The 140,258-nt window shown below is 43.8% G+C and overlaps 8 protein-coding genes and 1 long non-coding RNA gene across 13 annotated transcripts in view; 4 read left to right on the top strand and 5 right to left on the bottom strand.

Moving 5' to 3' along the window:
* Positions 1 to 1,995: 1,995 nt before the first annotated feature.
* On the bottom strand, positions 1,996 to 7,975 carry LOC143137861 (uncharacterized). Its single transcript, XM_076298182.1, has 6 exons — positions 6,744 to 7,975; positions 5,227 to 5,330; positions 4,555 to 4,623; positions 4,310 to 4,364; positions 3,751 to 3,787; positions 1,996 to 3,135 (listed from the first exon to the last, which is right to left on the bottom strand). Exons 1-6 carry the CDS (start codon positions 7,564 to 7,566, stop codon positions 3,114 to 3,116), a joined length of 1,110 nt encoding a protein of 369 aa, XP_076154297.1. The 5' UTR covers positions 7,567 to 7,975; the 3' UTR covers positions 1,996 to 3,113.
* A 2,036-nt stretch (positions 7,976 to 10,011) lies between these two features.
* On the bottom strand, positions 10,012 to 44,661 carry LOC143137859 (transient receptor potential cation channel subfamily M member 4-like). 2 transcript variants are annotated; one of them, XM_076298180.1, is made up of 28 exons: positions 44,316 to 44,661; positions 31,068 to 31,129; positions 30,795 to 30,972; positions 28,124 to 28,304; positions 27,486 to 27,655; positions 27,188 to 27,365; positions 26,785 to 26,849; positions 26,346 to 26,564; positions 26,018 to 26,120; positions 25,554 to 25,675; positions 24,974 to 25,270; positions 21,623 to 21,724; positions 19,975 to 20,103; positions 19,559 to 19,688; positions 18,727 to 18,872; positions 18,361 to 18,473; positions 17,659 to 17,778; positions 17,375 to 17,424; positions 16,590 to 16,819; positions 16,244 to 16,359; positions 15,819 to 15,951; positions 15,527 to 15,701; positions 15,076 to 15,241; positions 14,641 to 14,822; positions 12,037 to 12,169; positions 10,758 to 10,830; positions 10,531 to 10,624; positions 10,012 to 10,391 (listed from the first exon to the last, which is right to left on the bottom strand). In XM_076298180.1, exons 1-28 carry the CDS (start codon positions 44,379 to 44,381, stop codon positions 10,363 to 10,365), a joined length of 3,762 nt encoding a protein of 1,253 aa, XP_076154295.1. In that variant the 5' UTR covers positions 44,382 to 44,661; the 3' UTR covers positions 10,012 to 10,362. The 2 variants fall into 2 exon arrangements, with proteins under 2 accessions (XP_076154295.1, XP_076154296.1); XM_076298181.1 differs by having other exon boundaries at positions 31,068 to 31,167; positions 44,316 to 44,357.
* A 6,318-nt stretch (positions 44,662 to 50,979) lies between these two features.
* On the top strand, positions 50,980 to 61,681 carry LOC143138273 (chaperone Ric-8A). The gene is made up of 14 exons (XM_076298770.1): positions 50,980 to 51,004; positions 51,761 to 51,846; positions 52,243 to 52,290; positions 53,157 to 53,174; positions 53,879 to 53,968; positions 54,250 to 54,890; positions 55,119 to 55,254; positions 55,550 to 55,732; positions 55,903 to 55,997; positions 56,366 to 56,516; positions 56,902 to 56,997; positions 57,121 to 57,265; positions 61,132 to 61,408; positions 61,545 to 61,681. The coding sequence occupies exons 1-14, from the start codon at positions 50,980 to 50,982 to the stop codon at positions 61,678 to 61,680; spliced, it is 2,127 nt and encodes a 708-aa protein (XP_076154885.1). The 3' UTR covers position 61,681.
* A 1,176-nt stretch (positions 61,682 to 62,857) lies between these two features.
* Positions 62,858 to 70,030, bottom strand: irf3 (interferon regulatory factor 3). 2 transcript variants are annotated; one of them, XM_076298179.1, is made up of 11 exons: positions 69,829 to 70,030; positions 69,069 to 69,252; positions 68,691 to 68,877; positions 68,108 to 68,151; positions 67,790 to 67,838; positions 67,618 to 67,680; positions 66,850 to 67,092; positions 66,481 to 66,571; positions 64,239 to 64,519; positions 63,875 to 63,996; positions 62,858 to 63,772 (listed from the first exon to the last, which is right to left on the bottom strand). In XM_076298179.1, the coding sequence occupies exons 2-11, from the start codon at positions 69,231 to 69,233 to the stop codon at positions 63,653 to 63,655; spliced, it is 1,365 nt and encodes a 454-aa protein (XP_076154294.1). In that variant the 5' UTR covers positions 69,234 to 69,252; positions 69,829 to 70,030; the 3' UTR covers positions 62,858 to 63,652. The 2 variants fall into 2 exon arrangements, with proteins under 2 accessions (XP_076154294.1, XP_076154293.1); XM_076298178.1 differs by having other exon boundaries at positions 69,069 to 69,236.
* A 1,049-nt stretch (positions 70,031 to 71,079) lies between these two features.
* On the bottom strand, positions 71,080 to 91,748 carry prr12a (proline rich 12a). Its single transcript, XM_076298177.1, has 15 exons — positions 90,843 to 91,748; positions 88,957 to 89,114; positions 88,534 to 88,695; positions 83,183 to 88,215; positions 82,614 to 82,802; positions 81,618 to 82,422; positions 80,835 to 81,460; positions 79,258 to 79,374; positions 78,752 to 78,885; positions 77,009 to 77,439; positions 75,185 to 75,304; positions 74,391 to 74,488; positions 73,541 to 73,672; positions 73,076 to 73,171; positions 71,080 to 72,813 (listed from the first exon to the last, which is right to left on the bottom strand). The coding sequence occupies exons 1-15, from the start codon at positions 90,923 to 90,925 to the stop codon at positions 72,679 to 72,681; spliced, it is 8,319 nt and encodes a 2,772-aa protein (XP_076154292.1). The 5' UTR covers positions 90,926 to 91,748; the 3' UTR covers positions 71,080 to 72,678.
* On the top strand, positions 89,072 to 98,831 carry LOC143137857 (uncharacterized). The gene is made up of 6 exons (XR_012990121.1): positions 89,072 to 89,142; positions 93,128 to 93,245; positions 93,688 to 93,791; positions 95,903 to 96,040; positions 97,892 to 97,996; positions 98,504 to 98,831. It is a non-coding gene; the product is annotated as an uncharacterized LOC143137857 (long non-coding RNA).
* A 1,572-nt stretch (positions 98,832 to 100,403) lies between these two features.
* Positions 100,404 to 114,198, top strand: brsk1a (BR serine/threonine kinase 1a). The gene is made up of 19 exons (XM_076298176.1): positions 100,404 to 100,586; positions 100,786 to 100,880; positions 101,196 to 101,281; positions 101,444 to 101,584; positions 101,810 to 101,926; positions 102,203 to 102,236; positions 102,384 to 102,452; positions 102,943 to 103,089; positions 104,092 to 104,123; positions 104,341 to 104,508; positions 105,222 to 105,319; positions 105,639 to 105,789; positions 106,394 to 106,454; positions 107,529 to 107,814; positions 108,894 to 108,942; positions 109,479 to 109,602; positions 110,023 to 110,236; positions 110,453 to 110,542; positions 110,819 to 114,198. The coding sequence occupies exons 1-19, from the start codon at positions 100,499 to 100,501 to the stop codon at positions 110,998 to 111,000; spliced, it is 2,232 nt and encodes a 743-aa protein (XP_076154291.1). The 5' UTR covers positions 100,404 to 100,498; the 3' UTR covers positions 111,001 to 114,198.
* A 1,836-nt stretch (positions 114,199 to 116,034) lies between these two features.
* kansl1a (KAT8 regulatory NSL complex subunit 1a) lies at positions 116,035 to 135,551 on the top strand. Its single transcript, XM_076298175.1, has 15 exons — positions 116,035 to 116,460; positions 119,023 to 120,583; positions 126,779 to 126,920; positions 127,749 to 127,826; positions 128,050 to 128,135; positions 128,661 to 128,799; positions 129,075 to 129,237; positions 129,858 to 130,052; positions 130,829 to 131,002; positions 131,331 to 131,473; positions 131,605 to 131,723; positions 131,999 to 132,056; positions 132,254 to 132,366; positions 132,750 to 132,963; positions 133,706 to 135,551. Exons 2-15 carry the CDS (start codon positions 119,121 to 119,123, stop codon positions 133,859 to 133,861), a joined length of 3,243 nt encoding a protein of 1,080 aa, XP_076154290.1. The 5' UTR covers positions 116,035 to 116,460; positions 119,023 to 119,120; the 3' UTR covers positions 133,862 to 135,551.
* A 4,015-nt stretch (positions 135,552 to 139,566) lies between these two features.
* mapta (microtubule-associated protein tau a) overlaps positions 139,567 to 140,258 on the bottom strand; it is a 17,559-nt gene continuing 16,867 nt past the window's right edge. For all 3 annotated transcript variants that reach the window (XM_076298172.1, XM_076298173.1, XM_076298174.1), the window contains exon 17: positions 139,567 to 139,706. In XM_076298172.1, coding sequence (XP_076154287.1) covers positions 139,702 to 139,706 — 5 coding nt within the window. In that variant the 3' untranslated portion in view covers positions 139,567 to 139,701. The remainder of the gene's footprint in view (positions 139,707 to 140,258) is intronic.

Below are 140,258 nucleotides of genomic sequence, written 5' to 3'. Positions count from 1 at the left end.
AACAAGATCATTACAGCTGATTCAAAATGCTGGAGCACGCCTGGTCTTCAATCAGCCAAAGAGGACACATGTAACTCCTCTCCTAGTTACTCTCCATTGGCTCCCTATAGTAGCCAGAATTAAATTTAAATCTCTCACTTTGGCCTATAGGACACTAACTAGATCTGCTCCTAGTTATTTTAATTCAATAATCAAGCCTTACATCCCCAACCGCCCACTGCGGTCTTCTAGTGAGCGTATGTTGTGTCGACCAGTCATAAAAACTGGGTCTAATTCCAGACTCTTTTCTTCAGTGGTTCCATGTTGGTGGAATGAACTGCCCAGTGGTCTCCGTTCCTGTGGTAGTTTTGGGTCGTTTAAGAGGGGTCTAAAGACATTCCTATTCAACATATACTTAGTTGTTTAAGCGCTTATGTGTTATGGTTTATATAATGTTGTTTTATTTTAATTGGGCTGTTAATTAATTTGACATTATTGTTTATTATTGATATTCTCCTTAATGTAGTCTTAGCATGTTATTGTTTTTATATTATTGATTGAATTGACATTATTGTTTTATTATTGCCTTTCCCCTTTTTTACATTGCTTTTTTATTAGGCTATTGATTGAATTGATATTATTGTGTACTACAACTATTCTCCTTACTATATTTGACCTAGATTTTAATCTGTTCCCTGTTCATTTTTAAATATTATTATGTTGTTTTGTATTTATATGTCGCTTTGGACAAAGGCGTCTGCTAAATCCATAACCATAACCATGATAGCAATACAGTTGCATGTGACGTCACAGGTTTGGGCGCTTAATCTCTAACTGATCAATACGGCAATTTGCTTAACTGGCTTACATATTTTTGTAATAACGGAAGGTGATGTAAACCGCGTGGTGATAACCTTTATGTCTGGATAACTGGTGTTGTGATTCTACTCACATGAAGAGCTGGCAGTAAGTGTTAAGTGGCAAACCAGGCTAATAAACAAACCATGCTACCGTGAGTAACGTCGAAGGGTAAAGTCACGTGGCTTTTTTGTAGTTCGTTTATGAAAGAAAAGGAGCAATTTCGATTTTTTTAAATAAGGCAAAATAGGGTCTGACATTTTCACAGTTAGAAGATTATTACTGTATAGACACTGAAAAATATTTTTGGTGGATAAGATCGCTGATTTGGCTTCACAGTATTTTAAAAAAAATAGGTCTATGGGACTTAACATTGGAGCTGCTCTTCGATAGGAACGCAACCACTTGGGGCGCTGGTTTTCACTGGTCTCAGTGACACAGATATGTTTAAATGAGTCTCTGTTGGTTTGACATGCAGAGAATAAGGTTGTCATAAATTGATAACTATAGTTATAGTTTAGTGTGTTAAAACCACAAAGAGTGCATGTTTATCGTCAATGTCTTTATAAATCCTTTAAAAGTCTACCTTAAGTGAACAGGCTGCTAAGACATATTGAACCTTCACTATAAGATCCCTCCTTTGTCAATTGAACATGAACATTGAAAAAACATTTGTATTCTTTTACCATTTTTTTCTCCTTATCTCTTAAAAAAGGTTTAGGAGAAACAGGTCAGAATTCAGTAATATCTTAATAAGAGCTGATGGATTTCAGTAAGAAAAAAGAAAGAGCATTTTTTTTAAAATGTTGGTCTCAGTAGGCTAAATGCGAAGAATATAAGTAATAATAAAATAAACTTTTACCAGATTGTCTTCATATGCATTAAGCGCCTTTCACTCACCATGCCTGTCTGGTGAAGAATGTGTTACTTCCTTTGTGGTTGGTGGTGGCAAGTTCATGAGCACCGATGTTCATGCCCCCAGACTGTAGCACTGTGGCTGCCTGGGAGCTTTAGCTGTTGGCTGCAGCAACTCGAGGTAGAACCAATTGTTTTCAGGGTTTTTTGTACCGACAGTATCTCAAGAAATAGAGATCTATGTGAAAAATCGCCGGAATACTCTTTTAAGTCGATGAAGTAAAAATAATACATGACACTGCCCATTGTCCATGTAATTGTGTCATTTAATCGGTTGAAAATAAAATCCAAAAAAGAAAGGGAAAAAACATATTTTCATATAGTAGTGGGTAAGAGAACTGGCATGATGTATTGACTTCACTGACTGAATCAGTATTACATGACATGCAGTGGATATTAAAGTATTTGCATTACTGAATGGCAGCCTTGTATCATTTGAGAAGGTAAAGGTTACTTTAACAATTCTAATGTATGTGAATCGTTTGTATTGGTGTGTATCACCAGCTAGACTGTTCACCAGACGATGTGCTCTAATTACAATGTGTAAAGAAGTCTGTCTTTGAAAATATTACTTTAGAAAAGGACCACCAGTGGGTGAGCCAATTGCCTTCACCTTTGACCTGAGAGTGCAAGAGTGGTGAAATCGCGTTTAAGACAAATAGGCACGTAGCATGAGACAGCATATCTGTGTGCAACTGTTTCACAAAACACACCCTACCCATTCTAAATAGTACACCCAAAACCACACAGCCTTGAGAAACAGACGATTGCTAACTGTTGTTTTAAGGGTCGCCAGTTGCACACAACTAACAGTGGCTTTCTGACACAACACATTCCATGTTAAGGTATAAATTGGTTTACATTTAAACCCCCAAGACTTGAGACATGAGAACTGGTTTGGTACCATTGTGTCTTTGGGTAACCTATGCAATTTACAGCATCTAACACAAGACAAAAACAAAATGAAGAAAAAAATTAGTTTTCAACCAACTGGCCTAAAAACAGACATATAAACCAATTAAATAACAGTCTTTGCTAAAAACATCTTTTTTCTTATTCGTATTGATCAATTGACAATCCCTACAAATAACTTCTTTGCAGTTGTACAAAGAAGTTATTTGCTCTCAAAAAAGGTCACAGTAACACATGCTGCAGGCGGAGAAAGTATCCAGTCTAGCAGACTTGGGATCAGTTTCTTTCCCCACAGCGACGTTAATCAGCTGACAGGATAAACCTGATCTCAGTCTGCACTGAGAGTAACTTTCTCCCCCACGGCGGACGTCAAGAGAGGGGATGACAAGGTGACCCATAACTGCGAGGTGGGGTAGTCACAACCGCAGGGGTGGGGGTCGGCGCTGCGCTCAGAGGAGGGAGATGACCGACCTGTTGAGAAGGTTATGAGGAAGGAGGGGGTACAGAGGAAGAGAGAGATTATCAACGTTTATTATCTATGTCTCCCACGCCCACACACACACACACACGCACACAAATCCACACACATCCATCAATCGATCAATTAACCAGTGTATGTATACTGTATATGCGTATAGTATAGATATATAATTTGCTATTCAAATATAATATAAAATATAAATTTAAATTATACTCCCGTGCAATTGAAACTCTCCTAAACGGGCATCTCTTCTGTGATTTGCTGGAACAGTTTGTTATGTTTTTATGGGCTAGGTTTGCCCAGGTTGTTTTTGTTGCCATTTTTGGAGCCTGGGCTGTCCACAGAGGTCACATTTTTTTACAGTGTATTCAGGACACAGACAGCTAGCGGTTGGTTAGGTGATGTTTGCAGTAACTGAGAAAAGGTTTTAGCCTAAAAAACGCATGGCATCGCTTAGAGCACCTTTAAAATAGGCAAGGATACATATCAACATTTGGGGTTGATCACATTAAACCCACCACACTACTACATCACAGTATATCCACTACAGCTAACTAAACTACAGCACTGCTGGTAAGTGTACGGGTAATGAAAGCATGACTCACTGGTAGATGGATCCAGTGAAATCATCCACAAAGCCACCTGTAAGAAAGACACAGAGAGAGAGAGCAATTGATGAGGAAGAGGTCTCACATGTCTAGGAATTAGACGATGTCATGTCCTATCCCTCTATTTTCTATATAAAAAACATCAAAACATACATATGCATATATATTGTTGTCCTCATACATTATTGATGAGCTGGTTTCTGATCCTAGATCATGCCCAGTTCAATCAATAGAATCAAACATTTCATCACTTCCCCTTTGATGAAATCCCTTTTCAAACATGATTCGATCTAGTAAATAGGTTGCCTCCTTAAGCAAACAGGTAATGTTTCAACACCATTGAGTTTGTATTTTAATTAATGCTTTATTTGACTGTGGATTGCCTGTGGTGATAAATGTGTTATTGGTGCTGCAGACAGACAGAGAGGGTGTGAAATGAGTAGCAAGTAAACCACTCGCCACAAAAAACACAAACTCTCAGACACGTTGGCTGCTAAACGGCTATGCGACGTCAACGTGACATTGTCTCTAACTGACAAGGAAAAGCGTACTGTACCTGGTGCACAGATAGTGTCACAGAACAGGGGACACATGTAGCAGAGAGTGCACATCTGAAAAAAGGGAGAGGGAGAGAGAGAGAGAGGGAGATCATGATGAACCCAACCATGTGTGCCAGGGTACATCATGTTCATGAAATCTAAGTGCAGTTGACATGCAGTGTAAGATTATATTACAGACATACAGAGATGGTCTATATGTGCATGTGTGAGCATGTGTGTGTGTGTGTCATATGTAGCCTACATCACAGCTCTGGCAGTGATCCGACTCATCACCCTCCTCACAGGGGCAGTTGTCACAGTGGCCGCAAGTCTGTAGAAGACAAGAAGGGGGAGGGGAGAGGAGATGGGGATGGGTAGTTAGAGAGAGTGTATTAAAGTAAAGTACATACATCATCATTTTCAGTCAAACCTGAAAACATCTAAGCAGGTGAAGATGTGGAGGCTTTTTGGGAAGACCTGGAAGACATGACTGTTCTAAAGCAGGCTTGAAATAGGGGGTGCACTTTGTCGGCGTGCTTGCAGCTATTGGCACAGAAAGTCAATGTTTGTCTGGCTGTGTTTTGCTTTTTCTCTGTGAGCGGGCATTAAAATTCAAAGCAGGCCTACATCTCACACCTCGAAGAGGCCTCATTTTACAACCTTTTGCTGGCTGAAAAATAAAGAGAAATAAATAATTAAAGCAGAGACCAGCTTGTGTGTGTGTGTGTGTGTGTGTGTGTGTGTGTGTGTGTGTGTGTGTGTGTGTGTGTATTGTGTGTGTGTGTGTGTGTGGGGGGGGGGGCAAGTTAACTAGCACGACATGGTATTACCATTTCTTCTCAGGTGCTGTGACTGGCATAAATACACATAACCTCAGTATTTTCTTTAGCAAAAAAAGACAATATGGTTGACATCTTGATGCGTGTCGCCGTACCTCACAGACTGAGCAGACGCTGCAGAGTGATCCAGAATGGTAATGTGACGGAGCACTTTCTTCCTCTTCCTCTTCTTCTTCTTCCTCCTCCTCCTCCTCGGCCTCTGTCAAAGATTCAAGGGGTCATGTGAAGCCTGAACTGAACTGTGTATAGCTCTATTCTCGTGTTGAGAAGGGGAAATCTTTACATTTATACGTGTTTTCTCAGCAGACTGAGGTGTATGAACTTCTCACACTTGCTGCCAAAATTACGATGTGACGACCACTGAACTGAGGAAGACACTTAGGAGAACTGCAGTCTATCTGAAAGTTGTACTTATTTTACAAGCTGTCGTCAAACTCACTGAATACTTCACAGTGTGTCTCGTGTGGCAAAGAGAGATATTTTCAGCTTAATCATTACTAAAGGGCTGTCATCACTAGAGTATTTTTTTTTCATTGATACTTCTGCTTTATCATCACATAAAACATTGCTAGATGAAAAGCAATTAGTAAGACTCATTTAGAATACAGACTTAAAGCCTAAAAAAAAGAATGGAAATAATCTAAGATGACTTCTGTGCCCCTGGGGAATGTGAAAAACTATCTGACTTATTTCTAACCGCAACCCGACTACCCTTATGGTCACCCGATCTCAGCAGCAGTGGCTAAGCGATTGTTGTTTTAGCTCAAAGTGGCAGGCAGCTAACTTGCCCACTGAGCTACTTTGCCTGGTTGTCCTTGATCTGCCAGAACCGCGGCTACATCCCAACACATAATTGGCTGGAAGGAAACCCGGCAGCTGTGCCAACTTGATTTTCCGCTTTTGTGATTGGCTCCTTTGTTTTCGAGTTGACTGTCTCTGGCTTACTGGCCACTCCAGGCCTGTTTTTTTTCTCACTGTCATGGCTTGGGGAGCTTTGCTGAGGGTGACACTCTTTTTCACCAGAAATAATGGTGCCAGAAATACAAGTCCACAGGAGCATCTTATGTAATAGATACGTACTGTAATATACAGTAATGTATACATTTCGGAGGCTGATGTTACTTTGGAGCATCGCTCAAGTGAAGGGGACTTAAAGAGTTTGGAATAGTTGGGATACCCATGGCTGTGCTGATATAGCAGCCTATTTTAGGGATGAGGTGTTTAGAAAAAATGCCCTGGAGAGTTACATGAACAGCTCTGAGAACAGACTGTCCACCACAGCAACGGAGTTACAAAATGATAGCAAAAGCAATAGCCTACAAATGTCTAAGAGTCTAAATTCACTGAATGAGTTTTGGTGAATAAGGGAGTTTAAAATCTGAATTAACTTGTGGAGCTCAATTAAGCTCAAGTTTGTGATGGTAAAGTTGCTTAATAAGTGCATTGCAACTCAACACTGCACAGTGCTCATGTTAGGGCTGCCAGATTTGCTTCCCTCTGTTTCCATAGCATCAACCAATCTCAATTAAAGTCTATCATTTCTCATCCCAGTTAAACTAAAGTCATCTCCCAGCTATTGCACATGCTAGCAGACAGCCAGTAGATACGCTACCTGCAGCTTCTACTTCTGTTTCATTGGTAGCATCTTCCTCCTCCTCTTCCTCCTCAGCATCCTCTGCCTCATCGTCGTCGGAATGTTCTTCGTCCTCCTCCTCCTCAGCTGCAGTCTCCTCCTCCTCCTCCTCACCAGCCTCCTCTTCTTCCTCAGCCGCATCAGCCTCTTTCTCCTCCTCTTCCTCAGCATCATCTTCATCAGCAGCCTCATCGGTTTCGTCTTCATCAGCATCTTCGGCAGCCTCTTCCTCTTCTTCCTCCTCTCCGGCCTCCTCCTCTTCCTCATCATCACCCTCCTCGGCAGCTGCCTCTTCCTCCTCCTCTTCATCGGCAGCTGCCTCTTCCTCGGCAGCTGCCTCTTCCTCCTCCTCTTCCTCAGCAGCTGCCTCTTCCTCCTCCTCTTCCTCCTCAGCGGCTGCCTCTTCCTCCTCCTCCTCTTCCTCCTCAGCGGCTGCCTCTTCAGCTTCCTCCTCCTCTTCCTCCTCAGCTTCTGCCTCTTCAGCTTCCTCCTCCTCTGCCTCTTCCTCCTCCTCCTCTGCAGCAGCCTCCTCTTCCTCCTCCTCTACATCTTCCTCCTCAGCGGCCTCTTCTTCTTCTTCATCATCATCACCATCTCCCGTGTCCTCTATCCCATCTCCATCATCATCTTCACCCGCCTCGGCCTCCTCTTCCTCCTCTTCTCCAGCGTCCACCTCCTCGGCCTCCTCTTCCAGGCCGGCCACCTCTTCCTCCTCAGCCTCTGCGGCCACGTCCTGCGTCCTCATGCCCACGCTCAGCAGAGCCACCAGCAACCCCAGCAGCCACAAACGCCTGGCAGCCATCTTAACAGGCAGCTCCGAAGAAGCCACTCAGAAATAATGACTGGAAGACCAGTCCAATTTACAAGCTCAACAGGAAGGTATCCACACCGGTGTGCACAAAAACCCAGCAGCCTTCTTATAGCAGCACAGGGAAACTCCAAGTGTAATCCAAACACACTCACAGCTCCAAAAGGACAAAAGCTACTTCCAAAAGACCACGGTTCCCCAGACAGAAGAATCTTCCGGTTGATATCTTCTGTTCTTTCTGTTAGCCCCAATGGAGGGAGTCAGAGCAGTGGCCCAGAGAAAGAGATTGAGAGAGGGAAGGAGAGAGAGAGCGGCTGGCCCCGGTGTGTACTCCTAGGCACATTCGCACACACTGGCTCACTCACGCGCTGTCACACAGAGGACGACGTGGAACAGTGGCGCATTGAGGGATGACTGACGGAGCCACATGGCTATGCAAGTATGGAGCGGCTTCTGCCCTTAAAAAAGAGTGAGGGAGAGAGAGAGAGAGGGGGAGAGAGGGAGATAGAGAGAGAGCAATGGGGGTCTGGGGTGGGAGTGAGTATGAGCAGGGACACCAGGCCTAACTCACGTGCTAACAAAACACACACATATACTCATACACACACACACACACAGGGGCTGTGAGCAGCCAAGCGTTGACACTTCACTGAGTAAGGCCTGGCTAGCCTCTGACAGGTGGGCAAGCTGGCTATATAAAGTCCCTCTCAATGGCAAGCCCATTACAGCACATAATATGACCTTCAATTGATCTCTCCGTCGCTGAAACTTCATCTCGAGCTCCTCCGTTCTCTGCACTCTCCTCTGCCCCCTTTCACCTCCTCCTTTCACCCTTTCTCTTTCACCATCCCTCTTTTTCCCCCTAAAGGTCACTTCATCTAGCCATCATGGGTGAGCTGACCGACTCTTACCCTTTTGTCTCTGGTTACGAGCAAGAAGCTGCCCGCTTATTAACAACGGGCTGTATGACAGGAAAAAATAGAAAGCGTGCATCAACATAGAGACTAACAGCTTATCTGCGATTCATTTTCAACGTCAGATGTGTGATCGATCGAATCATTGAGTTGAAACAAGACGTCCGTGGGATTGTTAACCTTTATTACAAATACTTTGATATGATCATGTCATAGAGGCCTTGAACATAATTGAGAACCACAAGTACAAGGTGTCAAACAAACTGTAACTGCTGGATAGGAACAAATGGTATTGGAGAGGTAGTCTAAGTATGAGTAAGAGAGAGAGGGAGAGAGAGAATTAGATGACTCTTAACCTCAAAAGAAATGTGAGAAGCATTGACACGTTGCAGAACTATGTGTTCAGCCCTCGCCCTATCTCATGGGTCATTTCTGCTGAGCTGTTCCATACCTCTAAACGCCATCTTTTAAAATAAGAACCTGCATACCACACACTACCACTGATGCACAATATTAAAGACTAAAGAAAATATTAAATCTAGAATACTAGACACTAATGACACTAAACTTAAAACTGCTGAATGAACCAAGAAAGTGGTTAAGTGGGACAAGTATATATTACAGACTAATGGGTAAGTAAAACTGTCAAGCGCTTATGTGGATACAGTCAGTGATGAAGCCCTAGAGTCAGCTTGTCCCTGCATAAGGAACAGAGGAGAGAACACCCTCACAATGTACAGTAGAATAAACAACAGCGACAACCAAAAAACAGAAGGACTTCTAATAGATTGGCCACTTATCTTGTATGTACCCTGTAGCCTAAGTGGCAATATTTTAGTGTAGACAAAGAAATCAATACAATTGCGATTACAGTACACTAGTACTGTTGTAACATTTGGTTATAAGCAAAAGTGCTATTGAGTTGTCCAATATTTATTAAAAATAGACTGTAAACATAAATACAATTCCAGCATTATATTTGGTTTTCCTAGCACACACACTGTGTTTTGTAACTATATATTATTCTGTTTAAAATCCTATACTCTGTGCAAACAGCAGTGTAGCTTCTTTGCTAACATGCACAGCAGCTAACCTGCTAATGCCATGTCCATTTTCTCTCTCCTTCTGTGATTACATGTAAACACACAGAGTTAGCCTAGCGTTAACTGGCAGGCAACCAGATTACAGCTGTTCACCCAGCACAGGGCAGTTAGCTGTGTGGTTGCCCAGAGTCCCATGACCCAGTGTAAATCTGTCAGTGTGTTGTTCGAGCAGCCATCTTTTTCTGCAGCACTGTTTCTGTTTGGCATATATTGCAAAATCATAAAAACGATCAGTAAAAAATATTGCAAATTCATATGACACAGGTTTTAAAAAAAGGAACAAGTGCACAACAATGCAGAAGCGTTTATGCCATTCATTCTGTTAAGTCAAACCCACCACCACCACAACCCCCCCAGTCATATTTCTGAGTAAAGCATCCCTCCTTTAAACCAACTCACCCCCCCCCCCCCCCCTCCCGCCACACAAACACACACACTCACACACTCACTCACTCACTCACTCACTCACTCACACACACACACACACACACACACACACACACACACACAGGTTTGCGACCAATGAAGGGGGAGAAGCAGGTCGGGTCCCAGGGGAACACTTTGCACAGGGGAACATTGAGAACAATGAACTGCAAAGTGAGCGCCGTTTCATAAATGGAAATAGAAAACAATGAGGGGCCCTTTTTACGAAGAGGTGAAAAGTTGTTAAAAAAAAATGTGTTGGTGAAAGGGGCAAGAAACACACTGCCCGCTTCTGACCCTGAGACAAAGTGTGTGTGTGTGTGTGTACAATGATGACAAAATAAAATGGATCAGCTTGATGCAAACGATGACTGCGTTTCTGAAAAAGAGAAAAAGGAACAAAAAGTCAAAAAAGGAACAAAAATGCCATGTGCTTGGAAATATTTGCTGAGAGCTCTTAAGAAGCCACTGATAAATGTGTAGTAGGATAACATGCATAAAGAGACTGAGGGACGTACCATTGAGAGTAGGTGGGGGACGAGCGGACTTCACCACATTGCTCTGTGTCAGACTCTCCATAACCCACTGCATGGCACTCGAGCAAAACTCCATCTTGGGGGGAAACAGGGAACAGGGAGAGAGACAGAGAATGGAGAACGTGAGGACACGTGGACACAAATGGGCAAAGTGACCGCTTTAGAGGACCTGATGTTCCATAACTAGCAGCAGTGTTAATGGAACATACTTGTGACTCCAGAGCTCTCAGTCGGTGATCCACGTCCCTCATCTCAGCCATCTGTTTGATCATACCATCCACTCTGTAACACAGAGAGAGAGAGAGAGAGAGAGAGAGGGAGAGAGAGAGAGAGAGGGAGAGAGAGAGAAAGTAAGAAAGAAAGAAAGAAAGAAAGAAAGATGTTCATTATTAAACAAAAACTCAGGTCACAAGTGGCACTGCGATCCTATCAGGCATCTCTTCTTTGTATGAAGCTCATTCAGCAACTGCAGCTCAACTAGTACAGCGAGATCCTAACACCACAGAAGTCATAGGTTGAACTCCCATGGAGCACATACTCCAGAAAACATAGACATCCGCCCTGACCCCCCCTCTCTCCTTCAATAAAGGGTTCACTTCGGACACACGGAAAGTCGTAAATCACCTAGACCTGTGCACTCAAGACGAATAAACAATGATGACATAACACTCCTGCAAGTGTTCTGTCCCACACAATAACAAGCACAGGTGAACAGTTTTGGAACTGAACGCAATAACTAATGAACAATGCAATGCAATGTTTTTTGCCCCCACAATATTGTTAGGGTGGCTGGCAGGTATACTGGCAGTCATAAACAAATAGTGCTGCAGGTTCTCCTTGTATCAGGCAAAATATGTTACCCACCATGTCTTTGTTATTATGATAAACAAAGCGGGTTTGTTTCCATAACATCTGTAACTTACAGTAGAGATAAGCTGTTTCACATTAAGCTTCAGGTTGGGGGAAAAAATAACATATCTGTATATACAATTAATTTTTAAAAAGTGATGAATAAAAACAAATATTGAAACAATCTTCGGCTGCATGCATGTTTAAATGTCCAACCATCCTTCCTCCTCAACCACCATCTGCTGTTAAATCTGAATATTGCATTGAATAACACAGTTGAGAACAGAGCCCACAGCCAAATGTGTGCATATCTGTATGTAGAGAGCCTTAAACATACACAGTAAACAGAGAAACCCTATTATTGTATGAAAAATACAACAACAAACACTTGCTTAACCCTATTGCAGAGGCGTGTTGCAAGAATGTGATTTACTGATAAATCAATTTAACTTCATAGTGGAGCATGACGGCTTCATTCTCGAAGTAAAACAATGCTGTGGCGCTCTTCTAGAGGGTTTACCGTACTCTCAGAGTTAATGACTAAACCCCATTCTTGAAATACCCCTCTGGCATACTGTGGTGTGGAAGAGGGAAGAGGGGCAAAGCACTCCTCCTCAGAAATGTTGGCAGAGCACTCACTTGACAGACATCCTCTTGAGCCTCTCAGAGTCACTGGCCCTCTGCTTCTTGCTCTCGTCAGACAGGAAGTTCTCTTTCTGAATCCCCTCCCACGTCATCAGGCGGTTGGCCGCTTTCCCCTCTAGCACCTGGGCTGTAAGAGTGGGCAAATAAATATGTCAGAGTTGGATGGCAATTAACAAAGCAAAGGCTAGATCAGGGGTCTCCAACCTTTTTGGGAATGAGGGCTACCTGAAGACCCGAAATCATATGGAGGGCTACTCATTTGAAACAAACATACCCTCACCCCTTTTTTGCGAGGGTAGTCCTCCTAAATAATAGGCCTATGTGATTTTTACTTTTAAATTATCAATATTGTGTAGGCCTATAAGTCTTTATATATTAAGCAACTGTATTTTCAACTTTAATATCAATAGCCTATGCAACACTACCAACATTTTTGTTTAGTTTGTTCATTTCAAAGTTTGCATGGGGAATCTAATCCAATTTTTTTTAACAAAAAAACAATATTTTTGTGCAATTAATAATTTGGGTTACAATTTGTACCCAATTTATACCCACCCACCATTATGAATTCAGGGGTTGTTTAAGTCCTGATTTCAGTGGACAATTCGGTTTTAACATTTCAATAGTAATCGCCGATACCACCCTAACATATGAAAACTCCTTTTAAAGTTATTGCACACCTGAAATCTCTCCATGATCTGACAAAGGTCATGCACAGTCCTGCTCAGTCATGCATGGCACAAAATTTTCAGCGCTATTATACGGCAGTAGCCTACGGAGGAGAAAAGGCCTGTGAGCTAAAGCAATTGTTTTTCAGTCCTTGAACAATCATGCAAGAACCGTATTTGACGAACATGGAATGGCCACAGAACTTTTGCTAAGATATGTTTCCATTGGCTACACCAGACGAGCAAGTTTCCCCCCCTTTACTATGCATGCGAGCAGCGTGTATGCGCTCCGCATCCGTTGTTGTTTAAAGATTGAATGGGAAACGGATTTGGAGCCAAAGGCTAAAATATAACGCAGCTACAATTTGTAAGGTATCACCAATATCAATTTAATGTTACAGATGTATGGCTACATACATTCTTAAAATGGTTCTGGTCTAGACTTAGCCTAAATATCTATTGAAAACTTCACAATGGAGCGTGTTTTTAGAGCGTGATCTGCAGGCGACCTGTTGGCTATTTTTAGAAGGTGCGCTGGGGGCGCCTCATAACCGTCCCGCGGGCTACCTGGTGCCCGCGGGCACCGTGTTGGAGACCACTGGGCTAGATATTCTTATACTTATGCCATGTAGTAAATTATAATTATGCCATTATGCCATAATTATAATTTACTGCATGACATTAATCACACATCATTGCTTTGTAAGACCATTCAAATTAGAGCCCGACCAATAAATCGGTGTGCCGATATTATCAGTTGATATTAGCTATTTGCCGATCTATTGCTATCGGCATTTTTTAAGTCAAGTAGGCCTAAAGGAAAGCGTTTTTACTAGCACCCCCCAGAAATTGGGGTGTGTCCTCATTTTGGACAATTTGTCCCTACTTTCAGACACAACTTGTCCTCCTTTTCAGAGTCTGGTTGGTGATCACCCTATATCTGCTACTTTATAGTACACATGTAACCTCCACCTCCCCTTTTAAACACAATATAGTCGCGGTTGCAGTGCGGTTCGAGCCGCACCTGAGACGCGGATATGGCGGAGGCCTTGTGGCTGCTGTAACCTGTTAACATGGGCGCCGAAAGGCAATGTGTTGCTCAATGGTGTTTAAGCCCCTACCGTCGAATTCAAGGCAGCGCTACGACTGTCGACTACAAGACACCTAACCCTAACCTTAGCCCTAACCCTAACCCTTGCCTAACTCTAGTGCCTTCCATGCAGCGCTGCCTGGAAAATGACGTTGGGGGCTTAAAACTCCAAACATCCAATGTGTTCAAGCCGCAGGTCATATGAGAGTATGGGTACGATTTTGCAATTTTCCTTCCCAATCACACAAAGTATCAAACTGTTTAATGCTGTAAACAGTGTGTAAAAATCCATCATAAAGCATAAAGTAAATACCTTAAAAGTTATCGTGGCAGTGGTATTTACCACAGATAAGAACAAATAATAATTGTTTTATTGTATAACAGCCTTTCATTAGGACACCAGATAGTTAAGCCTATTTAAACACAATGTCCAACCTTGATTAAAACTTTTAAACATGCTAAATATTACATCATAGCACATTTTTACGTTGTGTTTGTTAAAAATGAATATTGGCTGATTTATCGGCAATATCAAAATCGGTATCGGCCTTTAAAATCCCATCGGTTGGGCTCTAATTCAAATGTTATCAGCAAACATGAAGAGCAGCTGTCTGAACTCAAAATGACAACCAAGCTCTTATTTTTGGACCTAACAGACTCCCTGACTTTGGTTAAGATTAGCTATGCTAAACAACCCCACACTGAGTGTGTGTGTGTGTGTGTGTGTGTGTGTGTGTGTGTGTGTGTGTGTGTGTGTGTGTATTCAGTGACAGGCACTGCCAGAGTTGCACATTCTTCCATAACCTTCAAGTGACATCTATAAATAAAACTGCATCTCACCGAAGTGATGGATCTTGACGGAGGGGACCTTGCGGATGTTTCTCTTGACAAGGATGTGCAGGTGAGAGAGAAAGATGAAGGGGGGAGCAAGCGAGGGTTTGGAGTGGTACTCCACGATCAGGTTGTACCGCTGGAACTTCCAGTAGGTGTCACTGCGCTCCTGAACCTTTGAGAAAGTGGAGCTGGGTGCAGAGCAAGGGAACATATTTTTATGCACATGTATTTGTAGGCTGTGGCCTAATTCAATTACACAAACTACTTGCACCTCTCAAAAGGGCATCATAGACGAGGGTGCCCTTCAAGCCTTTTTCACATTTCAAATTCCTTGAGTTGAATAGTGTTCACAAAGTAGTCCCTTAACATTTCACAGTCTAAACAGTCCAATAAGTGACAGTAGAGAAATTACTAAGCTTGAGAAGGATGTATTTGAGCTACCTGAACATGGCAATCAGGAGGTTGATGAGCAGAATATTGGTGACCAGCAGGTAGACCACCAGCAGGATGACCACTAGCCAGTTAGGGTAGGTATCTCTACAGGGCTCATCTCCCTGCTCTATCCTAGTCCTGTTATTAGTGCATTCCATGTCCCATGTCTTCCCAGCTAAACAGAGAGAGAGAGAGAGAGAGAGAGAGAGAGAGAGAGAGAGAGAAAGAGATAGATAGAGAAGTGAAATGTTATATTTACTCTGCATTTTGGCTAACGCTTTTATCCAAAGCGACTTATATGTGTCAGTCATCCCAGAGCAGCTCACGGTTAAGTGCCTTGCTCAAGGGCACAATGGTGGCAGTAGCCACTATGCTAGCACAGCCCTGTTAACAGAATGTTAAAGTTTCTCCATAATCTATAGTCTCCAGAATTAAAGTAAAGTAAAATGGTGTTTATTACTGTCTATTTCCTCCACAGGTATCTGTCCAAATATATGCAGATAGGGCCTGTAGAACACCCGACGAAATATCCTATCAGGACTGGGGTCATAGGAGTACAGAAGCGCCTGATTGGCCACCCCATATGCCATCAGCCACACCGCCAGGAAGAAGAGGAAGAAGAATATATCCTTCATCTGGTGGAGAAAAGTAAACATTCCACACGATAAATCAGTCAAATATAGCACATTAACATATACGTCTTGACATCATGTTTACTTTGTTCAGTAAGTTAAGGTAGAACTGCCTCCTACCATCTTGCCGACGATGATTATCTTGGGCCCGAGCTGCTTGTGAATGGCAAAGATGTGAATGAGTCTGATGGTGAACACCATGTAGTCCAGACACAGAGCACTACGGCCTAGCTCATACGTCCACTGGAACATCCTAACACACACACACACACACATTACAGGCAACAGTACAAATACAAATATGGTACACAAGTATGTACCTCTGCTAAAACAACACTGAGGCACAGAAAAAAAACACAACACTAGAAACCTCACAAGAATCAACCAGGTAGGACACACTCCCTGCAGGCCAGTACTAATATGTCAAGATTTCTGAACTTCACTTTGGGCAGTAGTCTATTCAATGAGTGACAACGCCCTCTGCTGGTCTAAAGACAGAATGTCACTTGCCAAGGAATCATTAAGCCAGTCAATGGTTGTCATACCTGCAGATAACGCCAACGATGAAGAGAGTTACAGCAACAAGGTCACAATTATTCCATACATCCTGTGAATATAACCGTAGCCTCTGGCTAAGGGTCATACTACCAACAAAAAATGTCTGCAAGAGAGAGGGAGAAGAAAGAGAGATGATGGGAGAACAAGTTTCAACTAAGATTGACTAAGCCTATAATTGAGCATGAAATTGTTAATTCAATGCTTTTGTTGTATTTTTCTCTCTAATTTATTATTATTGAAGTATGTGAGCATGTTTGTTTTGAAACAGACATGGCATAGTTTAGAAATGGCATTTCCTAAGCATGACTGGAATACAGTTTTTGGTGTGGGTACCTCTCGAATCTCCTCGCAGATGATGGTGAACACCCAGAAGTACAACAAATATTCAGCTATTGCTGGGCCACGCGGGGGTGGCGGCTTGAAGTCCACCAATAAGACGTAAGCATAGAGGAACAGGAAGAGAAAGTACATCAGGACGTTGCCTTGGAACGCCGTCACTGGTGCGTACCAGAATTGGCGCCAGCGTGAGAACACGAAAGGATGCTTTTTTGGATGTGGGGAACCTGTTTGCCAGAGAGAAACACAGACACACAGACAGTTTGACAGACAAATCAGCAAATCACTATTAACTCAACAGCCTATAACCGAATTATTACATCTGAATCAATGCATTTCCGAGCATTAACATCATGACACAGATTCATCAAAGTATTTAGCAATGTACCAAATGAATTTCAATGTTTCAATGTGTTCCATAAAAACTTAAGACAAAGAAAAACACTGATAAAGACAGAAACAGAGAGAGAGAGAGACAACAAGATGCAGAAGACGTGAGAGGGTGGCAGTGATAAATGTGTTCCCAACGGACACTGGGCACAATACTGCAATACTGGAGAACTAAAGACAGTCATACACTGGAAATGTAACAATGGAGGTGCAGAAGAACATGGTGAGTGAGGAGAGGGTGGTGACTAGTGAAAATGAATAGGGCACATAAAGGGGCTGCCAAAAAGGAATACGAAGTGATGAGAGAGAAAGAGGTAGGAGGCGGATGAGGAGAACAAGGAGGATGTGGAGGAGGATAAGAGAGAGAAGGACTGGAGGAGGGTGGCACAGACCTTTTGTGGTTGTCCTTATATGGCCATCAGCTTCAGCCTCTTCTGCTTCACTGTCACGTGACCGAGTGTGTTTATGAGAGAAACGGAGAGAAGGGAGGTGAGATCGAGATTGGGAGAGGGAGGACAAGAGAGAAAAAAGGGACGGAAAGTGAATCACAAGATGAGAAAGAAAATGCACAAGTGCTTCAATGAATATATGCATGGAACGAATACCATCCATATGCATATGAATACCAACCAAAGTACATTAAACAGCAATAGGGGCCACAAACACATGAACATACTCAGGACTTAGGTGTTTGATGTCGGAGAAGGAGAAGACAGTCTCTCCGTAGAGGTGGTGGTGGTCTCCTGCCCGTGTGCCTTCTTCTCCTGCCTTGGCCTCTTCAGGCTCCTCCAGTTCTCTTCCACAGAGAGAAAAGAGCAGAGTAAACACAATAACATAACAGCAATGAGGGGGCCAATCAGCTCAGCAGGGCAGAGCTGGCAACGAAATTTGATGTCAAACGCATGGGTGAGTTTACTGATTTCAACTGGCCGTCTAATTTGGTGAAAAATGTCTGTTAAAAATAATCATTTCAATAAAATCCAATATGGCAGCCATGTCAATTAGGATGCCATGTCTTGGGATCACCAAACAGAGAAATATAATATATATATATTATATTTTTAAAGCAAACACATCCTTATTAGCTAAAGCACATTTTTACTTTGGCACCCCCTTGTGGTCAGAATGTGCTTCCTCAAAATAGGATCTAGAGTGCACGTATCGGGGTATTCAGTTCAGACAAAATCAATATCAATATTTAAACTGTTGTTACTGTTTGTAGCTTTGTAATACATATTTTGGTAATTATCAGTTCTCAAGATAGAACTTCCAAGAATGAATATAGTGGATCATCCATCATCCAACCATCTTCCTCCATTTGAGATTAGCAAGAGAGAGACTGGGGAGCAGGGGGAGTCTAGTCAGGCGCTCCACACACCTGAAGGAGATGAGGTCGGTGTAGCAGAGGGGAGGGATGAAGAAGGTGAGGATGAGTTTCCACACCTCTGTGCTTCTGTCCATGTCTCCCCACCAGATCTGAGACAGCAGAGACTGCCAGGGGAACACAGAAACGCATTTCAGGAGGTGGTGGGAGAAAGAGAGAGTGACTCAGTGAGGATTTTGAAAATTGCATCAAAAATAAAACGGCAAGACTAGCTGTTGTAAGCTTAACATAAAATTTCACCCGAAAGTAGTGTATGTAAACTTTACTCTAGATTTTCAAAATGTTGTATTAAATTTAATTTTAAAGTGTCTAGTGGCCTCATATTGACAGACGGCCCAGACAACATGTCTGCCAGCTGACCTGCACTCCGTCGTGGCTGAAGAAGACGCGCGCGTCGGCCGCCATGGCCATCTGTAGACAGGTGGCCGCGCCCCACACTGGAGACTTCCTGATGAGCAGTGTGAATGAGCGACTCTCACTACTCTCATAGCACTTACTGAACACACCTGCACAGACACAGACAGAGAGGGATACAGAGGGAGTGAGTGAGTAAAATTGTAAGTGAGTGAGTAAGTTAAAGAGTGAGTGGATGAGTGAGTTAAAGGGGAAATCCAGTGTTAAATGGGCTTTAGATATGTTAAAGTATGACCATAAGCTATAGTCATGGACAAGTCATGACCCTATCCAGACTCGAAGCATTCCGAAATTAGCCAGTTTTTACAGATTCTTCCATAGTGCTGTTCGCGGTAGCAACCGGGCATGTACAAGGTTATCTACAAGGCTAACAAGAGCTCCACACTTCGTTGACAGTGTAATTAGGTTCTTAACATTTAAAATGAGGCATTGGCAAGTGAGTGAGTGAGTTAAAGAGTGAGTGAGTGAGTGAGGGAGTGAGTGAGTGAGTGAGTGAGTTCAAGAGTTAGTGAGTTAGTGAGTGAGTGGGTGAGTGAGTTAAAAAGTGAGTGAGTTAAAAAGTGAGTGAGTGAGTTAAAGAGTTAGTGAGTGAGTGAGTTAGTGAGTGAGTGAGTGAGTGAGTGAGTTAAAAAGTGAGTGATAGAGTGACTATACCAATCCACACCCACGCATGGTCAAGGTGCCGTGCCTTAATATTCATTTTACCCTATTCCATCTTATGGACTAAAGTGATGGACATTTTCTCTTTTCTCCACTATACTTAGCTTGTCTCTCATACCATATGCCAGGTTCTCAAACATCTGTGCCAGCTCCTTCGTGGAGTTTTTAGTCTCAGTCTCCATCTCCAGCTTGGACAGCTCTCTCAGCAGCTTACAGCCACTCAGGGCACTGAGCACTGACTCTCCAGCCTGACAGAGGAGAGAGAGAGGGGGCAGAGAGAAAGAGAAAGAAAGAAAAAGAGGGAGGGGGGAACAGAGAGAGAAAGAAACATGGTCTTTTGTTTTCTCTCTGACATTAGCATACATAAAACGGAGTTATGTAACTACTGAACCCTTACTCTGTGAACCCTTACAGAAGACTGTGGGCCTGACATTAAAATGCTAAACATTTCCACTTTAAATCTTACTGGCACCAGTGGGCCTCTGACTATAAAGCGGACATCCCTGACCCTTCTGTGACCCGGAAGTGCTTTACCATCTCCCAGAAATAGATGGCCATCTCTTTGCGGTTCTGAAGCACGGCCCAGATGAAGAGTGAGGCCCAGGGGTAGAGACAGCGCTTCTGTCGGTACACACATGGACCCTGCAGGAACTTACACACTTTCTAGAACACAAAATGAGAGAATGGCCTACATAGTCAAAGTACAGAACAAATAAATAAATACACACAACTCCACAGTAATTTCCTGTGTATTAGCCACATTGTGTATAAGCTGCAGGGCAGTGTTTTATGCAAGTTAAAAGAAACAAAACCATACCATATTAACTGCCCGTGTGTTAACCTCATAGTTGAAGAAATTTAGCAAAATCAATGTATAAGCTGTGGCTAATAGTTGGGAAATTACAGTAAAATAAATCTCAAACTCCCAAAATCCATTCAAAATTTTATTTTTTATTTAATTAATGACGTTGTATGATACATGGTAGCATAATCTAGTCTACTACACTATACAACCCAGGTTGCGCTGTAGGCCTACCACATATATTTCTGACAGATAGCTAATTATTGCTTTGTCTTACTGAAAACTGCCTTCAAGTTCACAAATACGGCACCACAGTGCTGCATTTAAAAATTGTGCAAATTCGAATTGCTTTATGCAAGCGCTGCTGCCCTCTTCACGCACCCTCCCTCGCAATGTTGAATGGTGACACGCACACAACTTGCAAAAAGTTTAACTTAGAATGCACTCGCTACCGCAACATTTTCAACAGCAGATTTTTTAGATACAGGAATTATTTAGTCTTTTAGTTTTAGCTCTTAAAAAATCCCAATAATACATCCAATTGGATAATCAAAATTCTGTATAATCCAAATTAAAACATATTTTTGTTCCACATTTAAATTCATGTAGCTATTTATTACCTCTGACCTCTGAACTAAGTTAATCATTTTATTCTTTTTGTGTGTAGGAGTTCGGGTAGGTGGCCTTCAAGGAGAAAAAGGTTGGGAAACACTGATCTAAAGCCAAGAAGACCGTCTCAGAGGCAGCTGTTGTAGGAGGCAGCCTGATTCCACTCACCCTGTTCATGACAGGGTAAAAGCACACCTCAACATGCCTCTCCACGGCTCAAGGAAGAGGATTCCTATTTCCTAATAGGAGAATCTCAAAAAGGAGAATAAAGTAATCCTTGCTCACACACTTTTAGTAACTGTAGTGTGATTACTGAATTTATAACAGTAGCGGCCGTGGCCTACTGGTTAGTGCTTACACTACTCCTTACTGATAAATGTAATGTGATTACAGTAACGCGTTACTTTGTAACATTACACCCAACTGTACAGAACCATATATCAGGATATTACACTAATGAACTCCGTCAAAGTATAAGACAGAACACCTGTCTTATACACCTGTACTGTAATGTATTGAACTGCTGAATGTAAGATACTGTTGATAATGTATGTAAGAATGGGCATAAGCAAATTATATTGTTCTCTGTCATTAGGCATAATGTGCAGTGTGGACATAGTAATTCTAATTAGAGGGATATTCAAAACTATTTTTACGGTTTACTGTCATAGTCAGAGTTGGAAGTGTGGACTGAAGGGTCTTTAGGCTATAGATGTATGTATAAGTAGGCAAAAGTAAACTTGAGCATCATCCTGTGTGTGGTGGCTTTACCTTAAAAGCTCTTCTCTTAGAGGTCATGATGTCAAGCGATAAGGGACTATAGTAAAAATGCTGACACACATCCCCTAACAAACTCTCCAGGACACAAGACACCTGCAAGGAAACCCAAGGAGTAAGGTCAGTTCCAACTCATTTCCTGTTCGACATAAAAAAAAGGTTAAACACATTTTCTGCGTCCTAAGCATCCAGTAAGTTTACTTTATACATGTCACAAGACAACCCTCCCCCAATGGCCTCTCCTATGGGGTGAGAGGTTACTGTGTTTCTCTGAATCTGATGACTAAGTTCATGGAACAGGAGGCAAAAAAGAAGTGCCCCACTGCACAGCATCATATTCTCAATAACATAGACATGAGTGTAGTCTAGAGACATTACAATACAAACTAGAATTCCATTTCCAAGGAACTGCAAGAGTGGGCTTGATCAGGTGCAGTTTGCCAAAAGGATTGCAACAGTACCTCATTTTTTTATAAATCGGGCAAAAGTTGTCTGCATTAACGCAACATCCAATAAGCCAAAACGCATACATAAAGCAGTTGCTATGCTGGTTGCTAGGGTAATCATGCCGGTTGCTATAGTGGTTGGTATGGTCACATTATAGTGGTGGTTGCTAGGTTGTTGCTAAGGTAATTAGCATGGTTGCTAGGGTGTTGCTAGGGTAATTAGAATGGTTGCTATGGTGTTGCTAGGGTACATATAGTGGTTACTATGCAAAATAGCATGGTTGCTATGGTGGTTGCTAGGGTAATCATGTTGGTTGCTATGGTGGTTACTTGGTTGACATTATAGAGGTGGTTGCTAGGTTGTTGCTAGGATAATTAAGATGGTTGCTAGGGTAATTAAGGTGATTGCTAAGGTGTTGCTAGGGTACATATGGTGGTTGCTATGCAAAATAACACGGTTGCTATGGTGGTTGCTAGGGTAATCATGTTGGTTGCTATGGTGGTTGCTAAGTTGACATAAAGTCCTTTTATGCAAGTCCCTCCACTCGGCGGCCATGTAGCAACGCTTTTTGGGCACTCATCGGGCATCCTATTCAGCAGAAATGCGCGTGCGCAAGGCTTCACGACACCAATCTTGCTCCAGCGGCGAGTTCACAACACATGATTGGGAAGATGTCTTCACAACACAACATATGATTGGCTCAATGTATTCACATCACACCACATGATTGGCTCAATGTATTCACATGTCGACGTTTTGCCGAGGAAGGGGTGGGTTTGTGTAGACAACAGCCATATTGGCGTTACAAACTAACCCCATGCATTTCTATGGAGGATTTTTTGAGTGCTGTGTCTCCTCATTAGAAAGTCTCTGGTTGACATCATAGAGGTGGTTGCTAGGTTGTTGCTAGGGTAATTCAGATGGTTGCTAGGGCGTAGCTAGGGTATGTATGGTAGTTGCTATGCAAAATAATGTGGTTGCTATAGTGGTTGCTAGGGAATCATGTTGGTTGCTATGGTGGTTGCTAGATTGACATAATAGTGGTGGTTGCTAGGGTGTTGATAGGGTAATTAGGATGGTTGCTAGAGTGTTGCTAGGGTACATATGGTGGTTGCTATGCTAAATAATGTTGGTTGCTATGATGGTTGCTAGGGTAATCATATTGGTTGCTAGGTTGACATTATAGTGGTGGTTGCTAGGTTGTTGCTTGAGTAATTAAGATGGTTGCTAGGGTCTTGCTAGGGTACTTAGGATAGATGCTAGGGCATTGCTAGGGTACATATTGTGGTTGCTATGGTGGTTGCTAGGGTTAAAGCTGATGGTATATTTTTACTACCATATTTCTCTTGAGACTCAATCAGGACGATGCAAGTCAGGATCCAGGCTTTATTCTTTTCAATGAGGGCCAGTGGCCCTCAAGGGAGAGAGGTACATGTTTGGGTCACCCCATCATTGGTTTCCATCAGATGTTCTCAGTATTTCTCTTCTAAAGACTACCGGAAGAGGCTGGCCTTTTATGCTCAATTTGCAAGGGTGTGGTTCACGTGGTGATCATAGGTACAACGTCCTCTGATTGGCTATCTCTTCCCGCCGTTTCCGTCATCCACACCCAGACACACCTACACACACCTACACACACACCCACTAATTAATTCATTGTACTCCTTGTACTGAGACTATAAAAATGATACCAAACATGAATACATTTACAGTTAATAACACAAACATATGATTCAGCTACGGTTTAACCCAGGGTCTTTGTCTACTAAAAAACGGAACAAAGGTGATTGGGGAACAGATGGTACAGACAGCAAAAGGTACCCAGCCAGGGAAGCTTTTCACACCTACATCTGCATTGAATAGATCAAAGGGAAAATGGATAGAATACGCTCTCCATGTAAATGGGGCTAAGCCTCCATCTCGTCTGGAGCAAGAAATTATCATACAGAAATATTCCCTTCAAAGCTAACCATGTATACAGTTCATGTAAAGCCAATCCAGGTCATGAACTTGCTTGATCAAGCCCACTAACATCCTCAACAGAAGACATTAAAAACTCAACAGGTTCTCCTCCTATGTGGCATAGTTTGCGGAATGGTTTGATAAAGCATATTGTGCTGAGTTTTTACCCATAACAACAGTTTTGTATAATGACATTTGTCATCAACTGTAGCAACTTTTTGGTACATCATTCTCTAGATCAGGGGTTCTCAAACTTGTGTGGGCCAGGGACCCCTCATGGAGTGGAAAATTCTCCAAGGACCCCTCATAATCGCAACACATAAAACTTAAGTTAATCATGTAGCTGTATAGGCTTTTTTCTGTTAGATGCTTATGTTATATGTGTTTTAAAAACATAGAGTGCTAATACCACAATAGTCATGTTAGCAAACTTTGACTATGTAGGATTTTTTTTAAAGGATTGTTGTTTCTTTGTCAAATGTAGGCCTATTGTGTTGAACACATAGTGTTTGCTTCACATAACTTTCATTTTGTTGGCGGTTAATTAATAGTAAAGTGTTTTGACGTATTGATGTAACGTATCAGCAGATCAATTGGGCAAATACTGATACTGTAGCATTTTTCGCCATACAGTATAAGACAATTTTATATTTTGTAGCAAACTTTGTCAGGGACCCCCTGACAATGTGCTGCGGACCCCTGGGGGCCCCCGGACCCCACTTTGAGAACCAATGCTCTAGATCATCTCAAAATATATTTTGTGCATTGCAGTAAGAATAGATGAATCCAGTGTAGATCTTTAAGGATCAGTAATAAGGTAATTGTGTGCTGTATACTACCCACAATCAACATAGTTCTAAACAGACATAGGCCAAATATGTCCTAGGATTTAACAACCTCTATGGAGCTGTCTACCATTTCAATAACACAGCTCACCTCATACAGGCTGAGCTCTTTGGCTGGACGAATCATTTCCATCTCCTTCGGGGACACTGACTGCGGGTCTGAGAGGGAGTTTAAGGAGCCGGGGCCAGCAGCGCTGGTTCGCAGGGCGAGGTGGCGCTGGAGGAGGGTGTAGACGACCGAGCTGTCGGAGACAGAGCGGTACAGGCTCTCCAGGCGCCCGTTGGTCAGGTAGTCCAGGATGTTCAAGCCGTTTTCAATGAAAAGGCGCACAAACTCCGGCTTGTCATTGACTAGTGCGTCAGTCATGGAGTCTTCAAGATCAGCACACTGAATAACAAACAATAGATACAGCATGTCTCAGTCTCCCAGAGTAGTTCCAATGGACTACATAGGGCTATAACAATGCAACCTTGGGTACCCTGAAAGGCAATAATAACTAAGTTATTATTATTATTACTACTACATTAAAAAACAATGATTTTGTATGGTACTTATCACAATGCCTTTAGCCATATGTACTTTGAGCTATACATTTGTTACATTTGTGCACTAGATGGGCTCCTCCTTGCCACATTTTTCTTTGTCATCTGTTTCCCATGATGCTCCTAACCTTCCATTGGATATCCCCATTGAACAGCTCACTCCTGGCGATGTCCACCCGGTTCCAGGTCACAGCAAGTTTCAGCTCGTCAGTGTATGGGCTTGAGTCTGCCGATGTACAGCGTTTGCTTGCTGAAAAACACACACACACACACACACACACACACACACACACACACACACACACACACACACACACACACACACACACACACACACACACACATACACACACACACACACACACACACACACACACTTAACTACTTAGGTAACTATTTAGAATGGAACATACCACTACATCACTTCCTTTCTCCATATGCCAGCCTATCATATTTCATAAGAATGACCATATGCATTCAGTATAACTCGAAGTGAACTGTATAGTCTTGTAATTATCCTCTTTCATAACGTAGCTTGGCAAGCATGCAATTCTGCACACCATACTCAGTTAACCACAGCAGTTTGCGCTACCTTTGACCAGAGCTCGAAGTAACACAGTGTCAAAGTCATCCGGTCCCTCCTGTTCTCTATTGTAGATGGAGATCAGGTCTCTGTTCTGGTAGATACTTAACGTCTGGAAAGAAAACAGGAAACAGGTGGTTTTGAACTAACGATGGTTGTACCAAGATGCCGTATACTGTAAGGCCTTAAAATTTACAGCCGAGTTATTAGTCTATATAGTCTCCTTGGGTCAGTTTTACTATCAATATCCTCAATCGCCATATTTTTGGCACAAAATCTAAAAAACTAGAGCAAGGTTTCCATCCCTCTTCTGCTGACCTCGACTGACACCACCTACCTTCTCAGTCAGTTTGTCCGTGTCTGCCTCGCCGGGGAAATGCTTCCGAACACGCTCGGCCAGCCTCTCCTTCAACTCTCCTCCAGAGCCCGCATCGCTCTTAGACTCTCCAGCACTGATCAGGGGATTCTCCAGGAGATCCCCGATCAGGTTGGCCACACCACCAGAGCCAACCAGGACCAACCAGGGCATTCCCGTTTTCAAAGATTCATTCAATCTCTGCAGCACATTGTAGAAGAGGAAAATTATTGCAAACTGCTTTGACAAGGAATATCCAACATAAGCTACCAATAGCGTTAAGTACTATTAAATAAAGTGAGTATAACAACTATGGGAGATGTCTTAAAACAGACTGTCACACTGAGGCACATTTACTTAAGTGACCAAACTGGTACATAGGTAACAGGAAAAAAATTAAACAGATTTTCCTGACACTTGCCTCCATGTAGTTGACCTCTCCAGCCACCAGCAAACATAGCACAGGAATGTTGATGGTTCCACTACCTACAGAAATACAAATACAGACAAAACAACATGAAACATTAACCTGCTTAAACAACCAAAAGCAGAGTGGGATCAATAAGCAAGGGGCAGATGGACATCAGGAACAACCTATGATCCTTTGCTGTTCCTAACCTACATTTCCCCAGTTTATTAATCAGAGAAAATGCATTTGAATAACTATGTTTACATACTGTAGGGATCATACAGTCGAACTGTTCTTCACTTATGGAGGTCATATACAGTACTTGTACAGACAGTAGTTATATATATTGTGAGTTATATGTGTGGTGTGCTTTAAGGTGCTTCATGAAACAGTAAATGATCCTTGACTGCCTCACCCCATATACCAGTGCGTTGCTTGGATATGTAGTCTTCCAGACGGGCCCTGAAACTATCCTCACCACCGCGCCGGCTTACACTTCCATCATCCACCAGCAAGAAGGCCTGGTAGTTCTTGTCCAGGCAACACGAGTCACTGAATTTGTTGTCCGCATGGTACTTCGCTGGGAAGCTACCCTAATATACAGAGTCGGCGAGAGAGTGAGAGGTGAGAAGATAAATCACTTCTTGTACATTTGTGTATGTGCATATTGAGATAAACTGTTGCAATATTGATTGTCCGAAGCTGATCAGTACCTCAGGGTGGATTAGCTGTTCCCGATTATTGACCAGCCCCCATGATGCAATCCCTATGGCAACAACCTTGTTGTGGGAGATGGAGGATGCAGCAGTGGCATGGTCCCTTACTGCCTCTCCTACACAGCGCCCAACACCCTCTCGCAGACCCTCCGTTAGGATCCATGCCCCTGTGTGTTTTTACATCGGTACGAAACAACACAAATAAAAGTAGAGTTAAGGTCTAAATAAACTCGAAAGGCAAACTAGGGTGACAAGCTTAAAAGGATTTCAAATCATTACATTCTGCAATTGAGTCACTGAGTGAGTAGTTGGAATTGTAAACACTGTAATCTTACTTTAGAGTGATGCAACATTTGAATCAATGTACAATGCTCCCTTACAGCTTATTATAGGCAATGTTTTTAAGGAGAGTACAACACATGTGCATTCAGACTTGACCATAAACAGCAACTCATTTGAAGAAAAAGATGATGAAGGAAAGGGAAATAAATTGATTTAACAGTATTAGACTAAACAAACTTTTTAGTATGCAATTACTTTTATTTCATGACACTATTAGAGTGAAAGAAATGGTAAACCTCTGATGAACACACTCTGTTGAGCTCTCAACCTTAGTATAAAGGTCATGTGACTACCTGTGCTTTGGGAGGCCTTGACCAGTCCCTGCCGCAGTACCTCTCGCACCCACGTCTTGACCTTTGATTTGCCCTCTCCACCCACCACAGACACCACCAGGTTGGGCAGACTCAGGCCCCAGTGGGCCGTTATCAGGGTGTAGGCAATGGAGGCTGGGGTGTCGGATGACAGACGCAAGTACTACATCAGGGATGGAGTCAAATTAAAATCAACTTTGGGATTAACATTCTATTTACAAACTCAATTATATGCTAACCATTCTAATCTAAAACCATCTCAAGCTAAACAGAAAAGGAGGGGAGAGATTTAAACGCCTTTTGAATCAAGAGCTCTTGATTTTCATTCAAGTGTTTGTTTGGAGTCAGATAAGAATACATTTAGAACTCTTTGTGACAACATAAAACATTTTGTCCACCCCACTACAGCTGCATCAACCAACATGAGATATAACAGCAAATACGCTTGACGTCAGACATAATAAAACAAATACTTTTCACATCCACTCTACTTAGATGATACAGTAATGAATCATATTGTGTTACATGCTCCAAATGTAAAGCACTTTGAGCTGCATTCTGTGTATGAAAGGTGCTATACATATAAAGCCTATTATTATTATTATTATTAGGGCCCGAGCACCGAAGGGCGCAAGGCCCTATTGTTTTTGTAAGGATTATTTTTTTTTTTCACTATTATTGTTATTCCACTTTTTTGCTTTCCTGTTTTTGAAGTGGTTAACATGGTCGAAAACTTTTGAAATTTGGCACTCACATCAGGTGTCACGCATCGCAGTTAGGTACAAGAGCTTGACCCCGGGTGTGGCCCAGGGACTCGCTAGCGCCCCCTTAGGTGACTGATCTCGTGATTGGAATATATTTTGAGGTGGTTAACTTAATCGAAAAGTCTTGAAATTTGACACACATATCAGGTGTCACACAAAGCAGCTAGGTACAAAAGCTTGGCCCCGGGCATGGCCCAGGGACTCGCTAGCGCCCCCTTACGCCCCCTTAGGTGACTGATCCCGTGGTGGGCATATACTTTCAGCTACACACACCAAATTTGGTAGGTGTCTGTATCTCCCCAAGATGAACGACTTTCGTATTTACAATGCATAAGCCACGCCCGACAGGAAGTAAGGTATTTGGGATTTTGTGCAGACTAATATGTGATTAAATATGTGATGAATCGTGATGTCACTGTGACTTGTGGTTGGCATATAGTTTTAGATACACACACCAAATTTGGTGGGTGTATGTAACTCCCAAAAACAAACAACTTTTGTATTAACATGCCATTAGCCACGCCCACAGGAAGTGAGGTAATTGAGATTTTGTGCGTTGTGGACATGATCAGTTTTAACATACTCCTCCTAGACGGTTGATCCGATTCATGTCAAAGTTGGTATACATGACACCAAGATGTTCCTGATTCTAAATTGTGAAGATTTTTTTGATATGTTGTAATTTGACGAAATGGCGAAATTATAAATTTTAATACCCTTCCACACAAACAGTAAATGTGTCATAATTCATCGTGCATGGCTTGAAATGTTTAAAATTTCACAGGTCATTGAATACCATGTTAATGATATTCAATATTCACATGCCCATAATGCATGTTTGACATAGCGCCACCAACTGGCAACAGAAAGAATGACGTTTACACTGATGTCCGATGATCAATTTTAACATACTGCTCCTAGATGGTTTGTCAGATTCATGTGAAATTTGCCGAACATTATGCCAAGATGTTGCTGATGTTAAATTGTGAAGGAATTTTTGATATGTTTAAATATGTTATGGTTTTAATATCTCACCATATAAACAGAAAATGTGTCATAAAGTCACAGTGCATTGAATGAATGGTCTGAAACTTCTCAGGATAACAGATATTTTTATTATGATGATATTCAGACACCCAATGGGCCTGCCTGGCATAGCGCCACCACCTGGCCAAGCAGGAAATGTTCCAGAAATGGACAATGCCTTAACTGATTGATCTGAAACTTTATAAAATATTGGATACTATTGTGATGATATTCACATGTGTAATTCACATGCCTAGCATAGCGCCACCATCTGGCCAAGCAGGAAATGTGCCAAAAATGTCCTATGCTTTGAATGAATGGTCTGAAACTTCTCAGGTTAATAGATATTATGATTATGATGATATCCAGACACCCAATGGGCCTGCCTGGCATAGCCCCACCACCTGCCTAAGCAGGAAAATGTGCCAGAAATTGACAATGCCTTAAGTGATTGATCTGAAAGTTTAACAAAAATGTTGGATAGCATTATTGTGATGATATTCACATGTGTAATTTCCATGCCTAACACAGCGCCACCATCTGGCCAACCAAAAAGTGTATCAGAAATGTTCTTTGCTTAAAATGAATGATCTGAAATTTCTCAGGTTAATATATATTATGATTATGATGACACCCAATGGGCCTGCCTTGCATTGCGCCCCCACCTGGCCAAGCAAGTCAATGTGGCAATACAAAAACAAATAGCACACACATCAAATATGTACATTTCACAAACACACCACGTCGTTGCTTTGTTGGATTCCGACATGTCACGGGTTGCGGCCCGCAGGTGCTCGGGCCCGCCATTGCCACTTGCGGCTATATTTATTATTATTATAGTCGGCCACCAAATGACCACTCACATAGCTGTGCCTCTTACTAGCCCCATCAAACTCCACTTCACCAAAGGCGTCCGTGGGAGCTTCGGAGGAATGCTGAGCAGAGACCCAGTTGCTGACCATGGCTGTGCTGAAGTAGTCGCCCAGGGCAATCGACTGATGGTCCTTTTTGGGTACCCCACATTGGCACCACTGGCCATCGCTGTGTGAAGTGCAAAAACAAGTGCTAAGAACAACTGCCAAGAAATTAGCAACTGTTGCAACAAAAAAAAACTCACCTCAGAACCTCAAGCTCACCTTGATGCATCTTCCACAAATGTTGTGCACAGTCTCTTTTTGATTATTTTGGGGATCCAACTCTAGGAACACAAATATTCTTGTCATGTGCCCAGAAAAGCTAAACAAAGGCAGGGAAATAAAACAACGATTGTGGAAGATTTACTAAAATAGTACTGTTGCTTAAATGCCACATCCATTTATATTTTACATTTTAATGCTATTCGCCTGACTGCAAATAGACCTAAATTGCTTTGATTTGCACCTGCAGGGAGTTTTGTGGCACACCACCTATTTCAAAGGAGTACACTACATTTCCGGAACTAGGCTATAGGCTACTGTAAACGTAACGATAAGCAAATTTTGTGGTTCTGTGGTTGTCTAGTTGATTCATCCATGTTACTGCAAAAAAACAATTAAGCTAGGGTGACCAGATTTGAGTTTGTGAAAAAGAGGACACTTCAGCGGGGGGGGGGGGGATAATGAGCTTTATTGGCCGGCCGCTAACAGAAAAACACTGCCTCAAAAGACTATTTTGAACACTTGAAAGTTTTAAATGTGAAAAAACAATAATTACAATAAAAGCAGGGCTGTTGAGCTATATACACGCAAGATACATTTGGATGGCGACCCATCTTTAATGTTGCATATCTCTAAATTTGATCCAAGATGTTTCTGAAAATACAAACTGAATCTTTTACAGTAGCCTAGCTCTATAATTTTGACAATCTGTTTTAGAGTTTAATAATCCTGACCTGTGAAAACAGTTGTGTTGATGGGGACTGATGTGGATGTTGTCCATTTTCTTATACCTATTCAATCATGTCTGGTCTATTATTAGGCCTACTTTTTTTATTCAATCCATTATTATTAGATATTTCTTTTGTAGGCCTAAAGAAAAAGGCCTACATCTATCCCTCATGTTATGCCAACATATTTAATTCACCTGAATATAGGCTACAGTAGATAGAGGATTATTGACATCTGCTTTTGTCAGTGTGCAGGCTATCCTTTAAAGGCAGCTTAAAGGGATAACCAAAGTGCAGTTTCCTACCCGAAACTAGAAAGTTGCTAGGTCGGCAATCGTCTAGAGAAGGCCGCTCAGACAATGACAGAAGTGCCGTTCGTCATGTTATATTTTTTACAGTCTAGTTATGAGGTTATGTGCCATCAAAATGATTTTGGAGACGTAATGTTAAGGTCGAAAAACTCTGTCACTTTAGCTGATGAGCTCTCACCCCTCGCTGCCGTTCGATGCTTTGCTGAACATTGTGTAGCCTACCTGAAGGTCGTTGCCCTTTATTTGCGACCGACAAGTAGGCTGTGTCAAGTAGACAAGTAGAAAAGTGCCTGCTTTGCAGGTCAGCACTCAGCTTCATGTTGATCTTGACCGTGACAAAAACATGGAAATGTACGTTTTAATTCGTCAGTGAACTTACACTAAACAAGGACGTTTGCGCTATTGAGGTGACTGACTGACCAATTAAATGTTTACAGAGATTACTATCGACCAACGACGGTAGCTAAGGTCAGGCTCAACACACTTTCCCACTCAATGCAAAGCGAACTGTAGGGGGAGGGCGTGACTATATGTGAATGAAAGACATTAGCGTGTTTCCATCCAACTCATGCGAATTAGTGATGCGCATCCGTGGTAATGCGCATAAATAACATGCGCATTAGTCAGCGTTTCCAACGCCTATTGATTCTAAGTATTTTGGGACACTTTGCCTATGTTGAGTGAAATGGACGCCCTCCTCTCTGCGGTCGGAATAGCCTAGGCCCTAGGCCTAATTAATTCCTTAATTTTGAAAATATTTTGTTTAATATTAATTAGAAGAAGAAGGCGGAGAATGTTTATATTGCGCAATCGGGTGTTAGCAGCTTCCCATCGCCGGAGACCGCCATACACTTGGGAACGCGACCAAGGTCTCGGCAGTTTTTTTGTCAAATTTGGCACTTCACTGTAGAGCTTTATTTCTATCATTTCACGCGGGCTCGGGCTTGCGCGGTAGGCTAAATGTCAGGTGATGCGTTTCGGTTAGCTGCGAGAAAGATGCAGAAATGGATGCTTAGGAGGTGAAACAGAGGCTGGCCTCTTGTGACTGGCGTTTTAGTTGCACTGGCAAAGAAAGCAAAGTCTCTCTGCAACATTCTGTAGAACGACAGGGAATTCGTCGCTGATAAGGCATGTTGATCAAAGCTGTCAGTGCCCATCAGGATCACATCGTTTGTTAGGCTACAGCAACAACATCAAACCCTGCAAAGGTGAAACAAATTGTTACGGAGAAGAAGTGAGTCAGCTTTCGCTGTAAAGACATTAGGCCTTTTAATATCGTAAATGGCGAGGGGTTTGAAAAGCTGGCGCAAGAACTAATTCATGTCGGGGCTGCGTATGGGAGGGTTCCCGCAAACTTCAGAATGCTGAGAGGACTTGGGCTATTTTATTTCTTTGTTCCAACTTCCAAGTGGCCTAGGCTACATTAGTCATGAATAAATGATGTCAAATGTTACTCATTCTTGACAAAAGGCAAAAGAGCTGCGTGCGTGCGGACATTTGAATAATGTCGGGCTGTAAACGGGTTCCGGCTTTTAAAAAGCTGTCAGTCTCGGGCTCGGTCAGGGCTCGGGCTGATTTCTGTGGGGCTCGGGTCTTGTCGGGCCTAAATTTTAAGGCCCCAAGTACTCGTTGTCGGATGCCTATCCCAACAAACAAGCCATCGCATCTATTTATCCATAAATTGCAGGAACGTCTGTCTGTCTGTCTGCGTGTCGTTGGTCCATTCGATTTCAAACTTGGCAGGTGTCTTGCTACTGGCATGAGTGGTGTCTTGCTACTGGCATGAGTAAGTGCAGTACATAGTTTGACATTGTTTGGATAAGAAAAGCTAAATATATCGTTATATATCGGTAAAAGAAGCACAAGTTGGCTTTCTGCGCTCTACCATTGCCACCCTCTCACTCTCACAGCACTGCACGCAGGACCAGAGAGAGGATAAGCGGAGATTTGGCAGCACTAAATCACGGTTAAAATGCAAGATGTTTATCATCTCTGACCTCAACAATAAAGACTTCCTGTATGTTTGCTTGCATAAAATGATTATGCGGATTTTGCCACAACACGCCAACAAACACGGGTATGTAGCCTAGTGGCTATTCAAAATTACATGAAAAGTGCAATAAACTGACGCTTTGAATAGCCCAGGCTACATTAGACGTGAGACTTTGAGTAAACAAACTACATTTCCGACTGCAAGGTCCTAAATTGAAACAAGCATAGGCTAATGGTCCCGAATTTAACGTTTCAGAAGACGTGCCACACAGCTAGAAAACAAGTGGCAGACAGAGAAACGTCACTTATGCTACCAAACACTGCTTTTGAGTCACATCGTTGCAAATGTCAAACGATCACAAAATGGCTTGTCTTCACTATCAGGAAAGTTATGCAATAAGCTAGGCCTATAGCCTTAACTCAAAACATTTGTTATGCCATTCTGATCTGTAGAAATCACATGCAGTCATGCCTAAATTCTGCTTACTGCACATTCATTATAGGCTAATATATTATGATATTCAGTATACATTTTTGAATGCTTAGCTGGAATGATGTTTTTCCCCATCACCCTATTGTTAAAGCAGGCATACCTGCGGGCATGTAATCGGGCTACAGGTTTTCTACAGGAATGGCATGTTTGAACGGGCACTGCAGTTGTATATACTTGCGATGTGTGCCGATCGAGTTGTTGGCGAAAACTTTAGCGTCAGCAAAACAACCAGTGGCGTAACTATAGTACAGTAGGTGCAGCAAGTGCAGTCGCACCAGGGCCCGTGACCTCCCGGGGCCCGTCGCTATACCCCCGCAATGCATTTGCTGGAAATTTCTATACAACAGGTCCTTTCTGACTACCGGCGTCCCTTTGACCAGGCCAAGGCTACAGCGCAGACGCTCGCAAATAAATGGGGGGTTCAGAGTACATTTGAAAATGTGAAGCGTCACTTTGACAAACTATCGGAAGATGAGCGCTTAACCGATGCAGAGAGATACTTCAAAGTGCAGGTATTTAATGCAACTCGATCTGGACATTACATTACATTACATTACATTACATTTGGCTGACGCATTTTTAGCCAAAGCGACTAACAACATGGTAAACAGTTTTTAGAGCAATTCTCAACAATATTAGGACAATTTAAAAAACATTAGAGTACAGTAAGAATAAGTGCATCAGTGAGTGCTGTTTTTAACAGTTACGTGTCAGTTTAAGACGGCTGGTGAGTGCTAGGATCAGCAAGACTTGTTGTAAGTGTTGCTATGAGAGGAGATGTTCTCTAAAGAGCTGGGTCTTCAGGAGTTTTTTGAAAATGGAGAGGGATGTCCCTGCCCTTGTAGGAACTGGCAGTGTGTTCCACCAACGAGGAAACAACAGATGAGAAAAGTTTGGATTGGCCTGAGCGTACCGGAGGTAGAGCTAGACGTCGTTCGTCTGAGGAGCGCAGCGGTCTGGAGGTAGCGTATGTCTGTATGAAGGCATTCAAGTAGGTGGGGGCAGAACCGGAGACTACTTTGTAGGCAAGCGTTAGAGCCTTGAATTTGATGCGGGCCGCCATAGGTAGCCAATGTAGCTGGATGAGTAGCGGGGTAACATGTGCCCTCTTGGGTTGGTTGTAGACCAGGCGCGCCGCTGCGTTCTGGATCATCTGAAGTGGTTTCACGGCGCAAGCTGGGAGACCTGTCAGGAGGGCGTTGCAGTAGTCGAGTCGTGAGATGACTATTGCCTGAACCAGAAGTTGGGTGGCATCTTGAGTTAAGTAAGTCCTGATTTTCCATATATTGTAGAGTGCGAAACGGCATGACCGGGCGACTGAGGCCACATGATCTGAGAAGTTTAGTTGGTTGTCGAGAACAACTCCTAGATTTCTTGCAGTCCTGGTAGGTGAAACAGACAGGGAGTCAAATTTGATGTTGATGTCGTGGTGTATGGTAGGTTTAGCTGGGAGGACCAGCAGTTCAGTCTTTGAGAGGTTCAGCTGGAGGTGGTGTGCCTTCATCCATGTAGCTATGTCTGAGAGGCAATCCGAGATCCGTGCTGAAACCAAGGGGTCATCCGGTGGAAAGGACAGATAGAGCTGTGTGTCATCTACATAGCAGTGGTATGAGAAGCCATGCGAATGGATAATCTGTCCCAAGGAGGTGGTGTAGATAGCAAAGAGAAGGGGGCCCAGTACTGAGCCCTGGGGGACCCCTGTGGTGAGATGGTGAGGTGCAGATAGCTGACCAAGCCATGATACGTTAAACGAGCGTCCTGTGAGGTAGGATTCAAACCAGGAGAGAGCAGAACCGGAGATTCCCATGTTAGCGAGTATAGAGAGAAGGATGCAGTGATTAACCGTGTCAAAGGCAGCCAATAAGTCTTCTTTTAAGGCTTCTGTTACAGACAGCAGAGCCGTTTCGGTAGAGTGGCCGCTTTTGAACCCAGACTGATTTGGATCCAGAAGGTTGTTCTGTGAAAGGAAGTCAGAGACCTGTTTGGAGACTGCTCGTTCAATGCCTTTGGATAGGAAAGGCAGGAGTGAGACAGGGCGGTAGTTCTCGACTTGAGCAGGGTTGAGAGAAGCTTTCTTAAGTAACGGTGTTACCCGGGCCATTTTGAACGCTGTTGGAAATGTGCCGGCGGTTAGCGAGGCATTGATCACGTGTGTGATAGCTGGTGCGATGGTCGGGCTGATGGACTGAAGTAGGCTCGTAGGTATAGGGTCCAGCGAGCATGTGGTAGGACGGCTGCATGTCAGGAGTCTAGATACTTCATTCTCGGAGAGAGGCGTGAATGCTGAAAAAGATGATCTAGCAGTCCCTAGAGGTTGTAGGAGTGCGGTATCTGAGTCAGATGCGTTGAGTGGGCATGTAGAGAATTGACTGCTGATTGCCGCCACTTTGTTTGTAAAAAATGAGGCGAGGGTATCTGCAGTAAGGCTGGATGGAGGAGGAGGCATCTGAGGGTTGAGTAGCGATTTGAAGGTTGAAAAAAGTTTTCGAGTGTCTGTAGCGCTGTTGATTTTGTCATTGTAGAAAGCCGTCTTAGCAGCAGTGATGCTTGCTGAGAAGGAGGTCAGGAGTGTCTGGTATCATAATCAGTCAGCTCTCCCAAAGATTTGCAAGTATGTGGGAAACTTTTGTTTCTGAAGACGTTTGTCAGACCATTATGGACATTGCACCGACATTCCCAACACAACTCCTCTCATTCAGGTCTTGCTTTAAAGCAGAGATTTCACAGTCATCTATTTTTCAACTTGCCAAAATGCTGGTGGTAGATTATGACAGTGTAATATCCACATTCGGGAAAGTGTGTACTGCTCTCATGTTGTTTCTGACATTGGCTGTGACTGTGGCAACAGCTGAGCGATCTTTTCCCAAACTCAAACTTATTGTTAGAGTGTGTCCATGAGAGGACCAGGCAGGGGTGACACATGCTACGTCACCGATTTTGATGAAACCTGGACAGTTTGAAGGGTCCACCTAAAAACTCAAAAAGCCAAAATAGTACAAAATTTGAAACAACCCAGGGGGAGTTAGGCCCCCTTCCTTGTTTTAGGCCAAAAAACCTAAAAAAAGGGCCCAAAATTGCATAAAATGTTGACATCCCTCCTGCTGTCAGATTTAAACACAGCAAAGTAACAATCCATGCCATCAAAGTTCCATCCAAGGTTAGTTTAAAACTGGAGTTACAAGGCGTAAGGTGTGACGGGTGTCAGTCCAGGACTGCACATGTCCACTATGTCACATGCCTTTTGGCGAATACCCCAAAAATAGCAATATTCAGACCTGAATATCTCCGATGAGCAACCTCCTTTTTTCAAAATTCTTTCTGCACATTAAAGGCCCATCTGTGGACTTCATAAATCAATGCTCGGCCTTTTTATTATTTTTGTCGCTGTAACCGCCTAAATAGTGTGATCCAGCCAGTGATTTCAAATACATATCTATTTCAATGATTGGTTGAAACCTAATGTTTAGGTCATTTATGGTGGACAAATGGAGATATATTATCTTCAATTATGTCTACTGATCAAATCCAAGATAGATTTAATGTCCTAAGTGCAATATATTCCTTAAGGTAGCTCAAAATGACATCATTGGGTGACATACACCAGTATACCCGTAGGTCCAATATTTGCAAATGTGATATCTCTAACATATCTCAGGGCTAGAAACAGTCACTTGGATTCAAATAATAACTTGTAACATTTTGGTAGCCAAAGGTCAAGGTCACTGTGACCTTATGTATATCCCTTTTTGGTGGATAAATCTCAAAAAATCCCTGACATAATTTCATTTGTGATACAAACAGTGGCGTCATGCCCATTGAAGTTAAGGGGGCACGTGCCCCCTCGGATTTTTCGTCCCTAATATTTTTTTGGATCATAACTTTGTTCCTATTATGCTCCATAATAAGCCAGAGCCTATAACGACTCAAATGTATTCTTCTAGATGTGTAATAAACCGTAGCAAAATAGCTGAAGACCAGTCAACAGCCCTTTTCCTAAAATTGGTGTCTGTGTATGTTCCAGTAACAACTCACATGTGCAATGAGCTCGCAATGTTTTGCTTGTGTTGAACTGTTACAGTTAACTTTAGGCTACAGTTTGAACAGTTGAACTGTTACAGTTACAGTTTAAACAGATACAGTCAATGGTGTTGAAGTGGTATAGCCTAGTCTAGCTAAGCAATAAAAAGTAGTGGAATTATTTGTAGTTGACCAGGACATTTTGACTTGATGATCAAATAGTTAGAACTATGGATTTGATGTTGGCCGCACATTCAGAGCATTACGTTAACGTTAGCCTACATGGTGTCAGTATAACGTAGCCTAGGCTACTCTTACAAATATTACAAATATTTGGCAAAGTCTCCTGGTTCAATTGTTTCCAGTTTCATAAACCAGGGTGTTAGATTTGCAGTGACTACAAAATCCAACCTAATACCATTAGGCCTACCAAGGCATTGCGTTGGATGTTTCTCCACTCCTCTTCACGTATCTGGCTGCTAATCCATGTAATGAAAAGGGATAGCCTACCCGTTCAAAAGGAGGCTTAAAGTTGTTTTATACAGGATCGCTATGACCGTGATGTAGAGGGCAAGAAAGTATAATAGTCTCTCTCGTGCTCATAACTTAGGTTATTATCAGGTCACTTGCTCATGATTTGCAGATAGCAACTTACAAATGAGGTAGCCTATTGCTTGCCATAATGGTCATGAAAAATATATTACTAGTAAAATATTTAGGGTTAACCTTACTCAGCACTGAAACCTGTCAAACTTCTTTCAAAGTCCTTCATCACATGAATTAAGATTAAAATAATTTAATTTCTGAGCACCACAAAGTCAGACCTCAGCAACTTTTTTAATGTAAGATTGTTCTTAGGTCACATATCAATCAAATCATAACAACTGCAATGATACTGTTTTTAAAATCATGTGTAGTAGGCCTAAGTGTAAATGTGTATGTCTAAACATGCTTTAATGAGCTGAATTTGAGCTTACAGTTCTTTCACCAACCTATGTGTTTTACATTAACTTACAAAATAGATACTTTAGCTTAGTCCTCAGATAGAGGATGGTTGCTGCTCTGTTAAGGTATTTCTGTCCCTCCCAAACTGCATTAAAATGGATGGACATCGAGGTACAGTAGGCTACAAAACAAGTTAAGCCCAGGAGAGTACTGACTGACTTGCTATATACGAACACCCAATACCCATCCATAGTAATCATCATGTCCTTGTCCACGGGGGCAGCCGTGGCCTACTGGTTAGTGTTTTGGCCTTGTAACCGAAGGGTTGCCGGTTTCGAACCCCGACCAGTAGGAACGGCTGAAGTGCCCTTGAGCAAGACACCTAACCCCTCACTTCTCCCCGAGCGCCGCTGTAGCAGGCAGCTCACTGCATCGGGATTAGTGTGTGCTTCACCTCACTGTTATGTGTGTTCACTGTGTGCTGTGTGTGTGTTTCACTAATTCACGGATTGGGATAAATGCAGAGACCAAATTTCCCTCACGGGATCAAAAGAGTATATACGTATATACTTGTTTGTAAAAATCTCCATTTTGGATGTCCACAGATCCAAGTAAAACACTGTTTAAAACACTGTTTATGTGTGGACGAAAGACCCAAACATAAAATATCTGGTTATGTGTGTGCAGGGCCTAAGTTGTGCTAAATTTTAAATAACTCCCTCAAGGAAAATATCCAGGATATTTTAAAAATACAGTAGGCCCATGTTGGTTTTTTGAGAGATCACACTAACATTGACCACTCAAATCTAATCAGTTCATCTTTGACTGTAAGTGACTGTGTGCCGAATTTGAAAGAAAAGAAAAACTTCCTATAGGCATTCCTCACAAGAATGTGAGGTCACAATGACCCTGACCTATGACCTTTGACCATCAAATTCAAATTAATTTGTTATCTGTGAGTGAAAGGCCCTTTCCGAAACTAGCTACACTCTCTCCCTAGCCACTTGCACTCCTAACCAAGTGTTAAAGGAACACGCCAACATTTTGGGAAATTATCTTATTGTCTCTGCCAGAGTTAGATAAGATGATACATACCCTTCTCATCTGTGTGTGTGCAGTACCTCAGTCTGAAGCACCCACTGTTAGCATAGCTTATCATAGTTCATTGAGGTGAGCAGTTCCAACTAGCCTATAGCACCCAAAAGTGATAAAAGAACTCCAACATTTTCCCATTTACATGGAGAACTCGATTTAGCTGTAAGGGTGATTCCCACCTGAGTGCACACTGTAACTTAGGGGAGTTGGTAGGGATTGGTTTCAGAAAGGGCCAGTGTGAATGTTTGTATCACATTTGCAATTATGTCAGGGATTTTTAGAGGTTTATTCACCACAATGGGATGTATATAAGGTCACAGTGACCTTGACCTTTGACTATCAAAATCTTACAAGTTATTATTTGAGTCCAAGTGACTGTTTCTAGCCCAGAGATATGTTGGAGATATCACATTTGCAAAAATTAGACCTATGGGTATACTGGTGTATGTCACCCGATGATATCATTTTGAGCTACCTTAAGGAATATATTACACTCGGGAAGATGATGATGATATATCTCCATTTGTCCACCATAAATGACCTAAGCATTATTTTCAACCAATCATTGAAGTAGATATGTATTTGAAATCACTGGCTGGATCACACTATTCAGGCGGTTACCACGAAAAAAATAATAAAAAGGCCAAGCATTTTTCTTTTGATTTATGAAGTCCACAGATGGCCCTTTCATGTGCAGAAAGAATTTTGAAAAAAGGAGGTTGCTCATCGGAGATATTCAGGTCTGAATATTGCTATTTTTTGGGTATTCGCCAAAAAGCATGTGACATAGTGGACATGTGCAGTCCTGGACTGACACCCGTCACACCTTACACCTTGTAACTCCAGTTTTAAACTAACCTTGGATGGACCTTTGATGGCATGGATTGTTACTTTGTTGTGTTTAAATCTGACAGCAGGAGGGATGTCAACATTTTATGCAATTTTGGGCCTTTTTTTTAGGTTTTTTGCCCTAAAACAAGGAGGCGGTCCTAACTCCCCCTGGGTTGTTTCAAATGTTGTACTATTTTGGCTTTTTGAGTTTTTAGGTGGACCCTTCAAACTGTCCAAGTTTCATCAAAATCGGTGACGTAGCATGTGTCACCCCCGCCTGGTCCTCTTATGGACACACTCTTAAGACCTACCTAAGGAGCAGCATGGGGCAGGAGAGGCTCAGTGGGTTAGCTATCCTGTCCATTGAAAATACGAGAGCCAGAGCATTAAATATTGGGAACATCGTTAACGATTTTGCACAACGAAAGGCTCGTAAGAGGCCTTCTTGTAATGGCCTAGTTCACGCATATTGGGGGTTGTATGCATATGAATGATTTTATTTGGTTTCTGCACGGTTAAATAAGTTAGGCTACATTAAGTTTTGTTTCTGCACAGTGTGAGTTTATAAGCAAGCAATCTACGCTTGCTAGCCTGATGAGCCAGACCCACATTAAAATGTAGGGTCTGGGCACTCACCGTTCTCAGTGCTCAGTCCGAGGGGCGGGATAATCAGTCTTTCAAATTCCCTCTGCACGCAATAGGACAGCGGCAGCGCTATGAGTCCCATGCGTTTCCCACCAGCGGAGCTAGTTGGCTAGTTCAAACGTTTGCCAACTTAATAAAAGCTTAAAGGGACACCAGGCAACGTTTTTGTGTTAATTACTCATCTTCGTAAGTCGGTATATGGTTAAATGACTCATTACAGGGCGAATGAAGACTCTCTCGCCCGCCCCTACTGCCTGTAGGAAGAATATCCCGCTTGCAAGTTCAGTGTATCGTACCCGGCGACCGAAGCAGTTTCAGTTTCCATCCTGCATCCACAGCACAGAGGGAGGCTAACAAAACACTAGCGATTGTTGCAAACGTGTGTATAATGGTAGAGCCGGCAAAGAAGCAGCGAAAACCCTTGACGGACGATGCAAAGAAAAGGTAAAGAGCTTCAGACCGAGCGAGGGGGAGTTTCGTAGAGAAAAAGCATCAGGCTTGCCTGGTGTCCCTTTAACTCGTGTCACACTGTTCGCCAACAGCAACATCCATCTTATTTGTTTTCAAGTAGCAGGGAATTCAAGCCAAACCGTTGCAACTCATTATGTTAAGCCCACCTAACGACTATACACGATTTCATTGGCCTGATTAAGTTTCGATTTCTGGAGCTCACAAGCCAACGGAGAGTTGCTAGACTAGCCCTGGCAGCAAATGTAATTTCAGCAGAGGGTTGAAGAAGCGCATTGAGTGTTCCCATAATTCCATGCGAGTTGATGTTAATGCAGTAATATTAGATTACCCTGGCCTGCAGGCTGTTAAAGGGAAACTTGCCAGGATTTCCCCCTCTGCTGGAGAAATTGTGCATTATGCTATTTCAAACTGGAAAAAGGTAAGGATAAAGCACATGGATTTGTTTACAAGCTAGCAAAACGGTTAGCATAAGTTTGGCAGACAATGTGGATGTTAGAAGGTAAGAAACACGATTTAAAACTAGTTTCTTGTTCCTCACTTATCTTTTCGGGAAGGTAGTTTCAATGTTGCAAGGTTTTCCGCCTGGGGACGCTAGGGGCAGCGGGAAAAGTCACCATTTTCACCGGAACAGGTCATTTAACCATCCAAATGATTTCTAAACGGGTTTATTACGTTGAAATAGTTGCCAAGGTCCCCTTTAATAAAATTATTTTTAATGTTTTCACATGTAATGGATCCTATATAGACGTGTGTTACTACTATGTAGTCGTGTGTTACTACTACTAAACTACTTCGGTGCCTCAGGCCCTTTGCATTAAACAATTGAAGTCACCCTTAATGTATATTGCATGTATCAGAGTTAATTCATCCTGGGCCAAAGAATATCTGTATAGGGCCCGCGTAGCGCTCTCGCACCTAAGCCCACCATTGATTTGTTATGCCATTGAAAACATCTGTGCACTGATGTGTGTTTTCAGTTGGTTTTGTTCTACGGAAACAAGCAAGAGAACACATCAAGTTGCCTATAGGGAAGCGCCAGAGATTGCTGAGATTCTCTGAGGGTTACGTCACACGATGCGAATAAACCGTTTCCATCGACTTTATTCGCATTATACCATATGCGCATCGAGAGTTAATCCACCCCCTCTAGCGAATCAAATATAGATGCGCATTAGGATTTTTGATGCGCATTTCACGTGTTTCCAACCGGGATTTCTTATTCGAATAGATTAAATGCGCATTAGGGAGTTGGATGGAAACACTAAGAGAGAGCAATGCAAATTCGCTGTAAACACGTTTGAGGCTAGAATAAGAAAATCCCGGACAACTTTGAAATTTCGCCCGGACACATTTTTAGGTTTCAAAAAGAGGACATGTCCGGGCAAAAGGGGACGTCTGGTCACCCTAATTAAGCAGTCTTCTTTCAGTGCTAACGTAAAGATCCTCAGACAGCACAGGGAAGTGAAGTGAAGTGAATCCTCGGCTCGGCTTGGCGCTGTCTTTCTCAGTTCCGCATTTTAACAATCTGCTTGGCCTCTCATGTTAACAGGATTTGGGAATTCAATGCATGTGGTAACTTGCACTACCTTCTCGTAAAAACGTCATTCATTGTTAGTTATTGGTGTGTGTGTTTAATGTGTTTCAAGTAGGCTAGGCTATCGTTCACGTTTTGTTTGGCTACCATATGGCAAGACTTCGCCAGCATTCCTTAACATTTTACCTGGTCTTTCTCATGTTTGGACACTCCACCTCCCTTCTGTCCTCCGTCGACTTCTGACTCGTCCATCCAGCTGTGTTCGTGAAAAACTTAACAGACGCTGAGATCTCGGACAGAAGAGGTTTCGATCTTTGTGCAAATCAAACAAGTTTTTTCACTGTACATAACTGGTGTTAACTAGCCTACCTACCTGTTGATTTAGGTGTAGTCGATTAAGGTGTGGCCCAAAACATGCAGGAAAAAGAAACAAGAGGCAGGTATCAACCTATTTTTTACAGTCTATGCTATCAACCCTAACTTCTGTGTAGCCGAGGCTACATTTCAAGGCGTTCCCAAAGAGCGTCAAAACGGGAAGCGTGCTGTGGATGTCAGCCGATTCAACTGCGCTGTGCTGTCCGCTGTGCAGTGATTGCGAAGAGAAGGCTATTCCTGATAAAATCGTGTGTGTTGAGTGTTGTTGATCATACACATACGAGTATTGTGATCTGTCTGACTGAATTAATTAGGTCAGCAATGACCATTCTACATGCACATATCAAATTACTGTGACGTTATTTCCATCGTGACCTTTACGCACTGCAAAACAGTATTATCACCAATTACTGTGCCTCAGACTTGGAAAGGTTTGTCACAGTAAATGAATAGGCAAACTACAATAACCCTATGAAACAGATGTTCTCAGATAGCCTAATTCTTATTGATCTCCTTTCTTGATCAAATATCATGCTGAGTAAATATATATAGTCTTTTGATCCCGTGAGGGAAATTTGGTCTCTGCATTTATCCCAATCCGTGAATTAGTGAAACACACTCAGCACACAGTGAGGTGAAGCACACACTAGGGCTTCTACATACTCGACGCACCCGACCGGTAGCGCGACACCGTGACGTCAAAATGACGTAGATCTTGCTGGTGCTGGCGCGCCAGGATTTTAGCCAGGTAGCGCACCACTCATTTTTTTTTCAGACGACAAAGCGGAAACAGGAAGATGGACTAGTTCGAGGGCAAGCGAGAGTTGCAGTGTTTTGTTACAGTCGTGAATTTTTAAGCCTGCAGCAACAGCGGCGCTCGGGGAGCATTGAGGGGTTAGGTGCCTTGCTCAAGGGCACTTCAGCCGTGCTAGTCGGGGTTCTGAACCTGCAACCCTCCGGCTTCAAGTCTGAAGCGCTAACCAGTAGGCCACGGCTATTTTATTAAAACAATTACCAGGGCCTAGCCCTATAGTCATCAATAAAGGACCAAGAGTCAAAAATAGCATTTAATTATATATTTTATATGGTTGAACCTACAATAGACTTTGGTATAGTACAAAATATCTGTATAATACAAAATATCTATATTATGTACAGCATAAGCAGCAAGGTTGTGTAACACACTGAACTACATTCAAATAGGCCGACTACTCATATTTCACTCTCCACATTAAAATAATGAGTACCAGTTAATACATTCAGTCCAGTCAAGTGAAGAGAACAGATGAGTTGAATCAAGTGCTGAGCTCCTCTGGTCACAATGTACCCCTCTCACATATACACACACAAACACACTCATACACACACACAGACAGAGAGAGAGAGAGACACACACAGTCTCTCAGTCTAATTGATCCCAGTCCTGTCTGATACTCAGCGGCCATATCCTTTGGGGTCATTGGCTTTTTTGGACTCATCCTTGCCATTTGTGTGCCCGATTCGGTACAGCGTGTCTGCCAGATTGTGCACTTGGCATGTGCCGAGTTGGCAGCCTCTCGGTGGAGCGCGCCTCACACGGAGGTTAATGTGGGTACTGAGGGAAAGAAAATGGCAAATTTAATATTGCAATGTAACCACTGTGAAATCAACATTTGTGCTTTCTTTTGCAAAACATTTAGCCAATCTAATATAGATATTATTTTTGTCTTAAAAAAACTGTTAACATTTTTGTCTATTATGTAAGTCGACCATTTATTTTCGTTTATCCTTTAGGAGATAAACTTGAGCAGCAGCTTGCCCAACTTACCTATCACCAGGTTCGGTGTCTCTGTTATCAATGACTGATTCAACACTGGCATGGTTTTCAGTTCTGTGAAGTAGTAAGTCCTTCAACTTCTGTATAGATCTTTTGTGGAGCACATCTAGTTGTGTTCTGTAGAAGAGTAATGTAGCATGTTACGAAGGGCTTTATATGAGGATGTTGACTAATGTTTGACCTGTTTGATTGATGTTTTGATGTTTGACCTGTATGTGTGTGTGTTTGGTCACTTGTGAGCCTACCTGTGCATGTCCCTGAGTGGGATGGCTGTAGTTAGATGAGCTGTGAGCAGAAATAACACAGCCATCTTCACAACAGAAGAACCTGAGAAAAGGCATAAACATAATTAAAAACTATTACATTTTAAGTCCAGAAAAAATACCAATATAACAGTAGACAATGCTATGTAATATAAAAATGCAAACATGTTACATAATGTATCACGAAAGCTCAACCTCTGAATTTAAAAACAAATTATATTGTGAATGCTTCCCTATAGTTAGCAAGTAGTTTCATAATTTAAATGAAAGATTTCCTAACGGCACTTTTAGCTAATGTTTAATTTCATTCTACCAATAAAATGTATTATTAAGAGAAGAAAAATCACCTGTCATGAATGGCAAACATCTATGGCAATCTTTTTGCTGCTTCATTAATCCTTCAATCCTCTTAGAAAATATAAGACTCAGGAATGTCATCTATGAAATCAGATAGAATAGTCTTTGGTCCTTTCCTCTCTAGATGTTCTTGGCTGTTCTTCGTGTCTCAAGTCTGACTCTTTCTCTCCCCTCCCACGGTATATATAAGAGGGAGGGAGAAGGAGAAGAAGAGGGGATGTACTCCTTCACCTCCCTCCATCTTTCCCACCTCCCTCCATCTTTCAACCCAGTACCCCTCAGGATGTGTAGGAGTCACTGGCTGTATATTTCCATTTGGGGGTTGTAACCAGGAATTGCATTTTTTTTTGCCAATGATCTTCATAGAAAGGGAGTGTAAAGGTTAAAGGAAAACACCTGCTTCTTAAAGTCGTAAAGTTCACCTGCAGGTGATGAGTGGGTGGTTAGTCATGATGAAAACTGACGTGACCTAATGGAATATCCTGTTTCAAAACTTGATTATGTGACTTTGTGCTCGTGCTGCATGGTCTATCGTTTCCATCTTCATCTTCCCCCTCTCTTCTCCTCCTCATCTTCTTCCTCTTGTTTTTCCGTATCCTCCCCTCGCTCCCCTGCTCTGGACCCCTTCTCCCTGGCTTGTGCTCGAGTGATTGTTTCTGGAAAGATTGCTTCATTTCCGCCACCTGCAGGAAACGGACCCCCCCTCTCTCTCCCCGGGCATCCCTCAAAATAGCCCCACCTCTTAAAGCAGCTTTTTCTTTATCATTTTGTTTTTCCTGCCATTTTTTCCCCTGAGTCACGTTTTTTCCCGCTGTTTATTTCTGAAGTGTCCTTCGCATACCCCTCAACCTCCTCTCCCCCTTTTTTACCCACAAGCCCTTATTTCCCTATGGAAGTTTCCCACTGTAGTTCCTTCAGAAGTCAGTCTAAATCATGTGATTACCCAATTCCCAGGAAATGAATATCCACTTCTGGTACATCCTGACATCCAGGACTGAGGCACACTAAGTGTTATCATTCCATCTAGGGCACATAAGAAAATGGATTTCATGATTGGTCTCTCTCTTTCTCTTTCTTTCTCTCTCTCTCTGTCTCTCTCTCTCATGGTTTCCCCCACTAGTTCTATTGTGCACTTTTCCTGCAAAGTCCATCTGGAGTTGTTTTTGTAGTCAAAATAATCCATTGACTCATAACCTCTCGCACAAAAATACATACTCTCTTTCTCTCTCTCTCACACACACACGCACACACATGCATAAACAACTTTACTCACACCTGTGCTTGTAAACACAGACAAAAAATGCATTGCCTCTAGCCTACTTTATTTGGTAATGAACTTTAGGTTATCGTGTGTGTTTGGGAGTCCTATGCATCTTCATGTTTACATCATGGGTTTCCAGGTCATGTATACAACGTGTTAAAATTTTGCTTATCACTGTGACTTTGACATGGAGCAGGTTCCGGAAAGAATGCGTCTGTCTGTCTGTGTTTATTGAATAAGTGTCATCAGTCATGTTTAAAGAAGAATGATCAAACGTTGGCCTCTTGTGAAGACGTGTTTTTGAATATTTTCACAACCAAGTCAGAATTTTTTAATATTCATATCCCAAGTTTAGAACATACTTATGAAAACCTCTTTTGATGTGGGACCTACTCTGGTTTTTATTTTGGAATTCCCTGCCACACTTTATGTGAAACTTGCTGGCCTCACACGACAGTCACAAATGAAACACATCTTTACACATATTTGCATACCATAGGCATAAGCACATGTTGGTGACATAACACTGTGCTACATTTCCCCAAATGTTTTCAGACTTTCTTCACTTGGAGAAGTATTGTTTTGGATCATATGAGTAGACATTTGTAAGTCTATAACACACACACACACACAAAGACACACACCCCACACATACACTATTTATTGTTGTCTGCTGGGCAAATGGGAACCAAAGACACTGTACATGTACAGAGGACACAATGAAAAAAGAGAGAGAGAGAGAGAGAGAGTTTGGTCAAGGGCCACATTGCCTATCTCCTCTGCCCTGCTTTATATAAATGATGAGCTTGTGTTCAGAAGGCAACCAAGTGTGCCCAGGTGCTAGGCTACTCTCAGAAGTAGAGTATATGATGACGATATCTTAATTCTTCATGAAACTAAAAAAAATATACAAAATAATTTACAGCAAAAAACAACAAATAAACAAAAAAACATACATTTTACGGGACACAGCCTTGGTGATGGTGTGTCTCATATTGGTATTCATCTGAATCATTTTATTTTTACTTGACTCAAGATGAGTCTATCATTTCTGTGTAATAAGTATTTTGTAATCTGTTATTTTACATGAGAGAATATAAGTTTTCTGTGGTAGTAGAGACAGCAAAAACTTTCCCATGGGCATGACGTGATATAGTTAACAAATTCTCTACAGTTTCCCAGGCTGTCTTGCCTAACACACTTCTATACCTACTTGTTATCTTTTAACTGTTGATGCCATTGTGCGTCATTCCATCTGGGTGCATGTAAGTACATGTATTTGTGTTTTTGTGTGTGTTTACAAATCATGTCCTCTCTAACTTAAACTTTTGCCCACTGTTGACACTCACTTCCTGTTGTTTATGACTTACCAACTCCTGTGTGTGTGTGTGTGTGTGTGTGTGTGTGTGTGTGTGTGTGTGTGTGTGTGTGTGTGTGTGTGTGTGTGCGCGCGCAGAGTTTTGTCGTTTACCCACTGGGCTCACAAGTAGAGTATCCTGTCAGGAAACACATTGGCCTGGACACCTGATGGATTCACACACTACCCTTACTGGTGCTTGCTACTGTGCTTTTGTCTAGCAGACAAGGTGGACAGGTTATATAAATATTACTGGCGGTATGCGTCCTGCACATGCATCAGTTTATCACCTAATCATAAATAAATTAATAAATGAATGAATAGCACATATTTGTCATTCATTGAGCATGAGCATGTGAGCTGGTTGCAGGGCAGCTGTGGCCTACTGGTTAGTGCTTCGGACTTGTAACCCGAGGGTTGCCTGTTCGAACCCCGACCAGTAGCCTAGGCACGGCTGAAGTGCCCTTGAGCAAGGCACCTAACCCCTCACTGCTCCCCGAACGCCGCTGTTGTTGCAGGCAGCTCACTGCGTCGGGATTAGTGTGTGCTTCACCTCACTATGTGTTCACTGTGTGCTGAGTGTTTCACTAATTCAAGGATTGGGACAAATGCAGAGACCAAATTTCCCCCACAGGATCAAAAGAGTATATATACTTATACTTACTTACACATAGTCAGCAATGGTGTGCTATACATTTTTGTGCAATCAGTGATTTTCAAGCTCTTGCATAGCTAGACTACCCTGGGAATACCCATACGAACTTTCAGCAAATTTGGGATTTGCTCTGCAGGACCATCTGCCCAAGAGCCCATTGAAGTCCTTTTCCAATGTCCCTGAAACACGGGCACACGAATGCAATCGCTAATCCAGCATGGGCATGTATTTCTTTGGAATTGAGTAAACAACTGCATTTAAAACCTTCATCTACAAGATTGCTACACTTTTGAAACAATTTGGTAAGAGTTTAATGCACCAATTTATGTTTAATTTCACTACCACTGGAAGTCGTAAGTCAATGAGCCTTTTCCAGACCCACTCCCAATTGTGAAGGCCTGGGTGTTCCCAGGCTATAGCCAGCGCTGTGTCTAAATATTACACCATAATAGAGAAAGAATGTTGAAAGCCAGATGCTATGGAAACTAAATGTAGCCAGTTTTAGGATCACTCAAACTTAAGGCCTCATTGTTATGTCCGCACACAAGTGTTTCTCCGTAATGCATCAAGTTAGTGTTCAGTGATGCAGTGAGTTGTTCTGTTGTGCTGAGAGCATTTTATTATGCCTGACCGATCAGTGTTTAATGACTTGGGTCTGTCGGTGGGAGATTGAAAAAGTAGATGATACGATGAGTTGACGCTACCACATGTCTCGGTGTAATCCTTATCAAATATAACACTCTGAGAGACACTTTAGTGTGTTTGAATGCTAGTGACATCCTCTGGGCTTGGTGAGATAATACACATTCATAGCCCCATTGGTTTAGATAAGGTTAGGGGGTCAGGGAAAAGAGATGAAGACGAAATCCATTAAAGGATTAGTGCATAACTAATGCACTGCTGGATTAGTGGGCAGAGAAAGAACGGATGATGATGAGAGAGAGAGAGATGGACAGATAGAGAGAGAGTGAGAGAGAGTGGGGGCAATGAGCAGATGGAGGAATTGGCAGGGAAAAAACAGGAAAAACAGAGACAGCGAGAACAACTCCAAAAAAAGAAGACACAATCAGTAAATAAGTAAACATTACAACTGTGTTTACATCAGTTTTAGACCAAGAGAGAGAGAGAGGAAAAGAGAAATAGAGAGGAGAATCCATCCTCTCATTATTGTCCTCGGGGAGAGGCTTTGGATTTTTCTCCCTAAACCTGATCACACATCCACTGGGATCGCAGAGGTAGGATCGCCTGTTTACCTGACTTTCATATCGCTATACTGTGATCAAAGATGCACATCATATTTTTCTTGTAGGCATAGAGTTTTACAGTGTTTCTATTATGTTGGTGTGCGTGTGTGTATGTGTATTCACATACTTGCACACTTACAGTTTATTTGTGAGTGTGCGTGTGAGTTTGTATACATATTTACATGTGTGTGTGTGTGTGTACAATAATTTATATGATCCGTATATTCAAATATGTGTGTTTGCATGAGTCAGTATCTCATTCTTTGTGCACTGTGTGTGCATGTGTGTGTAATTACTTATTAGCTATGGATGTGGAAGACATTATTCGCTGCATCAAAGAGGGAGATGAAGATGGCATCTGGGTGCAGCTGCAGCACTTCAACAGAGAGGTGCTAATGTTATCCTCATTGATTACATCACAGGGATTACATCTCTTTACCAATATTAGGCCTGCATTCAATTGGCAGAAAGTAGCCAGAAAGTCATGGGTTCGATTCCCGACTGCACCGTTGTGTCCTTGGGCAACGCACTTGACCCCTGAGATGCTCCAGGGGTCAGTCCCTGTGATTGTTCTCTGTAAGTCGCTTTAGATAAAAGTGTAAGCTAAAAAATTGAAAAATAATGACAAATAGATAAGCAATTACACAGCAAGTTACAATTCCATCATGAACCCCATCTGTGATTGCATGTGTGACTCTATTATAGACAGGTTGAGGTGAGATTAGCGTGAGATTCAGTGTGCTGACAGACTCAATCTCTTTGACTTGTATTTTCCCCCAACGCAGTATGCGCAGTGCTTCTTTTTTGATGAAGAGGAACAGGAGCGGAGAAGGGTAAGCATGTATCTGCACACACATTCTCTCCCTTTCTGTGTTTATCTCACACATACACACACACACACACAGAGGGGAAAACAGTGGAACAGAAACACACACACAAACTCACATGCGCGCACACACACCTGTCTGTCTATCTGTCTGTTTATCCTCTGCTGTCCGCTGATGCTGCATGTCCCTCGCTGTGGCTTAGTAAATTCCAGGCTATAAGCTCCCTTTCACTAATTCCTACCTGACACACACACACACACACACACGCACACACACACACACACAGAAACACACACACACATAAACACTGGGTTGGGCAAACCTCCTTGTCGGGGTTGCAAGGTGGGTCCCATTTGCGTAACTATTCAGACCATTTGTTTTGACGTTTGCAATGAAGCTCTGGTGCATCCTATGAGGCAACTTTTTATGCAGTGATGTTGAGCAATGTCTTTTCCTAAGAACTTCAGAATCATCAGAAGCCATTTTGTCATGATCATCTAATTAAATGGAACTTGTTATGTGGTTTCCTAGAAACATTGGCCAAAAAGTGTCCCATGTATCATCAACTTAACAGCTAAATGACGCTGAGCAGCAATGCACTAGACAGAAAGTGTATGGGATGGCATTATCTGCACTAAGTCATGTGAATTAAAAGGTGGAGGGGTGTGTGTGTGTGTGTGTGAGTGTGTGTGTGTGTGTTATAAAAAGCTTGTACTGTAAAAAAAAGTTTTAAAATAGGCTGGCAATATTGTTGCACCAGCTGGGGATCCTTGGTGTATGAAGTGTCACGTGCTGCTTTGTATATTATGTCCCTCACCCCCCACTCTCTCCTTTTCATCCACTGCCTCACACACCCTGGTGGGATGAAACAGAGGCAGGAACTGGAACAGGTACTCCTTCACCTCTGTTCACAAATGTACAATAACAATAACACATGCAGAGCAACACAGGCACGTGTTTAGTATCACGAGTGTGTATGGATCCAGTTGTAGAGCATGGGCCTTTTAAATGCAAAGTAAACAAAAACAAAGTACCTATACTATACATTAACTGTTATATTGTTATATACTGTGTATGATAATATATATGATAATATATATATAAATACTGATAATATATATAGATACTGTAGATAACCAGATATAGACATAATCTATAAACACTATGAAAGCCTAGGGTTCAACATAAAATTGATAAACATTGTATAAAAACACATAATAGTTTTGAATGGACCAGCTACATCTTTGCCTACAAACAACACCCAGTTAGATTAGATAGCATTCTTGTAACTGTGCAGAGTACAGTAGTCTACTGTGAGTTACGATAAAGCATTCAGGAGACTTTAAAGACTTTCCGTGAGTCTCATGTTAACACTAGTCCTTACCATGGTGCACATTAACCATTGGTCTTAAGTCTTGATTAATCAGTACATGTTTTGAGGTTAAACAAGAGGCTTACAGAGGAGGGTTAAAGTTCTTCACATCCCTTTTCATATCAAACTAAATGTCTTCTTAATGTCTGTCAAGATGAATTCAAAGTGGTTTGAAAACACAAACCTATTTTAATGTCATACATGCATTTCCTCATACTTCAGTTCAAGAAGAATAAGGTGCGGGACTATTTGCCCGACTCTGATTCTGACTATGATGAAAAGGCAGAGGACCCGGATGTTATTCTCAGACTGGTAATCCTGACCGTTTTTTTGTTCTCAATATCTTATGAACACAGACACACACACACACACACACACACACACACACACACACACACACACACACACACAAACACACACGTGTAACTGAACACATACATGGACACACATGCATACACCTACACTACTATCTACTACTACTGTCTTCCACAGTAGCTGTTTGTCTTATACACTTCACTTCTTCATACTTCACTTCAATCAATCTTTTGTCTTCCTGACTTGTGTTGTTTAACCATTGTTCCCTCCTCTACTAGAACCTAGCAGCAGTTCTTACCCAGTACATCCGCTCAGATCCACCTGGGCGAGTGCTGAGGGCGTGTCTGCAAACCCTACGGATCCTCTCGAGGGACAAAAAGATCCTGGGGCCCCTGGTGACGGACAACTCTTTGCTCATTCTGGCTAAGCTCGGAGGGGTCAACAGCGGCGTCCCCTCCCGAGATGATGAGGACGACCCCGAGAACCCCTACGCGTCCATCCTGGAGGCCCTCGCCGAGGTGCGCCGGAGCGATGACCACGGCCACCGGAGCGCCGACGGCGACGTGGACGACGGCAACGAGGACGACTACGAACCCCACAGCTCGGCCGAGGGCTCCGGCGACAGCGCCCAGGACGACGGCACCGACCCTGAAGGCGAGGAGTACACTGGCTACGGGGCCCACTACGGACGGGTGGACAGCAACACCACACACGCCTGCGTCGGGGGTCAGCCAAGGGGCAGCATTCAAAAGATGCTCGCACGGGGCAAGAAAGACAACCGCATGAGCATCGCGCCGGTCGCTGGACACGAGGAAGAGGGGGAGGCCTCAGAGGACATTCAGAGGAAGGAGGCGATGAAGGTGCTCTGTAATGTGGTCTACAACAGTGTCTGGGCCCAGGAAAGAGCTAGCGAGCTCAGGTATTTACCCCTGTATTTACCATTCAAATGATGTTCGTATCCTGTCTACCATTCTGATGATTTGTTTTGTTGTACAGGAAATATCTAGAAAGTTAGAGACTTTGCTTAGAGAGCAATTCCTTGAATAGGCTTTGTAATGTGTCAATAAGCTCAAGGTCAATAAGGTGAGTATGATCTTTATTGTTCTGCAGTTCTGCAGTCTTTGTATTTCTCTCTGCACCTCCTCAGACTCCTATCAGGTGTAACAGAGGCCTTGGGTTCCGAGGCTCGGTCACTGTCTCCCCACTGTGGTCAGTTCTATGAACTGCGCTTCATGTTCCTCTTGACGGCATTGAGACCTGAACTAAGGACGCAGCTAAAGCAGGTAAGTCCTGAACCTGTTCTGTATCTCAACATACTGCACACCATTAGAAATAAGAACCTGTTTGCCAGTGGAGTGCTGTTGTCAGACGGGGAGACTTCCAAATAGACTGCTCATGGAATAGACTTAGTTATATTATTGTCTGAATGCTTTCATGCATTTGGTTTTGCTTTACAAATGACCGGAACAATTTTAAAAATGTTTAATGTTAAAAAGTTTTCTGTGAATAGCTGCCGACGCATTCCTGATATGGACATTCCCGTTCAGATTCGTGTGCCCTCACGTCTTCTCCCCACAGGAGGGAGGTGTACCCCTGTTGACTGCGCTCCTTGAGCAGTGTCTGGAGGTGCAGTGGGGTGAGCAGAACCACGTGCTGCCACGTGTGCCCCCTGTCCCCCTGGAGGCCTCACAGCGAGCCATGGAGGCCTTGAAGACCCTGTTCAACATCACCCACAGTGCACACACCCAGGAACCCAGTGAGGTGGGGAGCAAGGGATATTCCTCTATTATCACATACTGTGAAAGTTAGAATTGAATAATGCTCATAGCAAGGATTTAAATGGTGATTGGCATCAATGTGCTTATCACTGAAGATCCGTGCCATGCACAGTGATATATTCATGAACTTTTCTCTTCTTTTCACCCATGAAGGAGGACTCTGCTCTTTATCGCCACCTAGCTGTCATTCTTGGCCACTGCCTAATGGTTACCTGCGAGGGAGAGAAGGAAACGGATGACCTGAGAGGGTGAATTTACATAGCAGATAGCTTACAGGGTCTGTCTCACTCAAACAAACCAGCTTTCAGCCCTGTGTACTTTTACTGAAAGCAAACAATAGATGGCACAGACTTTCAGAATCAGAATTGGATTTTATTCACTAAGTAACGTTATGTTCACACATGCAAGGAATGTGGTTCTGGCCTTTGGTGTCACACTAGCATTACATAAGACGATGTATACAGACGAGAGATTATACATGTATATACATGTAATGTATACAGACCTATTGACGTAAGAGGCTTTCTCTCTTCTCTCTTCCTCACTGCTCTCTCTCTCTGCTCTTCCTCTCTGTGGTTTCTTTGTCTCTCTCTCTCTCCCTCTCTCTCTCTCTCAGACACACAGTTAATCTGCTGTCTGCGCTGCCTCTGAGTTGTTTGGACGTCCTCGCGACTGTGCCACTCTCTCCGAACTCCGAGCAGTGGGAGGGCTTGAACATGGACGGTGTCCACTCCCTCCTGCTCTACATGGAGAGGAAGCTGGAGAAGGTAAGACAGCCAGGCAGGGAGAGAGAGGGAGAGAGAGAGAGAGCAGTGAAAGGAGAGTGAGGAGAGAAATTGTGAGAGAAGAAGAGAGGAGAAAAAAAGGTACAGAAAAGGAGAAAAGAGAGATTATGAACCCAACCCATTGAGCAATAGGGTGTGTGTGTGTGTGTGTGTGTGTGTGTGTGTGTTTCAGTGTGTGTGTATGTGTGTATGCTTGTGTGTGTGGGGGGGGGGTGGGTGTGTATACGTGTGTGTGTGTGTGTGTGTGTGTGTGTGTGTGTATGTGTGTGGGTGTTTCAGTGTGTGTGCATGTGTGTGTGTGTATGCATACACTGTATATACAGTATGACTGCATGTTTGGGTGGTAATTGTATGTGTGTATTTCCAGGGCCATAAGGTGAAGGAGAAGCTCACACCAGTGCTAAACTTCCTGACGGAAATCAGCAGAGCTCACAGACAGACACGTCGCTATCTCAGACAGCAGGTGAGACCCTGCATGCACACCCCTCACACCTTACACCATGACCTCATCACACCACTCAAACAGGTGTTATTAAGTAATTATATACCAAATGTTACCCCCCCCCCCCTTCCCAACATCTGTCAGATCCTACCCCCGTTGAGAGACGTCACCTTGCGTCCAGAGCACGGCACGACACTGAAGAGCCGGCTGGTGCGCCTCATGACCCACGTGGACACGGAGCTGAAGCACTGCGCTGCTGACCTGCTCTTCATCCTCTGCAAAGAGAACGGTACAGAACCCCAGTCCCTGGCCCTCATTCCCCTTAACAGGACCTCACACAGAGCCTCCCATAGGGCCTCACAGAGCTTCACACAGGACCTCCCATAGGGCCCCACAGAGCCTCACACAGAGCCCCACACAGGACCTCCCATAGGGCCTCACAGAGCCTCACACAGAGCCCCACACAGGACCTCAAACAGAGCCCCACACAGTCAAGTCAAGTCAAGTCAGATTTATTTGTATAGCGCATTTAACATGCACAGAGTGCAACCCAAAGCGCTTCACATATAAGACATTGTCATTGACACAGACTAACAAAGACAATAGATGCCGGACGGAGCGGCATAGTCGCCAGCGTACCCGTGACTCCAAGACATACATTTAAGAAATAACAAACACAAAAGATGCCGGACGGAGCGGCGTAGTCGCCAGCGTACCCGTGACACCAAGACATACATTTAAGAAATAACTAGCACAAAAGATGCCGGACGGAGCGGCGTAGTCGCCAGCGTACCCGTGACACCAAGACATACAAGAAACAAATTAATAAATAAAATAAATACAAATTAAAAATAAAATGAGTCCAATTTCCAACGGCTGAAAATGTCCAAGGGGCAAAGATGACCCGCGTGACAACTGCGCACAGCTGTGTCTTCACGATGCAACACCAAAAGTTCTAAATAACTGACCAACCCGGAGAATCCACTGGCAGTCTGGAGAGCACTGGAAGGACAAGACAGTCCGAATTTGTGATGGGCGACCCTGCTGATTATCAGCTCGGTGGTCCTAGACAGTGACCGTTTGTTGTTTCATGGTTGACGCGGTCATCAGAGTTTCTTAGCACTCAATCCAGACTCCAGGCACCGGTAGATGCTAGCATAGCAGCTCGCATGTCAGTCGCAGCTCGGTGGTCGTGGCAGCTGCAGATCTCTTGCAGATTGAAGTTATAGGCACCCTTGCTGAGCAATCCCTCCGTCCAGACATTGGATGTGCAGCGTCACGGATGGATGAGGGACTTCAGAGACATAAGGCAGGCTAGCCAAGGCGCTCATCAGCCCAATGGAAGCTGGTTAACGTTAACGTTAACTTGACGTTGATGGTGTCAGCCGAGTTTGATCAGAAAAAAGGACTAAGAATAATACAAAAACGATCGAAAATAACATAAATAAAGAGTGATTACATTTAACTTGAAAAATAAATACAAAAAATTAACAGAACATTACATAAAATTACGAACATTACATAAATACAAACAAAAACATGATGCCAGACGGAGCGGCGTGTCTCGCCAGCGTCCCCGTAACCTAGCAACACCAAGGACTCCACACAGGACCTCACACAGAGCCCCACACAGGACTCCACACAGGACCTCACACAGAGCCTCACAGACCCCGGAAAGAGTCTGTCTGTCATATCCGTCTTTTTGAAAGACCTGTACGTCCTCTGTGTTTCACTTCCTCCTTCAGTTTGGTGGTGGGCTATTTGGTGCCTTCCACTTCATTTGTGGGCTATGAGTGTGTGTAAGGCTGATCATCCCTATACCATACTCATTCTGACAACATACGTTGTACAGATATGTATGCACTACATTTCAATAATACTTGAAGTGCGTATGTCAGGTTAAAAAAAAAATTTGACAAATGAAGGGACATGAAGCAAGATAGTAGTGAGTAGTGATTTTTCTTGAAAAAACAACTTTAAATGCAATAGAACAATATTTAAGCAATATAGCACGAGTGAGAGTGGGGTTGGTCATGGATATTCCCACGGGTGTTGTTCGGCCGTAGCCACGAGGCCGGAGGCCGAGTGGCGCAGGAAACAACAGCTGTGGGAATATCCAAGACCAACCCCACGATCACGAGTGCTATATTGCTTTTATACAAGAATTCTACCACAAACTAAATAATCTGAAAACACCCCAATATTGTTTAAAAATGTTAATTTCGACATCGTTCTTACGCATCAAAAAATAGTTCCCTTTTCAATAGACAGCGTCTTGGTTGCTAGGTAACCAACATTCCAGATCCCTCGTTACGGGTCTTTGTGGTTTACATGTCTTCTTGAAAGAAAATTTGAAAGTCGGGCTGAAATCACATTCATATCTAGGTTTGCTGCATGCATGTTACAAGGACACTGGGCCATGTCATGTAAGGGACATGGTACTGCAAAAAAACGGAAACATAGCCTACATTGCAGAACCACTCAACTTTATGAATTTATGGTGAATAAATGTTACACTACTGTGCACAGCCTGACGTGACGATGCTAGCACGTTAGCAGCGGTTAGCTAACTATGCTAACGTTAGTTATCTACACGTCTCCTCCAAGTGACAAACATACACAATGCTGGCAATGCTGAGAACAATTAGCATTCTCATTTATCTTACTTACATTAAATTGACTGTGTGGCTTAATCCACAGATGTGGTGAAGCACTGTTTCGTTATGGTTTGCTAAGGAGTAACCCATTGCTTGAAATAGTGGAGAGCTGGGATGAGAACATTGTGTCAAATCTTCGCATTGTATAGCGGAGTGATTTATTATTAGCTGTGCAAAGTCTGAGTTGAAATGTCCAGGGATATTCCAACTCATGGAACGTCTCTCGGCCAATCAGAAACAAATAAATAGTTCCATAGAACCCAATTGTTGTATAATTACAGTTATTTTTATAACTGAATTTATGAACATTCCAGACACAGTGATGACCTCATAAGAGGGAGTCCAGCAAAGTTGAGCATAGGGGAGAATGGGACTTTAACTGCATTTTCTTTTACACTGATAAGGCCAAAAATGTTTTCTATGACATACCAGTGGTTCATAAGCATGAGCCTGACTGGCAGGGACAAAGTAAAGACGAATAGGCTACAAATGGCCATCAAATCATCAGTGAGAAATTGATTAGGGGTGTGAGTAGGATCAGATCACTATTATGTGTCATGGCTTAGAAATGGCAGTTGTGTCATTTGCCATAACATAGGCTTTCATATACAACAAGTTAAGTAGAATCAGTAAGCAAATTAATAGTCTGTCGATAGCTAACATTAGTTGATAAGCAGATGTGTATATATATAAAGAGCAAATGTGTGGTAGCACATATACACTGATGGTATTATAGTCAGGTCTCTAAAGAAAAGCATATGCCCATGGTTGGCTGAACACAGACTAATGAGTTGCTTACTGATTCTACTTAGTTTAGGCTATATAATGGCCTATATGTGGTGGCAAGTGACACAACTGGCATTTTCAAGCATTGCTACTTACCCATATCCTCTTCATCACATTTTAAGATCAATAATGGTTGCCAGTAAAGAAAAAAGGTATCAGGATATTTTTATGTCAGGCAGGTAGTAGACTAGCATGACATACTGGAATGAAGTCATGTTTTTGGCCTCATCAGTGTAAAAAAACCTACTTTATGATCCCTTATCCCATGTGTTTTAATTGACCAACTTTGCTGGACTCCCTCTTATGAGGTCATCATTGTGTCTGGAATGTTTCCTGGAATGTTGATAAATTCAGTTATAAAAATAACTGTAAATATTGTTCTATTGTATTTAAAGTTGATTTTTCAAGAAAAATCACTACTCACTACTATCTTGCTTCATATCCCTTCATTTGTCAAAAATGTTTTTTAACCTGACATACGCACTTTAAATCAAGAGAGTAACATATAGTTCCCATAAAGTGGTCCCTTGGGGTGTACATTAATGTTATCAGCAGTGCAGACACTACCTTCTGCTACCTCAGGATCCTAGGATAGGAAAAGAACAACTGGTAAACCAAGTCCATAACTCTCACATAAGACCTGCTTGCCTAAGCCTCCTTGTGTTCCCCATGGTCATGCCTGAGTTCACCTCTATTCTCCTGCGTTTGGCAGTGGGCCGGTTCGTGAAGTACACGGGCTATGGCAACGCCGCAGGCCTCCTGGCTACCAGGGGGCTGCTGGGAGGTCAGTCCAAGAGCAGCGTCGTCACGGCATATTACTCCAGCGACTCGGACTCGGACACTGAGGAGTACCGGCAGGCCAAGGGTCGTGTGAACCTAGTGACAGGGCGGGTGGAGGAAGAACAGCCCGACCCGATGCAGGGAATGACAGAAGAAGAGAAGGAAGAAGAGGCACGACGCCTGGTGTCTCTCTTCAGCAAACTCTCAAGGTGAGCACTTAATAATAATAATAATAATAATAATAATAATAATAATAATTGTATGATGGCATTGTTATCTCAGAATATGTAGTCAAATGTTGTATCCTCTTCTAATTCTGCCCCCCCGCCCCAACCTGATCACCAGAGAGAATGTGATTCAGCCAATGGGGCTGAACGCAGAAGGCCGCCTGACCCCGATGTCTGGACTCATGACTGACCCCATGGCCGAGGAGAATGATCAGGAGAACGGTGGTGTTGACGACCTGGAAGATGTGGAGTAGAGGCAAAAGGAACAATTAACTTGAATTAACGAGTTAATTTGCTTCAGCCATTACCAGAAGCTTGCTGACACACTAGTGTATTTGTTGTAATTTTCCGCTGAAATTGATTATAACCCATCCTTTCATTTACAGGAAGGAAAGTTTTAAAGGGTAAAAAACCTGTATGAATCATCATTATTTTGTGCCCACATCAGTTCCCAGATGCCCTGATCGAAAGGGGAACTAGACCAAGTTTCCCAGCAATGGTATAGCCACAGAGTTCTGATGAACTGATGAAGTACATTCCTAACCAGCTAAACCGATACTATAATTCATTTCCACTGTATTTTGTGATGCATAGAGTATGTACTTCTTTTTTCCCAACCATCCAAGGTGATGTGAGGGGACATTTCCGTTGTACTAGTGTGTTCTCATCATTCTGGTCTTTGAAAGCTGTGCACTTCCCTTTCTCGATAATGTTCTGTTTAACTGCAACAGGAGTAAGCGTAATCTATCGATGATATTCACTCATGAATCATTAAAGGTTCATTTCTTTATTCATTTTTGCTGTCAAAGGTTTAACCAATTCTAGATGTATAATGACCTTTGAAGCCATGGTATATTAAGTGTTTCCTGAATATTGTGCATTTCACATATTTAGTTTTTCCTGTATCAGCCCCTTTTCACATATTTATTCACATATCCAGTTCTGCTCAATGTTTCTAAACTGTGAAAATAACACAAAGTATAAATATGTACAAAATAGACCGAAACAATTACCAACTCTTATCCTCTACATATACTGTATGTTGTTATTGTGGGTTTAGAAGAATTCATCTTTTCGCTACAAAACCACTGAATGCACCTTTAATCCAAGTTTGTTACTTGTTCCATACACATAGAAACATTGACAGGTTGTGGGTAGAGCCCACAATTCTACACCCATTGAATCTTTTGTCAGATTTAACTAAATGCTCCTCATGCCTCCTCTCATTTTTTTGTTCGTTGTCTGCACTCAATAAAACTCCAGTGCACAGTGGTGGTTCTGTAAAAAGAATCAAAGTGGCTTGGGCCGAGTCATAAACAACCTTAGCTAATCACCACAAGGCTTCACAAATATCTTTTCATAAAGCCTAAACTGAATTAATGGACGGTACCTTTAGACTTAAAATGCTCAGAATTCATGTTTGCAACGGAATGTTGTAAAATTGGGCCATTGTATATTTATTTGATATTCACCATTATTGACATTTATACACCACACATATAACCAATGTCATACAATGGTCATACTTCATGTGATAGTAAGGTGCTTTGACAAAAACAGGAGATAGTGGTAACAGAGAGTACCCTCTTGGGGAATGTCACCTACTTAGGCACAGGCACTGTGCATCTATTAACTAAAATGTTTCAGGTAACGAATGTGTTTGTAAAGTAAAAAGTTAATATAGTACTTTTGCCATCATCCACGCTTCATTTTATGATTCTTGCCTTTAAAAATGGGCATCCCATCCTCTCCTAATAAAATCATGTTAAAGGTGCTCTAAGCGATTTTTTAAATTTTTTGTCACATACAGCAAACATCTCCTCAAAATCCGCTAGCAGCCTATTCCCTGAAGATACAGTAAAAAATGGTGATCTCTGTAGACAGCCCAGGCTCCACAAATGGCAACAAAAACAGCCTGGTACAGTCTGGACCATGAAACATAACAAACTTTTCCAGCCATTCACCAACGAGATGCGCGTTGAGGAGAGTTACAGTTGCAAAACTGTTTTGTTTGGACGTCAACAGAAGTGACGTTACCCAACATCGCTTAGAGCACCTTTAACCGTTGATGAATATCAATAAGGCAACATTTTACAGCAGCTTGCCAGACATGTAGCAGAATGTAAACAGAATGTAAAGTGTTAAAAAGAGCAGGCTCCCCTTAAGAAATGCACAGGTCTTTGAATAAACTGACATTTTTCCTTTGACCAATCTGAGTGTCCATCATTAAGACAAGTCCATCATTATCTGCTCCAGTGACAGCTGCAGTTCCACTGATGACTGCAGAGAAGATGCTCCTCCTTCTACTGCTATAATTTTCAGTCTCTCCAGGACATCAAAGATCACCTGGACGAACAAATACATACAGTATTGCGAATGTTAGCAATCATCCACTTTGCCGAGACGAGACCAGTGAATGGGGTAGAAAGGGAGGACATCCATACACACCTCCACCATGATGAGTTTCTTCTCCCAAGGCCTGAACTTTGGGTCAGGCCACTTCTCTCCAACACAGAAGAAGAGTGACGTGGGAGGGCATTTACCTTGCTTACTGGTAAAACCAGTGAAATCTGACAAATGAGCAGGAAAAATGAGCACATAAACAACTGATCTTTTTTTAGCAGCATAAGTAGTTACAAAGACATTTGTTGCAGAAACCTTATTTTGACAATTATCCAAACAAATTGCAAACTCAATAGCAACCCAATGCAGTGAAAAAAGGCATAACCTTTTTAGTGAACAATGAGATTATAATTGGTTGGCTCATGCAGTTGAGTAACTCTTCATGCTGATATTCATCCTGATATCTCACCTGAGATAAACTGGTCAAGGGAAAATATGGTTTCAGGCTCCTGCTTAGCCAGCTCTCTTGGATTTGAGCTCCGTTCATGCTTGTCCGCACTCCAGAAGACATGGGATTCGCCGTGGCGACTGCCGTAGACATTAGAGCCGTTGACCTTCACCTCCAATCCCCTGCCCATATTCTCCAGGATCGTTGTGGTCAGTTCTAACTGCTTCTGGTCGTGAATGTTGGCTGGAGGTGGAAGGAGCACTGTCAGGAGGGCTGGATCTGATGGCAAATGATCATCTTGTCTATAAAAGCCAAACACACAGACTAAATGAAACACTAAATGAAATCTTAACACACACATTGTCAGTATAAATAGACAAGCTCTTTGCCTTTGATTTTTATGTTAGTACACTCTCAAAAATGTAATGTAATAATATTATAAAAAGTATTACGTATTACAGTACCAAACTTTGTAGGATGGAATATATGTTATCAGTACGACTTGTTTGTACTGCATGCCGATTGATTGAAATAAGGCCCTAGATTAAGGGTGTATATATGAACACAACATTAATAAAATATTGTATGTATTTTAAAGTTTGGGATGACTATAAACACACTTCAAATGGAATGACCCTAAACCCAAGCTGATCGCGATAACAAGCCTTTTGTTTTTATAGTATATGACCACGCTTATTGTTTAATTTCTTTGTTCAAGCCATGTATGCATGTGCTGCTATAAATAAATTGCTGTAAGGTGACATGGCCTATCAGATTGTTTGAATACAGATGCACTAATTCTTTCAGGAGGGGTCTAAACGCATATCTGTTCAGCATGCACTTACAGTAGTTAATTAAGCGCTTCTTATGAGTTATGGTTTGTATATTATATTATAGTATATTATAATATTTGAATTAATATTTTATTTTCATTGTTTATTTTCATTAGGTTATTGATTGCACTGACATTATTGTTTATTATTGCTATTCTCCTTAATGTAGTATAACCAACTTTTTAAAAATGTTCACTGTTAATTTAACAAATTATATTGTTTTATTTGTAAGTCGCTTTGGACAAGTGTCTGACAAATCCCATAACCAACCAAATATAATACATATACAGTTATTCAAATGTTTGACTGGTTTTCATAGATTGAATATTGAATGTTGATTGTGATTTTCAATGTTGACTTTACAGCAGGTGCTTTTTTACAGCGTACACTGGTTCAAATTCAAGTTGAAATGCCACTTCTGAGTAGGTTTATTTTAACTATAATGCATGACCTATTGAAGAATAACTTTCGGTGTCGGTTTAGTTCGTAATGACACAAATATATCATTGATCATTCTAAACACTCCTTTTCCCATACATCATGACATGGCCTGCCAATTGGAGTTCTCCATGTCTTACAGTCTGAAATGTGTGCATTATAGCTGATTTACACACTGGACACGATGTCACCTAAAGGGTTAAATGAAGACTTCAGTATTAGGCCCTTTCTGTGACCTGACTGTGTGATGGTGTGTCATTACTTGACTGTGTGAACTGCTATCTGGATATGGTTATATTTTACAAATGTGAATGTAGTCTCCATATAATTGTATGATGAGTAACCTGTAGACTGAATAGACACCAATATCATGTTTACTTACAATTATGACGGCCTAATGCGGCCTGATGCACAGCCAGGTATTCTGATAGGATCATGGAAGCTTGTACTTACTTATACATTTTACAATGTATACTATATAAATGTTTTTCTATAAGTACATGCATTTTGTAGATATTATGTGTATATATATTTATTTTTGTAAATCTATGTATTTATGGCTCAAGCCTATCACTCTGGTGGGATTGGTCATGTGACCTTTTGTACTCAAGTCTGATGAAGAGCGTAATCTCGAAACGTAACACTGGTGAATAGTCATTAAAAAACCCTGATGGGAGCAAGTGTGCGGACATTCCACCCTCTTTTCATTTTATAGTCTAGCACTTTTTGTCCAGCACCTGCCTTGGATGTGCGCACCAACAAGCAACTTTGCATTATAGCTGAGACATATGTTTTATTTCACTGTCCATACTTAGGGGACCACATTATAGACGAGTATGTAATACTCAAATACATTTGGTCTATATACAGTATACACATATATATATATTATTGTATTCACCTATACCTCTATACACAATCAAAACTTCAGGCCTCTATGATAATAAAATGCTATTCCACTGTGTATTTGTGATGCAAAAATGTGTGGGTACCTGTATGCCAGCCTGAAACCGGTTTCGTTTGTCACAAGCTCTTCCTTCACCTTCTGACCTCGGTAGTAAACCACCACATTAAACCAGGTCTCTATGAGTAGTGACAGAAATTTGACGATCAAGACAAACACAGACAGACAGAATATGTCAAACTATTTGATTCAAAACAATTCAATTAACACAGCAGTCTGCAGGAGTTGCAAAAATATAATAATAACATATGATATAACTGAACTTTGAAATAGCTTGCAAATCGATGTCTCAGACAGACAGTGTCACTTTAAAGAATGTGCTAATTCTCAACAAAAATGTCCATTAATTCCTTTTGATAATATCCATCCAAGACCAGTGCTGAATTCAGATTCTTACTGAAGGGCATGGGTTGTGGCGTTGTCATCACTGGCTGCACCTGGGCTTGGTCAATGTTGGGTGCCACTTGAACCTCCTCTACTGGAAAGCCCAGGTGCTGAGGGTCAACATCGAGGGTGTCCTGGACTGGGTACCACTCCCCAAAAGCGGCACCATTTGCTTCGGGTACAGCCGTGCCCTGATGCACTGCGTCAGGTACAACAATGCACTGCACCACACCTCCGTCAACACCCGTAGAAAGATCTGGAATGGTAAGGATTCTTTCAATCAGTTCCTACAGGTTTCCCAGTTGAAACATTCAAAAGCCAAGGCAGATACTTTGAAATGAAAATGATTTGGACTTTAGCGCAAAGCTCTACAAAATGTCGACTATTTTTTTGTTTCTCCCCAAGTTACCATCAATGCTGTGCCACCGGAAATGCCTTAGGAACACACATGTCTGTTTATTCACTTGAAAGGGTCTATATATATTCGAGTGTTAAACTTTAATCCACTCTTTTGGGTATTGGCTTTTGTCTGCCATTCTTCAGATTGTTATGCAATATACTCACAATGTTATTGTTATGAATATACTCACTCCTTCCTATATAACTGAATGTGCAACTATTGCTATGAAAAGTTAAAGGTCTGGTTACAGATACAATTACAGTTACAGACTATTATGACTTTTACAATATGTTGTTAAAAATGGCTTTAATGAAAGACAGCTCTCTACTTATCGTGTTCTTAAGAAGCTGTGATGTGGTGCTTATGTGTGACAGGCCATACCTATTTTTGGCTCATATATACAAAGTCCATCCAAACATTGCTGCAGTAAATCCTGAGGATTGTCTAGAGAGAAAAAAAATGTAAGGAGAAAGACCACAAAAATAAATCATCAGAAATCATACAGAACTTGAGAGAGATTACATCTGCATTTTCATGAATGATAAGGACTCACTTTGGAAGATTTCCTCCTCTGCCAAGTATAGATCCACTGTCAGAGGAACCTAAAATACATATATGCATTTGGTAAGTCACATGACAGACAGTAATTTACTTTCATTGCATTCAAATACATTGAGTTGTTACTCTGGGAAAAATTCTACTGTTGATCTTTGATTTTAATCAAAGTCGAAAAAAGAGAGACTTGACCACAACTACAAAACCGCTGATTGAGTTGAACTATATAATCATGCAATAGGTTGACTATCATACTATTCATACATGAAAGAAAATGTATATTATATACGAATATACATATTAATATGTAACCTACCGTTTCAAAGGAACTGTCTTGCTCAGGGGAGGCCTCACAGGATGCTTTCAGAGACAAGAGGAGGAGAGGAGTGTTGGGTTAAGATAAATTGAATGTTGAAGTTGAGGTTAAGAAGTTGGATGCAGAAATCCAGAGAGTATTTCAGTGTCATGCTCCTTTCTTCATTGCATTTCCATTCCCTTCTTCCTCTCTTCAGGCCCCATAAGACAGTGAGACAATTCAGAGATTTTGTCTGCACAAGATTTAAAACTGTTGTATCAACTTATTAACTAGTGTATGATCGTATACAGTAGTTAATCAAGTTAATGCATATGTGAGAACTGGCCCTAAAGAGAGATGCCCTTAAGTACGAAGGTGGAAAAAAATGCAATCTAGAATCTAGAACTAGAAAGGTTGTTTGCTGCAGTTGTAAACTAATAGCTACAAGGATCCTACAAAATATTCTCCTAAAGAAAGTTCTACAAAGGTTTTTGTGCTCTGATATGATGCTATAGATCTCTCCTATAGTTACACCATCTACACCTGAATGAGTTTGCGCATCTGATTGACAGGCTCCCTCTTTCCTCTGCTGTAACTGGCTTACCACTTGACTGGGATCCTTCTGTGGGCCAGCGGTAGACCTTGTGTGGGTTGGCTGCGTCATTCTTGTTGTCCAGCACCATCGAGAAGCCCCTTGCTCTCAGGGCACTCCGGAAGTTTCTCTTCCACACCGAGGGGTCTCCAGGGGCTCCACCATCGGACTGCCTACCCAGACTTGCCTCTGCCCACGCCTGACCATGGAAATTACAGTGACATGATTCAACACAATAGCAAAATCACATGCTCTGTTATTAAACATACGGCAACATAAAAACACCTACTCAATTACTGTTTTACAAGCTGTAATGAATGTCAAATGATTTACATATTTAATTTATTTAATTGTATAAACTAATATACAAAAGTAATAGGATAGACTCACCTTGAAAATGAGAATATCATCACTGTTGGAGTCCTGCCTTAAAGCATGCTTCCATGGAATACAGAACTCTGTTTGCTCCACATTGGTCCAGTTTACTCCAGGATAACGCCTACTGTCTATCTGTTCCTTGAGCCATGGGATCAGGAGAGGTTTGGGATTGGCCATAACCTGTGCAAAAGTGGGCCTTGAGCATACATACTTGGGATTGTTTACAGTATTCAATAACCGGTCTGGTTTCAACATCCAAAATGTTCTCATGATGGCAGATAACAAACAAATGAGTTTTTACACAACCACTATTTTACCATACCTATCAACAATTCCATTAGCAGCTAAATATTTTAGACATTAGAAGTAAAAAAAAAAAAAAAACATCCCATTACTTCCCATATGAATCATAAATAGGCCTACTTCGGTTAGATATGATAAAGTCGATATGAAATTGCCTAAAACACCATTGAGAAAGTTTTTAAATAGGTCTAACTTGAGGCATTACTTGATATTGTAGCCTAGCCTACATGTTCTCATAATCATTAGGCTATTGCAGGCTTATTTCATTGCAACTAGTCACATTAAAAAAGAACACTAAAGGAGTAGGCAAACTTAACATAATGATTCAACACTGGGAAGTGCTCATACATTTCACAATGAATAGCCTAACGTTACAGGCCTTCTATTACATTGACGGATGCATTCGGCAAAACAAACTTACAAGCTATATAAAATCCGCTTTACAACTGTTGCAGCATTTCAACATTACCTGTCAGTTCAAAGGGTCAGCTGGTTATCTAAGAACGTCTTCTCTTCGGTGTCTGTTTCCGTAGAAAAGGTCACTGTGTCTCGCCAAAGACCAACGAACGCAAGTGTGTCCTTTCCAAATATGTTAGATTGTGTTAATTTGTAAGTGATAATGTATTACACAGCAACTCTGTAGACTAGTCAGGAAACCCCTTCCGTTCAGTTTCGTTTTCTGTTTTCTACGTCATACCCCCCGCCTTTCAGTCGTCCAGTGCGTATCCACTTGGGGGCGACGAAGCCTTATCGTCGTTTTCCAAAGAAAGGAATTCCCCTGTAGGCCTGCTGATAGGCCTATCTGCAAGTGATTCACTGGTGTCATCATTTATCTCCTCCTGGAAGCAATAATTAATAGACAAACAGACAGACAGACCAAAGAGCTTCAATTTCAATTGGCAACATTTCCATTTCCTAATTTAGAAGACGCTTTTATTCAAAATATCTCAATTATATCACAAGGGCCATTGTCCCCAGAGCAACTCGGGGTTAAGTGCCTTTCTCAAGGGCACAATGGTGGAAGCTGGTTATTGAACCCACAACTTTTCAGGCTAGGCTACTGCCCAGCTCCTTGGCCACTACACTACCACCACCATTTCCTGGTCAGCCCTGAATATCTCTGAGTTGGTGACCCAGTACTGAGGATATGAAAGCTTTGTTGCTTTGTCTTGGCTATTTGAATATATGGCCTTTATCTTACAGTATGGGCTAAATGATCAGTGCATTTCTCTTTAGTGACTTGCATGAAACAAATCAGAACCACACCCTCTATTCTGAAAGAGAAAGGAAAGGGCAATTAGAAAGACTGGGGAGTTTCCACAGGGCATGGCAAACTAATAGTAGGGTAGGCTATACCGAAAACCTTCCAACCCTCCCCAAAAGCAACTAAATCCAAACTGATACAGCTTACCCCATTCTGGACACTAGTATGACAAATAACCTTAAATACACTGAACCTCGCATTGGCCATCACCTCTCACCAGTGTTCTAACAATGGCCTGAGGGCCTCTTGTGTACCTAGATAATATTTTTTTAATGATAAGCAAAAAAAAAAAAAAAAAAAGAAATCCCCTGTATCATTTAATCCATTGGAAAAACAAGTATTTCACACTTCAGAAAAGTATATAAATAACACTGGCATTTCCTATAAAAACATGTTCATTATTCTAACCATGCGGTATAAAAAAAAGCAAAGTAGAAGAACCAGAGCAGACTGCAGTGATGTTACTCCACTTTGAAGGTTTTTTATTTGTTTGTCAAATACAAGGATAGTCCATGTTCAGGAGAAGCAGAGGGGGTCGTGGCAGAAGCTGTACAATATTTACACAAGGCTGTTTTTCAGGGGGAAAACAGAAATATTAAGATTGTTCCAAAATAATACTCATGATACCAACAAACAACAAGCGGATAAAATGAAAACATCCTTAAATATTACGCGTACATAAACCATCCCTTGTGGGAGCAGAATGCTTCTCGAAGCTCTCTTACAACCGTTTTTTTTGTTTTGTTTTTTTATTTATTTTTTTAATGAATGAATGGATGAATGAATGAATGAAAGAATGAAATTATAGCCTACAATGCTGTTTAGTTTTCAAATATATTTAACTTTTTTTCTCTCTTCCTCCACACGCTCTCCATCTTATTTGTAAAAAGGAAACAAAAACACTGAAACTGACGCCACTTTAAGTCCTCCTTGAACGCAAATCCTTCGTGCAGAGCGTAAAGGCAGAAAGCTAGGAAATGTGGCAAAAACATTTCATTTGTAACCTTTGGAAACAAACAAATAAAACAAACAAAGGAAAAAGAGTTACTTCAAGGGCTAATGAATGTGTTTCTCTCATGTGAGTTCCTGTTAAAAACGTCTTTCGTATAAATAATAAAAATGCGTGTATAGTATTATTCTACATCATACACAGCACTCACATTGCCTGAAGCATTGAATGTCAATACATATTTACCCCCCCTCCCGCCACCCTTCCTTTCCGAGTCCATTTTAAAATCTCACTGCATTCTTCACTCGTCATTAGAAACACTACCAGTCTTTTCACCTGCTCTGTAGTGTCCCTCACAGAGTAGGATAAAACCATTATTATTTTTTAAAAAATAATTCTGTGTAAAACAGTAACAGTTTCACTCTCTAACCATTGTTCAGAACCAGTTCACGCTGTCAGTAAAGAAGTGCACAATGAATCAACTGACTCACAGCGCCCTCTCAAAAAAAAAAAAAAACGACAACAAAAAAAAAAGTCTCCTTTTGCATCGAAATGTGATTCCGTACTTCCTTGAATATCATGGTTCACAGTGCCGTATCATATCTGTCTTTTTGCATCGTTTTTTTTTCTCTCTTTTTGCAACATGTGACTCAAACCACACTGTTGCATTCTTCATCTTCATCGTTTTGTCCTTTCCCCCATTTAGTTTGCTTGTTTATCTTTTAAATGCGATGGCTCCTGTTTCACAATGGCCTCTTACTCTTTTCATTCATGTGAATCTCACTACGGAGAGTGGAGACGGTGAGCTTCTTCACCATGTCACCCTCAGTCCCATTTCTTGTCAGGTGCTGAAGCTATAGGAATCAGTTTCAAAAAGGATATTTTACGACCCACTTTATGTTTCGCACTGATGCCTTGAAGTCAGGCAGATTTTTGTGTAATATTCCAGAACAAATCCGAGGCATGGCAGCAGTTTCCAAATCTCGCCTATGAAATTGTTCTAAAATTTCATTTCTCCTGTCCTCGTAGTCCTTCTGCCTGCACTACATCAGCCAGGGCTCTAGAGGGCAGCACTTTGACCCTCCTCGTCGCTCCTGCTGCCTCTCTCACGCTTTTGAGCTGAGGGCCATGAGCTCGATAAAGGAGTTGAAAAGGGTCTCAAGCCAATTCTGATTGGCCATACACTGCTGCACCACCTCCTCTTGGCCAGGGTCTTCTGAAGCTTGCTCTATACTGTCAGTCTAAAAAAAGAAACGGAAGAGAGAGTGTGAGAGAGAGAGACTGAAGATCACTACCACATATTCACACATAATTCATTATTTATTTATTCATGATTAATTTTACCAATGAATACCCACTAACAATACTACTTTATAAATCATTGTTTTTAATACTTACCGCAACTTAAAACTATTCTCACACATATTATTTTGTCTTTGTGCTTTATTATTTTGTAATTTCATTTGAACTAATATTACAGTTGTGGGTCCAGATTTGGCTTACCTCTTTTTTACAGTGTAGGAATGTGTGGTATTTATAATGATGAAGAGAATGATAGAGGCTGTAGATGCGACACGTTTCAGTCGACAGTTTAAGGTCCTGTTAAATAAAAGACAAAAGACAAGAAAAAAAGGTCAGGGATCACATCCTATAAACACAAAGTAAAAGATCAAGGAACAACGATGAAAAATTCAGTCAAAAGGAAGCATTCAAAAATATCCCTATGTGTTTATCTTAATCATATTTTAAATGACCTCTGTAAATATTTTAGTTTACTAAAAATGTGAATCGCCCCCCCCCCCTCCCCCAAACAAAAAAACCCACAATGCTACGGAATACTTTTCCTTTCCATTATGTCTTAAAAATTACATTTTTAATTACACAATGGGTAATGGGCAAGACACATTTTCATTTAATTTGTAATTTCTGACAACAGAACTCAATAATGCACTGCGGCTGAGGTCGTACCTGTGGTTTGGGCAGACTCTTTTTGACACGGTTCAGGGTTTTGCGATTGTAGCCCTCGCCGCCTAGCCGGACCCTCACTGTTCCAGAATCAAGTGGGTCGGCAGATATTTGAGGGAAGGTGTGAAGGGCTTCCTGTGAGGAGATAAGGACAAAGCTGCAGCTTCAGAATAATTCCCATATCAAAGACCACACGGAGATTAGCCAGAGAGGATTCTGTCATAATCTCTGTAATCTCTGTAAGAGTTAAACATATTTAAAACCAAAGATTCTACACAGGAAGACATGTGGTTTCTTCTCACTAAGATGAGGACAGAGACAGTGTGCATTCATGCTAGTTGCCCTTGTGACAGCAGTTGTAAGCATCAAACATGCACACACAGCTTAATGGACTTTATAATAAATGGACATCAAAGGCATAAAATGTATGAATCTTAATGGAGAGGAATGAGTCATGCATTCACCACCCCTCGTGTGCGGACAATAACCGGTCAGGTAAACCCAATGACAGAGACGATAAATGGGGGAAGTGGATGGGGGAGAAAGTGATATAGTGTATGACTGTGAGGTATGTGAAATCTTACGCATAAGTCCTATTCCTTACTGACTAACTAAAAATAAATAAATGGACCCCACACCGTGACTGACTTTTTATATTTTACTATATTGTCGCCATTTTTTCCCATCGTGACATGGGAATGGCAAGCATGGGGGATGGGCCCTGGCCCAAAACTTCTATTTGGCAACAACATAATAAAATGAAAGTGAGGCACAGTTTGCAGTCCATTTATTTTTCCTTTGTATAATCTATTTATCGGGGATTATAAGGATGAAAATGGAAGAGGTGATGTACCTGGTGTTGGGAGCTCATGTTGACTCTCCTCAGGAGCTTCCGTTTCTGTTCGCCGAGGATGCTGTCAATCTTTCGCATGGGCGGGAGGTACAGCTCGTCTGTGCACCAATGAGAAAATTTAAAAATCACTTGCCGTAGACAAGAGGGCAAATATACAGTAGACAGATAAGGATGACCACAAATAGCCATTTACTTGGGTAAACATGAGAGGTCCTTCTAACAGGTCTATTACACTATTCAGTGTTCACACTCTAAAGCTCTACTGCCAAGTTTATTCCACAGAGCTTTCAGTTGAGCATCTGAATACTTAATGTCAGATGATGAAAATGAATGAAAAAAATAACAGCTATCAACTATTAAATTAATCAGCAACTATTTGGTAATCGATTCATCGGTTTGTGTCTTTTTAAAAGAAAATACCTCAAAATTCTCTTGATCGCAGATTCTTAAATATAATATATTTCTGCTTTTAACTGAAAACTAAATATCTTTGGTATGTGGACCAAACAAGGCAGTGGAGGACATAATCTTGGAATTTGGAAAACACTGACTGTCATTTTTTCCACTATATTTTATCGATTAAACAACACATCTATTAATCAGATTAAACAGCTTAATCAACTATGAAAATAATTGTTAATTGCAGCCCTTTTTCTAATCGACCAAGCACATTGTACGGTCACATTACAATACCAAGAAAAGCAAGTATTTCTTACAGAACCATCACACAAAAATAAACGACAAGACATGACAGGAAATTAAACGCTTTTTGTTTGTGTCAGTCGATGTCGCACCTTCAGTGTCCTCCAGCGCCTGGATCATGTCGGGGTCTAGTGCCGTGCTGACCAGCATCTCCACGTAGCTGCGGAACATCTCCCTCATGGCACGCGTGTTCAGCCCACCTCGCACAGATACTGGAAGAGGGGGGGGGAGGGAGAGAGAGAGAGAGAGAGAGAGAGAAAGCATGACTTTTATGAACTCCTCCATCCTTTCATGCATTTCAGAGCAGCATGGCTTCCTGGAACACACAGGTCTTAAAGGCCAATAATCAATATCGGTCTGAATCATTGTGCAGAGTGCAATTGGCTGTCTTAACATAATTTAATCATTGGATATGGTATAATATGACAGTAACTGCAAATCACTCCAATCAATGTATTTTTCATGGCTCATATGCAGAAACTATTCTACTATTTTGCCAGTGCTGTATTAGTATATTGAACATGTTTTACAGTGAAACACCAATCTGACCTTGAAACAATAACGTTAAGGTCAATAAAAGTGGAGCAACTCAAGAGTAATCAAGGATTTTCTCTCATTAATTTGGAAAGAAAATCATTAAAAAGTTATTAAAATGAACAGTACATATACATACACTACACAAATAACACAGGCACTCAAGCAGTCCGCTAACACATGTGCAACACTGACCATGTTGAATTCCTCCCATGTCTAATAGTCATTCTGACATCTGCTATGTCCAAACTAGTACACTACCGCGGTATGATGTGCCATTGCCGTTTTAAAACAATAACAATATATCGCGAGACGCTTTGAATTTGTTTGAGTCCATTTGATTTGCATTTCAGAGCTACAGACCAAGCTTCAGCCCAACAGCCCTCTGTGGTCACAGGGGCTCTGTGCGGCATGCAAATCGTGTGGTTTTAGAGGACGCTTGTAGCGTCGAGCACATCAGTGGATGAGAATAACTTGCAGTTCCGCACAAGGCAGCGCTGATGAAATGCGCTGACAATTTGAAAAGTCACATGTTTGCATGCCTATTGCCCAGCGAAAGGTGTGTCTGCTCAACGGCTCATTTCCTGGGTTGATTTTGTTTTTCCTTTTAAGATTTTGCAGGCAACAAGGCCACCAAATTGCAGTGAGAAATGTCAGCAGAGGTTTAATTCTAAGAGTGAAACAATTGAAAGATAACTTACAGTAATTATCTATGCATCTAATATGAGGTACGTTCTTCTCTGGAATTAGGACATTTTGTCTGCCTAAATGTTCTGCTAGTGTTCCCGTGTGAATAATGCTGTTGTCTGTCTAGCAGATTCTCTCAAATGCATTTCTGCACTCATGAAAGTGAGTCGAACTGTGCAAAATGAACAGTAGGCCTATGTTGAGAGGGCCATGGGAATTTGAGAAGTCTCATCACTTTAGAGAAGTTCATACAGCATTGGAACGTAGTGTGCTCAAGACAACATTTTCACAAGAACACCCAGGGGTGGTTTGAATTGAATAAAACATGTAGCTCTACTCTGGTCTGTTATTTGAAAGCTCTGCAGCAGATCTGTGTTCCCAACCTGATGCAACATTTCCACGTTCCACATTTCTGCACCATTTCAATTAGCCTTGGTGCATTTAGCTTCAATTTTCGCAACAAAATTCACTGCATCTGCAGTTAAGTATCTCAAGCATCTTCAGTTGTCATGAAACCACAGACGCTTTCTCCATGGGCACAAATACTAATATTTCATACAATTTATGCCTTCACAGACTGGTAAAAAATAAAGGAAAGGAATTAAAATCCTGCCAGACACACACACACACACACACACACACATACACACACACACACACACACACAGTGTTAGACTTGTTGTTTAGTCACTCACTTTCATCCTCACTGGCCGAGGAGTCGGATGAGGATGATGACGGCACCTCCTTCAGCCACTTCCTCCTCTTCTTCGGCGGAGGTTCGGCCTTGGCCTTGACCTGGACCGGTTTGGAGGGACGCTCCGACCTCCTCTCTCCACCGCCTCCCTTCTTCTCCTCCTTGGCCTTCGTGCGTTCGGCGGCTGGTGTCGTCGTCGTGACCCTCTTCTCGGCCTTCTCCATCGCCGGCTGGGCTCTCCGCTCCCTCTCTTTCTCGCGTTCCTTCTCTTTCGTCTTCACCGCCCGGTCGGAGACCCGTTGCTCTCGCTCCTTGGCGTTGCTCCTCTCTCTCGTTTCGCGCTGCTCCCTCTCCTTTGGCTTCTCCTCCTTCTCCACGAGAGGGGCCGACTGGTTGTTGGCAGGGGCAGCCATCCTCTGAAGGGACTGGCGCCTGGACAAGGTGAAAATTGTGTTTAATTTGAAAATTTCAAATTACTTGTGAATCCTGTCTTCCCATTATTAACACAAAAATGTCATACAATTTATGACTACACAGGGGTGTGTTTCCCAAAACCATAGTTTCTAACTAAGTAAGCAACTTTGTTGGTTGCAATGCAATTTCCCATTGCCAACTAACTAAGTTACTAACAGGTTAGCAACTATGGTTTTGGGAAACGCACCCCAGACTGGTAGAAATAAAGGAAAATAATTACAATCCTGCCAGACACACATGCACGCACACCTTCGACTAATAACTTGTAGTTTAGTCACTCACTTTCATCCTCACCTACTCATAAAAAAAGGATATGTGTAAAATAATTTTAAATAAATATATTTTTAAAGTTCTATGCAAACTTCTCCTTCATCCAAGACCAGCAGAGATGTGTGTTAGAGAAGTTGTAGGAGACTTTTGAGATGTTTTGAGCTGTAAAAGAGTTATCTGAGGCTGCTGAAAAAAACAAGCCAATGTCTATGGGGTCATGCTGTAACCTGAATTGACTCAGATTTTGGGTGTGGCAGTATTCGCATCAAAGGATGTTGTTCATCAGATCATAAACAGCCACAGCAACAAAGAGAATTTGTTGGTGCCTGCATCGAAGGCTTGCCGTTTGCCTAGTTGTGTTCTTGATCAGTTCAAAAACAGCCACAGCAACAAAGAGGAATGACCGAAGAATTTGTGGGTATTTTGTTGGTGGCTGCATTAGGGGTTCGTGTTTGGTCTGTTTATGTTACTGATCGGATCAGAAACAGCCAGAGCAAAGAAGAGAAGTGACTGAAGAATTTGTTGATATTTGTGGGTGGCCGCATTAAGGGCCTGTGGTTTGTCTATTAATGCTGCTGATTAGATCATAAACAGCCAAAGCAGCGAAGACGAATGGTACATGGTACCGTGAAAGAGGTACAACATGCAGCGAGATTGCACCTGATGCGAGCCAATTGTGCATGGTCATATCCTGCATCATTCTGTGTAATGCTAAACAGGATTGGTTGTTGATTGGCCACTATTGAAAATCCCCTAAATACAGCACAAGAAATGTAACACTGTATACCCACAGAAAACAGAAAAATACCCACTTCTTGATCTAATAATCTAAGGGTGCGTTCGTAAATTGCCACTCCCGAGCGCTCCGAGCACACTTAACCGTTCATAAATTCGGAATTATCGTGTATTTAATCAGAGCTTCACACTCTCGGAGCGTCCAGAGCATGTCAGATTGAATTTACGAACGCACCCTAAGTGTCCAGAGAACATGTGGGAATACCTGAGTGCGACAGAGGGTCTATGCCATGGCTTGCGGGAGCAGACCCTCACGTAGTCCTTCTTGTTCACATTCTCCAGGAACTTCACGTACAACCGCTGGTACCGTTTCTTCGCATCGCCAAAGTAGCCCAAATACTGACACCACACATCGAAAAAACAAAAACAAATGAATATCGGAGCTTATCACCATATCTGAGGACATAATCTAAAATAATAATTTGGGAAACACTGAATCACGATTTTCTGACACTTTATCGATTAATCAAATCGATTCATTGAGATTCATTGAACAGATGGAAATAATCTTTAGTAGCAGCCCTAATGATGAGGACAAAATTAAGTAATATGACATGACTATGAAAGGGGGTGATCTAAAGGATATCCCCTTGGCTGCGATTCGTCCGTGGGCCTTGGATATCCCAGGATATCCCCATTCATGTAATGTCCAATCAGAAATACAAATAGTTTGACCCGGATGCAATGCTTGTACGATAAAGCCCCACTTACGTTGCTGGTGGCACAGAACTGCCTTTGGCCATCTTTGATCTCGGGGCTGAACTTCTGCAGCAGCGCTTTCTGCACCCTCCAGATAGGTGGCGGCTCTCGGCCAGTCTGCAGTGCCAGCTACGGACAGACACATACAAACACAACATCAACCTCTTGATCTGTTTTGTTTTAGGGATTTACGACATAAAAAGCTGGATTTGCTAATGATTTAAACAAGTGACATTTCCAGACTGAGGATTTTGGCTTACAGCCTACACTATAAACAATAACTAATCTGTTGAGTCAGTAAACTTTTTAGAGGCTGCAAAGTTAATTGATTTTTTTTTAAATGATTGAAATGCATCAAACTCACTCATCCACGGTGCCTTCAGTGTATACTAACTATGCATTTTCAATTGCAAGGAGATATGCAGTTAACCAGTTAGATCAGTTTTCACACAGCACTCGGACATTTGAGCACATCTGAGATGACACAGCACTCTTGACATTTCAACATTTCCCAAATCTATGCAAACCATGGGTCTACAACACATCATTAGGTACATTTTCTATAGACTATCATTTGTAGGCAAAACAGTTTGTTTTAGAACACACCTTTGCATATCTTTCCATAAAACAACATTTTCATGCTAATATCACTGCAAAATTAGTCTTTAGTCTTATTGCTGCTCATATAAACTGTGATGGATGTTGTTATATACCCATCTGTTCTATTGTGGGCACAGAGGGCATAGTAGGATTTTAAAAAAAGAGTGTGAGTATCTATTACCAATGCTTACTAAAAATAGATGCTATATTGGTGGTGAACAGTGAAGACAAGCATGAAATCACTCTTTTAAAGTGCTTTTGAGAAAACGACACACGATGAAAACATCTCATTTCATTACCATGAAAACCATCTCATTTCATTACCAAAATCAAAATCACTGAAACAACCCAAGCATGTACTGTAGCAGCCTAACAAACCCAGCATTACCAGACAGGGTTGAAGTGGAGCTAGCAATCAAGGATCTTTGGCATTACAGCTGGCTTTCAGCACATTGGGTTGCTAGCTCTGTCTCAGGTCATGTGTCTGAGGTCACGACCCTAACACCTCAACGGTGAAAAATCTCACACATTTCAAAGTGACGCCCACTAAAGTCATTACTTTTAGCTCTCGTATTTGTTATGGTAATGTTATTGGCCTTTTCAGAACAAGGACTGTTTCCATTGCCTTTTCTAAAGCCAAAACAACCACCGTATCCATCCAATTACCATCCAATTACCATCGACTTGGCTCAACCCCCCAAAAAATGATGCCTATTAACTCTCACACTTGTAACACCCCAGTTGACATTATCAACACTTTTGCCCTCGCGTGAGGTCGCAGGTTTGCGAGCACGCGCGCACACACACACACACACACACGCACACACACACACACACCCACACACAAAAGCAAGCAAATCTACATTTAAGTGAAAAGGTGAAAAAGGAAAGCATACTGCTAATCGTACTTCAGTGCAACGACTTCACTGACAGTTAGTCAATGGAGGGGAGGGGGGGTAGACCCCATCTACAGAGGCAGATATCCCCACCTTGAGTTGCTTGATGTCCTCGATGCGCACCACAAACTCGTCGCGCTCGCGGAAGATGCCCTCGCCGCCGCTCTCGCTCTCGTCCTCCTCGCTCTCGCCGGTGATGGCCGCGCCCGTCTGCTTCTGCGCCAGGTGCAGCGGCAGAATCTGGGGCGTGGGCGGTTCCTCCGGAGACTCGGGGGCCACCAGGGCCGGCGCTGCCCGCTGAGGGGGCGTAGGGGCCGGGGGTGGAGGCGAGGGCGATGATGCCCCCGAGTGGCTGGGGGAGGGCGACGACTCGGCGGGAGGTGTTGCGTCATCGTCTCCTCCCGCCGCGTCCAGCGACAGGGGAGCGGACGGCGGCCGGGAAGCCGAGGGCGACCGCGGCGGTGGTGGGGGCGAGAGGACGGGGATGGAGGGAGCGAGCGGGCTCAAGGGAGCGGGAGAGGACGCCGCCGATGACTGCTGCTCCTTGTCTGGCTGCGGAGCGTCCTCCTCCTCTTCCTCCTCCTCCTCTTGTGGAAGGGGTGACGGGAGGGAGAGAGGTGGGAGCGGGGGAGGAGAGGGAGAGGAGGAAGGAGCGGAGGAAGGAGAGAGGGGAGGAGGAGAAGAGGGGCCAGTTGGCAGAGGAGTGTGTTCTGGAGAGTCTGTGGGGGAAAAAGAGGTAGAATGCAGAAGATAAAACAGCTATGCATCAAGAGTGGTGAAAATAGCTCTGGCCGAAATCAGGTGTGTAATGTAGGTCAGTGCAACCCCACGGTTCTTATGAAAATTGGGTTGCATTGATGGGTCTTTTTCTCTTACCTCCGACCTTCGGAACGCCCAGCATCTCCAGCTCAGGAACTCGGTCCTCCTCAGTGTCGTCCTTGTCATCCTCTTCCTCACTGTTCTTTCGCTCCTCTTCCTCCTCCCGACGCAGCTCCTCCTGCTGCTGCTGTTGTTGCTGTTGCTCCTCTGACTCCTGCTCCATCTCCTCCTCTTCCTCCTCCTCCTCCTCTGGCTCTTCCTCCGGTGCCTCTTCCCGCTCAAGCACGGCAGGCTCCGCGTGCTGGCCGAGGCCGTGGGCCGTCTGCCCGTGCGGGGTGTGAGTCGGGGGCTGGGGGCTGAGGGCTGGGGGCTGCTGGGTCGGGGTGAGCGGTGCAGGGGGAGGTGGAGGAGGCGGAGGGGGCAGGGAGGGCGCCGAGAGGGACGACGAGGTGCTGAGCTGGGGAGTGTCGTAGAGCGCCGAGATGGCCGACGAAATGCTCTTCTGCAGGTCCTGGTTCTTGCCCACCGAGTCCTCCTCGTCCGAGGAGAACGACGGCAGCGTCTCCAGGTTGCGCTTGAGCTCCTCGTCCAGGCGCTTGCATGGGCTCGGGCAGCTGCCCAGCGACAGGCTGCCGTCGCCCTCACTCTCCCCGAAGCCGCCGGACGCTGGGGGTGGTGGAGGTGGGGGCGGAGGGGGAGAGAGGGGACGGATGCCACCCGTCTTACCCGGAGAGGCGTCCCCGTTGCCAGGGCCGACCCCGGGACATGGGGGCATCCCCATCCCTGGAGTCTTCTTGCCTGATTTCAGGAAGTCCAAGAAAGATGCCATGAAGCCAGACTTCTCTGGCTCTTTGTCATCAGCCTATAAAGGGGCAGAACAGGACAAATTGGTAGACATTTATACATAGACATAAATTTAAAAACAACGTCTAATGATTCATAACATAAGCGTGTACAAAACAATGCTGTACTCTCATGAGTTTATTAATGATAAATGCTCAATGTATTGCCAAACTTATAATCTGTTAATGCCTTTATGTTGTCCTTTCTCACCTCTTGGCTTTTGGACTTGCCCTTCTCCTGGCTTCTGTTGAGGTCAGGTGGGCCAGGGGTCCCTGGACTGAGGCCCAGAGAGGGAGCGGACCCAACGGAACCGTCAGAGAGGGCCTGGTCGGTGCCAGATAGGGAGTCCGTCCGCAGCAGAGCATCAGAGGACGGCACCGAGCTGATGGGCAGTTTGATCTGCAGGAGGAAGGCACATACATTTACGATTGGTCACACTGCATTTAACACATATGTTTACATTGAGACACTGTTATCAAGTGTTTCATCAGATACTTCATCAGTAATTTAGTGTTGTTGGTACCATGCTCTGCAACAGCTCAGGTACAGTTCAGAGCCCTTTTTTACCACCATTTACCACCATTTATACAACTGGATTAACTTCTTGGCAATTCACTGCAGTAGATCTAGACCGATACCTCTGATTGCAAACAGAGAATGTGAGTGTATGATGACTCCAAAAAGGTTTCATTAAAAGCAAAAGTATTTCTCCTGCAACATTAGCACTCTGGAGGTTTTGTGAGATGGAATAATGGGATCAGCTTTCATTCCTTTCTCACCTTAATGGGTTTAATGGGTTCCTGGTGCTGATGGGGCATCGTCTGTTGTTGCTGTTGATGTTGTTGTTGTTGTTGATGATGATGATGATGTTGTTGTTGTTGTTGTTGCTGATGTTGGTGATGGTGATGCTGCTGCTGCATGTGTTGATGATACAGTTGGTTCTGCTCCTTATGCGTCATCTCCATGTCCATCATGGCCTCCTCTCGCCTCCCTCGGCCTCTGCCTCGTCCGCGGCCCCTGCCCCTCTCCGGGGGCACGTAGCCCGTCCCCATCTCACCCATCATGCTCCTCGACAGTTGGGGCTCGGGCAACGGGCGGATCCGCGGACGACCCCGCGGCCGTGGGGGTCCTTCCCGTTTGGGCTTGGTGGGCTTCCTGCCCCTCTTCTTGGGCCCGTCGTGGGGCAGCAGTTGAGGGGGAGGGCCGAGAGAGGGGTACCCGAAATCGAGGTCCTCCATGAGCGGGTTCATGGCGCTGCCTCCCATCCCACCTCCGCCGGACTTTCGGCAGCTGGAGACGAGGTCGGGGATCAGATCCGGGAGCCGGCGGCTGTTCAGGCGAATGTCGGCGGGAACGTCGGCCTTGTCCTCATCGTCCTCGAACTCGTACTCCTGCGCGTAGCTCTTCTTGGGCATCGAGTTGGGGTCGGGCCTCTCCTTGAGGAGGTGGAAGGAGCTGGACTTGAGGAGCTTCTTGGGTCGGGACGAGCAGAAGATCGGCGAGGTGAGTCCGCCCGCGCCCGGGCCCGAACCAGCAGCACTGCTCATCTTGTTCCCGGGCCCGTCGCCCATGGCTCCGGCGCCGCCCATGCCAAGACCCTGCGGCTGGGACTGAATCAGGCCAAGTTGTTCTGTGTTGACGGTGGACGGCAGCTCGTGAGTCTTCAGTGAGTCCAGGTCCAAGTGCATGGTTCCGTTGTCAGACTCGGAAAGGTCGGGGCAGTACTGGCCATACCCTTGGTCACTGTGGTGTCCTAGCATGTCATAGCCAGCTTCAGTACCGTCTCCTCTGCCTGCTCCTGCCCCCTTCATGCCCTCCATGCCTTCCTGCCCCCCGTGGCCCTGAGGCACTGCCTCCTGCCCCTGGTTCTCGCCTCCGTGGCAGCTGGACTTGTACTCGTCGGGGCAGAACATGTCCTCCATCCCCGGGAAGAAGGAGCGGTCCTCGTCCGGCAGGAGCGAGTCCGGGAAGCAGATGGACGGCAGCGGCACGTACCTCTGGCTCTGCTGCGTCTGGTTCTGCGGCTGACCCTGGCCCATGCCACCGGACTTGACCGCCGGGCTCCGCGTGTCGTACTGGTGCTGCTCCGCCGCCTGGTGCGCCTGGTCCAGCGGAGGCGGCTGCTGGTGCTGGGCCGAGTGACCGGGGTGAGGCCTGTCTTGCTGCTGCTGGGCGGCTGACCCCGTGGCCTGCGAGTTGGACATGTGGTGCGGGTGGTTCTGGGCGCTGGGGTGCTGCTGCTGCTGCTGCTGCTGTGAGTGGGGGTGTTGGTGGTGGGAGTTTGGGTGTGGCGGTGGAGGGGCCTGGTGGTGCGATGTGGGCATGTGGTGCCCGTGGGCAGCAGCGGCCGACAGGCCCAGGTCCGGCTCCGACAGGTAGGAGTGCAGCTCGGACGCGTGGTGCTGCTGAGCGTGGTGAGACGGGTGTCTCTGCTGCTGCTGCTGCTGCTCCTGCTGGGCTCGGTGGCGGTCCATGGACCCCGCGCTCCCGGCCTCTCCCCGAGCTCCCATGCCTCGTCCACCGCTTCCCCCGCCGCTGCCTCTCTCGTCACCCATGCCGCCCTCCGTGCTGGACGTCCGCGAGAGGGAGCGCTCCAGCATGTCCAGGGACGACACCGTCGAGGATTTGGACCGCGACTGGTCCTGCTGCTGCTGCTGCTGCTGCTGTTGAGACCCGCGCCCGTAGTGGCCCACTGACTCCAAAGCCTGGGACTGGAGTTGGAGCTGCAGCTGGGAGGTCTGCTGCTGCTGTCGGGCTTGGCTCTCCGCTGCCACCACTCCCCCGGCTGCCGCTGCTTCCATCATGGCCTGCTGCTGGCTCATGGAGTGCTGCTGCTGCTGCTGCTGCTGCTGCTGTTGTTGTTGTTGTTGCTGGGCATCCATCTTGTTCCGCGTGGTGTGGGAGAGCACCGACTGGAGCAAGTGCGGAGGCTGCCGTGGCTGATCAGTCGGAGAGTCCATCATGGAGATGGACGACTGCGACTGGGACGAGCGTGACTGCGGCGCGTGGTGCTGCTGGGATTGCTGCTGGTGGGACTGCTGCGGGTGGTGTTGCGCGTGCTGGGGTGGAGGCTGCTGTTGATGATGGTGCTGCTGTTGCTGCTGCTGCGCCTGTTGTTGCGTATGCTGCTGTTGTTGTTGTTGTTGTTGTTGTTGTTGTTGTTGTTGTTGATGTTGATGTTGCTGTTGTTGTTGTTGCTGCGCGTGTTGGTGCGAATGATGATGCTGCGGTGGCACCTCGGGAGTCTTGCACACGTATGCCATGTCAGCCGAGTCCTGGGCCTTCTTCTGGAGCTCCATGTGAGGGTGGGAGTGCAGGTGCGGGTGCGTGGGGGTGTGTGGGGCGTGCGAGGAGTGTGAGCTGTGAGAGCTGTGTGGGTGGTGGCCGGGCGCGTGCTGAGACAGCGGATGCTGGGAGTAGGGGTCACCGCGGCCGTAGTGGACCACGGAGCCCAGGGCGTCGTGGTGGTGCGAGTGGGGGTGCGTCTGGTCCGTGCTGCCCCGTCCGTCGTTGATGGATCTGCTGCTCTTCTGCTGCTGTTGATGGTGCTGCTGTGGGTGTTGCTGCTGATGCTGCTGTTGATGTTGCGGTTGGTGTTGTTGTGGTGGCTGTTGTTGTTGTTGATGCTGCTTATGCTGCTGCTGCTGCTGTTGCTGTTGCTGTTGTTGTTGTTGTTGTTGATGTTGCTTGTGTTGTTGCTGCTGTTGCTGCTGCTGTTTCTTCAATGACATCTCCAGCTGGCTGTCCAGGCCAGCACTGGCGCCAGGTCCAGTGACGCCACTGTTGGACGTGGCGCTGTGCGTGCGGATGACACTCTGGAGGTGGTACCTCTCCTCTGAGCTCTTGCTCATCTCGTAGGCGAGACCCTTGCCTGTGTCCTGAGCTGAGGCCACAGGCTGCTGCTGCTGCTGCTGCTGCTGGGCAGTCGGCGGAGGGTGGTGGTGGGAGGCCTGGGCCGCAGGGCTCTGAGACTGGAGCAGGTGCTGGATGAGGAAGTCCTCCTCGTCGTCGTCCTCCGGCGGAGCCCTCTCGTTCACCCCGAGCAGGCCCGCGTCCGACTTGGATTTGGGCGGAGGCGGAGGGTGGTAGGACTGGGAGCGCGGCCCCCGCGTGTCGGGGTAGCCCTGAGGCGACGGCAGGAAGGAGGGAGACAGGACCGATGACAGGTACTTGTTCGAGCCGGCGGCCCCTACGGGCGACTGGACAGGCCTGGAGGGCACGGGGGAGTGCAGCCCTGGACGGATAATTCCAGAATTGCCGGAGGGAGATGGGCTGGAGTCGGGGATGTGGTAGGACCCACCGCCTCCGCTGCTGCCACCTCCGGTGCCCCCGCTGCCCGCACTGTTGCCCCCACCCGCCGATCCGCCACCTGCCCCGGAGCGCAGGAGAGCGGGGGAGTGCCCGGCGGCTCCGTAGCCCATAGATGGGCTCCCAGCACCCCCCAGAGAGGGCGGCAACGAGCCGTACCCAGAATCCGCCCCGTACACAGAGTCGGCCGAGAAGGACTGTCCGCCCATGCTGCCATAGCCCTTGCTGACGCCAGAGGCCCTGGCAGAGGGCAGATCGTGGGCCTGCGGGGAGCTGAAGCCCCCGTAGGACTGTGAGAGGTGGGAGGACGGGGGCTGACCGGGGGAGTAAGACTGAGGCTGGGCCTGTGGCTGGGGTGGCGTCTGACCGGTCAGGCTGCTCGAGGGCTTGACGGAGGCCACTGGAGACCCGTAGCCGGACAGACAGGACTTGGGTATGGACTGCTGTGTGGAGTTGGAGGAGCTGGGTGCGGGCTGAGGGTGTGTCTGCGGGGGAGGGGGCGCGGACTGAGTGGGCGGCTGCTGGCGGGATGGAGCCGAGGTGGAGCTGGAGGTCGGGAGGGAGTTGGATGGTCGCACGCCGGCCGCTGAGGAGGAAGAGGATGAGGAAGAAGAGGAGGACGAGGCAGAGGACGCTGAAGGGGGAGTGTGAGGGGTCCGTGACGACGACCCCGAGCCGGAGGACGAGTAGCCGCTGCTGGAGTTGCTCTTCGTCCCTTTTCCGGCAGCTCCTGAGGATGAGGAGGAGGAAGGGTACGGGGGTTGGATGATGGGCCGGTACTGCTCGATCCTGGGGGAGGGCTTGTGGTCCGACGAGGGGCTGTGCTCCCCCAGCGGGCTGCAGGCGGAGAGGCCTCCGTGACGGGAGTGAGTGGGAGGAGGAGGCTGTTGGTACCCGGACACCCCGCAGCTGAGATAGTGCTGGAGGGGGTGCGGGGTGGACGAGGGGGCCTGGGCCGAGCTGGGCCGCTGGTAATGCTTGATCACGCTGTCCTGACGGGGCGCCGTCCGCTCCTGGCTGCTCGGCTGCGGGGGTGGCGGGGCCGGCGCCGAGGAGAACACGGAGGCGCCGTACAGCTGCGAGGACTGGTCCTGTAGCTGGGACGACAGCAGGTTGAACTGGTGCGACTGGAGGTGGCGCGCCGAGGCTGAGGCAGCTGCCGCCGCCGCCGCCGAAGCGGACGCCTGGGCCGACGATACACTGCCCCCCGTGGGGTCGTGACCCCCACGGTAGGCCGCCGCGCCCTGAGACGACAGCAACCGGTCGAAGCCCAGGCTGGACTGGGAGGGCGTCTTGATGTGTAGCAGCGGGTCGTGGGGGGAGAGGAGGCCGTTGGAGGTGGGGCTGAAGGTGGAGGTGTCCTGCAAGGAGACGCCAGGGAAGGAGCGGCCAGAGAACGAGGCCGGGTGCTGATAGGCGGACAGAGCGGAGGATGATGGGAAGGAGCCAGATCCGGGAAGGGCGCCAGAGATGAAGAGCTCAGCTGGGGCTGGGGTGTGCATCGCTGAAGACATAAAAAAGATAAATAAGGAAAGGTAGCAATGGATAGAGTGAGAGAGAGAAAGAAAGATGAGAGAGAGAGAGAGAGAGAGAGAGAAAAGAGATGCAGATACAGACCTGGCACTGAACATTTAAACATCTAACTTGAGAAAGCACTTGTCACAAACTCAGACTAAACATAAACATCAAATGAGAATCATCCGGTGGGATGGCTACAAGTTCATTGCTTTACAGCCAGGGCTATGAATTCAACAAGTGAAAAAAAAATTGAAAAACAGATCTGTAATCGCAAGGGTCTCGTTCGTTCGGTGCAGTCGCTCACCAGTCTGCCAGGAAGGCGTGCGGAACTGCGAGAGGAGAGAGGAGGCGGAAGGCGGCGGCTGAGGACCACGGGACTCCAGGGCAGATATCAGGTTCATGACGGATGCATCTGCACCTGAGGGGCTGGCGTGGTGAAGCCCTGCATCAAACAACCCTGACAGGCCTGAAACCACATCAGTGTCATATTAGATTAAATTCTCACTCACAGTCAACACTGACGCCAAAGAAGTGAGAATTGCTACCACCAACAAGACAACAGAGAGATATTTTATTACAAATCCACATTTTAAGCTGCATTAGAATAGCCAAATCATCTGTTAATTGGATAAATACAGCAAATGATACACATCCAAATAGGAGTTCTCACTAAGGTATGAAATAGAAGGAGGCATCTGCAGAACTTTGAAATTAAGAGCAATCTTACCCAAACTTCGCCCAGCTGCACCCCAAGCTCCTCCCTGTCCAGAGCTACCTGGGTGGTGATTAGTTGCATAGCCCTGCAGAGGGTGGGGTGTGGCATAGGCCTGTCGGTGAAGAAGGTCTGACTCTGGATGCGATGACCTGGAGCTTCCATAGACCAGACTGAGATAAAAAGAGAGAGAGAGAGAGAGTGTAAGTCTTAAGCAGCCTAAACAAAACAATACTGAGTTTCATGAAGACTGTATTCTGAGAATGATAATACATCTGCAATGTTATCAAAAAATATAATAGGTCGTGACATATCCGTTTACTTCTGGATATCTGGCTAAACTAAAGGATTTGTGGGTAGCAATTGATGGGATTTAATGCTGAATTTACTTGAAATTGTAAAGTACCAAAATAGAATGCATTTCCATCAAAAAATAGGTCGAGGGTTTTGTAGGGGTACAGCTGCACATGCTCCGATGTGATATAACGCCAGATTTATTTCACCTAGAATGCAATTTTGAGGATCTCGTAGGGCCCCAGCACCACTAGGTCCACAGAAAGCCATTTAGAACCATTTGCATGCCGTAAAATAGATGCACGACTGAAACTCTCTATCCAGACATGCAAACGAAAACCATTTCCGAACAGTTGTGTGTACCGCGCTTAGCAAGCTAACATGCTGACAAAATAGACCACTTTGTCATATGACTTTGCGTTAATCGTTATTAATCAAATAGGTGAATAGTATGAAATAATATCAGGTAACATGTATTTTGCATCACAGGCTTAATATGGTTTATCAATAGTATGTGTGCTACGGGCGCTATTTCGAAGAGTATGTTATTAGCATCGGCGGCAGGCAACGGGGTTTTCAGCAACCGCGGCCTGCTGAAGGCCTTGTTAGCTGACCCGGCTAACGCGTTGTTCGGCAGTGATCACAACTTCCCGATATAGTACACTGAATATCACAGTAAAAGGCTATAGAAGAATAATTTCATGCGATACCAGCTATCACATTTAACAGGTTGTGCTTTGGTGTAATCTGGATAATTTGTCCAAACAAGCCTCCCTTAGCATAGCATGGATTTATGGTGGAGGCTAAAATGTGGCTCGTGTTAAGCAATTAACTTTGGGACCAGAGGAATCATGTTAAAAATATTGGCGTCATGCGTCAGTCGGGTCGCTAATTACTGAGGGAAATTTGGAGATGTCCTATTTAGAATTGAATACATCAGGGAACATCTTTTACCATGCTCTATGGGAATAAAAGAAAAGTGTATGTTGTCATTCAATTAAAGCAGGTAACATTAACTTGTCGGCGTGACTGCTATTTCTATTTAATTGTTGCGGCAATGCATTATATTTGTCAAGAAACCCGTGCATTTAAGACCTTCAATGTCACCTTAAAGTGTGTTCTAGGAATTGTGTGGTTCTATTATTTTAGACAAAAGGCATAATTATGTTAATCAATCTAAAGTGTGTTCACTGTCACTTTGTAACAGAGCATGTGTCTAGAGCAAGGGTGTCATTCTAATGGGAGGCGTGAATTATTGTAAAAGATCCAGTAATTTAAAATAAATAAATAAATGGCAAGAGCACAAACCCGCCCTCCCTCTCCTCTCTCCACCCAAAAAATCCTTATGTCTACCTTCCAAACCACATTAGGACTGTCAATCACATTCCTGGGGTTTCCGAGACCCCAACCCCCTCCCACATGCACCGCTTTTCAATTGATGGCTTGGATGGAGGTTTCAGACACCTTCGTAGCGGCCGTAACCTGGGTAGTGTTAGGTCACAACAAAAACTAAGGGGGTCTAATGGCGATGTTAATGTTATTGATTATCAGATTAATTGTTTTTTTCAAAGTTACGATATGCATCATCCACATGGTCAATTTCTTACCTTGCCTTCGCCGATCTCTCATAGCTCCATCCTGCTCCTGCGCCTAGATCACCAAAGCCCGCTCCTGGGTAATTTCTATCCATTAGTGAAATATGTGCGACAGAGCTGATGGAGGCAGCGGAACGCGGGTTCCAATAATCCCGACTGTGAGACTAGGTCTTCGTGACTGTCAGGTTCTGTTCATTATCCTCCGTTCAAAAAGCAAATCCATGCGAGTGGAAATACGGCATATTGAGAGGGAGAGAAATGGAGGAGAGGGTAATAGAGGGGGGTGTTCACCGTCCTCTGGATTAATAAAAAAAACGTTACCTCCTGTCTTACTCTCCCTCCCCTACCTTTAAACAAAAAACATTCTCTATGAAAACCTATAGATGTGCTGCAAAAGATGATAAAATCAAATTCGGAAAGCAATAAATTACTGATGTACACATATGACCGTACACGTCCTTTCCTCCGCCTCTTCTACCCTCTCTCCGCTTACTTTACTTGAGTCGAAAGGTAAGCTAATGGCCACGCACGCAGGGTGGATCAACCGCTGTTACATTATAGCCTAAATTCTCAAGCAAAGTGTGCCGCGATATTAGGAGTAAGTGTAATCTCAATGCATTTCGATATGGCATGCAAAAAAATTCCCACCCCAAATTTGTTGTGAGCTAGCTAGCATCGAGCTAGCCCTGTCGACGCATCCGAATAAGATGGTGTTGCTCTATTTTCATATTTTCGTCCTCCCTTTGTTTTCGCGTTTTGAGAAACAGACGATAAACTACCACTAAAAAAATAATCAACGTCCTAATTCCGATTTAATCCAACTAGATTTTGAGATCGCGGCCTCGTCTTTTTTCATAATATTAGTCATTTTCCCTTGAAGACGCCATTTTTGAAGGCGGCTGTTTCTCTCTCCTCCCTCCCCTCTCTTGTACACGAACTCACGCGTAGTCTGCCCCCTCCACCTCTCTCCACTCTCCCCTCACTCAACAAGCTCAGCCGACAGAAATTCCCAGAATACATCTCACCCTGTATTCAACATTTATGTCCAAACTAACGATGGACAAGGGAAAGAGTAGGGGCAATTATGTGAGTAAATGCACACGGCTTGCTTTCAATGTTTCACAATAGACGAGAACATCAGAGACCACTGACGACGGTAGAAATGTTAAACCATAGTGACAAATATCTTGTTCTTTTCCCCTCTAATATAGAACAGAAGGAAGAAAGAGTTTTTCTTAAATGAAATGAAATAAAATAAAAGTTGCATAGAATGCAATATCAATGAGAATGTATTTTGATTCTGTGCCATCCTCTCCTAAAACTGTAGATATCGTCAGAAATAACTGACGATTGCACATGCTGTTGTTGTGTTAGCTGAATGTGAAAACGATGTTCATTTCATGGCATATTTTGATGTGTGATGTCTTGCACAATCTGGTACAGTATGTCCATTACCAAATCAAAAATGTCTCCCAAATGCCCTCTGGTGGCGACAAGAGGAACAGTTACGAAATAGCTGTTGCTATGAGGTGAGCATCCGTGCAAGCTCTTCAATTTTAACTGGCTTTGTGGAACACCCAATGCATTTCAATACATTTTCTTTATTAGTTTTGTCTGGTCTAATCTTCTAACCTAATGCTGACCTAATTCTGATGCTGAAGAAACACGGTAAATATGTAGGTTCTGAATTATGCTTTTGAAAGAAAAAAATCAGGCCTAAACGTGACCTGTGTGTTTTCAGAGAAGTGGGAGACCCTATTTAAGAAATGTATATGCAGGATAGCCTACACATGTAGATGGGATTCTAATCCACGCGTAGGCTACTGAACACAATATATGGATGAACAGATTATCAGATTAATCACCCACTCGGCCACCTCTATATTATCTATTATGATTTTACACTGAAAGAGTGGTACTTTATCGTCTCAGTCAAACGTGAGCAGTAATGACCGCCATGGGTTGACGGAGGGAATGGTACAGTTTTGCTGGTTCTAGGGGGGAAATATTGCCACCTAGTGTTTTTGTGCACAAGTGCATTATATGCACACTGTAGGAGGCTTGTAAATATCCTATCCTGAATTCAAACCATGTAAGTTGATAAGTCTATAACCTATGGAGCCTGCCAACAAATAATATCAGTAAGGTCACTAAAATGTGTCAAGTATGTGCAATGCAGAAATAAATAAGGTATTAGCATGTATAACTATGTACCAGTGTGACTAGGCCTATGACTGTTATCCAAAAATGGTACGGATAGGTTTTATTGGAGATGTTGCATTCCTAAAATTATACAGGGAACTGGGTGTCATCTGATCCATGCAGTGAATGGAGGGAAGACCAACCATGGAAACGGCACCTTATTTTCAATAACACTACCACAGCAATGGAACAATCCGGTATCTTATGGCAAAGGTATTGGTAGTACATTTTGGTTGTCTCCCTATGTCTGACACTATAGCCTGCACCTCAGGTGTTGGGCCCTAATAGGAATTATTCAGTGGAGGAGATGTAATGTGAAGTCTCTCCAATAAAATATAAATGATAAACACTATACAGTAGGCTACTACCAAAACATTATAACGGTATTATGCATATTTACATTGTTTATTGATATTAATACATTTTATTCTAAATGACTTACACATACTGTCATTGGAAAGTGGTTAGAGTTCAGCGTCCATGCGTTTCTCCTCCTTTGCCCTGTGCATAAGCCATCCACACACTATGGTGGCCACTTTCACCTCCACACAGTTCTTGTCAGTGACTCAGCTGCATGGGCACAAAGGGCCTCTGCCACAGCTCAGCGTGATGATCTGATCTCAGCCCACTCAATGTCTCCTGCCGTCTCTTTCAGTTGCAACGTCGCTCTCTCCTTGTCTGGTGCTGCCAGACTGTCTCCGCTCCGTTTCTGCTGGGACTAAAGTCTGGGAGTTTGCAACTGAAGAGAGCCCTAGAAAGGTCTTCTAGTTTTCAGTGAGTCAGCGAATTATGATGAATAGTGATTAATCCATTTTATCTAAATATCAGGGGCCTTTTGTGACGGACCTAATACAAGTGCATAGGATATTCAACATGGTGTCGTGGTATTTATAGCACCAAATTGAGGCCAGAGATTATCATATTGTTTATATCTTGAAATCACGTTGGATTTTTTCTCCAAGGTAATCAAGTACAGCTATTACAGATCTGTTATAACCTGGTGCATCAAAGAGATATGCCTGCAATTGATGTAAAAAATGTTTTTACATCAAAGGTAAAAAAGGTTTTTACATCAAAGGTAGGTTTTTGTATGGGTACCTTCTGTGCTAGGGTCTGTCATTTCGAGTCTAATTCGTAACATAGTGCAATGCAGTTGCATATAGGATCAAAGCCATCCATACATTTCATAGGGTAATTTGGTATTCCCCTGTGAACTTCCTATTAAACTACTGTTGGCTTTAGTGTGTTACTTGCTCAACCAGTTTACCAACAAGACACCTCTGTGTCTTCAAAAGGACCTCTGTAAGTAGAGGTCAAACCTGGTTGAGGTCACTGCACTGGATGCCCACTCCAAAGTACTAACCAATTCTGTTTCAACACCTTTATACATTAAGGGGAGTAAAGCTTAACAGACATTGTTATAATGCTCGTGAGCAGTTACAAAAAAGGTGTTCTGTTTTTTATTTAAATTCTTGAAACTGTTCTGTTTAAAAGAAGAACTCACAGTGCCAGCATTTTGACAGGCAAAAGAGCATTGTGTGATTTTAATCGGTGTGCTTTTGAAGAATTGCTCAGTTAGCTCCCACAGGGCAAGGTTGTCGACGGCACCAAGCAGCCACTGAGAAAATGAGCAGAAAATTGCAAACACTTGCCAGGAAAAGTGAAAAAGGTAAAGAGGAGGGGGGGGAGGGGGTCTTATTACAGCTGGTTTGACTATTCAGCGTCTCACCCAGAGACAGCTGGAGCCACGGAGAATGACAGGGAGAATGAGGGACGAGAGAAGAGAGAGAAAAGGTCATTGCAGAGAGAGCGAGAGAGAGAGAATTAGAATGGAAAGCCAGACATGTATAGAGAGGTGTGTGTGTGTGTGTGTGTGTGTGTGTGTGTGTGTGTGTGTGTGTGTGTGTGTCTTTGTCTGTGTGTGCATGTGTTCAGGGCAGGATGCCAAAAAGAACCTAAACTTCATTTTATAAATCCCTGCATTATGCAACACTCATGCCAGTTCAGTTTTATGCAGTGGAAGATTACACGGGATTACACGCAAATCCCATTCAGCATCCTCAACGTGTGCTGTCAGACCCATCACCGCTGCCACAAGAATAAAATGATTTCTGAGCTTTGCAGCTCATAACTCTGTGCATCCTGTGCTGCGCCAGGCAACCTTTGCCATGACAGTCCGCATGATAAACCAGGCTAGCTTGCATCTAGAGCATTGGACATCTTTAGGTGTCCAAATCACCTTGCCTTGTGTGGAATCACAGTGACAGTGAGAGACACTGTGCGTGTGTGTGTGTGTTGTGTGTGTGTGTGTGTGTGTGTGTGTGTGTGTTGTGTTGTGTTGTGTTGTGTTGTAAGCTAAATGGATCCTACAGCAGACACCCGCCGTGTGTCAGGAGGTGTCTAGCTCAACATGAAAACATTTGTGTCTTGTCTGACAGTCTCAACCACACACACACACACACACTCACACTCACAGCATGCATATGCCTCCCGCTGCCATGACTGACTCAACAAGTAATGTGCAGACATGCAGATCGCACATGTGCCACTTGCCACGCTGCCACCACTACACAGATATGGCAGTGTGATGCAGTCGACATTTCTGATCTTCCATGGTAAATGAAACGTGCTCCTGCACTCAAACTCAACTTAACTCAACTTGTCCTCAAATTATCTTTCTCTCTGTCTCTCTCTTTCTCTGTCTCTCTCTTTCTTTCTCTCTCTCTCTGTCTCTCTCTCTGTCTCTCTCTTTCTCTCGCTCTCTGTCTCTCTCTCTCTCTCTCGCCCTTTTTGTCCTCTCCTACTCCTCCCTCTGCCCCCTCCCCCTCCCTCCATCTTCTTGCCACTCTTACAAAAACTCCTGCCACTAGTCCTCAGAGGCCACTCAACTTAGTCCACAGACACGCCGTCCCAACCACACTCCCCTCTCTATCACCACTACACGTCAACATGCCCGAGGTCGACGTCCCAGCCCAGTGCCTGGCTCCCAAAGCAGAGATGGACAAGTGGTGAGTTATGAGGCACTTTTACATGTATCAATTTAAATAGTCCATCCGAGTGTCAATCTGAATTCATTCAATGTACAATTGTTGTTCGTGTAAGGCTGTAAAGTTACAGGAGACACGTGAAACTGTGAAGATGTTAAGTTAAACTTATACAGATGTTTTTGATATATGAATATTCTAATCCTACATCATTTCATCTTAATAACAGATAAGAAACAATGCGTAGTATGAACACAAATCACACTACACATTTGACTTTCCATGCATGTTTTCATTAGTTTGTGATGTTTAATGTGGACTCCTTAGTTAATTGAGTTGATTTAGTTGAGCTAAGCAGAGCGGGAGAGTCCAAGCACATGGCTGCCTGGGGGTTGTGAAAAGTACAAACATGATGATGCAGGTGGAAAAACACTGCAGCTAGCCATGATGTTGTGAGCACAATCTTGTATAGCACCATCATCAACACAAAGTAAAGCATACTGTGAAATTGGTGATTATGATTGTGCAATACTATTACTTATCCTGTATAAAAGGTCAAATGGTATAAAATCATCATATGGTGCCTATTGTCTTACTACACACATTAGGCTAATTGGTATAGTCTTTGTTATGATGGTTGAATATAAACGAAAAATTCAGGAATTCGGGAACAAAAATTATGACTAAAATTCTACGAATCAGGACACATGGGTTGTCGCCTAGATACTATGCAGAAACCTCTAAGAAGCTGGATATCATTAGTTTGAAGAAGCACGTAAGATGGTGATCTCTAACCCAAATGAGCAAAAGGCCATTAGAAATGAATTATCAGTGGCATACACATGCACTTATAGTATCATTCCAACCTTCTCAGCAGGATATCTCCAGAGATAGATCAAATCAACAAGATAATCATCTCAGACGGATCTGGAAAACTTGACTTAATATTGAAGAAATTGAGCTCGGACGGAAGAGCAATAAATGTGTTATTAGAGTAATGTTAAGACTCTTATTGACCGGCCCTGATGAACAGGCCATATGTCTGGATGGCATCCAGCATAAGAGCACTTTCCATGTGACAACCAGCTGTGCTGCCCTGGCGTGTATATGCATTCACATATTAATAGCATGCCACCAAAATAGCCCTCACATGTGTAACCTATGGGAGTGGAGGGTGACAAGTGTACCCGGTGGGGGATGTTGCAGTGCAGTTCATGTTTCCCATCCTGCAGCAGCCTTCATAGTACCGCCTAACCCCCCTACCACCCACCCCAGCCCCCGATGCAGGGTGTTAAGTAGCTACACGCATGCAGACATGGCGCAGCCTCCTGACCTTACCAGGTTCAGAGGTCACGCATGGTCAGATGTGTTACAGTAAATGAGTGACAGTACTGGAGGACACGCACGACAGTGTGCCCGTACACATGTGTGCGCCACATGGTGAGAGGGCCGAGACCTTTGTTGACATTTGACAAAAAAAATGTGCCCCTCATCTTCAAGTACTTTAACATGCAAAGGTCAGTTGAGACACATTTGTACAGCCACACTGTACGTTCTGCTCTTGCTTGGCCTGTCCAGTTAACTACAGCGATAAGGATCTGGGATGGCTAGCACAGTGGCAAAGCCCTTGAGGTATTAGCGCTGCACAGATCAGCTACCCGTGGGTCTAAAATTAATTGTGCTGAACACTGGGATACTTGAAGTAATATGTTTGGTCAACATGCTTCCATGCAAGGAACCATGGCTTCCTCCTTTGAACGGCTGGCAGAGTAGCTTAACTCCTTGGCATTTTGTCAGCCCAACCCACCTCCCCCCAACTTTCCATACCTCACTCTTGGAAGTGAGATGAGTGACATGATGTATGTTGTTTCCCAGTGTCCAGGGGAAAGGAGCAGAGGCCTGCAAGGACCTTATGGAAGCCTTCCAGACATGTGTGAAGAGTGCTTCTTCGTGAGAGAGATCCATGCTTCCACATCACAAGTACGGGGATCTATAAACGACTCTTTCTCCCCCTCTTATTATCTGTGATATATTGAATCTTTGGTAGTGTTCATTGTTTCTCCAGAACAAGACTGATTTTTGTCTTCGTGGCAACTAACTAGAATTGATTACTAATCATGAATTATGTGGTTATTATTTCATAAACAGCTGTGTTGTTACTCCATATGTATTTGTCCAACATTTTCATTGTTCATTTTTAAAATACAGTTTGAGTCAAACCCACAATAAGTAGCACAATTAATTGAGTGAAGCACCTACTTATGTCAGGTTTATGTTGCAAAAATGAAGCCACAAAGCAAAAAGATTTGTATGTAGCCTACAACAAGTAAAACTGAGATGAAGTATAGTCCATAGCTATTGGACTATTGTAAACAGGCATTTATGCTTTCTAGGAACATTTTGCAAAGCATTCAGCAAAGTTTGCATTAAACTATTGTACTATTGAGATATGTGAATATAATCTCTCCCTCTCTTTCTCACACACAGGTCCATCATTTTGGTTTTTGAGGGGTTGAGTCTACCAATTTCCCAGCATTCCCTGATGCACATTGCACTGGACTAAACCATCTTTGGGACGGAAGTGGGGGTGTTGATCTTTAGGAGGCCATGGCAAGCCCCCTCTTAATCCTGCCATACCATGTTTGTGTCCCTATTACAGTTCATGTATATATGTGCCCAAAAAATTGATTTTAAATGTCATATTGTCTGTGTACATGCACTGTACATGTCATTTCATTATGAATTAAGTTTATGCACTGGCAGTAGCCTAAGTGAATGCAATTTCAGAGCTATATGTCTTTTAATAGGGTGTCTGGTACTATAACAATAAAAGAATTAAAACAATCTGAACTGTTCCTAAATTGACAGCAGAAGAGTGAGAGAGAGAGGGAGAGAAAGAAAGAGAGACAGTTTTAAAAGGAAAATTGATGGGGAGATTCATAAACTTGACAGTTATGCAGCTGGGGAATAGTGCAGATTAACCAACAATTGGCAGGTGATTTGTGCCACGTGCTGGCCGAGATTTAGGCGGCTGAATAGCTATCTACAAAATGGAAGCTGGACCAACATGCCTCAAGACGATTCAAGAATAATACCACAGAAAAGTGGATTACAGCACGTTTAAACTCAAATAAAGAGGTAAGGCGGAGGAGACCACAGAGGCAAACAGTAAAGCGCATTTAAGAATCCGAGAGGGAGGGGACACTGGGATGGAGAGGGAGTGGGACCCGGATGCTGATGCGAATGAGGAGAAGGAAGAGGCGAGAGAAAACAACGATTTACTGGAAGGGGGAATAATAAAACGAAGAAGTGATTTTCTTTTTCATGCACGCATTTTTACATCTTGTGGGAATCTAGTAAATTGACATCAAAGGACCTAATGCCCATATCTGCAGAAGACAAAGCTCCATGAATGAAATCAGACCCGGCGAAGGAGGACACGGCAAAGGCGAGAGCGAGGGAAGATGCTGTGATACGCTCGTAGGGAGGGTTAGAGCGAAAGGGAGGGGGAGGGTGCATCGCTAAAGATGGTTGTTTTGCCAGAAACAAACGTATCCCCCGATAAATCCTTTATAATGAGCCATGGTGGAAAAGCATGTACTGTAGTACAAGAACGAAACTTTATCGTGGCTATATTTTGACATATCTTTGAAAAAATGATTACAGATGTATAAGCGAGGTCAGTTAGAGAGGATGTGGGGAGGACTTGTTTGTTTAACATAAAGGGTAGCATGCTGGGTCCTCACCTGTAATATAGGCCTAACACCGGGTAAATATTTGACTTAAATATCCCTCAACCTATATCGAATCGTCCATATTACTGTTGTAGTTCTCCGGATGAGAGGAAGTGAGTGGAAGCACGCTGATTAATAGATACAATTGTGGCAAGAAAAGTCAGTGGATAAATCGTCCTGGAACGTTTGCGTATTCGAAGCATTACCAGTATAGTTGTCATAACTTACATGGCCTTGCAACTCGCTTTGCTTAGATTTCTTGTAGATATGTATATGGAATAAGATTTGACTGAGAGAGCGAGATAAATGGTCTGCTTTGACATCATCGATATACGACTCAGCCATTAGCCTACTAGCTCTATCTGTAGCCTTTTTCTGTGTGTCATTATTTTCCAACGCATGGCATTAGCAAAGCTTACATTTTCCACCATGATGTCACGATTGCATATCCTGACCCTATTCTGTCAAATAGATATAATAAAACAGTTGCTCTCGTAGACGAACCGCACCTGTAATATTTAGACTGTTTCCCATCAAACTGCACGACGTAGGCTAACGAATAAGGCCCAGAGTAGTCAGATGTCATCCAACACAACCGAGCCGAAATCACCTGCCATCTGACATACCCCAGACTACCCAGGCACCTTCCCGACACTGGGACAGGCCGTTCATGACAGACCGTTCCTTGCAGCAACGTGGTGAAGTTGAGTACTAATCACAGTAGTTGTAATCCGCCGCACAGGTCATTATGTCGAGTAAGGAAATGTCGGTGACCCAGTCTGCTCAGTATGTTGGCCCCTACAGACTGGAGAAGACCCTGGGAAAGGGACAGACAGGTATGATATGATCTTATGTATCCATGCATGTCACAATGCAAATGGATTATTGCAATATTTGCTTTAAAAATGTTTTTAAAAAGTGTGTGTGTGTGTGTGTGTGTGTGTGTGTGTGTGTGTGTGTGTGTGTGTGTGTGTGTGTGTGTGTGTGTGCGCGCATGGATACATGGACATGTTTGTGCCTGTGTGGTGATAATAGGTCTGGTTAAACTTGGAGTCCACTGCATAACTGGACAGAAGGTTGCCATTAAAATAGTCAACCGAGAGAAGCTCTCTGAGTCAGTGTTAATGAAGGTAGGAAATGAAGCACTTTCTATTGCATACCACTGCTTCCTGGGTATCATAATTTCACCATTTGTGTGATACCCTTTTAACCACTTAATCTGTTGACACCTTGCAATTGATACTAACATTGTTAGTATGCTTTGTTGACTGAGTATTGATAATGATAATATTTCAGGCACAATAATGAGTAACTCAGTATGGCTAAATGTCAATAAAAAATATAGCAATACTCACAAGATTGCTGCATAAAACAGTATTTCTTTTTGCTTCCTCCTAACTCTCGCCTCTATCTCTCTCTCTCTCTCTCTCTCTCTCTGTGCATAGGTGGAGAGAGAAATTGCCATTCTGAAGCTGATAGAGCATCCGCATGTGTTGAAACTGCATGATGTTTATGAGAATAACAAATATTTGTGAGTCCTTTAATCTTCACCATGTCCCTGTCTGTCTGTCTGTCTGTCTGTCGGTTAGTTGGTCGGCCTTTTTGTCTGTTTTTCAATCTATCGGTCAGTTACTTGATCTGTCTGCACTGTCACTCTCTGTCTCATTTGAATGCGTCCTCTGCTGTTACTCAGGTATCTGGTCCTGGAGCATGTGTCAGGTGGGGAGCTATTTGACTATTTGGTGAAGAAAGGAAGACTGACACCCAAAGAGGCCAGAAAGTTCTTCAGACAAATCATCTCGGCCCTGGACTTCTGCCACAGCCACTCCATTTGGTGCGGAGCGGAGATAACCTTGGGGTCCTATTCATGTCATACAAAAATCATGTAGCAGACACAGTGCTGCACATTTAATTGTAAAAACCTTTACATTTTGAGTCTCTCATTCTCTGGGTATCAAAATAGGTTTGATGTGTATGAGTATGACATTGTTCAGGCTCTGTGGTTTGTTGGTTTGTGATGTATCAATTATGGAATGATTGGTTCGGTCTCTTTATTCAGCCACCGGGACCTGAAGCCAGAGAATTTGTTGCTGGATGAGAAGAACAATATCAGGATCGCTGACTTTGGCATGGCCTCACTGCAGGTGGGGGACAGTCTGCTGGAGACAAGCTGTGGGTGAGTTTTCTGTGTGTGTGTGTGTGTGTGTCTGTGTGTGTGTTTGTGTCTGTTGTGTGTGTGACAGAGAAGGAGAGAGTCTCTCTATGTTTTTCTAAGTGAATAATGTGTCTGCGTGGGTGGGCGTATGGCTATATGTATCAGTGAGTATTTTTGTGAAAGACTGGTGACACAAAAGAGAGTTCCATTCCCGTGTGGACTGACAAGCACTTGGGGAATGGGCATAAATTCAGCCGCCTGCCCATTACCATACTTAAATGTTCTAATCTCTTCCAGCTCTCCACACTACGCCTGTCCGGAGGTTATAAGGGTAGGTCTCTTTGTTCTGTGCGTAATTAGATGACACAATTCAATCCCACTTTTTTGAGTTTGGTCGTGTTGCTCAGGCGGTGATTTGTTCTGCTCGTCGTCGGGGGCAATGGGGAATTTTTGCTGACGTTGCTTTATCCTGTCTCAGGGCGAGAAGTACGACGGTCGCCGGGCAGATGTGTGGAGCTGTGGGGTCATCCTTTTCGCTCTGCTTGTGGTGAGGAGAAACTTTAATCCGACGGCTTTTTCATCAAACGAAGCTGAGACTCGAATGGAATGTACAGGAAGCTGTGATCTTTGCTAAAATCCTGCTAAAACTTTTGTTATCTGTAAGATCTAATTACAATGCTATGAGTCACTAACTAAGTTACATTTCCCATGTTTATGACTTTTCTTAATGTGCTTAAAATTAAACTAAAACAGTGACATTTAGCAACCACTGCCCCTGCAATGTAACACAAACATGCAACGTCATCATTCCCGAGAGACCATATGTTCCTAATTTAGTGCATAACACTGGGTCTGCCCCTCCAGCTGACCTCAGTGTTTTACTGTGCATGTGATTTTCATACAGGTAATCACTGCTCTCTTTCTTCCTCCCCCACCCCTTCACCTCTTTCCTTTCTTCTCATTATCCCTCCCTCCCTCCCTCCCTCTCTCTCTCTCTCTCCTGCCTCTGACCTCTTACATGTGTGCCGCTGGTGCAGGGTGCGCTACCCTTCGACCATGACAACTTGCGGCAGCTGCTGGAGAAGGTGAAGAGTGGGGTGTTCCACATGCCGCACTTCATTCCGCCCGACTGCCAGGCTCTGCTGCGGGGCATGATCGAGGTCGACCCCGAGAAGAGGCTCACGGTGAGGGTTCTGCGCCCTGACATAACGTACTCTGCCGTCTCGGCAACAGGAGCCCGTTCTCCGAAAGTGTTGTTAAACAACTACCATTGTGAACCAATAGAGAGAGCCACTCTCATCAACAATTTCACCTTTGGGAAACACAGTCTATTATTTCACAGATTATTTCATTCATTTACATTATTTTGAGGTATGCAAAGAGGCATTTATAATAAGCTAGCATTTTAGCATCCTCACACTGTACTAGAGTCATTTCTGTATAATGTATACATTCAGCTGATGCAAAGCAGTGGTTGGTTGTGGTTATGAAACGTTATTCCGCCAGTCGTGATACATAAGTACATATTTGAGGTCATTGGCTGCAGTTTGCTTTAGTCAGTTTGGCTATGACCTGGTTTTTCAGAAAGACCCTGCGAGAGTCCTAGACTCAGCACCAGATCCACGCCTGCTTTGCTCAATGTTGCAGAATACCAGTGCTGAGCTTTTGCAGTTTGAGTCACTGTTTTTCCTGTCTGATTCCGTGAGCTTCATTTCCAAACACAGTACCATAAGCCTACTCAAATGCATTCTACTATAAGAATGTAGCCTGTAGAACATTATTGCAGATATACTCCTGGTATACCCTCGGTATATCCTTGATTATTCTGGTCAGAATTGTGATTTTGGGTCAAAGGGGATATCAATAGCGTTTTAATATCCAAAAAGGTTTGCGTTTTGTTATTACAGTCACTTAATTCCCACGACACTAATTAACTAGTTGTTATCTTAGTATCTTATTATAATGTGTATTGCTCACTAGTATCATTACTATTGCAGACTGGTACACAATGTCAATAGCTCATGAATGAAATTGATATCCATTGATAATAGGGACGCTGTTAGATGTTGATATGTCCTATGCACAGGTATATAATACCTTTATGGCCACTGTCCACAGACTGCCACACAGCTCCACCTGCTGTTGAATAAGACACATTACTAATCACTTTGCCTCTGCTTTTGCAGTTAGATGCCATACAGAAGCACTCCTGGTATCAGTAAGTGGCAATACAATTGTAATTTCAGTATAGTCATTACACACCTTTCTCACTTTTAATCAGTTGTAATTTTGGGGTCTCTCTGTGTGTGTTTATGCTTATGTCTGCTGTGATTGCCCAAACTTATGTGCTTGGGTGTCTGTGCTTCTTCTTCTTCTGTGTGTGTGTGTGTGTTTGTGTGTGTGTGTGTGTGTGTGTGTGTGTGTTGTTCATCCAGAGCGGGTCGTAACGAGCCGCCCTGTCCAGAGCTGCCGGCCCCGAGGCGAGTGTGTGTGCGCCGGATCGTCTCTCTGACCGAGCTGGACCCAGACGTACTGGAGAGTATGTACTCACTGGGCTGCTTCAGGGACCGCAACAAGCTCACCAGGGACCTGCAGTGTGAAGAGTGAGTGACCTCTGGCCCTCCATCACCCTCCATCTGTCTTCTCTCTCTCTCTCTCTCTCTCTCTCTCTCTCTTGCTCTCTCTCACTTGCTTTTCTCCTTGAGTCTTCCTCAGTGATGTCTTTGTCTGACTCTGTCTTTGTGTCTCGCCCTCTACGTCTAACATTGATGTATCAAGAGATCTCGCTCATTTTTTCTTTTTTAGTCCTATGGTGAAGTCTTTGTCTGACTCTGTCTCTATGTCTCACCCTCACATCTAACATTGATGTGTCAAGATTGAGAAACTTCTCTCTCTCTCTCTCTCCATTGCTATCTCTCTCTTTTTTCCACTCCAGTCCTTGCATGTTCTGACACCCTTTTTGACGTGCCAGCGGTGAATAACTTCTCAGTCATCTGTATATCAATCCAGGCACTGCTGTCAGACTTTTTCTAAGACTGGATCTTTAATACAAATCTATTTCATGCGGTTTTAAAAGCAATAATTTGCTATCTAATATGGTATTTTGTTTTTGATGAAGGCTTACAAACAATAAACTAAGTAGTCTATTATGGTACAAAATGTGGGATGTTAAACACTATGAAGGTATATTGTCATACTAGAAACTGTTTCTTCTGTTTTGAAAACTCCATTTGTTGTCAAAAAAACTCTGGCTTCATATGTATCCTCATAAGCCTTCATGTTTAGTCCAGAAAACTGTCCTTTTGCCCCATTTCAGAGAGAACCAAGAGAAGATGATCTACTACCTGCTACTGGACCGCAAAGAGCGCTACCCGAGCTATGAAGATGAGGATCTGCCCCCCAGGAATGATGTTGGTGAGTCTGAATGATAATCGATTAGTCTATTTTTCCACACGTGTGTGCTGCATTAGCAGATGTTTAATCTGCAATCTGCAGCTGTGCTGTGTGTGTGTTGTGTGCCGTCCCATTGAATTTGGGGAAGCATTGTTTATGTAATGTGTGTGTGTGTGTGTGTGTGTGTGTGTGTGTGTGTGTGTATCACTGTGGTGTGTGTGTATGTGTGTGTGTGTGTGTGTATCACTGTGGTGTGTGTGTGTGTGTGTGTGTGTGTGTGTGTGTGTGTGTGTGTGTATCACTATGGTGTGTGTGTGTGTGTGTGTGTCCCCTCCATCAGATCCGCCGCGTAAGCGAGTGGACTCGCCCATGCTGACGCGCAGTGGCCGCTGCCGGCCCGAGAGGAAAAGCCTGGAGGTGCTGAGCGTGACAGAGCAGGGCTCGCCCACACCCCCGCGCCGAGCCCTGGACACGTCCGCACACAGCCAGAGGTGGTGTGCACACACGAATACACACACAAACACACACACACACGAATACACACACACACACACACACACACACACACACACACACACACAAATATGCATACACTATCTCTCTCTCTCTCTCACATACACATACTCTCTCACACAGATATATACTTATACAAAAATACACACACAAATACACATACATACACACACGCACACACTCTCACACTCTCTCTGTTTCTCTGACACACATACACACATGCACAAAGGCATACATGTGCACTTGAACTGTACACTTCCACTGTAACAAAATTCATCTTGACAGTAAGTGCTAGTGTGGACAGAGTAAGATTACCTCAGGCAATGCACACATACCACACGCATGTTAATACTCATGTGCACAAACACATACACAACATATTACTCATATATGCATTAATAATGACTACCATCTTGTTATTATGAAGCCTAGATAAATGCACACACACACACACACACACACACACACACACACACACACACACACACACAGTATGAGTAATCATAGTTTTAAGCTTTGCACTGCCAAGCCCAGTCATGCATGTTTGATGCAGGGTCTCTTGTTGTGTCTTGTTGTGCGTAGGTCTCGTTCTGTCAGCGGAGCGTCTACTGGTCTGTCCTCCAGTCCACTGAGTAGCCCCAGGGTGAGAAACCTGTCGTCCATCCATTTTCTTTTCTCTCTTTTAATACCAATTTAGTTTTACAACACTTCAATGAACATGATTATGTTTCTGTAATGAAATGCTAGAGTTCAATGAATTTCCATAAACTTGATGAGTGGTTTTGCTTGTGCAATGAAAAAGAAAATGTACTGCACTACTTCCGATGCTGTCGTCATAAACCTTCACACGTTCTCTCTTGAGGAACTCATGACACCAGAGCACCCTCCCTCCTAATATCACATGACATATCATTGAGTGATCACTCTGTGCAAGTTTTGTTTTTATCGAGAAACACCAGAAACCCCTCTGTGCACCCTTAGCTTTTAATCACGCTAACATGCTAGCCCTGCCCTAGTCACTTACACACGGCCATCCATGACTTCTTTTTTCATGTCACTCTTGCCGTTTCATAACCCATTACCATTGCTTTCTCTTTCTTTCCATCTTCCACTCCTCCTCTTCCTTCACTCCTTTGTCACACTTTCCCCCCTTTATTTCCTCTCCATCTCACTCTGCCTCACCCAATACCCCCCCTCATCCCCCCCCCCCCACCCACCCACCCAACCCCCCACCTCCCCTCCACCACACCAGAGCCCTGTCTTCACCTTTAGCCAATCCGAAGTCGCCGCGACCACCAAGACAGGAATTGGAGGCGGAGGAAGTGGAGGCGGTTGTGGTGGTGGTGGGGGCAGTGGTGGTGGCGGTGGTGGTAGTAGTAGTATCGGTGGTGGTGGCGGCAGCGGAGGTGGTGGTGGCATTGCCGGAAGCAGCACCACGCCACGCCCTGCCCGCGCGCACCACCACCACAACAACAACGAGCCCCAAAAAACGCAGACGCTGCCCCCCAAGGCGCCGGCCGAGCAGCGCCCGCCCCTGCAGTCCATGAAGTCGCTCCCGCTGCACAAGCCGCCGCTGTCGGCGGTGTCGGCGGCCTCGGCGGCGTCCCGCTCGCCCTCGCCCTCCCCGCTGCTCTCGCCCCTGCCCCGCTTCCTCTTCTTCCCCTCGCCCTCGGCCGTGCTCAAGTCGGTGACTAAGACCCTGTACCCCCTGTCGCAGGTGACGCCGCAGGGCTCGCCGCTGCCCACCCCGCTGGGCACGCCCGTGCACCACCCCCAGCACCCCCCTCCCACCCCCCCTTCCTCCTCCTCCTCCTCCTCATCCTCGCGCGCCGAGGGCGGCGGTGGCGGCGGCGTGGGCTCGCTCTCGCTCACGCCGCCCTCCAGCCCAGGAGGGGGCGCCGGCGGCATGGCAGCCAGCAGCTCGGCCCACTGGAGGACCCGGCTCAACTCGTTCAAGAACAACCTGCTGGGCTCGCCCCGATTCCACCGGCGCAAGCTGCAGGGTGAGGCCACAACACTAACACACTGCATCACACAGGGCAACAACGGCCTGGATAGGATCCCAGTCTCATTTTCTAAGCCTGGAAGCTTAAAAAACATTATCATCAACAGCTGCCTCAAAACAGAAATGTGTTCGCAATATAATTTTTGTGTCAATTTAACAATATGTCAGAGGTGGTATTACCATTTTGAACTCTCACAGCCTTCAACCTCAATCACTTATGCCCAGATATCGGTTAAGTCTGTGAGAGTTAAGGGCTTAGACCTTAGAAAGAGATGTAGCAATTGAACACTATTAAAACAGGAGTTAACATGCTTTTTCCCACACAAGTAATATGCCTTGTTATCTTAGATTGCTTTCCCATACAAGAAATGTGCCTAGCATTACTGTATTAATGTTGAGCAGCAACTGTTTTCAATTTAATTCAATTTAGCTACTAGTCATTTACTGATGCATTTTTACATTAATCATAATTTCAGGAAATGGCAGGATAACAGAATGAATATTTTTTGCCTGTGATGTTATAGTCTCTTTTTTAATGAAAAAAGGATGAAAGGTTATTCAAAACCTTGTTTAATGCCTTTGATTATTATGACACAAACAAACTGTGTTAAGCATCTGATTGTACATAATGTGGATTTCAGTTAGCCTTTTATCAGTGATGTGCTGTTTGTTTAATTTTCTCTTTTTGAGATTTGCCCATCTGGTGTTATTCCTGATGGTTTTTTCCCCTGCAGTCGTTCACATTGTTTGTGTTCAGTGTTCCAGATACAGTTCTTGCGGCGCGCCGACTAATTTTGTCCGTTTTGATTTATGGCCAGAGTGCAGCACTGTCGGCGTGGATTAATAGCGTTCAGCACCAGCTGGCCCAGAGCACTCGGGGTTCTGCTATTGAATTTGTGTAGCTCCCAATGAGCGATGCTGTTTCCGGTTCTGCGATATTTCCATTATATCAACAATTAGTGTCACTTAGCAGTCCAATGTGCCAGGAAGCGGTTTCTGTTTGTGTGTGGATTGTGGAACTGTTTTGCTGTTGTGTGCTGTAACAGTGTTATATGACAATGTGTGTATTTGTGACAGTGCCAACCTCGGAGGATATGTCCAGTTTAACACCAGAGTCCAGTCCAGAGTGAGTGGCATATGCACACACACACACACACACACACACACACACTCTTACAGATACATATACTCTCATACACACATACACTAGGGCTGCATGATTTGGGGAAAATATCTAATTGCGATTTTTCTGACAGATATTGTGATTGTGATTTGCGATATGATTTTTGAATGTCAATGAATTGTTTAAGTTCAATATTCCAAATGTGTTTTTCATTTGTGCCACCCCTGATTGGTGAGCACGCAGAGTGCACAAGAAGCACAGCACCCCCGACCAACTGTGATGCTCACCAATCAGAATTTCTGTGCCCAACACACACCCATTAACCAGAAGTGGCACAGTCAAGGAGGATTAAATGAATATAAAAGACAGAAATGTGACAAAATTAACTGTGCACGATTATTTGTAGCTTTTGCGATTAGGTAAATGCGTTGGTTCATATTGTGATTACGATTGCGATAATTGTGCAGCCCTAACAAACACCAATTTTACTGATTACATCTTCGGCGTCATGTTGTTGTTTGTTTGTTTGTGTTTGTCAGGCTGGCAAAGCGGTCATGGTTCGGGAACTTCATCAGCCTGGAGAAGGAAGAACAGATCTTTGTCGTGATCCGAGACAAACCACTCAGCTCCATCAAGGCTGACATTGTTCATGCATTCCTATCAGTGGGTGTCTCCCTTTATCTCTTTCCTTTTGGTGGGCCCTCCACTATCTGTCCATGTCTCCCATTCATTATGTTTGCTCTCTCTCTCTCTCTCTCTCTCTCTCTCTCTCTCTCAAACACACACACTCTCTCTCTCTGCACCTTATGTGTAGAATGTTTGTCTTCCCCTTCAACATGAGAGTGTTATCAAGATTAGTCCATTCAAATGTTGACTCTTGAGCACAATGGAAAGAATAATTATTCCTTTCTTTTCCCTTTCTCGCCCTGTTTGCCTTTGCCTCTGCTCTTTTGTGCTTTCTCTTCACTCTTTCCACCCCCCCCTCTCTTTCCCTTTTTCTCTCTCTCTCATTACTCTTTACATCCACTCTCTCTCTCTCTCTTTCTCTCTGTCTCTCTCTCTTTTTCTCTCTCCCCACCACAGATTCCCTCTCTCAGTCATAGCGTTATCTCCCAGACCAGTTTCCGGGCAGAGTATAAGACAGCAGGAGGCCCATCTGTCTTCCAGAAGCCTGTGAAGTTCCAGGTGGACATTTCTTTCTCGGAGGGAGAGAGAGAGCGCGACCGGGACAGGGAGCGAGAACGCGAAGGCAAACGGGACCTGGGCATCTATAGTGTCACCTTCACCCTCATATCAGGTTTGTGATTCTTTTGATAGCCGCCAGCGCAATATCAATTTTTAGCTCAAGTGGTTTGGGATACTGTTACTGTAGTATATAATGTGTCGGGCCAAATAGACATTATTTGTGTGTGTGTGTGTGTGTGTGTGTGTGTGTGTGTATTTGTGTGTATGTCTTTGTGTGCGTCTGTGTGTGTGTGTCTGTGTCTCTGTGTGTTTGTGTGTGTGTGCACAGGTCCCAGCCGAAGGTTTAAGAGGGTTGTTGAGACGATTCAAGCTCAGTTACTCAGCACACATGATCAGCCTTCTGTTCAAGCTCTTGTTGGTAAGTTCCTCGTGAATTTTTCCTGTTTTCAATTCGTTATGCATACATGCATATACTGTATGTATGTAGCTATACACTCAGCCAGACATCATGGCTATATATATATATTTACGTAGAGTTATATGACTTATTGTGTGCCAGTTTCCTATGACTCATGTTCAGATGCGCATACAACACCCCCCCCCCCCCCCACACACACACACACACACACACACACACACACACACACACACACACAGAGAAGCATACATACGTATTAATCCAATCTGTCCTCAGATGAGAAGAATGGTCGCCCACCTGGCACCCCGACGAGGCAGAACTCACGACGGTCAGAAGGAGGAGCCGACCGTTGTGATTGGACAGAGCGAGGAGAAGGCGGGCCTTTGCTCCAACGCCGAGGATCAGGCAAAGAGAGGACCCGCCTGCTGTCCTCCAACGGGACCCAATCACAGCCCTGAATGAAAAACCAATCCACCAATCCAGCAGCATGTATACATATGAGCCACACCTCCAAACCCCAGGAACACACTCTGAAATTCTGTTTGAAAATTGCCCACAGGATGATGGTATCTTTTTTTTTGCTCCTTTTGTTATTGAAAAAGGTGCTCAGCCATGAAAGCAACAAGACCAAATATTGAGAGGAAGTCAGCTGAAAATGTACCCAACGGTGAGGACTGAACAAGGCAAAGCTGCCCCAACCAATCAACCCTCCCCGACCAACAAAGTCATGGGGTTAAATAATGAAGAAAAACAACCCTGGAAGTAAAGGCAAATTCTCCATTTCAATGCTAATAGTTCCGAAAATATCAGAACTCATGACATGCCACAACTATGATTCCTTACGATGGAATATGGCATTCCTGAAAATGTGGCATAAGAGTCAATCAGTTGCAATCTTTAACTTTAACCAATCCCACTATCCCCCCTAAACTCCCGCCCCCTCTTAAGTTCAGTCCAACGAACTGGAGCTGACCAATGTTTCTGGTCATTGACAAATGCACTGAGGCATGTCTGTGGTCATCAGTGACTGCAGATCCCCTCGAAACACATGACTCAGCCTCTATATACAACGCACATCCGAGGTAGCTGTCAGTGCCTGGCCACACAGAGCTTTGGCAGTCTCACATGCAATAAACCTATCAAACCTATAAGCTAAGCCAGAGTGAGCCCACATTCCTGAACCTGCAGTCAGAGCCTGAAGTGCATTTTCAGTAACCATAAACGTCTCTAAAAAAAACAACAAAAAAACATCAGAACAGATTCTTTATACTTTTGAGGATTTAATGTATCATCCTCTATTTAGATTTTTCTTTTAAAAAAAGGAAACTTAAAAGATTTTAATCTGGCTAATCTTCAACCAAGTGGGAGAAACCGATGCTATGTGGTCCCAGAGAATATATTGAGCTGAACAACTGACCATTCCTGAGCCCTGAACCTAAACCACATACATACTCATACATACTCCTGAGGAGTGAGACACACTGAGACACGCGGAGGGGTCAGACTGAACCTCGGCCGTCACATGGACAAGATGAGCCTGGGCTTACACCAGGGAACTGCTGGGAAATATGGGAAATACTGAACCCTTGAAGCTGGGACCATACTGGAAAAGCCTGTGACACACACACACACACACACACACACACACATACACACCTACATACACACACAGTCCATATCCCAGAGGATTCCCTGATAGGAAGCATATATAGACTTGATTCATCTCAGTCCCTGTTGCTGCAAAATGTGGATTAAGCTAACCAAGTGAATGTCATGATACTATATTTTTTATTTGTGATAATTATTTAAGATTATTTATTTGAAGAGGAGAAAAAGTGAGGACACTGGATTATAGCATTGGCCATGTGGGAGATTTTGTCTGGATTCACAACGATCCTGAAACCTGAATGGATTGTCTGTAGGTTGTGTTGGATCTCCTGGGAAGAAAACGGTTTGAACAGTGCAAACTGTATCTGTACGTGCTTGAGGACTCCTAGTTGTGAAACAAAAAAGATATTTTTGATTTTAAAACAAATACCACAGTATAAAAAAGGAGAAAAAACAAACATTATACTTAATAAGGAAAAAAAACTGAACGCATTCCCTCACAAAACACTCCAGGACTTCAGTTAGGAGTGACAGGGTTGATCTTCAATGTGCTTGTCTGCATTTATCCATAGTATTCACCAACTAATTTGGAAGCAAAAGACTTCTCTCCATCCAATGGTGGCTATTCCCACAGACATGCTCCCTGAACTGTGAGTGCTTTTGTCGTCTTATCTTAAAAAATAAATAAATGATAAAAAAAGAAAACAAAACAAGAGAAGGGAACAAAAGGAAAACCAATCAACCAATCAAGATCATTCATCTCCATCCTCACCTATAGCTTAGCCAATCAACTCGCATCTTCCCCTTTCCCTTCATTCCGGCCACTCCCACATAAATGGTGCCTCTCTGTCTCCTTCTCTGGTTGTATTGTTATGATGTTGCAATGTATTATAATGATATATACACCACTGATCCTCTCTCGGACTGAAAGGCACTGCTTTATCGTCGGGCTTCCTCGCAGTGTAATTATGCAACTGATCCAGGATAATTTTGAAGCAGGAGAATAAACTCACTAGCCATACCTTTTGGAGTTTTGGGATCCTTCTCCTTGCTGTAGCTAATGTACTCATAACATAAACAGTCTGATATTTTTTTCCAGAGCTGTCTCTGTTTTCGTTGTGTGTGTTTTTTTTTGTTTCTTTGTTTTTAAAGGGGAGGGGAACTTTTGCTTATTTATTTCTGGTCTCTGTTGATTTATGTGTTGTATATTTTATTTATTTATTTGGCTTCTCATGTCATCATTTGTGTATGTACTTTATGGAATATATTTATTTATTTAATGTTAGCACAAATATTCTAATATACAGGCAAAAAATTGTCACAACAGAAATTTGGACACTGGTTTGGAAGTGAATTCAAAGATGGACATTTCATGTCTCGCAATGTCCCATGCTTTCCCCAAAGTTCATCAGACAGCACTGTTCTTGTGCATAGTTGTGTAGACCGTGTGTGTGTTTGTGTGTGTGTGTGTGTGTGTGCGCGCGTGTGCCTGTGTGTGTGCATGTGAATCTTGCACGTGTGTTTTTTGTATGCACATTTGAGGGGCACCACACGCAAATGAAGCAGATCTAGTGCACGTTATCTTGAAAGGAAAGCAGTTTCTGCCAGAAGTCTTCATACGTCGTCGATGGGGAAGACTGTCTTGTCCATTGCACTGCTCACCAGCACATACCTGAAGCTGATGATGTTTGTCCCTTAGTGCCCGCCACTAGTCACTTTCTACATTTGTTTGTCCATTTTTTGTGTTCTTCCCATCACATTTTCATTTGCCTCTCAGTCCACTATCACAGGTTTCTTACCTGGTGTTACATCACATATCGTTTTGCCTTTCTAAGAAAAAGACATTGTGTCATGACTATGTCGTCATCCTCATCGCCTGTCATTCTTGTGAAGATTGTAAGCTGTACTACATCCTTGAGTCAACAAAGCAAGGTTTTCCTTTTTAATGTCAAAAGGGTGAGAACAAAGAACAAAAACGAAAAAGAGACATCTGTATCATAATTTAGGTATAACAGTGCACTATTACTATAATTATTGCCTGTGATTTAAAAAAGGAATAATAATGATTGAAATTATGGTCATAATAAGAATACATGTTCTTATGATTATAATAAACTTTAAAATGTGCTCTGTGTGGTGTGTTTTGAATCACATGCTAGTGGCCCATTTTTATGCTTAAAATAACCTGAATTACTCATTATAGGCTCAAAGACTTAAGGTAAAACATTATGTGAATATTGTGGTAACATGACATTTTTGCTGACAAAAGAGGCTCTAGATTCAGGAACCAGTAAGCATATCGTTTTTATAATTGTATCATAATGGTTTATCTTTCTATTTTGTGTCTGTGAGTTGGGACGTTGTAGGATTCGGAGTGCATGACAGTTATCTCATAATTTTGTCAAATGTTTTAAGGGCGAATGCAGGCTGTCATGCAAAAGGTGTATTTATGTTATGGTATAAAAGACAAACATTGGGAAGCTTACGTTAGAGTCTATTAAACTCAGGAGTGTGGCTGAATTCAGACATGCCCAGTCACCCTAACCCTGCAATAAGCCTTACTGCTGGAGAAAACCCAATCTGAGGCACATTAACTTGTCACTATCCATCCAATGTTTTTCCAGTATTACTTGAGATTCTGAACTGTTCAAGGCCAACCTTGATCATGATGTGACGCTCATGGTCATGTTCTTAGCATAGTTTATCAAGATAGATGCTGACTTCTTCAGAGAAAGTTAAGATGTTGACTTTTGGGCAGAGATCTTGTCGATTTCAGGTTAGAGGTATGGCCTGAGGGACTGAGATGAAACATTAAAAACATATCTGTGGCCCTCAGTCATGGGGGTTTTGGTCAAGACAAATCAGGACAGAATCCAGTACAAAATGTTATCAGGCAACACATGTGGCTAAATCCTTACCTCTGACTAAACTCCACAATTGATTTCTGACCCAAATCTGAGGACAAGCCCTCCACTAAGTAATTTATCTGCTTAAAAAAACAGAAAACTGGCATCAGTTAAAATGATGTGCTATGAAACTTACATTGGTTTATGCTTATATGGTTCTTAGCAGAAGTGTGTCTAAAGTGACTAAATGGCATCAATAAACATTACATTAACAGTTTATTGTAAAGAAATATGGTATAGTAAAATCATATGGCAATCAATAAACAAGTACAGTAAAAGTAAATCCTTTTGAAACATAAGAGTATAACTCATTTAGCCTTGAAAAGATTTCCCATATGAGCTCTCCACTGGCAGTAAACAGCCAATGTCAAGCACCTGGAGTTCACTGCTCCTCATAACCTGGCAACTTCGCTGTAAAGCGGGTCAGAGGATACGAAAATAGAGCTCTTTCTGATCATACACACCTGCAGGGGGGTCATGACAAAGAGTGTGCCTATGCATAAAAATTGTATCTGGCTTGTATGGTAGATTATACAGGCTTGTATTGCTGATGCTATCAGAGCCAAGCCATAGTACCACAGCCATTTCAATGCCAATTCCTTCAAATTCCACAGATTGTTGACTCAGATTGACTCAGAGAGATTTTGAAATGTCAACTGTAGGCCTAATTTCCAAGGAACCTGATGACGCAACATGCTCTCCCAACTCTTAATAAATCAGTTGTTAAAATGTCCTCTCGTGGTTGTTCTTAAAGAGCAGATCTAGGAGGTGATAGAAAACATGTAATATTTATTTAGGCCAGTCTAACCATAATAGAAATATTTTGCTGGGCACTTGACCTTGCCTGTAAAAAAATGTGACAACAGTTCCACCTAGTGGCTGCAATGGAGAGTCCTAGCCGCTGTACCCCAGCGGCCAGCAAGAGAAATGTCTCCCGCCTACAAACTGCACTCCGCAATTGCGCTCGTCAGAGTCAAATCCGATGGAGAGGGACGAGCCGCCATCTTTTGTGCGTCTCTCCCTTTAGCGATTAAAAAAATAATTTTGAAACTGGTTGTTTGCATCTCCCAAGTCAAATAAATATTCGAATATATGTAAATATTAGGTTCTTCTCCAACATGCGTTGTATATTGGACTGGATATAACTATTTTTCTCGCTTGCAGCCCATATTTCAAAGAAGTGGCAGCAAGGTGTAGTTTCGCCCATTTCGTGAATCCGGAGCGAAAACGAAAGGCTTCCTGGAAGCGAGGTACATGAGAACGGACCTTATTTTGTCAAAGACGCTGGAAGTGGCTGTATGAAATGGCAAATATTATTTGTTTTTCTTGATATTTTTCGCAAGCCCTCTCAAACCGCACGGAATTACGACTGAAATTCGGTCGGACAGTTCACTTCATCACGTGGTAGGTTCCTCCTTTTTCTTTGTTAGCTGGTTAGCTAAGCTACTGCTAGACCAGTTGGCGTGCTCTCTTATTTAACGTTAACGTTTCATTCTAGCTTTGTTTGTAAAATATTGGCATTTGCGTTGAATAAATGCTACATTCGTGCTGATACATGCTTGATGCAACAATATTATGATTGGTATTTTGTTTAATGTACATTGTCAACATTGGCGCAGTGTATAAGATCTCTATCTTTTGCACGTCATGGTTTATAAACCATTAGCCAGCTTCGCTAAACTTACGTAGCCAGCGATACGGCTACATTATGGGTTTTGCTAACGTAAACGTGCTTATGGTTATGCAACCTTGTTAATACACACAATTTCACTTATCGCTCAGTTTGCTAGCTCTGCAGCATTCATCTGTCAACACAACAGATAACGTCTGCAGGGTAACGTTAATTCTCTTTAACTACCATTTATATTATGCTATGTGGGTTGAAAATAACCCACCTAACGTAACGTCCATTATACTTGCTGGTAAATATTGTTGCATGCTTTAAATATAGTCAGTTTCATTAATTGTGTTTATTGTTTTTTTAAAGCAGTCAGCTCGAACTCCTGTTTGTAGCATTAATCTCGTAGTCAGAAGCCGCCGAGTCTTGTGAACAAGTGTTGGTGAAATTACTACTAAGGTTAGTTAAATTTACATGGAAAGGGCTTGGCTCCCAGTTAAGATTAGCCTAGTTATAGTTAACCCACGCGTGTGTGGACGTTTCCGCATTTGTTACATAATCTAAAAAGGCTTCGCGAGTTCTTAACAGTTCTAATCGTTCTTATTATCAGACAATGTTAACGTTATATGCATTGGTCTATTTCAAGCCAGATAGCCTACTTTGCTAACTTAAGGTTTTGGCAAACTGCCATGTACCTAACGTTAACTTAGCTATCGCTAGTTTACTCAACATGAGACTAGGCGCGGCGGCACTTCACGCTCACAACGTTAATTTCGAAAGAAAAAAATAAATAACATTTTAGTGCACATTGTCGCGGGGTCCTGTTAGCAGCTACCCTACTGCAGACTCACATTGCTCTTTTTTTAGCGTAGTAGTCGCAGTACAATTTCCTCACAGAAAACGTACCTGGGTAAATAATTTACAAATCCCACATCCGCACATGCTCAAATAATGTAGCCTACTGGGAGGTCTTATTTAAACGTCTTTAGCTGTCCTGTTTGGGCTATTTTGTCATTGGTAGGCGCTAGTTTGGACGGCGGGGTGTATTGCATAATCTTCACGGGAAGTATGGCGTAGAAACGTTGCATGCCCTGTGGCGGTGCGGTTTCACGCTATTTAGTTTATTTTCTCCAGAGAGGTGATGTTCTCTCTCTTCATGGTGCAGACAAGCCCTCTGTCGTTTTATGAAACAAAACTTCGTATCTGGACCGGTGGTGTCGTCAAATTTAGCCATGATTGATCCTCGAGTTGCTCTGACATATTAACCTAGTTAGTTTCCACTACAGTCCTCCTAATCCCTGGTGATAAACACCCGCTTGCTTGGCGCTTGGACTTTATCTTACGTCAGACCTACAGTATGCCATTATTTTAGAATAGCATGCCTGGGCAAATGAGGACTATTTACTTAAAAACTATGATTTTATCACAAATTATTTGTCTTCCTGTTTGACTGGTCTGTTTTGGGAGTAATGTGTTTAGTCAATTTGCACACAATGACAGCCTATAAATCTCCTCAACTGGTGTTTCTCAAGTGAATTGTATACAGATGGAAGTATGGAGTCGGATATATTGTGCAAAGGTTTCACCCAGATGTAGGTCACTGCACTAACATTCCCCATTTCACTCTAGTTAGTCACATAGTGCTGCAGTCTCTTGTCCTAAGGATTCATGCTTAATTCCTCAACCACAGATGGTTAGTTCTTGTGAAGGAGGTGGAGCAGAGGCAGACACCATTGGAGGGAAAGAGAAAGAGACCTTGCTCTCTCACACAAGCTTGGCCGTAACAGGATTTTCCCTCCCAAACAGCTGTAGTGGTCATTACTGTGTCCGGGGTCTAGTTTGTGTGGAGCCACCCCCCTCCTCTATTAGTCCGGTTAGCGGGTTCACATTGTTTCCACTGTGTTAACTGTGAGGTCAAGCAAGAGGTGAAGGGTTGTGTCTATTTCTGGCTTTATTTTAGACCAAGTGCCTGGCCAGGGATGGATTAAGCTTTGTGCCTACACAGTACACAACCAACCCCCTATCTCAAACTTTCCCCCTGTCTGTTTTCTTTGTCCACTTTTGATACTTTGCCCTGGTGTCATAGCCAGTTAGTTTGTCATTGTGGCTTCAGATTAAGAAGCACTACTGCAGTAGATGCTAATTAGGTGGAATTTGCTTAGCTGTTAAGATCGACTACTAGATGGTAGAAGAACAATTAGGCTACTGTCCATTTCCATTACTGTTCATGTATGTAATATTTTTTGTCTCTCTGTCTATATCCCCATCCCCCTAATTTCCTCATGTCCTGTCTGTCTTCCTCCCATCTGACACTTCCTCTTCTTCCTCTTTTCCCCCTCTCCCACCAGTTCTCTCCTCTGTTTCTCTCCCTCTCTCCCACCCTCGTCAGGCGGTGATTGGGCAGGGCGCAGCGACGAGGGGGGTGGCTCCATCCCCTGGCCACTGCATGGCTGCGATGGCGCCCGCTCTGACCGACGCCCCAGCCGAAGCCCACCGCATTCGCTTCAAGCTGGCCACACCCTCGTCCGACCTGTCCCCGTCCGCCAGCGCCGAGAACAATAGCAACGCCACCAACATTCTGCTCTGCGCGCCCAACGGTAGCGGCGGCCCTTCCAAGCGACGTGTCACCAACGGCACTGACCACCACCATTATCACCACAGCGCCCAGGAGAAGAGCCTGCTGCGTGGCGACACACTCCCCGTCGCTAAGTCCCCGTCGCTGGGCAAGCTGCAACCCCTGGTGGCCTCCTACCTGTGCTCCGATGTGACCACAGTTCCGTCGCACACACAGGCTAAGGAGTCGCTCAAGTCGCACCTGCAGGGTGCGCTCATCCAGCAGACGGTGCTGAAGAGCCAGCAGCACCAGAACCTGGGCCTGTTTGCCGCCACGGCCGGCGGAGACGCGCTGCTGCGCAAGAGGCAGGCGCTTGAGATCACCGGCGGCCAGCTGCAGGGCCTCCTCAGCGGGGGTGAGAGGACGCCCGCAACGGGCAACGGGCACGCCATGCCCATCAACGGACTCGCCAAAAAGATGGCCGCCAATGGCGTAGGTGTGGTGAATGGCGGTGGGAAGACGTCTGCTGGCCAGAGCACTCAGTTGCCCAAGCCTGCTTCTGTCACGCGGAGCGGTGGAGGCCTGTCGAGAGCGTCGGGGAGGGGGCAGCAACTGAACGCCCAGACCGTCTCTCAGGGCGAAGGCGGCGTGGATGACCCCCCTCAGCCCACCCAACCTTCACCCTCTCATTCCCCCGTATCCCACGACAACGGCTCTTCGCCCTCCCCTCCTCCCTCCACCTGCCAGAGTGCCTCGTCCCAGCGGCTGGAGGCTGAGCCTGAGGGGCCTCCCTCCAGCTCCGACTTCACACTGACCACCTCTACCACCACCACCACCACAGACCACAGACATGAACCTTCCTCCTCCTCCCTCCTGCGTCCTCCCTCTCCCTCCACAGCGGGTCTGCAGGTGCAGGAGCGCACGCAGCAGACGCAGCGACGGCAGGCTGACATCGAGGGCCGCCTGCGACGCCTGCGCAAGCGGCTACAGGTGGTCCAGGCCAAGCAGGTGGAACGGCACGTGCAGCAACAGCTGACCGGCCTCCTGGACAAAACAGCCGTGCACCGCGCCGGCAGCGGTGGTCACCATATGCCCACAGACCCCTGGGGCCGCGTAGTGGACCCTTCCTCCTCCTCGGCCGCTGCGTCCACCTCCTCCTTGGGTGTGGCGAACTTCCTCAGAAGTGGCGCAGTGCCGGCGGATCTGGAGCGCCTGCACGCCAGTGGCAGCAGCTTTCTGCACTCGACCGAGACCGCGTTTGACTCGGACGCCACCGAGAGCAGCTCGGGTGGGGAATCGGACGTGGAGCAGGACGAAATCGCCCGTGCAGACCCGGACAAGCGCCATGTCAAGCTGTGAGTACAGTGGTTATCATAGAAGGTGTCGATCACAGAGAGAAGTGTGTTAGGATATGACACAATGTTCACACTACACAGGCAGGCCATAAAAAAAAAATAATCAAGTTTATTTTATAATTAATTCATATACAAATTAATATTTCCAATTAAAATAGTTTGCGGGAGTCTAGTTTCAGTTTCGTAATGAATATTGCCAATGGTACACCTTGAATGAAAAAAGACAATAAAGGAAAGTTGGAGATTTTTCGTGTCTTGAATGTTGGGAAGTACCACAGATGTCATCACTGCAACATCACTAAAATGAGACCTGAATGTCAGGGTGTCTGACTGGTCGGGGGAAAACCACTCCACTGCCTCCTTTCTCTCCCTGCCCTCAAGCACACGAGAGCAGTGACCCAAACAGACAAACAAAAACATCAGAGCAGCATGTGGCGTTCCAATAACCCCAGTGAACACAACCTCGCTCCCACACAGGCCATGTGTTAGCATTGCAGTCCGAGAATCAGGCAGTGATGGTGAAATCAATCCCTTCACCTCAATAATAACTCTCTCTCTCTCTGACCGAATTTAGAAATAGCCTCTCTTGGCGTGCGATGGGCTAATGGCGTGTGTTTATAAGGGGGCAGGACCGAAAAGAGTTCAACCTGTTTCAACACAACTGACACTACTCCACCCTGTTTGCTCACAGTGCAGTAAAGTCAGCTTGTATGGCGCTGGTGAACGGCCTGAACTGCCTGCTGTTAAGAAAGACTCCCATTAATTCTCTTCAGTTCCTCTGTCACACTCGACAAAGCATTATCAAGTCAGCCTCACGCCCTGAATGCGCAGGGTTAGAGTGACGATCCATCTTGCCTGTTAGCACCACTCTCCTGACTGCTAGTAGAAACAGGTTTAGCCGACATACCCATGGTGTGCTGATCCACCCACCGCATGAAGTGGTAAAGCACGGTTGCATCATCCAGTTGCCTTACCAGTTAGCACAGGCAAACACTCTCTCTGGTGTTTTAGGATTAGAGTGGATTATCAGTCAAATTGTTATTTTAAACATCAGTATTGGCCCAGAATTCCACAATTGGTGCATCTTTACGTTAAGAGTGTGTGTGTGTGTATATGGCAAATGTTATTTTATATTCAAACCAGTGTGTGGTTCCTGGGAATTGAACCTATGACCTCAGTGTTGTTACCGTGTGTGTGTGTGTATGTTGAGTGTAGACAGCGTCTGATGTAGACAGAGAGCACACCCATATGCTCCACCATCCACCCAGTTTATTTCCACCCCCCCCCCCCCCCAAATTCCCTCAGTGTGGTCATAATTGGGCACTGCTCTGCGCTTGAGGTCATCACTGTTTTGCTTCCTCTGCCGCCCCTCCCCGGCGCAGTGCTGTCTGAATCATGATCAGGGTTACACTTCCTGTTTATGCTGAAAGAGAGAGAGAGAGAGAGATTGAGACTGCATTATTAAAGACACGGAAGAGTGGCTCAGACGGGTGGTGTAAAGGCCTCTGCTTCATCCACGGGAGGGAAAAAAGAGGCAGATTCCGTCGTTTTAATATTGGGGTGACTGAAGGAGGTCATCTTTTGGTGACCCTCTAGTTTAATGTGTACAGCAAGTGCATACAGTGCAGATATTCAAGGGATGAAGTGTGTGTGTGTGTGTGTGTGTTATGCCATGTGGTGTGTTGAGAATGAGGCCCTGCCAACTTGGAAAGAATGTTCATGTGGCATTCTGTGTCTGTGTCTGTTGGACATTTTGTTATTCCACAATTATCATTTTATTTGAATGTAATATTTTAATATGGAAAGTGTGTTTGTTTGTGAGGGAAAGAAAAGCTGGTAGAGCCTGTGTAAGTGTGTAAGGCTGTATCATGTGTGAGAGGCAGCCTGTGTTTGTGTGTGTGTGTGTGTGTGTGTGTGTGTGTGTGTGTGTGTGTGTGTGTGTGTGTGTGTGTGTGTGTAAGGGAGAGAGAGGGAGGCCCTGTGTGTTGCAGAGAAGCGAGTCCGTGCTGATAGTATGTGGTTGCACTATTGTGTCCAGGACAGCTGAGGTTTTAATGCTCAGCAGAGACCCAGCAGTAGCCACCACAGAGGCCCTCAGGTTGATGATTAGCAAGCAGGCTTGCCTGCCGTGCCAGGGCTAGCGCCCCCTACCCACCGCCTGGGTCCACCCTCTGGACCCCTGACCTAAATATGCAGGCATCCATGAAAGGAATGGGGGAGGATTGAGGTGGGTATGCAAACATGTGAATGAAGCACAGGAAGTCATGAGCGGTATAGACAGTTGGTGATTTGGCCTGGTAATGCTGTTGGTAGCCTGCTAACCAAAGCTTAACTCGTGTCACGCTGTTCGCCAACAGCAACATCCATCTTCTTTGTTTTAAAGTAGCAGGGAATTCACGCCGAACCGTTGCAACTTTGCCATCAATCATTATGTTAAGCCCGCCTACCGACTCTATACACGATGTGATTGGCCTTATTGAAGCTTAATTTTGCGTCTAGATTTCTAGGCTAGAGAGTTGGTGATTTGGCCTGGTAATGGTAGCATCTTAGCTGGTTGGATGTAATGCGAGGAGAGATAAATGTGTTGAATGGATTGATGTGTGGATGTGGGTGCGTGGATTGGAGTGTGATCTTGTTAAGTGACTTTTGCAGACAAGATCTGCTGTGTTGTGAGAATGTGAGTAGGTGTGGTTTAAACCCAAGGTGTGGCACAGGAGTGTATTGTGTCCGATTTCACTGCTCTCTTGTCCTTCGCACACAAGGCGAGGCCGGCCTTAATGACATCACTCACCTCATGAAAAAGGAAACGCAACTTTAGTCACTTGAACTTTGATAGCCGTTGCCATGACAACACTGCAGGTCAGCAGCGGTTTCTGTCTGAGGACTTTGACTCCAGTTTGTGTCTGACCCCTTTATGGATGCCGCCATGAGGGAGCACCCCCGCCCCTTTCACTCTCTCACACACACACACACACACACACATAAAGGAGCAGTGTAGAAGTATTTGTAGAATAGCAGGAACACGGATGTGTTAAATACCCCTCTGCAGGAAGGCTCTGGGTGTGTGTTTTTTATATGTGTTTATGTATGTGTGTGTGTGTGTGTACTGCTTTTAAATTCCCCCATGTTAGACTGCCTGGCCTGACCATCTGGTGCAACTATATAACAGCATGATTCATCAAGGCTGGCTGCTTGTCTTAGCAAGTTAGAGGCAGTCAGGGAAAATGCTGTAAATAGAATGCAGAGGCTATTCAAATAAACACAGTGTGTGATGCTAACATTTCGCCATGTATAAAGGGCTCTGTTTCGTCATGTAGCTTTGACCGCACAGGTTTTGTCAGAAGGATGGTACAGAGAGGACCTGGAGTCAAAACGAGAGCAATGGTGTATGTGCAGCGTGTTTGTGTGTGTGTGTGTGTGGGGGGGGGGGGGTGGTCATTTATTGTCATGCTCTCCTTTCAGCTCTTTATAATTACGGAAAGGGATTGGAAAGAAAAAGCTGCCCATTGAAAGAGTACCGCTCCTCATGAATACAAGTCCTTGTCCCTGCGACAGACACAGACAGACACACACACATGCACGCTCTCACTCAATCACTCAAGATGAGTCATGTTTATTTTAGGGCATGTTTATAAAGCAAACAGGTACTACTCAGAGCTTAGTTATACACGCGTGCAGTCCCCTCATCTTTCCCAGACTGATCGAGGGAGAGAGAGCCAGAGAGGGGGATCATGTGGTGCTTATAATGAAGTCATCTCTATTAGTGTCTCAGCTGCTCCGTCTCACCATGACTGTGCACTCTAATGAGCTGTGAGGAAGGAGGGAAGGGATAAAGTGTCAGTTTACTTTCCTCTCTTACGCTTTTGTTTTCTTTCTTTTCCATTTTCTACCTTCGTGTTTTTTTTATTTATTTTTTATTTTTAGCTCACCTCATGTCGCTCCATCGTGTTTTTGCCACATCTGGTGCACTAGTGACGCTCCAGCAACGGAGAACTGCTTGTGGGCTTTGTGTAGTCGTGTCACTTGTTTTTCACCATCACTTCTGTCTTTCTGTCACTACTGTGTTTACTTTTTTTTTTCTCCTCGACTTTATTTCTTCCTTTTGTATCGAGTGAGTCATCTACTCCAAATCTCTGGCCATACTTGAACATCACTCAACCACACACTGAATCTCTCTCTCTTTCGCTTACACACTCTCTCAGTCTCTCACACACACACTTCCTCTCTCTCTCTCGTTCTCATAAGATTCCATTCCGCAACAATTCAAGGTTCTAAAATTCTATGTTGAATTCAATGAAACCCAGATATTCTTTAGAACGTTCATTATTCTGCTCCACTCTCCCCTTCCCCATGTTCTTCTAATCTGCCCCTGAGAAAAATTCTGTGTGCAGTCCGTGAATGGACCCGGTGGCCATTTTGGGCTCATTTGGCTAAGTGACACAAGGGGGGGGGGGGGGGGGGTTATAAATGGACTCTGGTATGCAGTTGCCACTGATTTGCCAATGGCCGCAAAATAATGACCTTGAGTCTGGGAGTTCCTCTTAAGTTTATGTCAGAGTTGTGTTGTGTCTGAGGTATGTGTGTGTGTGTGTGTGTTGACTGGGATGGTAATGAGAGTGCGTAGGTTTGGTCTCTGAGGGACTGTGCCCTTTAAGAAAGTGCTGAGTGTGGGAGCTGCATACTGCTGGGGTGTATGTGCACTGGCCTTTTTTGTGTAGGATGGATGGAGGGGGTCAGACACAGACAACTAAGTGTGTAGAATCAGACTGGTCTGTGTGATGTTTTGATGGAATATTCCAAACTAGTCTTTATAACCAGTTACTATAATTACTCATACAATAAGCAAATTTAGATTTACAGTTTACAGAGCATTCTATTTTGACCAGTCGGTTTCCTCTGCCTGAAAATAACATAAGCATGAGATAAAAGATGATCCATTGTGCAAAGATATAAATAAATAAAAAAGGATTACTGCATATGTTTTCTTGGTCAAATAGGAATATAGTCATTTTTAATCAAAAATTGGCGCGGGATATGAAAGGGCCTAACTGTATGTGTGAGTAGTATGCATGGGTGCTCTTGCTCTATATAGTGCTCATTCACTACATAAGACAATGTGCAATGGAAAGCTGAGTAGTTTCTCTGTACATGAAGTCTTTGGTAGCTGAATGCTTAACCAGTTTGTGGCATGCATAACCTTGAGGCTTCCTGGCTTTGCCATTCCTAAGCATTCCTGCATCAGCCGTAAATACAGTCATTGTTGTTGGCCATTGTTCAAATCCATTGTTCGATGCTCTGAATATGGCAATTAAGACTCAGCAGCTCTCTGTTGTCAGTGTGGCTGAGAGGTGGAGAGGCTAGACATCAGCGACGAGCATTAGCTAGCCTCTAAAATGGAAAGGGAGATGGTGAAGTGTTTAATATCTGATGTGTTGGAAATATGGATGAGACATGGTGGGTATCATGATGGATTGTAATGGTTTTGTCCTTGAGAATATTGCGAGTGATTGTAAACTGGCACCCCCTGCAGCATAACACCGGTATCACTGCACTACTACGAGTGGCAAAAGAGGAGTACAAATGGGGGGGGCGGGGGGTGGGGGGGGGGGGCAGTCGTGGCCTACTGGTTAGGGCTACGGGCTTGTAACCGGAGGGTTGCCAGTTTGATCCATGACCTGTAGGAATGGCTGAAATGCCCTTGAGCAATGCACTTAACCCCCCCACTGCTCTCGAGCGGCGCTGTAGCAAGGCAGCTCACTGCTCCGGGTTAGTGTGTGTGCTTCACCTCACTGTGTGTTCACTGTGTGCTCTGTGTGTTAACTAATTCACGGATGGGATAAATGCAGAGACCAAATACCTTGCATACGCAAGTATACTTGGCCGAGAAACCTGATTCACATTTACATTTACAAATGACAGGACTAATCTCAAATTACTTTTGAATTGATTTCAAATCCAAAGATTGGCATCCAATGACAAAACAGACAAATAGATGAAGCATGCCTCAGATGAGGTCCTCTATGGGGCAGACAGCAAGCAGTGAACAAATAAATGAATAAAAAGATGAACAGATGCTGTCTTATGATGTCAGCTGGTCTGTATGCTGATGATGCTAATGATCCCATCATCTTTCTCTCCTTCCCTTTTTCTCTTTCTCTCTCCCTCCTTCTCTTTCTGTCTCTCTTTCTCGTTCAGATGGAGGAGGGCAGAGGGCCGTTATGCGGTGGAGCGATCGGCCATCATCAGTCACTGGAACTGGCTGCAGGCCCACGTGTCGGACCTGGAGTACCGCATTCGCCAGCAGGCAGAGATTTACAAGCAGATCCGCGCAAGCAAGGTGTGTATGCGTGTGTGCTCTGCCAAAATACTGCCAAGTAGATATGGACTTGATTTCACACAGGCCTGGTGTAGAAATATGGTAGTTTTTCTTGCTTAGCATTGTACATTAGTTAAATTTATACATCTAAGGACCTCCTTACACCAAACAACTTTGACAAGATTTGGGAAAGATTCTTGAAAGATTGGAGTCTTTTAACTAATGCCTCCCATTCAAGCTTTACTCAAAAGACTACAATCTTTCAAGTCTTTCCCAAATCTTGTCATAGTTGTTTGGTGTAAGGAGGCCCTAAAATGTTAACATGTTTGCTTCAAATTGTGTATATTTCTTTTGTGATGTTTTATCCACTTGATGCTGTGAATTTGGCGTAACTTCTAGTTAATCGGAAAAAAATACACCACCCTTGGTGTCCCAAAGTTTCATTACCCCATGACTTTTCAACAGACACCCTTTGATTCTGAGTGAAATCATACTTTTGGACTGTACTTGTATCTGTTATGGTTTAGCTTACTTTGAGTTCAAAGGTAAACATCACAAAAGAAAACTGACAGTGAATTCCACTCTCACTGTGTCCTGTCTGTGTTGTATTTTGTATTTTTTTCCTTGTTTTAAGAACATCTTGCCAACTAAGGTCAATGTGTCTGTGACCTTAGAATCAAGCACACAACACTTGTATAAACACCACGAAGAGAGAGTGTGTGTGTGGGTGTGTTTTTGTGTGCTGGATTTAGGAGGAAGTTGGAGAAATGAGTATCTGTGGCGGTTGTGAAATAATCTTCAGTGTGGTTGACTTTCTGACTTTCCCAACTTTCCCTCTGTTTCCTGCAGGGCGCTGTGGAGTTGGCTGAACCTGCTCCGTGTGAGCTGTCCACTGACATGGAGCCCTCGCCGTGCGCCGCACCTGAGGTAAAGCACTCGAGCGAGCGAGAACAGACCAGTGAGACAGACTGGCTCAGTTCATCTTTCAGTTTCTCTACCTCAACAACCACAAAAAAGTGTTCTCATGAAATTCCAGAGAAGTTGATGTATAACCAAAGCTTTCCAGTGAACTGATTGTTGTTAGCTTGGGCTAAAGTACATAGGTCGTTCACTGTGACACTGTAATCTCTTACATGTGTTTTGCCTTCAGAATGGGGACTCTGAGAGGACTGTGAACCCAGCAGCAGAGCCCAATCACTCTAGAACGCCCAACTCCATCAACGGCATCCCAAACAGGTACCCCAAAAGAATAAAAATAACTGCTAAGCACTCTCTGCTGCACCCTAGAGGCTAAGGGAAGCATATGGGAATGGTCTTGTTTTTGTGACTGACTTTTACTTTTATTTTAATTTTATGAGATGACTGTAATTTTAACAACCCTTTTGTTTTTGTAGCCACCTTGGGTGTCGTGAAAGGCGCTTTAAAAAATGTATTATTGTTTGATTTTGCATGAAGCTCTGTCATGTAAATCTTTACTTGACACAATTACTTGGAAGGAAAAATGAAGAGGTCATATTTACAACCTGTTTGCATGTTTACAACATGTCCTCTCTTCCTGTTATGGGAAGTGTAGAGATGAATCTGAATATATGTGTCTACGTGTAATGAATTCACATTTAAAAATAGCAATGAACATCTACAACTCTTTGCAATTCTGGGTATTGAATTGCAAGGATAGTCTGCAGTGGGGAAACTATGCAGAGAGTTGTTTATATAGGTGTTGTACGTTGTTGTTTACATTTTTGATGTGGTTTGTTGCAGCGCTGAAGACTGCTCTGACAGGAAGCCCCTGGGCGTGACCCCTGACCCCACCTGTGTGGCTGCCCGCACACGCCCATTGCTCAGCTGTCGGAGACGACGACTCGTCCACCCCAACGTCCTCCCCAACCTCACTGGAAAGGTGTGTGTGTGTGAGATGGTGTGTGATTTGTTTTATTGTTTTTTTTCAAAGGATTTAATAAGAGGAAGAAAACAACATTGGATGACAAGGCATCCATCATCTCTGCTTTCAAAACTTCTCTATGATATATGATCACACACACCCCAGACCTAACTGTATTCATCACTTGGATCAATCATGCCTCTCAAATAAATACAAGATAAATGTAAGAAATATTTCTCCCTCTCTCTCTTTTTCTTTCTCTTCTCTTCTCTCTCTCGTCTCTCTCTCTCTAGGTTCCCAAGGCCTGTGTTGCAGGTTGTGGGGTGAACACCTCCTGTGTCATGTGTGGAGGCAGCAGGCCCCCCCAGCCTCCCCCACCCCCTCTGGAGCTGTCTCTGCCAGAGCGCCTGGCCCACCTCGACTCTGGCATCCATCCTATCCTCTCTCTGCCGTCAGGTATGCCAAACACACATACACACACACACATACACACAGTCTCCACTGTCAGGTATGCCAAATACATACAAACACACACACACAGTCTCCTCTGTAAGTTATGCGAAATACACATACACACAGCCCCCACTGTCCGGCATGCCAAAAGCACACATGCACGCACGCACGCACGCACGCACATACACACACACACACACACACACACCCTGCCATCAGGTCTCCATGTACACAGTACACCACACAGACACTGGCTTGTTACTACCTGGTATGCCAAGAAAGCACACAGTTACATAGACCAACTTGCTCAGGTATTTTTTTCTGTCTACTATTGGGTATGCCGAAAAGACACACACACACACACACACACACACACACACACACACAGCCCACTCTTTGCCTGTTATCAGGTATGCCAAAGCCCCATTAACATATAGACACACATGAGACACAAGCATACCTAGTGATCTCTCTTCTAGATGCCTGTTTCTTTTAGAAACCTGCACTTCACATCACTGTTGTGTTGCTGGATTGCTACAACATACAAAACACACAATCTAACTTTGTCATTACTTTACACCTCTCTCTCTCCCCCTCTCTCTTTCTCTCTCCCTCTCTCTCAGACACAAAGCTCAGCATTCATCTGCAGAGTCTGATGAAGGCCCAGGGGCAGGGTGGCCATGCCCAGAGGCTGAAGGCCCTGAAGAAGCACTCGCTCAAGCACAAGATCGCCCTCAGCCGCATACGCCTCCCCCAGCCTTCCGCCGCCTCATCCAAACACAAGCACAAGCTGGGCAACTCACACATGGCCGCAGTCCGTGAGTACACACACACACACACACACACACAGTAAACTCACTGACGTGCGCATGCAAAGACACACACAGACCCATCATAATGAAGCATCTTTATGTACTCCTAGCATTTATTAGCTTGGCTTAAATGGGTATTGATCCCTGACTGCATCAAAGTGTATATAATTGGAGACAGATGGGCTTAAAATCCCTGATAAATACCTGCATAGGCCTACCTCCTGTGGTAGCATTAGCTGTTAATTTCCTCTGTGGGTATTGCGTTTAATATTACTTCTGGTTCAGTGCAACCAAGTGTATCTGGCAAATGTATTTTGTGTCTGTGCTGTGGTGCAAGCAGCAGCACCGTACAACATGTACCGTACAGTGTATCGGATATTATATATATATATATATACACACACACACACACACACACACACACACACACACACACACACACACACACACTGCTTTCGGGTGAAATGTAATGCTTCAGTACAGAAAGTGCTGAAACATTGAACTGTTGGACATACGCATTCAAAAGTTTAGAGAAGGTCACATTAAGTTCACCTGTAAAGGTAATAGTGGATTTTAGGTTCATTCTGGAATTTCACCCGAAAGCGGAATATCCCTGACTTTTTGTGAGAAGTGTGTGTATATATATATAAACATAACTATTGGCTCCTTTCCATTTTCCTTTCCAAAAAATGACCAATACTCCTCATTTACCCCCATATCCTCTGCCTCTGAGAAGGGTTGATCTTTCTTCCCCCTGACGTGTGTTTCTCCCATCCCCCCAGGGCTGGCCCACCATCGTAAGAGTCGTCTGGAGCGCTCCCACCATCGCTCCCTGGCCGACAGAAGCGGCAGAGTGTCGAAATCGGAGACACACACCCCATACAGATCGGGGAGGCCCCATGAGCGCAGCCACAGTCGCAAGAGACCGCGGGAGCTGTCAGGAGACAGGACTGATGGTGAGTGAGCAGGAGGATAGGGCTGATGATATAATATCTTGTGGTATCTGTCCACAACGATAAGGAGATTAGGAATGTTAGAAATGCATATTTACAGATGAAAAAAGAAAGAGGAAGTTGATTTTTAGTGGGACTTCCTCTGTAGTATAGAGGAAATGAATCTCACCAAAACTTGTGTGAAAGATATATGGTGATCAAAGCTGTGAAATAATATTCAACTGATTCAAATATGTCCTTACCTGAACAACAGTTACATAAACATCAAGTGTTTCATTTTGCTGTTCTCCTTTCTTTTCTTCTCTCTTCCTTCTCTTTCTATCCCTCTCAGGTCCACGGCAGCTGGTGGACACTGGCAGCCCGTCTGTGTCCATCTCCAGCCTCCCTCAGTCCACTCCCAGCCCCCTCAGCCGACAGCTGTCTCTCCCCAACGAGGCCTACACGCCGCTTGGCCCCGGCAGCCAGTCTGGAGCGGTACGGACGCCAACACTCCATGACTTTACGATTTTCTTATCCGTATTGGCATGCATGGCGTTTCTGGCGCTGTGTGACGCTGAGTGTAACCTCTGTTGACATCACTTGTGTGTGTGTTTTGTGTTGAGCAGCCCATCCGTCGCAGGAGAGGAGAGAGCTCCTTTGACATCAACAACATTGTCATCCCCATGTCTGTGGCCGCCACCACTCGAGTGGAGAAGCTGCAGTACAAAGAGATCCTCACGCCACGGTACCTCACTCGTGTGTGTGTGTGTGTGTGTGTGTGTGTGTGTGTGTGTGTGTGTGTGTGTGTGTGTGTGTGTGTGTGTGTGGGTGTGGGTGTGGGTGTGGGTGTGGGTGTGGGTGTGGGTGTGGGTGTGGGTGTTGGTGTGGGTGGGTGTGTGTGTGAGATGTGGGATTTCTAAACATGTTGCTCTCTGTAGGAGTTCATACGTGTTCCTGTGTGTTATGTCTGTTGAGCTTTAGTCCTGGCTGCTAATCTGTGAGGTCATGTTCTGGTTTCAGCTGGAGGAAGGTGAACGTGTTGGACGAGCCCGTCGCAGAGGATGAGGAGGATGCAGAGGTGAGGAACCATCCATGCACTGTGTGTGTGTTGGAGGGAGATGTGTGTAACCCTAATTTGTTTCCCATTCCACTCTTTATTCCACCCCATTCGCTGCAGTTCTTTCTCTCCGTGTGTATACAGTAATAGTTTATAAAGTAATAGTTGAGGAGCAGTGCATGGCTGTGTGTTAATGGCGTGTGTTGCGCTATGTTCAGATTGAGGACCTGTCAGACGGGGTGTTCGCTCAGTTGCACCTCCCCCTGCAGGAGCAGGAACGTTCTCGCTATTCCTGGAGGGCCCTGGCACCAGCCAAGAGGAGAGGAAGCAGGTACGCGCGCGCGCACACACACACACACACACACACACACACACACACACACACATACACACACACACACACACACACACACACACACAAAAACTCATCTATATATCATCTGCAAGCGCAAATATTTGCTTATACTGGTGACTGTAAAAAACATGTAGAGTGTATGCTCAGTCCAATGTTAAGCCACCAGTAGGAACTACAAAATGGCGGAGATGTAACCAATTCCCGGCTTCAGTTCTTCATGTGCCGTGTGCATGATGCTCTGCTGTCTGTTTTTCACACATTGTGCACGCATTGGTCGTCCCTTGCCTTATTGCTCTGCGTTTGTGATTAAAATCATCTTTGTAATGGATTTGTAATTCTGTCTCTTCCTGTCTCAACAGATTATTTAAATCTCTGGATGGGCGCACCACGCCGTTGCTGGGGGGAACCAACCCCTCCACCCCCCAGCCGTCGTCCCCGGACATGGGGCAGTTCCACGTGCTGCAGGACTATGGGCCACTGGCGTCGCCAATGAGCCCCCCAAGCCCCGACACGCCCTCCTCACGTGACTCGCACACGCGCTGCTCCACGCCCGACTTCACCTACGAGGAGAGGGTACGAGCACCTGCCGCACTTAAGCTATCATGCATACGAGCATGCACACACACACACACACATACACATACACACACACACACACACACACACACACACACACACACACACTGACACGAGAAGGTGGCCTTATATAGGCAGCCAGAGAGAGAGACACACAAGCATTTAACAATTCCGTCGTTAATTCTGTTCATATGAATACACAGTGTATTTTGAAAACCAGAGCATGTTGTCATGACCAAAGCCAAACTGTCTGATGCCATCTAGTGACTGACTGTAGTACTGCTCTTAACCCCACCCACCTGATAATTTGATCCATCAAGTGTGTATTATTAGATCAGCAAGTCCACCATTTGTATAGCGTTGCCAAGATTATTAAGCAAAACTATATTCATTTCTTGAAGGATGTACAGGTATTACTAAGTGGCAAAATAGCTCTGAAGCGTCATTATCTCAAGGATATGAGTTAATTCCTTTAATACATTTTACTACATGTAAGCATAACAGTGCTTAATTTGTGAGAAATTAAGTGACCAATTTAAATTGTATACAAATTAATCAAATGTATCAAATTAATTAGCCTATTAATCATTTGTCACATTTTTTGAAAATGAGCCTCTTTAAATACGGTAACCTGATTTGAAAAGACCCAGTGCAGTCAGAATGTCTCCCTCATCTCTGTTTGTCTGTAGCACAAAATTATGATTGACGGGTAATAATGGCCGTATTTCTCCCATTCCAGACGGTACATCCCTGGGACCCTCGCACATTCCCGCTCTCTGAGGAGCCTGCCATATTGGACGAGCCAAGTGGACCAGACAATACATCCAGGAACACCTCAGGCATCCAATCGGGCCACACGAGGGCGGAGTCAGAAAGTGAGCCTGTCTCACCATGACAACGGCATTGTTGATACCGCTTGCTGACAGACTGATCACACTCTCCAGCATTAAGAGAAAAGGAAAAAAAATGCTTCATCTCAAAAAGAATTATAAAAGGACTTCTGCTGTTTGATATTCAAACACCAGCCAAATATCTTCACAGTTTTTAGTGAATAATATGGAACATCAGTCAAACCTGTCTTTTGCCATTGACGAAAAAAAGGTAAACAAAAGAAAAAACAGAAATAAAACAAACAAAAATGTTCAGTGTGAGAGGTTCCCATAAATGTTATGTTCATTGGCTTAACAATGTTCTTGGGACGTAGTGTGCTACTCTATTCTGTCAGGTGTACACTTCTGTAGAGCACTATGTAGCAGACTTCTAAAGGGGGCTTGGTCAAGAGGGGAGGGTTTCTCTGCTGGTTTTCTGTGTTGCTGTGTAGAGGAGTGACAAAAAACAAAACAAGGGAATGGATTTTACCACCCATCCCAATCCCTCATTCCTTAAAAGTACATACATTTGTTTTTTTTTTTGAAAGTCTGATTTCTCGTCATTTGCTTGCTTTCCTGACATGGTGTGTAGCAGAACAGCAAATGTTCCCTTTGAATCATCTACTAATATTTGTTATCAACCAATCAATTAATTTCCATTGCAACTATGGAAGCATGCATAATCATTTAGGAAGTATAGGCCAAAACATGCCATCTGACTGGCTAGCAGCAGGTGCTATAAAACAGTGGATGGCTAACTAAACATTGCTAAAGATAATTAACCAAAAAGGGTTTGATTTATTTCAATTATACATCCTAAATAAAGTCTTTCAAAATCAGCATTTTATATTACGATTTAGCAAGCAATTTGGGCACATTTTGGAGTGCTCTAGAATTTGAAAGGTGTTCGCTTTTGGTTTGATTACTTATTCAGGGAATTGCAGGGGACCTGTGATTGTCCACCAGAGCTAATTGCCATTGCTTTCAGCAAGACTAAAACGTTGAGCACTTGCTACCCAACTTAAAGCTTGTTTAGGCAAGGGTATGTACGCCTGAATGTGCATAGCTTACCTGGCATTTGGTGTACAAGCAACTGTTCTGCCACTCTCTGTTATAAAGACCAAGTTTCTCACCCATTCCCCATCACCTTGTGCCCACCATCCCAGCACACCAACTTGAATACAACAAGATCATGATGTGTACATGTGCACATTTTTTTTGCAGTCTAGCTATCACAATTATCAGAGGTGTTTTGAGTTGGTGAGCCCAAATTCATTCTACCATTAAACAAATATGCAGAATTAATCTCAAGATCTCCCATCCTTTAATAGTTTAGATTATGTTTCTTCAGCCCTACCCATTTGATCAAAAGGCAAGTACTGTTTTCTATCCATCAACTGTTTTGTTTTTGTCACTTCAGGGTGTCTACTCCTTAAGCACTGTTTCCTCGTTAGTAATTGATTGCTATGCAAGTCCACTATATTGTTGTCTGATCCTAATCCTGTGTGTTTTTTTATGTTTTATTCCAGTCATTGAGTCACTGTTTTCTTTTACGTCATTTATCAGTTTTTGTAGGGTTTTTTTTTTTCTTTTTCTGACAGGTTTCATTTTACAAGTTCAAATATTACAGCAGTTAACCTCATTTGCAAAGAAAAAAAAGTTTGTAAATAGTACCATTAAAACCTTTATGTCATACTTGGCAAACAAACCACAAAACCTTGTGTGTCTATCTTTTCAGTCGGTGTCTAAAGATGTATAGCTCACTTGAAACCAGTTCCCTAGCATTATGTCTAGGGTTGCAAAGTGACGGAAAATTTCTGGAAACTTTCCATGGTAAATTAATCTGGGGAATTTTAGAAATATTCCAAATTGGAAACTTTCATGGAATTAAAGGACATTATGGGAATTAATGGGAATTAACTGTGAATTTGGGGTAATTCATACATTACATTCAACTGTTTCATATACAAACATTAACATTTTGTTTCGTAATGAGCAATATGATTTGTTTGTTCGTATTTTCGCTTAGCTTACCATACAAAATACCATGCTAGCGGGAATCCCATTCTCTGTCTAAGGTTTACTAGCATGCTAAGCTAGCAACACCGAAACCACTGAACTGCCCAAGATACACCACGCCATTCAACAACAAAATCTGATTGGTTGGAACATTGACTACCACTAACTTGCCATATTAAAAATGCCCAGTTTATTCCCATTAATTCCTGTTTATTCCCATATATTCCCGTTAATTCCCATGGAAAGTTTCCAACTTTCAAAATTCCCAGGATTTTGCAACCCTAATTATGTCTACTGTTTAGCCTACTAGAATCACTTTGTGCTGATGGCCTGGCCAGTAGCACTCGAGCCCCAGCTATAGCACTCTTTTAAGGGAAAAAAGTTAATCTACAAGTGTGTGAGAATTTTCCATTTTCCTTGAACCCTCCAGTGCTAACACTTTGTAGCTGTCATTCTTTGCAGCTATAAAAGAAGTCTCGAGGCCATATGGTGGTTTAATATTCTTTATTTCCAAATTCACATTTACAGCAACAAGAATCATCATAAACCAATTATTATTAAAACACACAAGAACAATATCGACAATCACAACGCTCAAGCTAAAATGTACAACCCGCAAAACTGGTGAGAAAGGTGTAGACAGGAACAACGGCAAGTCCATCTCCTACAGCCCTCAAGGGAGGGAGGAGAGCTACTGGGGAGGAAAAAGAAAGAAAAAACAGCCACAAGCCAGTCCACTTTACCTAGTAGCCACCAATTCCTTTCTTTTGTCCATCCGCCTTATCCAGGCCGAGCCTCCAACTTCTCAACCCAAATCACTTTTCTTACCCTCGTCCAAAACCCCACCACTCCAAAAACCCATGATTCCCACTAGTACACACATCTGTCCAAAAACATTCAAAAAATGTGCCGCCAAATTTGTGATAGAGTAAAGAAAAACTAAGACCAAACAGCATGCAGATTATTGTGTTGCAAGCACTGCGTTTAAGTTTTGAATGACCGCTTTCATGTCCATGGTGTCCTCAAATATATGTCCTTGGCAAATAGTTAATTCGAGAATCAAACATATACACATTACGTTATATAGAATCAAATACTATTACTACACCTCCCTTCTTCATCCAGTAAGGTAAAGGTTACCTTTTGGGTAGTGTTGCGTTGCAGTAATACCTACATATATTTATCCTAAGAAGCGCGAGATTGAGAGCAAAGGATATACCATTAATGCATCGTGTTAAAAAAACAAAACAAAGAGGCAACAAAGAGATCCATCTCCTCCAAGAGACGCATGCAAGTAGCATAGTTTTCAAATGATCAGTTGTGGGATGCCACAGCCGATTGAGAATGCTTTCCTCCGATTCACCGGGAGACTACATAATAGCACCACACCCAATTCAAGATGGGCTACCGACCTGTCAACCTGATTTGACAAAGTTCATAAAAGAGTGTTCAGTCAGGTGTAGCTATGGGCCTACAAGGCTGGCAGACTGAGGTGCTCAGATAAAATCATGCTCTGACTGGTGAGTGTAGGCTCCATGAGATCAAAGCATGGGCATGAGGTCCGAATGGCACTGGACACGTACTTGTTAATGACTGTCCACAGCAGATGAGGAAGATGCCTCATCTATTCAGAGGAGAGTGATACACTCACACAGCTCTCTCTTTATTAAGTTGATGTCATCTGAAGAGAGGATAGGCCAGTTTTCAGTGGTCTCGTACTGGAGTTAGGCCTTACATGATACTGCACCATTGTGTATACATGACGGGTATACAATTCTGAGCTTCGTTAGTCATTTGCACACCCTTAAGGTGTAGTAAGCCAGGTCATCAGGGTGTGTCTGTTGTAGCCTTCCTCGAAGCTGTGGCATTCTTTGATTTAAAAAGGCCAACATGAGCCACTCTCAGTGATAGTAAGGGCGTCACTGGCTGAGATAGCCACCATGTTCTGGAACTCGTAGTAGATGTAACCTTCTGTCGTAAAATGTTATCTGGCAAATTGTACAAATACATAACACTTTTTGTAATACAAGAGAATTTGATTAGCTAGTTCAATGGTCATTGGTTGGCTAATAAAATGGATGATTTAGGTGTAGGTTGGCTAATAGACTTGTCATTAATCTCTCTTAGCAAGGTTGTTATATGGAGCAACAGTGGCCTGTAAGAATGTATGAAAAGTGTATTTTTTTCCCGTAATACTGCAGTAGCTGCTTTGTAGAAGGATAGCGTAGAAGTGACCATGCACAGGGTTAATGCTGAACAGTAATACCATGAAGTTTTTTTTGTATTTCCCCATAACTTATGGATATGAAACAGCCGCCACTTTCAAACAAACAAACAAAAAAAATTATGAAAACATGATAGGCATTTTACAATGAAGCACTTACAAAAAAGAAAAAAAAGAATCTTAATAAATTAAAATCTGCCAGCAGGCACAGTCATATCAAATACATGTCATAGCCACAGAATATTACAAGAAAGAAAGTGCTCAACAGACATCTGTTTTCTCTACACCAAGCACTCTGGGTCTCAGTTACGTTTAGTTTTTGTATGTTTGTTTTTTTTCTCTCTTTTATGCCAGAGAGAGTAAGAAATGACCTCACTGTTCTGAATCTCGGATCATCTTGGCATAAACTATGACTCACCAAAGCTAACCTCTGGTTGCCTTAGCGAAGCATTTGCCAACTACTGATACCCTGTAACTGTGTTTTAATATTTAATGTTTGTTTAATATTTTAAAGGGAAACAGGGACTAACACAAAGTAGCCTTGTCATCAAACGTTGCAATATAATGCTGCCATTTAGTGTGTGCCTCTTGTTAGACTTAATATCTATCTAGAGTAGGTGCTGTAAGCCTCAAAGTTAAGCAATTCCCCTCAAACAACCTCCAAATCCTTAATATCGAAATAGTCTGTGTCCTCTTATCCTACGGTTATGTGTCCTTTTCCATTACATATTCACACCATATGAATATTCTCCTGTTGAAATGGCACTTCAAATCATCCCAAAACATTTCCACAACAATACCGTAACATCTCAAAGAAAAGACTAACAATGTAAAAGTCTACCGGGCCTAGAAATGGACAACAATGCCATAGAAATGCAGTGGTAAGATATGAGGCTACAATAGGATCTCAGGAAACATTATCCCTTCTGAATCTTTTTTTATTTTTTTTTATTTTTCATTATTTCCTAAAATAACTCAATGACCAATTCCCACAGTCAGTGAAAAGGAAGTGAGAAGAAAAGAAGTTGATCTTTTGATGTGAACATGAGGATCAGAACACTTTCATTGGTCGTCATGTATACTAAAGGTTAAGAAAAATCAACAGTGATAGCCGGGCGGCTACGCGGTAAGAAATCTCAGAAACTACAGTGTCATGTCTTTTGCTCTTTTTTTGAAAATCCCCAAGGTGAGAAAGAGGTGATGGGAAACATCACGAGGACAATTTTTTTTTCTTTTTTGTCACTATTCTACCGGAACGTTAGAGCAGGGAGTTGAGATCCTTGGTTGATAACTTGTCACGTGTGTGTGTGTGTGTGTGTGTGTGTGTGTGTGTGTGTGTGTGTGTGTGTGTGTGTGTGTGTGTGTGTGTGTGTGTGTGTGTGTGTGTTATAGAGAGAATGGGTTGTGCGTGTGCAGTGGTGGCAAGGTGATCACAAACCCTGCTGGGCAAGAGATGCCGACACCTGGTCGGCCAGTGTGGAGAGTTGCGGCGAGTCGGCCATGTTGATGCTGCCTGAGGAGGAGACGGTGCTGAGGTCGTGGGGTGAGTCCTCCAGGGAGACAATCTCGGCGCCGTGGTCGGTGCGGGCCTTTGCTGTCTCGCGGAAGTTCAGCTTGTGCGACTCAATCTGGTGGGAGGCAACATGGACACCATAAGGTTTACACTTCCCGTGTCCTTGCGCTGAGATAGAGCTTGAGTTCTGTTTGACTCTTCAGAACTCTCACTTTAGGCACGGTTGTCTTGTATGACTTTAGGGGTCAAACATGCTCAAGCATGGAACAGGTAGAGTGAGAACATCCTAACTTCCCACTTGTGGAAACCAAAAGAATTTGCTTGAGAGATTTATGATGTGGTGTTTAACCAATACCCTTGGGTCATTTAAAAGTGATTTATCAGTACAACCTCTAAAGGTTGGTGTGCAACAGTGGAGTTCCTTAGTTCTACTTAATACCCTTTGATGAAAAGCTCTTTAGAGAAAGCTTTGTAATATGACCTTATATTTCAAACTGCTGCCAAATTGGTAGTTCCCTTGTGGTTCTCAACTCATGACCCCTTTAAGACTACAGCTAGTAGTTCTAAGGATTCTACATATTTAAGTATAACATCATTTGAAATAAAATAGCAAAAAAGTGATCATTGACACCCTCTCTGACGAACCCCTACATCTGTTTTGTGCTCT

This window comes from Alosa pseudoharengus, unplaced genomic scaffold (genome assembly GCF_046254945.1).
Source record: "Alosa pseudoharengus isolate Yale_2024_CS ecotype anadromous, Long Island Sound unplaced genomic scaffold, YU_APseudo_1.1 YU_APseudo_1.1_scf_21, whole genome shotgun sequence".
NCBI lineage: Eukaryota > Metazoa > Chordata > Actinopteri > Clupeiformes > Clupeidae > Alosa > Alosa pseudoharengus.
The sequence above is the reverse complement of the archived record's forward strand: the minus strand, read 5'-3'. Positions and strand labels throughout refer to the sequence as shown.

What these genes read in the sequence shown, in the direction of transcription:
- LOC143137859 (XM_076298180.1), bottom strand. Translation starts at nt 44,381, where the DNA reads ATGGACGAGTCAGAAGTCGACGGAGGACAGAAGGGAGGTGGAGTGTCC. An exon ending in CCAAACATGAGAAAGACCAG is followed by an intron (nt 31,130 to 44,315) that starts GTAAAATGTTAA and finishes TTGTGTTCCTAG; the next exon opens with AGTTGGATCCCCAAAATAAT. An exon ending in CGGACAAACTGACTGAGAAG is followed by an intron (nt 26,121 to 26,345) that starts GTAGGTGGTGTC and finishes TTTTCTTTCCAG; the next exon opens with ACGTTAAGTATCTACCAGAA.
- LOC143137861 (XM_076298182.1), bottom strand. Translation starts at nt 7,566, where the DNA reads ATGGCTGCCAGGCGTTTGTGGCTGCTGGGGTTGCTGGTGGCTCTGCTG. An exon ending in AACAGAAGTAGAAGCTGCAG is followed by an intron (nt 5,331 to 6,743) that starts GTAGCGTATCTA and finishes AATCTTTGACAG; the next exon opens with AGGCCGAGGAGGAGGAGGAG. An exon ending in GCGTCTGCTCAGTCTGTGAG is followed by an intron (nt 4,624 to 5,226) that starts GTACGGCGACAC and finishes TGTCTTCTACAG; the next exon opens with ACTTGCGGCCACTGTGACAA.
- prr12a (XM_076298177.1), bottom strand. Translation starts at nt 90,925, where the DNA reads ATGGATAGAAATTACCCAGGAGCGGGCTTTGGTGATCTAGGCGCAGGA. An exon ending in AGTTCTGTGCCACCAGCAAC is followed by an intron (nt 78,886 to 79,257) that starts GTAAGTGGGGCT and finishes GTGTGGTGTCAG; the next exon opens with TATTTGGGCTACTTTGGCGA. An exon ending in ACATGAGCTCCCAACACCAG is followed by an intron (nt 73,673 to 74,390) that starts GTACATCACCTC and finishes ATCTCCTCACAG; the next exon opens with GAAGCCCTTCACACCTTCCC.
- kansl1a (XM_076298175.1), top strand. Translation starts at nt 119,121, where the DNA reads ATGGCTGCGATGGCGCCCGCTCTGACCGACGCCCCAGCCGAAGCCCAC. An exon ending in CTCACACATGGCCGCAGTCC is followed by an intron (nt 130,053 to 130,828) that starts GTGAGTACACAC and finishes CCATCCCCCCAG; the next exon opens with GGCTGGCCCACCATCGTAAG. An exon ending in ACTTCACCTACGAGGAGAGG is followed by an intron (nt 132,964 to 133,705) that starts GTACGAGCACCT and finishes CTCCCATTCCAG; the next exon opens with ACGGTACATCCCTGGGACCC.
- brsk1a (XM_076298176.1), top strand. Translation starts at nt 100,499, where the DNA reads ATGTCGAGTAAGGAAATGTCGGTGACCCAGTCTGCTCAGTATGTTGGC. An exon ending in GTCCACTGAGTAGCCCCAGG is followed by an intron (nt 106,455 to 107,528) that starts GTGAGAAACCTG and finishes CCCCTGTCGCAG; the next exon opens with GTGACGCCGCAGGGCTCGCC. An exon ending in TTCTGTTCAAGCTCTTGTTG is followed by an intron (nt 110,543 to 110,818) that starts GTAAGTTCCTCG and finishes ATCTGTCCTCAG; the next exon opens with ATGAGAAGAATGGTCGCCCA.
- irf3 (XM_076298179.1), bottom strand. Translation starts at nt 69,233, where the DNA reads ATGGCCAATCCCAAACCTCTCCTGATCCCATGGCTCAAGGAACAGATA. An exon ending in AGAGGAGGAAATCTTCCAAA is followed by an intron (nt 67,681 to 67,789) that starts GTGAGTCCTTAT and finishes TTTTCTCTCTAG; the next exon opens with ACAATCCTCAGGATTTACTG. An exon ending in GCCACAACCCATGCCCTTCA is followed by an intron (nt 66,572 to 66,849) that starts GTAAGAATCTGA and finishes CACTACTCATAG; the next exon opens with AGACCTGGTTTAATGTGGTG.
- LOC143138273 (XM_076298770.1), top strand. Translation starts at nt 50,980, where the DNA reads ATGCTAGTGACATCCTCTGGGCTTG. An exon ending in CATCCTCTGCAAAGAGAACG is followed by an intron (nt 57,266 to 61,131) that starts GTACAGAACCCC and finishes TGCGTTTGGCAG; the next exon opens with TGGGCCGGTTCGTGAAGTAC. An exon ending in CTCTTCAGCAAACTCTCAAG is followed by an intron (nt 61,409 to 61,544) that starts GTGAGCACTTAA and finishes CCTGATCACCAG; the next exon opens with AGAGAATGTGATTCAGCCAA.